Here is a 125,478-nt window from a genome sequence, read left to right as displayed (position 1 = left end):
CACCATCTTGGCTCACTGCAACCTCCACTTCCCAAGTTCAAGCCATTCTCCTGCCTCAGCCTCCCAAGTAGCTGGGAATACAGGCATATGCCACCACGCCTGGCTACTATTATTATTATTATTAGTAGTATTTTTAGTAGAGATAGTTTACCATGTTGGCCAGGCTGGTCTTGAACTCCTGACCTCAAGTGATCTGTCCATCTCGGCCTCCCAAAGTGCTGGGATTACAGGCATGAGCCACCGTACTTGGCCTAAATTCTCATAATAGGAAAACAATAAACTATGGAACACTCCTTGGTAGATTTTTGTATAATCAAGAGCATTTATCCAGGCTACATACCAACAGGGAAAACATGATACACTATTAAGTAAAACAATAGGACATTAATCTGTATATATTGCATAATTAAAACTATGTAAATATTTGTATCTTTGAAAAAGACTGAAAAACAATTATATATGTTCAGAATCTAATCATTTCCCACTTCCTTCAATGCAATGGCCTTTGTCTCTTGGGAGAGGAGGGCACTGGAGTCCTAGTCTAGGGGTGCCCAGCACCCCAGTCTCTCACCTGCAACACTGTAACAGCCCTGCACTGGTCTCTCTGCTTTCACCTTTTCTCTCTCCAACCTCCTCGGCACTGGTCAGCTAGAGAGGTCCTTCAGAATGTGAACCAGCTCATGCCCCTCTTCTACTTAGAACCCTAGGAGGCTTCCCGTATCTCTCCAACTAAAAGCTGCCTGCCATGGCTGTCCAGGCTGCAGAATGTCAGCTCGCCTGCTCTGATCTGCTGCTCGGTTCCCTGCCTAAGCCTGCCTCTCCAGCCATGCTGGCCTCCTGGCTGCTCTTCAGGCACACACTCCAGTCTCAGGGCCTTTGCATGTGCTGTTTTCTCTGCCGGGAATGTGCTCCCTCCCTCCTTCATGGCAGTTCTTCAGAGAGGTCTTACCTGAGCTCCTTATCTAAAATAGATCCACTCCCTCTTTTTGCTCCCAAACTCTATATTTATTTATAGCACTTATCAACACCTCCCACAGTACATTTATTACATCTGCTACTTTCTAGAATGCAACTTCCTTGAGACCAAAGACTTTATGCTTGATTCTCTCCCACATTCCCAGTACCTAGCATAGAGCCTGACACATAGTAGGTGATCAACAAACACCTGCTGAATGACTGTTGTACTGAGTAACTATCCAATGGGGGCTGTAAGCTACATGTGGGCTTTTTTTTCTTGGGTAACCTCCCCTCCTTAATCCTTTTGGCATAGGCAGACTCACAGCAGGTACCCAACAGAAGGTAAGGTGGCTGATCATTTTTCCATAGGAGGCCTCCATGGCACACAGTGTGGAAAGTGCATTCTGTGAATTAGAGGAAGCAGAGCATGGCGGCTAATGGAACTGGCTCTGGGAGGTCAAATTCTGGCTTAACACCACAAGCTGGGCAGCCTTGGGAAAATTATGAGAATTCTCAGGGCATTAATTTTTCCTTGTGTAGAAAGAGAAGGATAATGACAGCTCCTATTTCCCAGGGCTGGGGAATAAATAAGAGAATGCCCATAAAGCACTTAGCAAGCACAGTGCCTGGCATGGAGGTGACAAGCAATGAGAGGCAGTCAAATTAATCAACAGCCACATTTGTGCCTTTGTCTCTTTCAAGTTTACAACGTGCTCTTATATACATGCTTTAGTTGATCTGGGACTTTGAACATTTTATAGGTAAGAAAATTGGGTCAGAGGAAAAAGTGCTAGCTCACAGAACACAACTGAATTTTGCTAGAACTTCTGGTGCTCTTTCTTTCAGAACACAAGTGATTATTACTGCTGATGTGAATCAAGGTGATTTGGAGCCAGGTGTGCAGTCTCAGCTACCAGAGAGGCTGAGGCGGGAGGATCGCTGGAGCCTGGGAGGTCAAGGCTGTAGTGAGCCATGATCATGCCACTGCACTCCAGCCTGGGAGACAGACCAAGGCCCTGTCTTGGGGGAAAGAAACATTGGATGGCCCCACCGGAGTCCCAGACTCTAAAGTGTTTGCCTAGTGTAAGGCTGTGGATGGCAAATGAATTCCAAAATGAAATCAGCCAGCCAGCCACGGGCTTACAACCTAGTGGTGGCAGAGAGTGTACAGTCTCCCTCATCTGCAGCTTTTTCTCTGGATGAGGCTTGAGAGCAAGTCTGGACAGGCAAACCATCTCTCAGTCCACCCAGGACTTAAAATACTTCATTGTTTTCCCAAAAGGGAAAAATAGCAAGGCCCTTTCTGTAGTTTCTCCTGCTTAGAGTTGGGTGGCAGCTCTATGCAGCAAATGCTGACTTTGGTGTTTGAGATCTTTGATACCCTGTGACCTCTGAGCTCTGACCCAGGCTGCCCCTGACAACAAAATGTTTCCTCCCACAGGTAATCAAGGGAGAAGGCCCAGCAAGGAGCTCTTGGCCTGGCTCAGTGGAGGCTCTGCCACCTTTCCAGGATCAAAAGCCAATGGAGGTGACATGGTGGGGAAAAGATCTACAGGGGTCAGACATGGAATTTTAGAACCACAAGGTTCTAAACCATGGGCTCTCAGGAGTCATGGATTATTAAAACTGCAGCATCTGAGAGACCAAAACACTCATGACTTAGAGCACCTTAAGCCTCATGGTGTTGGCAGAGATTACATCGGAAGGGAAGGGTCAAAAGGTGCTTCTCCACTGATAATTCCGATGGCTTCTGGGCGCTGGGCATCTTCTATGTGGTCAGAACCTTGGCAAATGTTCCCTTGTGAGAATATGGCCTGAAGGCTCCAGCTGCAGGAGGAGGCTGGGAGAACAGGCTTTGGATATCAACCTAATGCCAACATTGTACCAACCAGGCCCCACTGGGGCAAGAAATCAGAAGAGATTTGATGGTGCTAAGTTTGCAGTGGCCACCAATCACCAAAAGACTGTGAGAACAATACCATGATAGTCTGACTTGATGGTATGTGCTCCTTGCCAGGAACATGCTATGTGAGTGGCACTTGGTCGCCCACAGAGCGCTGCACAGCACTACGACCAATAACTTCCATTTGCATAGTGTTTACAACACAGGACAGTGTTCATCCCCCAAGCTCCAGAAATGGCCTAGGAAGTGGGGGACAACAATGGATCTGGCCAGGCAGTAGGGATGGCTCTTGAGGGCCACACTGGGGGACACCCTGAAAAGCTGCCAAAAGACTCACACCAGCCCCAGCCTCATCCACATTCAGTTAAGGTCACTTTAGGTACCTACGTTAATAGAATCCACTGATTTTCAAAAACTACAGAGAGTTCTAGGGTAGTCATGACCTTGTATCAAAATTATAGAAATCTCTCTATAAAAAATCTCTCTGAAGAGTTCAGCATCCCAGGCTGCTCAGAGCAGAATGGACCGAAAGATGGAGGCTGGACTGCTTTGCCGGTGTGAGACATTCCCCGAAGAGCAGGAAGTACGTGCAATGGGAGATGCTCCTGCTCCCAGGAACTTGGAAGTCCTATGCCCTGGGATATGGAACGTCTCCCTCCTCCAGGGGTCCCTGGCACTCTTCTCCATCTTTGCCAGGTGAGAAGAGGAGTTTGCAATCCCGGAGCACCTCTGGCTGCCAGGCCTGGCTGGAAGGAACAGCTCAGATTCTGGTCCCTCCAGGATCAGAGGGCCTGGTGCTCAGGCCAGAATCAGAACTCGTCCCGCAGCTGAGGGGGCCTGTCCATGCCGAAGAAAGAAGACGGCCTCCCCTGGAGGTCCCGCTCCCGCTTCACAAAGGCAGTGAAGGAGGAGACACAGTTGCCAATAAAGTGGTCGGCTTGGCCGAGGATGTACAGGTCCACCTGGGCCACCTCAGGCTTCAGGCTCACCACCTTCACCTGCAGGAGGAAGGGCAGAGCATATAAGCTGGAGTGGCTGCAGGCCAAGGCCTGCCATCCATACCCCCAACCTTCTTCCCTGGGCTGCAGTTATAGACACAAAAGGAGGGGCAGAGAGGAGGAAGATGTGGTTCAGTGACTGAGGGAAGCATTGCCCAGCTGTTGCTTAGGCCCACCCCACCGTTCCCCGCTCCAGGAGCCTCAGCTCCAAACAGACCATTCACGCCTTCATGCCTTCACTTGTGCTGTTCCCTCTGCCTGGAATGCTGTTTCTTCACCCGTTAAAATACCGACCAGACTTTTTTATTTTATTTATTTTTTAAGATAGGTTTTTGCTATACTGCCCAGGCAGGTCTTAACCTCCCAGGCTCAAGCAACCTCCCACCTCAGCCTCCCAAGTAGCTGGCACTACAGGTGTGCACCACCACGGATGTGGTTAATTTAAAACAATTTTTAAAGAGGAGAGGGTCTTGCTATGTTGCTCAGAATGGTATTGAACTCCAAGATTCAAGTGACCCTCCTGCCTCAGCCTCCCAAATAGCTGGGATTATAGGCATGAGCCACTGTGCCTGGCCTGACGAGACTTATGGCTAAGCTCAAGTTCTGTTTTTCCTAAAGCCCTGGCCTGATGGTCTTCCCCACCAAACCATAGGGGAACAGAGAGCCCCACACCTTCCAGTCCTGGGCTGGATGCCTCCGTCTCCCATCTACCCCAAATCCAAGCCCAAGGTCTGTCCAATCTACCCCCGAGATATTCCCCAAAGGTGAACCCTTCTCTTGAGGGACCGCCACTCGTTGGGCCCGATCATCACAATCTCTTGCCTGATGGACTGCAACAGCCTCTTCCTGGTCCCCTCACTGCCTCTCCTGGTCTGCTCACCACAGAGCAGCCAGAAGAAACTTTTTGAGATAACCTTGCACCTGTCCTTCCCACCCTCCAAGTAATGATGTCCTACTGCCCTTCAGATATGGGTGACATATTGTGAACGTGGCCTACAAGGCCCTCGTTGGGCCTCTTCTTATCCCACCCCCATCATTCCTTGAGCTCCAGCCCCTACCCAGGCTCCTGCCCTCCTCAGGGCCTTTGCGCATGTTGTGCCGTTCAGGGTGCACCTCCCTTTACCTGGTTAGCTCCTAGCTCTCCTTCGCATCTCGGCTTCAGTGGTACCTCCTTGGGGAAGCGCTCCCTGGCCCTCCAGCCTAGGCCAGAGTCCTCTGCTCTTCACTCTTGCAGAACCCTGCTGCTCTACTTTGGAGCACACATCTCTGCTTATAGTTTCCACTCCTTAGTGATTCTCTGATTAGCATCATCTCCTGCCCCTGACTGGGGCTAGAGCTGTGTCGGTTTGCTCTCCACTGCTGGCCAGGTGCAGCACAGAGCCTGCCCCAGGAAAAATCTGGTGAGTGGACAGGTGAATGAATGGACCTGCCCATCTCTCTAGCAAGCTCCTGAACCTACCTTGTGACACACGTTATTAGCTCCCTGCAGTCTCTTTTCCTGGGTCTAGAATGTGAGCCCTGGAGGGCGGGACCACATTTTATTTATTGGTACCCCTACTCAGCACTGGACCAGCTTAATGGAGGAGCAAGGCTTAGTTCAGGATAAGGGTGGCCTCTGAACCCATGGAGAAGGGAGTTGAGGGGTGGGGAGGGACGAGAAGACTGGCACAGGGACAGGAAATAGAAAATGGCAAGAGATTCAAGGTGCAACAGATACAGACTCCAAAAACTCACAAAAAAACTCCCTGGGACTCTCCAAATGCTTCAGCTTAGTACAGAGGTAGTTGGGGGTTGTAGGTAGGTGAGGGGAATGTGGGCAGAGTTGGGGCTGAAAGTGCTTTGCTGTTCCACAGAGATTTCTGATGTAACAAGAATCATCATCCTGCTATCTGGATTGTAGCAAAGAAATAATACCAGTTTAATCATGGCCAAAATCCCCCAAACAATTCCGCTCACATTCTGAAACTTACCCACTCTGTGTCATGCCCATTATAATTAGCTCTGGGACTGCTTGGGTAAACTCTATCCTTTCTTGGGACATTGGTTTCCTCAGCTATAAAAGAGGGTTTGGGTTAGACGACCCCTGAGGTCTCTCAGCTCTGATTTTCTCTTAATTATATCTTTCTTCTGTAATTATTTATTTAATAGAGATGGGGTCTTGTTATGTTAGGCCGGGCTAGTCTCGAACTCCTGGCCTCAAGCAATTCTCCTGCCTTGGCCTGGGATTACAGGCACGAGCCACTGTGCCCAGCCCCAGCTCTGATTTTCTGTTCAGTGGGTGGGGAGGAGATTAGAATGTGCTGACTTAGCACTTCCTCTCTGCACTGGAGCTTCCTGTGTATTTGGGGTGAGAGAGAAGGGGAGGCCCTTGATATAAAGCTAATGGCACCCAGTGTCTGCCTCTTAAGGCCTGCACAGCATTTACGGTTTTCACTCATCCTACAAAGTCCTATGGAATGCTTAATACTAATTCAGTCATTTTATCAATACGTACTCACTCATTACCTGAGTATTACTCTTCACTGATACAGTAAGCACTGACCAATAACATTCTAGTATTTACTCTTGTACTGAATACTCACTATTCATGGCTTCTTCAAGGGTTTATAAGCACAAAGATCCTTTGCTTCCTTCATCAGCCACCAATTTCTACTATTGATGATAGTTAACTTTATTGAGCACTTACTCTGTAGCAGGAACTGTTTCAATTTCTTTACATCTGACCTTCACAACTGCCCTGTGAGATAGGTATTGTTCAATCCCATTTTATAGATGAGGAAACAGAAGCACAGAGAGGTCAAATAACTTTTTCAAGGCTGCACAGTGGGTAAATTCAAGTTATCTGACTCCAGAGTCTCTTGTTATCAACTCCTCCACTATACTGGATCTCTCCCCAGAGCCCATTCTCTACATCCTCATTCAACAAACTGACTGCCTACTAAGTGTCAGGCACTGTCCTAGACACTGGTGATGGTAAAGCAGGGTTTCAGTCCCAAAGAGGTTGAAGCACCAGGCTAGACACCAACGAACGTAACAGTAAGTCAGCCTTGGATCCTGCCTTCAAGGAGCCCACAGCTCCTGGGAGGAAATAAGACATGGTTCGACACCAGTCTCATACAGTCCAGAAAGTGCCCAAGAGAAGAAATGATACAGGGCCGAGAAGGTTCCAGCGGGGACATGCGAGCTCCAGGAGCGGACGAAAACCTGGAAAGACTGTGGAGGAGGCCTCTGAGCTGGGGTTTGAAGGAAGGTAGGAACTGGAGAGGAATGGTAGATCCAGGCAAAAGGCTTGTAGGGGAGCCCATGAAGCATGCAGTGGGCAGTGGGACCACCCTGACTCCTCCTTTCATTCCCTTCCTGCTGCACTCCCACCTGGCCCGCACATACCTTCCCTTTGAAGAACTGTTGGAGCTCAGGCACATAACTCTCGGAATCAGTAGCAACATAGACCGACTGGGCATCCAGTGACTTCACCCAGAGCTTCACAGACCTCTGGATCTCCTTCAGGTCAGGCAGGCACATAGTCATCGTGAGAGGGGCCGCTGTGCTGCGGCTATAGCCCACACACTGCGGAGAGGCCATGAAGTGCGAGCCTGCAGTCCCGTCCTTCAGCATAGCACAGGCATTTTTCTATGGGGGGCAGGGAACAGGGTTAAATACTGGCAACTGCCCTGGTAAGTGGAAAAAGACAGGCTATACAGGAAGACCCTAATTACTTTTTTTTGCGATGGAGTCTCACTCTGTTGTCCAGGCTGGAGTGCAGTGGTGTGATCTCTGCTCACTGCAACCTCTGCCTCTCGGGTTCAAGCAATTCTCCTGCCTCAGCCTCCCGAGTAGCTGGAACTATAGGCACCTGCCACCATGCCCGGCTAATTTTTGTATTTTTAGTAGAGATGAAGTTTTGCCATGTTGGCCAGGATGGTCTTGAACTCCTGACCTCAGGTGACCCACCCGCCTTGGTCTACCAAAGTGCTGAGATTACAGGCCTGAGCAGCTGTGCCTGGCCTAACTACGCTTTTTTTTTTTTTTTTTTTTGAGACAGTCTCGCTCTGTCACCCAGGCTGGAGTGCAGTGGTGTGATCTCGGCTCACTGCAAGCTCTGCCTCCTGGGTTCATGACATTCTCCTGCTTCAGCCTCCCGAGTATCTGGAACTACAGGCGCCTGTCACCACGCCTGGCTAATTTTTTTGTATTTCTAGTAGAGACAGGGTTTCACCGTGTTAGCCAGGATGGTCTCTATCTCCTGACCTCGTGATCCGCCCACCTCGGCCTCCCAAAGTGCTGGGATTACAGGTGTGAGCCACTGTGCCCTGCCCCTAACTACATTTTTAAAGAAAACATTGAGGACCAGGCGCAGTGCCTCGCACCTGTAATCCCAGCATCTTGGGAGGCCTAGAGCTAGGCTGATGGCTTGAGCTCAGGAGTTGGAGACCAGCCTGGGCAACATGGCAAAACCCCATCTCTACAAAAAATACAAAAATTAGCCAGGTGTGGTGATGTGTGCCTGAGGTCCTAGCTACCCAGGAGGCTGAGGTGGGAGGACCAGGTGAGCCCAGAAGGTGGAAGCTGCAGTGAACTGTGATTTTGCCACTGCACTCCAGCCTTGGTGACAGAGTCTGGAGACCCTGTCTCAAAAAAAGCACTGAGGGAGGAAATGCACCAAGAGTTAACAGTGGTTATTTCTGGGTGGTGGGATATTGGCTTTTTGAAACAAAAATTACTTTGCTTGGTCTTACTGCATTATCTGGGACATTCACTGAATTCTGAACAGTGGCAGTGCTAACAGGCAGCCTTATCTGATTCCCAACTACAGTGGGAACACGTCCAACAGCTCCCCAGGAGGTATGCCATCTGCTGTGGTTTCGAGAGATAGCCTTTATCAAGGTAAGGTGGGTCCATTCTATTTCTGGTTGGTTATGAGTTTTTATCATGAACAGGTGGTGACTTTTATCAAATACTTTCTTGGCCTCTATTGAGATGATCATATGATTTTTCTTCTTTGGGTGTTAATATAGTAAATTTCATTACATTCTTGTGATAGATTTTACATGTTTGTGTTGTGTGCTAATATGTTATTGGGTTTGACCTGTTAATATTTCACTTAGGATCTATGCATTTGTGTTCATAAGCGAGAATAGGCTATAATTTTCTGAGCTGACCTTATCTGAGTTTGGTATTAGTGTTATGCTAGCTTTATAAAAAATAGCATCTTATATCTCTTCATGTTGTAGGAAAGTATAGATGGGAATTACTATTCCTTGAATGTTTGGTTGGAGCCACTCATAAAATATCCTGGGTCTGGCTCCCTTTCTTTGTGGGGGTGGGGGGAAAGGGGAGAATTTAGTGGGTAAATGTAAGATTACCTCATCAATCGGCTATGAGTTAATTTTAATTTTAGTATTTTTCAAGTTTTCTGCAATGAGCATTTCTAACATATCTACGTATCTTCATAAGTCAATTAAGGCAACAGTCTACACTGATTCTGTTATTTTCACACAGAGGTGAAAACCTCATTGGAATACGAGGACTCTGCACATTTAAACAGCCTCCAAATTCTGGAAGGATGACATCTTCATTTCTTGGGAGCCACGCCTCATCTCCATAGTTTGTTTTTCAATACGGAGTCTACTAGCCAGACACTGAGCTAGGACAGGGGACTCCTGGACTGTGGCCTCTTTATGGCTTGCTGCCTGACCTGGGGTCTGGCATGATTTCTCAGTTTACCTATCTGTAAAATGAGGATAAAACAGCAGCTGCTACAGTGAGAGCTGGCCGGCAGGCACTCCGGAGTTACATTTTGATGTGTACTGCAGTGGGATGATGGGACACAATCCCACGAACCAGGCCAAGCAAGAGCTCTCTGCTCTGGCTGGGACGCAGGGCCAATCCCTACAGGCCGGGGCCCGGGCCCTGCTCAGGGACACATCCAAGTTAGCTAGTGAGAGAGGAAGGGGGAAGTTACCCAGTCAGAGCCAATACGTAGATGAATGCCCACATAGGGCCGGACAAGGTGGGCGTGAATCTGGGCTTCTCCCGTCCTCACCATTTCGTCTGACCATACCATGTACTTCTGCAGTGGTCTGTGTTCCTCCAGGACAGGGAACTGGGCCGGGGCTCCCGGCAGGGCAAGCACCGGATGTTCCTTTGGAGAAAATCTAGACAGGAGATGGAATGAGGGAAGTCAGAGGACGCACAGAAAGCCTGGCTGCCACCCCCACGGAAAAAAGGATGGTGTTGCACCATGCCCCAGAGACCCTGCGGAGGGGCCCCTGTAACATGCAAGAAGCACGAGAGGTTGTGAAATACCAACGGGCTGATAAGGAACCTTGGTGGCGGCGGCAACAGGCACAATATGCAATACTGTCCCGCCGCAGGGAATTTACAACCCTCTTTGCTTGTTTAACAATTAAAACTTTACAGTAGAGCATTCCAACCTTTTATATGTCACGCTGGCTTCCAATCTGTGGTGCGGTAATTCACTCCAGGGTGGGGTGTCTGGACCAAGCCTTTGCCCTTTTACCTACACGGCGGGACTGGGACGTGCAGCTGCTTACAGAAGCAACAGCCAGGTCACACTCACAGGGACTATGTACACTGGATTTGAATCGTTCATTCAACATTTAAAAAACATTTATTGATTGCCTACTATGTATTGGGGCCTGGGGGAAAACAAGACAGGAAGGGTCCCTGCGCTATGGAAGGGAGCAGAGGTCTGCAGGTGCCCCTATCACACCCTCCCAAGCCCCTGCTTCCTCCTTCATACACAGTACACCTCATAATTATTTCACATCTGTTTCTGCTGTGGGAAGGCAGTGGTTACAGTGTGCGCAGAATAGTGTCTGGCATACCCAAGAGCTCGGTAAATATTTTTCTTTTATTTTTCTTTTTTGAGACAGGGTCTTGCTGTCACCCACACTGGAGTGTAGTGGCTCACTGCAACCTCCGCTACAGGCTCCAGAAAAGACCCTCCCACCTCAGCCTCCTGAGTAGCTGGGACTACAGGTACGTGCCACCAGGCCCAGCTAATTTTTTATATTTTTTTATAGAGATGGGGTTTCACAATGTTGCCCAGGTTGGTCTCGAACTCCTGGATTCAAGTGATCTGCCTACTTAGGCCTCCCAGTGTTGGGATTACAGGTGTGGGCCACCGCACCTGGTTAATATTTCTTGACTGAACAAATGAGGAGCAAACCTGTGTTCCCTCTTCAGCTAAACCCAGACTACGTCTCAGCAACATGAAACACCTTGTTGTTCCATGTTCACAATGCACTTTCAAGTTCTAGATCTCTGTATACTTCTCTCCAGCTGGAGTGGGGAAGTGCCTTCCGCCAGCCAAAATCCTTTCCTTAAAAGTATGAAATGGGAACAGCCATTCTGGAAAACAGTTTGGCAGTTAGGTATGCAGTTACCTCATGACCCAGCAATTGTACTCTTAGGCATTTATCCAAGAAAAATGAAAACTTACGTTCACACAAGCCTATATACCAATGTCCCTTGCAGCTTTATTCACAAAATAGTCCCCAACTGGAAACAACCCAGATGTCACTCAACAAGTAAATGGCTAAACACACCGCAGTACACCTGTATCATGGAATATGAACCCCACCAAAATAAGGAACACACTATCAATACAGGCAACAATTTGGATGATGTCAAGGGAATTATCCTTGGGTCAGGGAGGGTAGGCAATCTCAAAGGTTATGTATTGCATGGTTCCATTTATATAAACATTTTAAAATGATAACATGGAGAAGAGAACAGAAATGGAGAAGAGATTACTGGTTGGCAAAGGTTAGGAATGGGGTGTATATGTTTAGGGAGGTGGGTGTAGTTATAAACTGGCAACACAAGGATCCTTGTGATAATGGAACCATTCAGTGTCTTAACTATGGTAGTGGATACACAAACCCACACACAATAAAACTGCACAGAACTAAATACATACACATACACACACACACACACACACACAGAGGCATGCGCTCACACACTCAGAAGTAAGTACAAGAAAACTGAGTAAGATGGGTGAATTGTATCAATGTCAATATCCTGGTTGTGATACTGTACTATAGTTTTGCAAAATGTTACCATTGGGGGAAATTGGGTAAAGGCTACATGGGAGGTTGCTGTCTTATTTCTTACAACTGTATATAAATGTACAATGACCTTAATGAAAATTTCAAGTAAGAATTATGAAATATTTCAAACCATTCAGGCAAATACAGAAAATAATTTAATAATTTATATACCCATGACCCAAATCAGCAGATACTAACTTTGCTTTGTTTCAGGCTTAAAAAAACAAAACAAAACAAAACAAAACATACACACACCTAAATACAAGCTCATCCTGCCATCATCCTTCCCAGAGGGTAATGTGTTTTAATGTATGCTTACACTTTTACTATAGGCATCAAAAAGGAGGGGAGGGTTCTTCTGAGTGCTTTCTATGGACTGAAATGATGAGGAATGTAGATTAAGCCAGAATGCTTTGTTCCAACGTTGACTATGCCACTAGCTAACTTGGGCAGGTGACTTCACCACTCTGTGCCTTAGTTCCTCATCCATATAATAGAGATAACAGATAACAGTTCCCACATCATAAAGCTGTTTTTTTTTTTTTTTTTTTTTTTAATTGTGGTTGGGTGTAGTGGCCACTCCTGTAATCCCAGCACTCTGGGAGGCTGAGGTGGGCAGATCACTTGAGCCCAGGAGTTCAAGACCAGCCTGGGCAACATGGCAACACCCCATCTATCCAAAAAAATCAAAAAATTAGCCGAGTGTTGTGGTGTGTGCCCGTGGTCTCAGCTACCTAGGAGACTACGCGGGAAAATAGCTTGAGCCTGGAAGGTTGAGGCTGCAGTGAGCCATGATTATGCCACTGAACTCCAGCCAGGGTGACAGGGTGAGACCTTGTCTCAAAAAAATAAAAAATAGTTGGCTAGGCGTGGTGGCTCATGCCTGTAATCCCAGCACTTTGGGAGGCCAAGATGGGCCGATCACGAGGCTGGGAGATCGAGACCATCCTGGCTAACACAGTGAAACCCCACCTCTACTAAAAATATAAAAAATTAGCCAGGCGTGGTGGTGGGCGCCTGTAATCCCAGCTACTTGGGAGGCTGAGGCAGGAGAATAGCGAACCCAGGAGGCGGAGCTTGCAGTGAGCTGAGATCCGGCCACTGCACTCCAGCCCGGGTGACAGAGCGAGACTCCGTCTCAAAATAAATAAATAAATAAATAAATAAATAAATAAACAAAAAATAAAAAAGTTGTATATATTTAAGATATACAATATATTTTGATATACGTGTATGTAGTTAAATGATTAGTACAGTCAAGCTAATTAATATATTCATTTATAGGGCTGAGAGGATTAATGTATTAAAGCAAAGCACTTAGAACAGTACCTTGGCACACAGAAAGCGCTCAGAGAATGCTAGCTCTCATCATCATTATCATCACATTGCATATAACCTAGTTAAAGGTTACATACAAATCTAATCAACTTTTTAAAAATTCAACTTTATGTTTCAGAGACTTAGCCATGTTGATCATGTGGTTGTATTGGCTTCTCTAAAAGCTTTCCATTTTGTACAAATAAACTGCAATTTACCTACCTATTTTCCTCTTGCTGGACAGTGAGGTCATTCCAATCTTTCCCTCACACAACAGTGCTCTGACAGACATGCCACTCATTCTCCACACCCAACACTGACCGCTTGCTCAGCAAACACCTTCCACACCTCCAAGGTCAGTCAGAATTCCCAAGCCTCACCTCCTTAGGGAGGATTTCCTGTCCCACTTCTCTTGCTGCCTTCTGCACAACAATATGCCCCGCAGCCATCTTCTCTGCCCATGGAACTGTCAGCTGGTGAGGCTGGGGACCTGAGCAGCCTGTTTGCCATTGCTCCCACATAACTATCCAAGGCCTGTGTCACTTACACAGGCTTTGGACCAGTGACAAGAATGTGTTCCTTGATGGTCCAGCTGGGTGACACTTGTCTTGCTAGACTCCAGTTTTCTTTTTTTTTTTTTTGAGATGGAGTCTCGCTCTATCTCCCAGGATGGAGTGCAGTGGTGTGATCTCGGCTCACTACAACCTCCGCCTCCCTGGTTGAAGTGATTCTCTTACCTCAGCCTCCTGAGTAGCTGGGATTACAGGCACGTGTCACCATGGCCGGCTAATTTTTGTATTTTTAGTAGAGATGAGTTTTCACCATGTTGCCCGGGTTGGTCTCGAACTCCTGATCTCAGATGATCCACCCGCCTCAGCCTCCAAAAGTGCTGGGATTACAGGCGTGAGCCACTGCGCCCGGCCTAGACTCCAGTTTTGTTTATATACATAACTGTGAATTGTTTATTGGGCCTCATTATGTGACAGGCAATGCTCCGATTGCTTACGTATATTAAGTAATTTGATTTTCACAAGAGCTCTGGGAGGGAAGTGTACTGTCATTCTCATTTTACAGATAAGGAAACTGAGGAACAGAGGTTATGTAACATGCCCAAGGTTGCACAGCCAGGAATTGGTGGAGCCAGGATTTAAATCCGGGCAGTGTGCTCCAGATCCTACATTCTTTTTTTTTTTTGAGACAGAGTCTTGCTCTGTCACCCAGGCTGGGGTGCAGTGGCCGGATCTCAGCTCACTGCAAGCTCCGCCTCCCGGGTTTAGACCATTCTCCTGCCTCAGCCTCCCGAGTAGCTGGGACTACAGGCGCCCGCCACCTCGCCCGGCTAGTTTTTGTATTTTTTAGTAGAGACGGGGTTTCACCGTGTTAGCCAGGATGGTCTCAATCTCCTGACCTCGTGATCCGCCCGTCTTGGCCTCCCAAAGTGCTGGGATTACAGGCTTGAGCCACCGCGCCCGGCCCAGATCCTACATTCTTAACTACTACCCCTCACTCCCATCTCCTCCACCCCTGACAATGAGCTGAGTCTGTGGCTTAATCTGATTCCCAGCCCCAGCACAGGCCTTATCCCATGGTAGGCATGATAAATTTTTTAGAATAAACGAGAAAGATTTGGGGACCTCACCAGAAAGACCAGATCAGGCTGTCAGAGGTTAGAAAAGGAAGGAACTCATGTTACCTGAGTACCTACTAAGGGCCAGGTCTTCAGCTAATCTTTCAGATGCTACCTCAAAGGATTTTCAAAGGAAAACCAGAGTAGATCTCCCGGAGGGGCTGGAACATTGGGATAAATCCAGGATGTGAGCCCCCCGGCCACCCTCCGACCTCTTGGAAAGCACCTGCAGTCGACCTTTGGTGAATTCCAGACTTGGAATGTGTGTCCCCTCTACCTGGATCTGGACCAGCAAAGAGCTGTCCCAGTGGGACAACATCAGCTCAGACCCAACAAGCAGCGAGAGGCTAAGGCTGATCTGCTCACTCACTCTTGGTGCGGTAGGACAGCGCTGTCTGGAAAGAAAGCCAGGGGAACAGGGACCTTGGCTGGAAAGAAAATCTTGACCAGCTCCACCTGCCCGGTGACTGCTCACCCGTGGTCAGGTTCTTTGCCTACTGCTATCCAGCTGAAGTGGGCTGGCTTTCCTGCTGCTGGGCCCAGTGAACCTCTGGGGTTCTTCACCACCATGCCTGTGCTGCTGAGATTCTCCAACAAACTGGGACTTCTCTGTATACAGCATGTATTTATGTGTCCAGTGTCTATTTGTGGGACCACGAGTGGATGAACCCCATATTGAGTGCAGAAGACCCAGGGACATGAACAAGGCAGGGCCTTGTTCTGGATGTCCCTGCCATGAAGGACTGTCTTTCCCTCCAGGTCTCTGCATGGCTGGCTCCCTCTCACTCTTCCAGGCTCATTCTGGTTCCCACAGGGAGGCGGCAGCAGCCTGGGAGAATGACAAGCCATGCGCTCAAATACCTGGACCATTATACATGAGAATAGTTTGGCATGACGGTCCATTGCCTTCCGACAGTCAATGTGCAGTAAGTGTCAGCTGAATTAGAGCTGTGCCAGGCTATTCACAGGCTCAGAACCATCAGAGCTGGAAGGATCCTCAGAAAGTATGTGGTAAAGAAGAAATACCTCTTACCCTCCTTCCCAAGAACCCAGTTTTCAGCTGCATACATGGCAGCCTAAAATAAAGACACTTCTTATCAGCCAAACATACCCCGGGGGGCGAGGGGGGAAAGAAAGACAGACATTTCTAAGTACTTCTTGCAGGTAGGTATGGCCCATGTGCCCTAATACTAGCCAATGAGATGTAAGCAGAAGGGTTATAATGAACTTCTGGAAAAGCTTCTTAAAAAGGGAGGATATGCCCTTTTGCAACTTTTGTCCCTCCAGTTGGGATGTGATGGCTGGAGCTTCATCTGCCATCTTGGCCCATGAGGTGACACAAAAGCTAATGCTGGATGGCTGAACAAAGAGATGGAAGCCTGATTTTTTTTTTTTTTTTGAGGTGAAGTCTCACTCTGTCGCCCAAGCTAGAGTGCAGTGGCATGAACTCAGCTCATTGCAACCTCCGCCTCCCAAGTTTAAGTGATTCTCCTACCTTGGCTTCCTGAGTAGCTGGGATTACAGGCGTGTGCCACCACGCCTGGCTAATTTTTTTTTGGTACTTTTGGTAGAGACGGGGTTTCACCATGTTGGCCAGGCTAGTTTTAAACTCCTGACCTCAAGTGATCTGCCTGCCTCTGCCTCCCTAAGTGCTGCGATTACAGGTGTGAGCCACTGCACCCAGCTGGATTCTTGATGACACTATGGAGCCCAGGCTGGTCTTGAACTCCTGGGCTCAGGGGATCACCTGCCTGGGCCTCCCTGTAATCCCTTAAGATTACAGGTGTGAGCCATCATGCCTGACAAGCACTTCTTGAAAACTCTGAAGATAGCTTCAAAACCACTCATCTTGCCCATCCCCTTCATTTTATAGATGGGACATTGAGGTCAGAGAAGGGGAGCAGCTGCCTAATCGCACAGTGAGCTTCACTCTCTGATTCCATTTTTCTCTCCTCTCCAAGGACAAATTTGCATAGCAAGGAAGTATCCTGTATCTTAAGAAATGTTTAATGTTAAATGTTCATAGACATTCAAATTCATCCCTACTAATCATTCACGGGCTTCTTAGCAGATTGCCTCACAGGGCCTACAAACCTGAGTGTTTTGACCCCCGCCCACCTTCTGATCTCCTTTCCTGTGTGGCAGATTAAAAGTGGTCATCAAGTCTTTGAACCCCTTCCCATTAGGTGGGCTCTGCCTCCTCCCAATAGCACCCAACACAAGTGACACTGTGCCGGTTTCCAGATTCAGTTGTTAGGGAGCCCGCAGTTTCTATTTTCTGTCTCTTGGGACACTCACTCCCTGAATGTCCCCTCTCAGAACACAGGCGCCATGCTGTAAGAAGCCCAAGCCATATGGAGAGGTCATGTGTATACATGCTTGTTGGTGGCCCCAGCTTGGCTCCCAGATGACAGCAGCATCACCCACCACACATGAGGGGGACTTCCTGGACATGTAGCTCAGTCTAGCCTTTTTTTTTTTTTTTTGAGAGAGTTTTGCTCTGCTGCCCAGGCTGGGATGCAGTGGCACAATCTCGGCTCACTGCAACCTCGACCTCCAAGGTTCAAGCGATTCTCATGCCTCAGCCTCCCGAGTAGCTGGGGTTACAGGTGTGTGCCACCACGCCCAGCTAATTTTTTATATTTTTAGTAGAGACTGGGTTTTGGCATGTTGGCCAGGCTGGTCTTGAACTCCTGGGATCAAGTGATCTACCTGCCTCAGTCTCCCAAAGTGCTGGGATTACAGGTGTAAGCCATTGTGCCCAGCCATGGTCAAGCCTTTAGATAACTTGAGCCCTGGATGGGCATGGTGGCTCATGAAGTAATCCCAGCACTTTGGGAGGCCAAGGCAGGATAATTACTTGAGGCCAAGAGATCAAGACCAACCTGGGCAATAAAGCATGATCCCCATCTCTACCAAAAAAGGAGGATAACTTGAGCCCTAGCTGACAGCTGACTGCAGCCACATAAGACCACAAGCAAGAACTGCCCAGCTAACTCAAGTGTCCATCAGTAGGTGAAGAGATACACAAATGTGGTATATACATACAATGGACTATTAGTCTTAAAAGGACTAAAATTTTGATACAGGCTACAACACTGATGAACCTTGCCACATGAAATAAGTCAGACACAAAAAGATACATATTGCATGATTCCAATTCTATAAGATACCTAAGTACCTATGAGATACCTAGAGAAATTCAAAGACAGAAAGTAGAAAAGCATTTACCAGGGGCCGCGGGGACATGGAAATGGGAGTTATGGTTTAACGGGCAGAGTATCTGTTTGGGAAGATGAAAAAATTCTAGAGATGGATAGTCGTAATGTTTGCACATGTGAATGTACTTAATGTCACTGAAGTGTACACTTAAAAATGGTTAAAAATAATCCCAGCACTTTGGGAGGCCGAGATGGGCGGATCACGAGGTCAGGAGATCGAGACCATCCTGGCTAACACGGTGAAACCCCGTCTCTACTAAAAAAATACAAAAAACTAGCCGGGCGAGGTGGCGGGCACCTGTAGTCCCAGCTACTTGGGAGGCTGAGGCCGGAGAATGGTGTGAACCCAGGAGGTGGAGCTTGCAGTGAGCTGAGATCTGGCCACTGCACTCTAGCCTGGGCTACAGAGCTAGACTCCGTCTCAAAAAAAAAAAAAAAAAAATGGTTAAAAAAAGTTCCACTAGTATACATATATACACACCAGTAACAATTTTTGAAATCTTGTGTTTTTAAATGTTTAGAATCGATCCTGCCAGCAATATTTACCAAACTGGTAAATATTGATACAAATTACATCTCAAAAGGACAAGTTTTTTAATTAAGGAGGGGTGTCTTTTTTTTTTTCTTTCAGATGGAGTCTCGCTCTGTTGTCCAGGCTGGACTGCAGTGGTGTGATCTCGGCTCACTGCAACCTCTGCCTCCCAGGTTCAAGCAATTCTCCTGCCTCAGCCTCCTGAGTAGCTGGGATTACAGGCATGAGCCACCATGCACAGCTAACTTAGAAACGGGGCTTCACCATGTTGGTCAGGTTGGTCTCGAACTCCTGATCTCGTGATCCGCCCACCTCGGCCTCCCAAAGTGCCAGGATTACAGGCGTGAGTCACCGCGCCTGGCCGGGGTGTTTCTTTTCTAAGATAGGGTCTCACTCTGTCAACTAGGCTGGAATGCAGTGGCACAATCATGGCTCAATGTAGCCTTGAACTCCTGGGCTCAAGCAATCCTCTTGCCTCAGCATCCACAGTAGCTGGGACTACAGGTGCATGCCACCATGCCTGGCAAATTTTTAAATTTTTCTTTTGCAGGGACAAGGTCTTGCTATATTGACCAGGCTAGCCTCAAGCGATTCTCCTGCTTTGGCCTCCAAAAATGTTGGGATTACAGGCATGAGCTGCTGAGCCCAACCAAAATGAAAAAGTTAATTATTATTTGATTATATATATATTTATACATATATATACACACACACACACACTGATTTCATTTTAAGCTAATATGTGTAGATATGTATGTGTATATATAATATACATATAAATGTGTGGGGGACACAAGTATACACATCAAAATGTTAATTTTTTTTGGAGAAGTAATGAATTACATGTAAATTTTTCTTCTTCATTAAAAAAGAAACCTCTACGCCAGGCATAGTGGCTCACATCTGTGATCCAGCACTTTGGGAGGTCGAGGCAGGAGGATCACTTTAAGCCAGGAGTTTAAGACCAGCCTGGGCAAGATGACAAAACCCTGTCTATACAAAAAATAAACAAAATTAGATGGGTACGGCGGTGTGTGTCTGTGGTCCCAGCTACTTGGGGAGTTGAGGTGGGAGGAGCTCTTGGGCCTGGGAGGTCAAAGCTGCAGTGAGCTGTGATGGAGCCACTACAATCCAACCTGGGTAACAGAGTTAGACCCTGTCTCGAAGAAAAAAAAAGAAAAAGAAAAAAGAAAGAAATCTCCCACCATATCTGAGGGTACTCATTGCCTCAGAATAAAGGTTATTCATTCCAAGAAATAGATGTTTAACCTGAATTTAAACTTTGTACGCAGGGATTCCATAAAGAAAACGGAAAAATGAAAACCCAAAAGAATTGCCCAGCTAAGCCCAGTTAACCCACAGTCCCATGAGAAATAATAACTATTGTTATGCTACTAAGTTTTGTAGTGATTTATTATGCAGCAACAGATGACAGCAACATCCTACCATTCTCTCACTCACTGTGTACCACATTGCCTTCTTTCTGCCCCCTCACCATACCAAGCTTATTCCTGCCTCAGGGTCTTTGCTCCTGACTTCCTGCTGTGAACTACTTTCCCTCTAACTCTGACATAACTGGCTCCATCTCATCCTTCTGGTCTTAGCCCTGCCAATCACATACCACCTGTTTAACATCCTTCTAAGCACCATGTCACTCTGGAACTATCCTATGTAAAAGTTTATTCACTATCTCCCCTGTTAGACTGTGAGTTCCATCGGGGCAGGGACCTTATCTGCCTTATTCTGGCCTGTATCCCCAGCATCCAAACCAGCCCTTGACGCTCAGGAAGTGCTTCTTAAGTACATGTTGAAGGCAGGCAGGCAGTTGTCCAGAGACTGTCAACTCCGTTAAACTCCCTCCAGGGACCTCATCTTCCCTACTAATTTTCCTTTCCCAAAAACTTGGCTGTAAGGCACAAACTTCCTCAAACCCTCATGTAATTCTTACAACTCAATGAACTAAAACAAAGCTATGGGGCAATAAACAAGTGTTTCAACAACACTCCCCATGCACCATTGTCCTTTCTCTTCCTACTAGGATTGTGTGCTTTTTCTGGCTTTTTGGAATTTGCTTTTGGAGCTGCTTTTAGAGTTGGTGGCACTTTTTTTCCCCCTGGCATACTGTCAACATGGGCAAATCTCCATCTTTTGAGGGCAGGTCTGCCTCTGGCAACAGCTCCAGTTCATTCGGAGGTGAATGGGGGAGAACCATGCAGGCAGACGAATGGGAGTGTGTTATCTGGGATCAACAATGAAGAAGATTTAAATCTGCCATGACTGAGGATCCTCAGTAGCGCATGAACTAGGTGCAAAGGCAAGTCCCAGAAAGGAACTGGCAGCTGTTAAAGGCACAGCTATTTAATCCATGGTGATTAAGAACAGGTGCTTTGGGACTGGGCGCAGCAGCTCATGCTTGTAATCCCAGCACTTTGGGAGGCTGAGGTGGGAGGATCACTTGAGGCCAGGAGTTTAAGACCAGCCTGGGCAACATAGCAAGATCCTATATCTACAAAACAAAACAAAATATTAGTCAGGCGTGGTGGCACATGCCTGCAGTCCCAGTTACTTGGGGGGCTGAGTGGGGAGGATTGCTTGAACCTAGGGATTTGAGGTTACAGTGAGCTATGATCATACTACTGTACTCCAGCCTGGGAAACAAGCAAGACCCTGTTTCAAATATAAATATATAAAATAACTGGTGCTTTGGATTCAGACTTCCTGGGTTCAAAACCAAGCTCTGCAACTTCAAGCTTCATGACCTTGGGCAAGGGACCTTACTCCTTTCTGTTTCAATTTCTCTAAGTGTAAAGCATAGATGACAGTAACAACCCACAGACTCAGGGAAAGAGTAAGTGAGTCAATACCTGTGAAGACTTAGAACAGTGTCTGGCACATAGAATGCACTAAATGAATCTTAGCTGTTGTTATTTATTAAAGATTTACAGGCCGGGTGTGGTGGCTCACGCCCGTAATCCCAGCACTCTGGGAGGCTGAGGCGGGCGGATCACGAGGTCAGGAGATTTGAGATCATCCTGGCTAACATGGCGAAACCCCGTTTCTACTAAAAATACAAAAAAATTAGCCAGGTGTGGTGGTGGGCGCCTGTAGTCCCAGCTACTCGGGAGGCTGAGGCAGGAGAATGGCATGAACCCGGGAGGTGGAGGTTACAGTGAGCCGAGATCGCGCCACTGCACTCCAGCCTGGGCGACAGAGCGAGACTCTGTCTCAATAAATAAATAAATAAATACATACATACATACATACATACATACATACATACATATATACATAAAAATAAAAATAAAATAAAATAAAGATTTACAAACAGACCCGAGCTGTCCACTCAACAGCTCAATGACCTTGGGAAGTTATTTAACTTCACTGGGCTCAGTTTCCTCGCCTATAAAATGGAAATTGATAACAATACCCACTTCATGAACTATCTCAAAGGCTTAAATAAAATAAAGCACGTGAGCAATAACACTGACAGCCAACACTGGCTGGCTGCTTAGTGCGGAATATGCACTTCATGCACTACGAAGCAGATACCATCAGTGCTGGCTCAGGGCTCAGGACTGTTTCACTCCTCGGCCTGTGCTTGTTTTGTTTTGTTGAGACAGGGCCTTGCTCTGTCACCTGGGCTGCAGTGCAGGGGTACCATCATGGCTCACTGCAGCCTTGATCTCTTAGACTCAAGTGATCCACCCACCTTGGCCTCCCAAAGTGCTGGGATTACAGGCGTGAGACTCATTTCTCTATATCTGTTTACCTTTGGCCTATTAAATGCCAAGTGCTTTGACCACATATGAATTAGTATGTTCCTTGCACCTCCTAACCAATATCTGTCTTCTAAGCCCACGATCTTTCCTGCCATGCTATAGCATTAAGGACAAGTACACTATGCTGATTATTGTCATTGTGAGATCATAGCTCCTAGAAAACCAGGGCCGGTCATCCTCATTTTCACACATCACCACTGGCCTCTGAGTATTATGTCTCAGACATGACAGACGCCCTATAAATGTTTCATAGCCTGTGCCCATGCCCTGCTAACCTATTTTTTTTTAAACAGGGGCTAATGGAGTGCAATTAATAAACACATCCAGTAATTATCAAGATGACATCATTTCTCGGTCTGCACCTGAAGATGTTCTCTAGAAGCTGCTCCCAATTTCACCTTGTGAAGAGTAAGGTAACACAGGAGTGATTCTCACGCCTAGAGGAGGAAATTGAGACTCATGTGACTGCAGAATGTTCTTTTTATGACATCCCTTATCAACCGATAAACTCTTTCTCAACCTCATGGCAGGTCAACGTTCCACCGTGTCAGGCGTGGAGATGGGAACAGATCACACAGGATTCCAAGTTCAACAGACAGAGCACCGGCACCTTTGGTCTCATACATCAGGGTGGGGAAGACCGAGAGAGTGCCAGAAGGTGCTGAATACCCACGAGCTCCCTGCCCCTCCCCTAAACCCAGCAACCCTACCCCCTCCAAGTACCTCTGGCTCCATTGTTCTCTGTAGGAAGCACTGAAGGAAATGCCTGTAAAAAGCTCAGACTTGTTGAAACTCACATGAAACTGATCCCAGAATGGGCCAAAGGGGTTTCCTTCCTGCAGAAAGAGAGTGGTGGAAAGCTTACTGAGGGGGATGGAAAGCCATTTGGGGATGGGGCCAGTAGGTGGGAAAACCTGGGTGATTTGACTCAGGCCAAAACACTCTCACAGGATGGCCTAGGAGGAATGTCACTCTGTAATTCCTGGGCCAGGGACTGAGGAGATGCCTCGGCTTTAATTCTGGTTTCCAGCAGGAAAGTCTTTCCTGTTCACATGTCACACCCTGCTGACCCGGCAGCACTGATGACGGTCTGGGGAGAAGCAGACCTGAACCAAGGACTAGAGCTTCAAGAGACATTCAAGATTGGCTAATCCAATGCCTTCATTTTCAAGATGGAAACCAAGGCCCACTGAGGGTCAGACACTTACCCAAGGTTACAAGCAAGTAAGGGCACTACTGGGGCTGTGAGCTAGGTCTCCTTTCTCAAATTTCATGGTTCTTCCAACCACTTTCCTAAGACTTTAGAACATACACCGAAAGACATATTTGGGGGTTGCCTTATTTCCAAAGTGCCAGAAATGCACAAATTTCTTCTAATAAGATATGACAGCCTCTCATTTGCCTGCTGAGATGCAGGAAAGTATTCAAGTTAAGTGGGTAGACAATGGTGCCAAATTACCTAAGGCTGAATCCCAGCTCTACCACTTGTTTGCTGTGTGATCCTGAGTAAGATACTGACCCTCTCTGTGCCGTCCTCAGTGTCCTCTCTATGAAGTGGGGATATTATAAGTATTCTCTTCATGGAACAGTGTGAGTATTAAATGAGTTGATACACGTAAAGCTCTTAGCATGGTATCTGACATATATAGTAAGTGCTACGTGAATATTAGTTATTAGTACTGATGTGACACTTTGCAGTTTATAAGCACTCTTTCACCTGGCCCTCAAGACACTTTATGAGTGAGACAGAGCAGGGACTGGCATCTCTATTTTGTAGGTAGAAATGAAGGCTCAGAGAAGCAAAGTCTTCTGCCCGAGGTGATGCTGCTCTACTAACAAATGCCAGAAACAGGACTTAAATCTCCGTTTTTCTACTCTAAGTCCTTTCCCTGCATTTTGCCATGACATAGTCTTGGGGGCCTAGAGGACATGGAACAGGAAGAAAGGGACCCCGAACCCACAGGACCCACCTTCATGGGGCACGTCTTCTTATCTGGGCTTCGCTGGGCTGCCACCTCAAAGCAGTATGCCACCCGCTTCTCAGGGGGCCAGTGGGTGGGTGCCAGCTTCTCCATGAAATCCTCCAAGCTGATGACCCGATGGTAAGCCTGGAGGGGCTCCAGCTTGAAGTACTTCTGGTAAGACACATGGAGCTGCAGGAAAAGGAGGAGCAGAGGTCCCACCTCAGTGCCCTAGAGGCTACTTTAGACATTTATTAAAACAATACACTCCAGGCCAGGCGTAGTGGCTCACACCTGTAAACCCAGCACTTTAGGAGGACAAGGCGGGCGGATCACTTGAGGTCAGGAGTTCAAGACCAGCCTGGCCAACACGGCAAAATCCTGTCTCTGCTAAAAATACAATAAAATCAGCTGGGCATGGTAGTGAGCACCTGTAGTCCCAGCTACTCGGGAGGCTGAGGCAGGAGAACCACTTGAACCTGGGAGGTAGAGGTTGCTTGCAGTGAGCCAAGATCATGCCACTGCACTCTAGCCTGGATGACAGAGCAAGACTCCGTCTCAAAAAAACAAAAACACTCCAAGATCAAGACAGTTCAGACTACATGACAATGAAAAGTTTTCATCAAAAGACGCCAAAGTTAGGATAGAGACAGGTTAGGGGGAGAGTCTGCAAACTAAAGAACAAACAGTAACATCCCTGTGTTAAAAAACACCTGCTAATCTATAACAAAAAAAGATAAATGATGCCAAGAGAAAAATACAGGCAAAGGTTAGGGGTAAACAACTCACAGCAAAGGAAACCCAAATAGCCAACATACTCAGAAGATGTCTAACCTTACTAGTAATTAGGAAAAAGCAAATTACAATTATAAAAAGGCATCAATTACTTCTCACTCATGAGACTAGCAAAAACTGAAAAGCCTAACTTGTGGGGAAATGGGCACTCTTGTACACGGCTGGTAGCAGAAGTCTACATTTTGGGGCAACCACTTTGGGATCCAATCAGTGAGTATCTAATAGAATTTAAAATGCTCCTTTTGGCCAGGTGTGGTAGCTCATGCCTGTAATCTCAGCACTCTGGGAGGCCGAGGCAGAAGGATCACTTGAGGTCAGGAGTTCAAGACCAGCCTAGACAACATAGTGAGACCCTGACTCTACAAAAAATTTAAAAATTAGCTGGGCGTGGTGGTGCACACCTGTAGTCCCAGCTACTAGGGAGGCTGAGATGGAAGGATTTCTTGCATCTAAGAGGTTGAGGCTTCAGTGATGTGTGACTGTGCCACTGTACTGTAGCCTGGGCCACAGAGTAAGACTCCGTCTCAAAAAAAATTTTTTTTGTTTTTTTAATATACTTTCCTCTTCTAACTATCTGCTCTAGAGAAGTACAGAAGTTCTTGCACTTTGGACCTGGAGATCGGTACCAGGATGCTCAGTGCCACAATGAAAGTATAGGAAGGAACATCAAAGGAGTCACACCAAATATACTATATCCACAACAGTTTTTAGGGAACAGGACTAGCCCCAGGAGTCAAAAAGAGACTTCATCATTTACCAACTTTATCTGTAACGCTTTATTTCTTTTATTAACAAAAAAAGAAGATGAAACAAAGATGAGAAAGTGTTAACAATTATCACTTCCAATGGTGGGTACATGGTTGGTGGTTGTATTCATCTATGTATTTTTCTCTTTTTTTTTTTTTTTTGAGATGGCGTCTCACCTATCACCCACGTTGGAGTGCAATGGCGTGATCTCGGCTCACTGCAACCTCTGCCTCCCAGGTTCAAGCAATTCTCCTGCCTCAGCCTCCGGAATAGTTGGGGCTACAGGCGCACACCACCACGCCCGGCTCATTTTTTGTATCTATAGTAGAGATGGGGTTTCACCATGTTGGCCAGGTTGGTCTCAAACTCCTGACCTGGTGATCCGTCCGCCTCGGCCTCCCAAAGTGCTGGGATTACAGGCGTGAGCCACTGCTCCCGGCCTCATCTTTATATTTTTCTACATTTTTTTTTTTTTTTTGAGATGGAGTCTTGCTCTGTCTCCCAGGTTGGAGTGTAATGGCGCCATCTTGGCTCACTGCAAACTTCGCCTCCGGGGTTAAAGCAATTCTTCTGCCTCATCCTCCTGAGTAGCTGAGTTTACAGGTGGGCACCATGACACCCAGCTAACTTTTGTATTTTTAGCAGAGACAGGGTTTCACCATGTTGGCCAGGCTGGTCTTGAACTTCTGACCTCAAGTGATTCGCCTGCCTCCCACTGCACTCGGCATATTTTTCTAGATTTTAAAACATTTCTGGCTGGGTGCAGTCACTCACGCCTATCATCCCAGTACTTTGGGAGGCTGAGGCGGATGGATCACCTGAGGTCAGGAGATGGAGACCAGCCTGGACAACATGGTGAAACCCCATCTCTACTAAAAATACAAAAATTAGCTAGGCGTGGTGGTGGGTGCTTGTAATCTCAGCTACTCGGGAGATCTGAGGCAGGAGAATCAGTTGAATCCGGGAGGTGGAGGTTGCGGTGAGCCAAGATCGTGCTACTGCACTCCAGCTTGGGTGACAAGAGCAAAACTCCATCTCGAAGAAAGAAAAAAAAATTTCTGGCCAGGTGTGGTAGCTTACTCCTGTAATCCCAGCACTTTGCAAGGCCAAGGCAGGTAGACTACTTGAGGCCAGGAGTTCGAGACCAGCCTGGCCAACATGGTGAAACTTCATCTTTACTAAAAATATAAAAAGTTAGCCGGGTGTAGTGGCGCATGCCTGTAGTCCCAGCTACTCAGGGGTGGAGGCACGAAAATCACTTGAACCCGGGAGGCGGATGAGCCAAGATTGTGCCACTGCACTTCAGCCTGGGTGACAGAGCGAGACTCTTTATCAAAAATGAAAAACAAACAAACAAAACCAAAAAAATTTCTGCAGGGTGTGGTGGCTCACATCTGTAATCCTAGCACTTTGGAAGGCTGAGGCAGGAGGACTGCTTAGACGCAGGAGTTTGAGACCAGCCTGGGAAACATAGCGAGACCTTGTCCCTACTAAAAATCACAGATTTAGTCTGGTGTGGTGGTGGGTGCCTGTAATCCCAGCTACTTGGAGGCTGAGGTAGGAGGATTGCTTGAGGAGAAGGAGGCTGCAGTGAGCGATGATCATGCCACTGCACTTCAGCCTGGGCAACAGTAAGACCTTGTCTCAAAAAACATAAAAAGAAAAAAGAAACACAGGCCTGTAATCGGGGGAGATTCTGAGTCTGGGCCAGAGATAAAGTTGGGAGGCACATGGAGAAGAGTAAAAGCCACAGGAGTCAACAGACATTTATAGCAAAGCAAGTAATGGTAATAATAGCAACTAATATTTACTGCATGCTGACACAGTGCCAGGTACTGCACTCATCACTTTACATAGATTTGCACATTTAATCCTAAGAGGCAGGAATATAACCATCTCCAGTTTACTTATGAAGAAACCCAAGCATACAGAATCTTGATAACATCTGAGGTCACATAGCTGATAAGCAAACAGAAAGAGGAGAAACACTAACATCTAAACAGTGGGTGGAGAAAAAGGAGCCCCTGATACAGCGTAAAGAGGAAAATGCTGAGAGGTTAGATTGTAGCAGGGACAGGTGGTGTCTTGGAACAGGGAAGTTCAGGAAGGAGAGGCTCACAGGGTCAGGTGCCACTGGGAGGTCAGGTGACAGAAAGACTGGAAAATAACCCCTGCCAATTTGGAGGTCACTGGTGACCTCAGTGAGAATGCTAACAGTGGCAAAGAAGAGCCTTGTTGAGGCAGGTAAGTAAGCCACAGAAAGCAAGGAAGTGGGGATTCAGAAAGACAACTGGCTGAGAAGGCAAAGAGACAGAGGCAAGCAAGCCAGAGGGAGATGGATTGGCAATGTCTACACTCTAATAGTACGAGGCCAGGCGCAGTGGCTCACGCCTATAATCCCAGCACTTTGGGAGGCCAAGGCAGGCAGATCATGCGGTCAAGAGATTGAGACCATCCTGGCCAACATGGTGAAACTCTGTCTCTATTAAAAATACAAAAATTAGCTGGGCGTGGTGGTGCACCTGTAGTCCCAGCTACTCGGGAGGCTGAGGCAGGAGAATCGCTTGAACCCGGTAGGCGGAGGTTGAAGTGAGCCGAGATCGCGCCACTGCACTCCAGCCTGGCAACAGAGCGAGACTCCATCTAAAAAAATAAAATAAAAAAAGTGAGTGTGAAACTATCAGAACATCAATGGTTTCTATTAACTAAGGACTCTAGGATCTGTACGTTGATGAGCTCAGTTGCTTCTAAGAGGGAGGTGGCATATGACAACACTGAAGGCGTGTTACTGTCACTGACTCATTCAGTCCTTACCACAAGACGGTAACAAGAATCATTACCAGCTTATTTTTAAAATGAGGAAACTGAGGCACAAAGAGGTAAAGTACCCTGTCCAGGCCATGTAACTAGTAAGAACCCAAGTCAGACTACGATCTCAGGTACTCAGGCTTTTGACTGCTGTTCAAAACCTCCATAAAGGCTAGGTGCGGTGGCTCACGCCTGTAATCCCAGTACTTTGGGAAGCTGAAGCGGGTGGAATACCTGAGGTCAGGAGTTTGAGACCAGCCTGACCAACACAGTGAAACCCCGTCTCTACAAAAAACACAAAATTAGCCGGGCACTGTGGCACATGCCTGTAATCCCAGCTACTCAGGAGGCTGAGGCTGGAGAATTGCTTGAACCTGGGAGGTGGAGGCTGCAGTGAGCCGAGATCGCGCCACTGCACTCCATGCTGGGCAACAAGAGCAACACTCCATCCCAAAAAAAAAGAAAAAAAAAAAGACTCCATCTCACAACCTCTGTAAATACTGGCATGCAAAGGAAAAAGTAAAATCTATGCAGAGAAAAAGTTGTAAGAATGAAATTAAGTGTTTTGTTCACACTAAGTATTATTTCTGATGTCTACTGAAAAATTATTAAGTCAATTCATCAAATATTAATTAAGTTCCTACTGTCAGGCTCCGGGAGATACAATATGAACAAAGACACAGGGTCACTGGAAGACACAAAGAATAAGCAAGGAACTGGGGGCCGGTGAGCATCGCATGACAAGGGAGCCCCTTGATGGGGTGAGAGGCACTGAAGCCAGACTGCCTGGGTTGTGGCCTTGGACATATTATTAAATAACCTGTTCCTGCATGTCTCCTTTAAAATTGATAAGAGCATCTACCACCCTTGGCCAATGGAATGCACAGAGGGTAGGACCAATCAGGGAAGGAAATGGAGGCTTTAGGTTCAAGTCACAGGCTCTGGAGTCAGACAAAGAAGGCTTTGAATTCCAGCTCTCCTACTCACAGGCTGTGTGATCTTGGGCAAGTTACCTAACCTCTGTAAACCCCGGTTTCCTCACAGGCAAGTGATGAGGGTGAAATGAGCTAATTCTCATGCAGCCACACACAACAGGTGCTGGATAAATGTTAGGCATTGTTATTGCAGTGAAGACAGTTCTGGCTGGAGGTAGGGCAATCTCAGAGGAGTGGGAGGTAAAGCCCAGAGGACTTGAGGGTTAAGTGTAAGTAAGCAAGACTGAGGAAGGGCAGAGAAGGGTCAAGGTCAGGGGGAAGTACTCACGTTGGTGAAGGGAGGCTTGTGATGCTGGTACTCAATCCAAGGAGGGACAGCCAAGGTGCGGTTTAGCAGCTTTGCAAATGCCAGAGAGCCCAAGAAGTGATCGGCCTGGTTCCCAAAGCGCCCTGGAAATGGTACATTGTGGGTGAGGTGAGGCCTGGGGCATGGAAGGCATAGAGCATGCAGGGCTCAGAAAGGTTGTGGAGCCAGGGGTAGAAAGTCAGGGATACCAAGGAGAACTAGGGGACCTGGCAGCATAAGAACAAGTCTGGACTCTTGGGTCTGATATCCAAGGCTCTTCAGGTCCTGCAACAACTGCTTCTGCCACTCCAGGCTTCTTGCTGTTTTCCCAACATGCTCTACAATTCCCGTCCCCACCCAATGCCTCTGATCTTGCTGTCCCTCAGCCAGAAGAGCCCTTCTACCTTTATCTCCATTCACCTGCACATGGAAGGGCAACTCGAATGCCTCATTCACTGGGCTCCTTTCACCAATCCCCTGCCATACTCACTCTCCTCCTTTACCTCCCACTTTGGCTCTGAGTTACTTCAGTTCTTCAATTTTCCTCAAATATCTTTATCCACTTCCTGGCCTTTGTACTGGCTGATTCCTCAGCCTGTGAATGCCTCAGAAGCAAGGACCCTGTGTACTTCCTTTTGTTAATCCCAGCGTGCCATCTGTTCGTTCATTTCACAGATATGACTGAGAGGCCACAATGTGCCAGACTCTGTGCTAGGTGCTGGGATACAGGAATGAACAAGAAGGACAAGGCTTCTGCCCCCAAGGCACTCACAGTTCACTGGGGAGACACTAAACATATAACAAATACATGAAAAATGTTGATAATCGCCAGAAAGAGATGGAAAAAGTTTGGTGATAGGGTAATGAGACTACTTGGGTAGAGGTCAGTGAAATCCTTTCTGGTGACATTTAGGTTGAGATCTAAAGGATGGGAAACAGTGGTCAGGCAGAAATGGAGGAGAGGGTTCCAGGCATAGGGACTGCCACCTGCAGCAGTGCAGACTGGAAGACCTGAGCATGTGTGAGGAACGCAAAGGAGATAAGTGTGGCTGCAGCTGGAGGATCAGCAGAGAAGGGAGTTGTGGAGATGGCCAGTGGAGGCTACCTCATGCAGGGCCCTGAAAGCCATGGTCAGGAGTCTGGAAGCCATTGGGGGCCTTAAGATCATCCACTTCCACAATGATGATCCACCACACCCATTTCAACTGTGCACCTGGCATGGCCTTTAGATTCTCCCTACCCTGCTCTCTTTATTTCCCCTTAGTATTCATCACCCTCTATGAAACTATGTACTTATTGTTTTATGTTTATCCCTTACTGGGTTTGTTTGCTTGTTTCGAGACAGGGTCTCACTCTGTCACCCACGCTGGCAGTGTAGTGGCAAGATCAGAGCTCACTGCAGCCTCAAATTCCTCAGTTCAAGAGATCCTCCCACCTCAGCTTCCCAAGTAGCTGGGACTACAGGCACATGATACCATGCTCTTTTTTTGAGATTGGATTTTCACTATGTTGCCTAGGCTGATCTCGAGCTCCTGGCTTCAAGTGATCCTGCCTCGGTCTCTCAAAGTACTGGGATTACAGAAGTGAGCCACCGCGGCTGGCCTACTTATTCTCTATTGGTTGTCTTCCCCAACTAAAATGAAGGCTCTACAAGGACGCGGAGTTTATCTTATTCACTGCGGTATTCCCAGCACAGAGAACAGGGCCTGGCACAGAATAGGTGCCCCATAAATATTTGCTGAATGAATGAAAAATCACCAGGAGCCAGCGTGGGTCAGTGACATCAAGTCCTGCCCCAGTAACTCCATTTACTGGACCCTGGGCTAGCTTAGACCTCTAGCAAGTCACATAACCTCTCCCAGCCTCAGTTTTCTCATCTGTCAAATGGAAGGCTGGACACGTTGGCCCCCCTGTGCCCTTGCAACTAGGGCAGAGAGAAGAGCATGCCCTGTCCCGCTCTGAGGTTCCCTCCTGGACCTGTGAAGGTGTCTCTGGGCGCATCAGAGGAGTTGCTTCTCCTCTCCCGGCCTCGATTTCTCCATTTGAGCAGAGGGCTCGGGAGGCCTTACCCATGCAGGGGCAGTAGAGCAGGTAACCGGCCGGGTCCCAGGAGCCCGCGGGCATCCCCGGGAGCGGCAGAAGCAGCAGCAGGAAAGGCACGCGCAGTGGCGGTGCCCACGCGGCGGCGCCCATGTCGGCCCGGGAACCCGAGACAGCCGCGGCGAACAGTCGGGGACAGAAGGAGGAACGCAAGCGCCCGCCCCGCTCCCGGCGGTCCCTGCGCGCCGCCCGCGCACCGCCCCGGCCGCTCTAGCCCGCGGGCGGGCGGGACCATAGAGATCCCGCGGCACCGCCCCCTCCACGACCCGAGCGCCCGCTCGCGCGGCTCCCACAATGCACCGCACAATGGCCCGACCGCCGCCACTACCGGGGCCTGAGCGGGCCTGGCGGAGCCCGAGCGCGGCCCGGCCCGCAGCGCGGGGCCCCGAGCGCGGTGAGTGCCGGCGAGGGCCCCAGGGGACGGCGGGGAGCGGGGCGGGAGGCCGTCTCGCTGGGTCCGCGCGCCCTGTACCCGGAGCGGCGGCGCTCCTCATCTCGGGCCCCTCAGCGCGGTCGCCCACACCCCCGATCCGGGGCCCGGTCTGCGCCAACCCGGCCTCAGATAGGCCCTGGGGTGACGAAAACTCTCCCTGGACCCCATACCTGTGTCTGGGGGACCCGAGGAGGCCACTGGTCCCCTCCCTTCCGAGACCTGGAGACGCAGTCCTGAGGGACCCCCACTCCCGACCCCCAGGCTCCCTGGAGACCCAGATAACGCGCTGCTGACCTTACCAGGGACCCGGGTCTGGGGGACGCAGATAAGCTGCACCTGCTCCTTCCCTCCGACACGCCTACCCAGACCCACATAACCCCCTTTGCTGCTCCAGATAGCCCGCTCTGTACCCTGTTTCATTTTTCAGACTTATGTAACCCCCTTTGAGGCTTCCCTCAAATATCTGGGTCTGGAGAAGTCGGATAAGCCCCACCTGTAGTTCCCTCCTCAGTGGCCATACTCCCAAGCTTTCGACATCTTCCATCCTGTTACCCATTTTGAGACCCTCTTGAAATTCGGAGGATTCACTTCTGACTATCCCCAACCCCCCAGCCCTCAAACCCTTAGAATCCCCCATCTCATTCTTGTGGGGATCCCTTAGAGACCCAGGAAACTTGCTCACGATTCCTTCCCATCCTGGCTCTTCCTTCCCATCCCGGCTCTTCCTTCCCATCCCGGAGACTCCCTCCAGACTTCTCCCTGAATTTCCCTTGCTTCTCCAGCCCTCATCTACTCCCATCTCTCCCAGGCTCGGGGAAATTGAACCTTTCCCACACCACAGTGGGGTGGTCTAAAAGCTGGCCTGGGACCAGGCTGTGGCCCACCTTGGTGGGGAGAAAGGGCCCTGTTAGGAGGAGGATATGGGGACAGGTGTGTGGGGGAATCGGTGCTTTCACCTGCAAGCATAGCCTGTCTCCTGGCTTGTGTGTTTTTCCACCTGTCAGCCATGGGACTGTGAGTCTGGCCTTGGGTTTCTAACCCTTCTCTCCTAAAGTGAGGCCACCAGATTGGGGGCGGGGGTGTCGAATCAGGTTTTCTCCCCATGAAAATGGGGTTGTGATGAGTTGCAGCCATTTGTTCAAGGCCTCCCCAGGAGTGGGAGGCAGCAGGAATCTGAGGAAATAGTGAATCAAAGGGACTCTAAAGAGGGCCCATCTACACTGACAGAAGAATTAGCAGCCTGCGAGTAAATCCAACCCCTGTTAATCCTGTTTGATGTTTCTTGGAATGATGCAAGTCATTGAGACTCTCCAGCCTCCCTGTAATTTAATTCTCCCACCACTCTGGAGTGGGCGGGGGGAAGGGGGCGACAGCATTCCCATTTCCCCTCTTCTCACTGTTTTCCAGCCAACCAGTGTGTCTTTAGGATTTGTTTCTGGTTCCGAGATCAGGATCTGTTTTTTTTTTTTTTTTTTTTTTTCTTTCCTCTAAGTCTATTTATAATTTCCCAGTTGCTATTTTAGGTTCTGCTTTAGGGAAGATTCTACCCCAAGGAACGTTCCGGGTCTATTTCCTCCGGCAGGTGTTGAATTGAGTTCTTCAGATCCCCAAGTAACTCTTGGGCAGGAGGATAAAAGCTATTTTAGGGTAGTCACTGAAGTGGAGCTGTTAATCCTCTGTGGGTCTCTTTAGTTAAGAACACTCAAAGATTAACCCTTTCCTTGTGCAGGGATGTTATCTCTTAACAGTTTTTTAGGGGGAGTTAGGAGAATTTGAGTGTGGTAGCAGAAGGTGGAAACATGCAACTCAATACAAAGACAAAGATAATAGCTCTCTTTTGTTGGGTACTTCTAGCAGGCCAAGCCCTGTGCTGAACCCTTTGCATACCTCACTAAAATAATCCTTACAGCAAGCCTGTGAGGTAAGTATTTTTAGCTTTACAGATGAGGAAACAGGCTAATAATGGAGAAAGAACGCAGTTTCTATAGAAATGATGTAACACCATAAAAACTATAGTTTCATCAGAGGGCAGCAGGCATCATGGCACATAACAGGGGATGGACAGACTGGAGAGAAATATGTCTCAGTTTCAGCTTCCAAAGAGGACCATACAGAGTTTTTAGCAAGCATTCCTGTTTGGGATATGGAGCCCTAATAATAGAAGAGGGTATAGGAAAGTGGCTGTCTGCTCAAGAGAGAACTCTGGCCCGGGATATGGTGCTTAGAGGGAGGTAAAGTAAAGGGCTCTTTAAAGGGGATGTGCCGAGGGTTAGTTGTGAGGGAAAAGGGGAAGACTGCATTCTGGGGGAGAGGTTGGGAAAGGAAGGAAACTCACTCTGAGGCCTGAGAAGTAACATTAAAGAGGAAAAAAGAAGTACTACTCAGGCCTCATGCGGAAAAAGAGGCAGACACAGCTGAGACCTCAGAGAAGGCACTGCGTGTATTCAGCACACATTTTGTATCAGCCACTTTCAAGAGTATTATTTCACTTAATCCTCTATACGAATCTTACAGGTAAGGAAAATAAATCCCTGTTTTAGAAACTGAGGAAACTGAGGTTCAGAGAAATAAAGTAAACTGCCTATGGTTTCCCGGTTAGTAAGTGGCAGCTCTTCTGATAGCAAGTCCAAGGTTCTTTCCCCTTTCAGATCAGGCACTAGAAAGAATCTTAGGCTGCAAATATACTGAGTTATGCCAGTAACTGGGAAGGATTGTGTTTGTTTTATGGAAACAGGTTCTGTCAGCTTCTCTGTAGTCTATAGTCGTTAAGATTAAAATGTGAGACCAGAAGAGCAGCTTTGAAAGAGAAGTAGAATTCTTTCACAGTTTTGCTGAGGAAGGACAAGTCTGAAGGAACAGACCTTCTGATTATGTGAGACAAACCCAGGAATGTTTCTGGATCAGAGGAGTTTGCAGACAAAGGGCAGAGAGAGAGACAGACTAGATCCCCAAAAGGGTTCATAGGTAACACTAGCAGCTTTGGTTATCCAAGAGGCTGCTGGTGACTGTAGGTAGGGACTTCCTGTGCCTTTTGAAAAGTGTAGGAGAGTAGGATCAGGGTGTTGGCTCTTTGTGAAGACATAACTCCATTAAAAGCAGATCACGGTGAGCGCATGGCTGCTGCTTTCCTCCTTTGGTTCTATCAGTACAAGCTCCTTAGCCACCACCAGCCTCTTTCCTAGAAGCCCATTACTCACTCTTTCGGTAGCAGCCTACTAAACTATTGTGTCTTGTTTGTGCTTGTTCAGAACAGATGAGGTGGACGTGTGGGAGGTGGGGACGTAATGTTCTCTTTCTGAGTTTGTGTGGAGTTTCCAGGGCTAGGCTCCTCTCTCACATCAGCCAAACTGATGTGACGTGTTTCCTTCTGGCTGCCATTCCCAACTTTCCAGAGGCTGAGGTGCATGATTTCAAAATGAAGGGGGAGTAGAATTTGACTTTGAAGGTAGGGGTAATTCCCTCCAATCTAAACATGCACACTCGAGCACACTGTCTGCTCAATTCCAAGGTGCATAGTAATCGCTGGTATTACAGGTAATTCCACCCTTGCAAAGGAGGAGGGGACTTAAACAATGAAAGCCAGACGTCACAGGCCTTTGAGGTTTATAGTGAAGCAGGCACATATGCCATAATGACTCGAAGGCTGAAGTGGGACTGGTTTTTAGTGCTACCTACCCCTCCTCAGCATGTGATTCATGCAAAATGCAGCCACCTTAGTGCAGATCTTTCTAGACAAATCTACACTCATGATGGGGACATGTTTATCATATTACATCGCAGTGTTTCTTCCACAAGAGGAATGGTTCCTGAACAGGACGTAGCTCTTGTTAATGATGAGCAAAGCTCTCTGGGGCATGAACCCGCTGATCCCATCATCTTGTTCACGGCCAGTCTGTTGGATGAATGATCACTGTAAGCAGCAGGTGCTAATGAGCTGAGCAAGCATTCTGTGGCCCACAGCTAGTTTGTGCAGTTGGAGCCCTCCCCAGATTCTCGTGGATAATCCCCAGACACCCCTTTTTCTCTCTTCACATGGAAAAGCCTCATGATCAAATTTTGGCACGATCTCTTCAAAGGGAATCCCCCTGTTGTAGCAGGTTGCATTGTGGTTGGTAATCTGTGGTAAGCTCGAGAGTATGAATGTGGGTCTCGTCCCCTTTTGAGAGTCAGTGTGGTAACTCCCATCCTCTTCCTCTGGATTGGTATCCGGAAAGGAGTTGTGTCATCCTTGCACATCTCCCCTTCTATTCAACAAGAGAAAGAATCAGACTTTAAGATTTTGGCTTCCCACTTGGGAATGGCTGCGAACCCAGTTTAAACCAGAACTACCTGGGCATAGGTTGGTCCCTGAGAATCAGCCTGCATTCAGTGACTAGTTAACCTATCTGAAATAAAGTTGAGGTTCCCTTTTTAGATATTAGGTATATAGAGATGAAAGAGAGATGATGCAAGCCCTCAAATAATCAGGCTGGTGGAGAGGAGTAAATTCCAATGCGAGCTTACTACCTTCTTCTAATGGAGATGTGCATATGTACTCTGAGGGCCTGTAGGAGGGGCCCCTCAGCACCTAGGGGTGTTGGACAGGCTTTGCTAAAGAGGGATGGTCTGGGCCCTGAGACAGAGACCCAAAGAAGTGGTGGTGGTCAGGATGGGACCAGTCCTGGTTTAGGGAAAATGCTAGGAATTTGCTGTTGCCTTCCCAGACAGACCCTCCTGATGTTGATGCACTGCTAAGAAACACATCTGGTACCAGGGCTGACTATCCAGGATGTAAATTTCCTAAGCAGAGACTTCCCCTTCCTCCTCTCTTGCCTTTTGGGCATTTTATTGCTCCTTAGCACCTCCATGAGGAGGAGAATTGTGGAAAGTAGTGGACGAGGAGGTGCCAGGGTAATGAGAAGGAGGAACCGCTATCTCTAGGTTCAGTGGAAAGGATATAAAAGTGAGGTCCAGAAGAAAAAGTTTGAAGTTTTGGGGCTTTTGGTTCTTCAGTTTATGTTGTTTCTTATTAGCCTAAATGGTACTAGTAATAGTAGCTACCACTAAGGACTTAATGGATGCCCAGCCTTCTGCTGAATGCTTTATATTCATGATCTCATGTAATCCTCAAAACATTTTTACAATTTAAGAGATTATTATGCCCATTTTATAAATGAGGAAACAACTCAGGGAAGCAAGTAACTGGCTGAAAGTCGCACAGCTTCTAAGTGGAAGGGCTGGGATTGGAACGGGATCTGTCTGCCTCCAGAGCCCATGTTCTCATGATATTGGGCTCCCTAACACCAGGTGTTCTGATGTTTCAGGTGAAGAGATTGTTTTCTGAAAGCTGCGTTGGAGGCTGTGACAGAGCTGAGAGCCTGTGTGGAGTGGATGGAGAGGCTTTCTCAATAACATGGCCCTTTGCCATTAGCCTTGCCATGACCACATTTTTCACCAGCGTCCCCCCCTGGATTCAAGATGCAAAGCAGGAGGAGGAAGTGGGCTGGAAACTAGTTCCCAGGCCTCGGGGCCGGGAGGCGGAGAGTCAAGTGAAGTGCCAATGTGAAATTTCGGGGACACCTTTCTCAAATGGGGAGAAGCTGAGGCCTCACACCCTTCCGCAACCAGAGCAGAGACCATATAGCTGCCCTCAGCTGCACTGTGGCAAGGCTTTTGCTTCCAAATACAAGCTGTATAGGTAGGTGACACTCTCATATCTCTTCCTGCCCTGTGGTTCCCAGAAGGAAAAAGCAGAGAGACTCTGCCTAGAGTGGGTTTTTAATCTGTGGCAGAAGAGTGGAGGTTAATTTGTCCTACAAGTATACCCTGAATGCCAAACAGTTGAAGTCACTCTCTAAAAATTGATTCAGATTGCTTGATTCAGACACTAGAATCTGATGGGTTGCCTCCCAAACTATTGGGATTACCGGCGTGAGCCACTGCACCCGGCCTTCTTCCACCTTCTTAGTAACGATCTGGGTGCTAATGTCAGGCAGCCTTGAACTTTTTTTTTTAAAGAGATGGGAGTCTTGCTCTGTCATCCAGGCTAGAGTACTGTGGTGCAGTCAGCTCACTGCAGCCTCTCATTCCTGGGCTCAAGTGATCCTCTCACCTCATTCTCCCAGGTAACTAGGATTACAGGCTTGAACCACTGCACTTGATTATGTTTTTAATTTTTTGTAGAGATGGGGGTCTGGCTGTGTTGCCCAGGCTGGTCTCAAACTCCTGGGCTCAAGTGATCTTCCTGCCTTGGCTTCCCAAAGCTGTGAGATTACAAGCATGAGCCACCGTACTTAGCCCTGAACATTTTTTAAAAATATTGCTTTCCTCACCTTTGTCAGGTGATGGTCAGAATTTTAGCTAGAAGTTAGGAATCAGGAATCAGTATTCGAACTTTAGAAGGAGAAGTAGACCTTTTGGCCCAGTCTGTAAATTTTAAAGTAGAGGCTCAGAGTAGGGACATAACTTACCCAAGGTCACACAGCTTCAGAGGTCCTGCAGTGCCTCTTCTACTGAATCAGCCTGCTACTTACTCATTTAACTATGTCTGTGTCCCTGTTGCCCACTGGGGCAGCTGCTTTTCTGAAACTTGTAAGCCCAAGAACCCCTACTTAAAGTGAAATTAAATGTAAAAGTCCTGACATAAGGCAGATAGAGAAGAGCAGCTTTGGTTGCTTTGGTGAAGACAGGCAGGCATGGTCAAAAGCAATTTTGGGCCAGGCATGGTGGCTTGCACTTGTAATCCCAGCACTTTGGGAGGCTGAGGTGGGCGGATCACTTGAGGCCAGGAGTTTGAGGCAAGCCTGGCCAACATGGCAAAACCCCATCTCTACTAAAAATTTTTAAAAATTAGCTGGGTGTGGTGGTGCATGCCTGTAGTCCTAGCTACTTGGGAGGCTGTGGCAGGAGAATCACTTGAACCCAGAAGAAGGAGGTTGCAGTGAACTGAGATTGTGCCACTGTACTCCAGCCTGGGTGACAGAGCGAGACTGTCTCAAAAAAAAAAAAAAAAACAAGGGCAATTTTGATTTTGTCCTTTTCACGTTAGAGGAACCTTGAACTTGCCCTTTAGAAATGAGGTAGATTGGCCTGATGCACAGTCATCCAACTATCCATTCATCTACCCAACGTTATTGAGCTCTTGCTCTGTACCAGGCACAGTGCTCGGTGCAAGCGGTAGAGGAGTGAGCCAGTCAGATGGGGGTGCTGGCCCTCCTTGGGTTTATGGTCTTAATAGTGGGTACAGACAGTAAACAAGTAAATACATGAACAAGATGACCACAAAGCCTCAGTTCCTCATCTGGAAAACAGTTAATAGGAAGGGACTAAAATAGGCAACAGGGTAGTGTGGTAGCCAGGATTGCCCTCTTGATAGTTGTTCTGTGGTCCTCAGGAGTGCTTAGATTCTCTGTGTGCTCCTATATCTTTTTTTACTTTTTTTTTTTTGTCTTTTTTTTTTTTTTTTTTTCCTTTTTGTGGAGAACGGGGTCTCGCTATATTACCCAGGCAGGTCTCGAACTCCTGGGCTCAAGCTATCCTCCCGCCTCTGCCTCCCTGAGAGCTGGGATTACAGGCGTGAGCCACCGCGCCCGGCCTTTTTTTTTTTGTGTGTGTGTGTGTGTGTGTGTGTGTGTGTGCTCCTATATCTTAAGGGAACTCCAGTCAAAGCCATATTCTTAGGCTTTCTTTTTTTTTTTTTTTTTTGGTTTTGAGACAGGGTCTCACTTTTGCCCAAGCTGGAGTGTAGTGGCGTGATCATAACTAACTGCAGCCTCAAACTCCTGGGCTCAAGTGATCCTCCTACCTCAGCCTCCTGAGTAGCTAGGACCACAGGCATGTACCACCACCACACCCGCTAATTTTTGTACATTTTCTAGAGACAGAGTCTCTTCCCTGTGTTGCACAGAGTGGTCTCAAACTCTTGGCCTCAAGCAGTCCCCCCACTTTAGCCTCCCAAAGTATTGAGATTATTGGCATGAGCCACTGCACCCAGCCTTCTTAGACTTTCTTAATGATGGTCTGGTTACCAGTGGGCGGCTGCAGGAAAGGTCCTGGGTCAGGAGGCAGGAGCCCTGACTCATCACGTATAATTTACTGTGTGATCTTAGGTGAGTTACTAAACCTCCTTGGGGCCAGGCGCGGTGGCTCAAGCCTGTAATCCCAGCACTTTGGGAGGCCAAGACGGGCGGATCACGAGGTCAGGAGATCAAGACCATCCGGGCTAACACGGTGAAACCCCGTCTCTACTAAAAAAATACAAAAAATTAGCCGGGCGTGGTGGCGGGCGCCTGTAGTCCCAGCTACTCGGGAGGCTGAGGCAGGAGAATGGCGTAAACCCGGGAGGCGGAGCTTGCAGTGAGCTGAGATCCGGCCACTGTACTCCAGCCTGGGTGACAGAGCGAGACTCCGTCTCAAAAAAAAAAAAAAAAAAAAAAAAAAAAAAAAAAAACCTCCTTGGGCCTCAGTTTCCTCACCTGCAATATGAGGGAAATGAACAGTGGATCACTAAGCACCTCCCTCTCTACATTACCATGTCAGTTCCATTACAGGAGGTTGACAGTAACCCACACAGGCATGAGCATTCTTGAGCATGCACATGTGGGATGTGGGCAGTGGGTGTGTTTGATACCCTCCAGGAGGAAAGGATCACAGAGTGCTGTACGAGAGAGGCAACTGTTGCATACCTGACTGAACACAGGTCTTCCGAAGGCCTGTTTAAATCCAGCCTCTGCTACTTACCAACTGGCGGGTGAGGGGGCCGCCTTATTTTTTAGACTCCTTTCCTTGTCTGGAGATCAAGGTTAATGACACAACTCACGCAGAGCCTGGCAAACAGTGGGTGCTGAGTTGATTCTGAATATGCTCTGGAGCTGTGAATTGCAGTTCCTGGATTCTGAGCCACTTTTCAACCGTATGGGATCAGGTAAACCAAGGGACACTGAAGTGCCATACCATTAAAACATTTCTTTAAGTGTTACTGGTTTACATGACAAGCACTTCAAGTGGTACTAACTGGCATGCCATGAAGAGTGAATGGTCCTCACACTTGAAGTCCCTGTTCCTCTCCCCAAAGGCAGCTGGTGGGTTGGTTTTTGTGTATCTTTCCTAAGACATTCAAACATGTATATTCCCTTTCTTTTTTATTTTCAAAAAAGATTGTATTACATGCACTGTATTGAACTTCCTTTTTTGACTTAGCCCTGCATATCTTGGAAATTTGTTCTAGATAAGGAAGTTAATTTATTTATTTAGAGACGAAGTCTCGCTCTGTCAGCCAGGATGGAGTGCAGTGGTGCGATCATAGCTCACTGCAACTTCGAATTCCTGGGCTCAGGTAATCCTGCCTTAGCCTCTTGAGTAGCTAGGACTACAGGTGCGTGCTGCCATGCCCATCTAATGTTTAAGATTTTGTAGAGACAAGGTCTTGCTATGGTTCAGGCTGGTCTCGAACTCCTGGGCTCAAACGATCCTCCTGCCTCGCCCTCCCATAGTGCTGTGATTACAGGCGTGCACCACTGTGCCCAGACTGGAAGTTTAGATATATTTCATTTTCTCTTTATTGTATCATTTAAAATTATTTAAATGTAATGTTTGAAAAACGCAATACATCCACGTAATTCAAAATTCAAAAGGTATCAAAACTTAATGATGAAAATTCTCCATGACACCCATCCATAACCTGTTTGGTTCTTTTTTGCATAGGCAGCCACTGGTATCAGTTTCTTGTATATCCTTCCAGAAATATTTTAGGCATATACAAGCAAATGTACATATATTTTTCCCCTTTTCACATAGAGTCCTATTCTGTATCCACTATTCTGCCTCCTTTTTTTCTACTTCCTGTCTTTTAGGAGCATGTTCCCTGTAAGTACACATAAAGCCTCATTTTTGAAAAGTTAGTCATTTTATGGACTTATAATTTATGTAACCAGTTCCCTATTGATAGATTGGACGATCAGATTGTTTCTGATTTTTTTTTTGCTACTACAAGGAATGCTGCAAAGAATATCGGTACACATTATTTTGCAGATAAGCAAGGATATCTGTAGAATATAATTGGTTTGGTATTGCATTGCAAGCCTTTACCATAGTTTTTGTATCTAGTTTCCTGTTAATGGACACCTTGGTTGTCCAGTCATCCCTTGTGATCTCCCCTTTTTCTGCTTTCTCCCCTCTCCCCGTCTCTACCCCCAGGCACATGGCCACCCACTCAGCCCAGAAACCCCACCAGTGTATGTACTGTGATAAGATGTTTCACCGCAAGGACCATCTGCGGAACCATCTGCAGACCCATGACCCTAACAAAGAGGCCCTCCACTGCTCTGAGTGCGGTAAGAATTACAATACGAAGCTGGGCTACCGGCGCCACCTGGCCATGCATGCTGCCAGCAGCGGTGACCTCAGCTGCAAGGTGTGCCTGCAGACCTTTGAGAGTACCCAGGCCCTGCTAGAGCACCTGAAGGCCCACTCACGCCGGGTAGCAGGCGGTGCCAAGGAGAAGAAGCACCCCTGTGACCACTGCGACCGGCGGTTCTATACTCGTAAGGATGTACGGCGGCACCTTGTGGTGCACACAGGCCGTAAGGACTTCCTGTGCCAGTACTGTGCCCAGCGGTTTGGCCGTAAGGACCACCTGACGCGTCATGTCAAGAAGAGCCACTCGCAGGAGCTGCTTAAGATCAAGACAGAGCCCGTGGACATGTTAGGCCTACTCAGCTGCAGCTCCACAGTCAGTGTGAAGGAAGAGCTGAGCCCTGTGCTGTGCATGGCCTCTCGGGACGTAATGGGGACCAAGGCCTTCCCTGGCATGTTGCCCATGGGCATGTATGGTGCCCACATCCCTACCATGCCCAGCACGGGCATGCCACACTCCTTGGTGCACAACACGCTGCCCATGGGTATGAGCTACCCTCTGGAATCCTCACCTATCTCTTCCCCAGCTCAGCTCCCTCCAAAATACCAGCTTGGATCTACCTCATACTTGCCCGACAAATTGCCCAAAGTGGAGGTGGATAGTTTTCTGGCGGAGCTTCCTGGAAGCCTGTCTCTCTCATCCGCTGAACCCCAGCCCGCCTCACCTCAGCCGGCGGCAGCTGCGGCCCTCCTAGATGAAGCACTGCTTGCCAAGAGCCCCGCCAACCTCTCTGAGGCCCTCTGCGCTGCTAATGTGGACTTCTCCCACCTACTGGGCTTTCTTCCACTCAACCTGCCCCCGTGTAACCCACCTGGGGCCACAGGAGGCCTGGTCATGGGCTACTCCCAGGCCGAGGCACAGCCCCTGCTCACCACTTTGCAAGCTCAGCCTCAAGATTCCCCAGGAGCTGGGGGACCACTGAACTTTGGGCCTCTGCACTCCTTGCCTCCTGTCTTCACGTCTGGCCTGAGTAGCACCACCCTGCCTCGTTTCCACCAAGCATTCCAGTAGCCCCTACAGAGGCCCTCAGCTCAGTTTTTGGCTCTGTTAGGGAGCCTTAGTACCCACCCCATCCGTGTCCCCCATGAAGGCAGCTGAGCTTTCAGAGCTGGGTTCAAAAAAAATTCCAGTGTCTGTATGGAGCACTTGGTTTGGGGGTTCAGGCTCCAGGATCAATTCCAGAAGGAGCCTTGAGCCCCAACCCTGTGAAAAGATCTCATACCATAGGACTTCAGGTATTTTTTACTTTTATTTTTTTGACCTGAATCGGGAGCCACACTTAGCCCTCTTCCTCTCCAAAGCGCCAGAACCTCCTCCTCTTTGGAGAATGGGGAGGCCTCTTGGAGACACAGAGGGTTTCACCTTGGATGACCTCAAGAGAAATTGCCCAAGAAGCCCGCCTTCTGGTCCCAACCTGCAGACCCCACAGCAGTCAGTTGGTCAGGCCCTGCTGTAGAAGGTCACTTGGCTCCATAGCCTGCTTCCAACCAATGGGCAGGAGAGAAGGCCTTTATTTCCCACCCACCCATGCATCCTGTACCAGCACCTCCATTTTCAGTCAGTGTTGTCCAGCAACGGTACCGTTTACACAGTCGCCTCAGACACACCATTTCACCTCCCTTGCCAAGCTGTTAGCCTTAGAATGATTGCAGTGAACACTGTTTACACACCGTGAATCCATTCCCATCAGTCCGTTCCAGTTGGCACCAGCCTGAACCATTTGGTATCTGGTGTTAACTGGAGTCCTGTTTACAAGGCGGAGTCGGGTCTTGCTGACTTCTCTTCACTTGAGGTCACATTTTTCCCCCGTGGGGAAATAAACTGAGTTTGGACTGCTCCAGTCTCTGCCATCTTCCATGACTGCATCTGTTCCTGCCTGCCTCGGCAGTGTCCACAGAAGACAGGCAAGAAGATTGGAGCAGTTTTCTCACAGGTCTGCAATTCTGTTTTTCTCCAAGTACATTATGACCCCCTCATCCTTCTCTTGAACTGGAGAGGGGAAGAAATGAAAGGCATGCCCATATCCGTCACCTCCCCATCCCTTAGTCCCCACCTTGAACATCATGAGCTGTTGTTACTAGTCTTGGAAGCAGAGTCTGGGTTGGTGTGGATAGCGAAGGAGGAGGTCTGAGCCCTTCATTTGTCTTCCTCCCACCTGTCCCTTTTCCAGGAAGTTGTGGAATTGTTGGAAGAAGAGTTTGCAGAAAGGAATGGGCAGATAGCTAAGTCCTAATCTATGGGTACATTGTTGTGTCCCAAACCAAAATTTTCCTTATCCGCAATGTCCCTTCTGTCTCTTCCACTTTACAGTGGACTCGGCCACTGTGCATAGGCTTCTCTGCTGTCCGTCAAATCACTTCTACTTCCTTGTGCCCCCGCCCCCGCCTCCAGTTTTCCCCCAGTATCCAGCAAGGTTTCTTGCAACAAATGATCAGTTCTTCTCTTCTGACTTGTGGGGCTCCCTACCGCAGAGAGTACAGCCCTTGCCCAGAGCCCAGGAACCCCATCCTTGCTTCATCTCAGTTCTTCATGGGCTTCACTCTTCCCACTCATGGAAGGGAGGCAGCTCAGGGACCTCCATCGTGGGACCCTTGAGACGCCTCCACTCTGATTCAGAAACACACTTCTACCTCTTTACTGTTAACTCTTAACAGATGCAGTCAGCAGTTTCTGGGCACTTCTCTCAGTAGGTGCCTCCTGCTGACTTCTCCACTAGGGTTTCAGGACAAACTACCAAGGAACTGCCTCAGCCTCCCACCAGTTCTCCCTCACCCAACTTCTGTCTAGGTTCACTTGGTTTGTCATCAGGAACTGAGCAGGTCCAGGACTCAGGCTTCTGCTTTAGCCCAAGCCAGTACTCCTTGTTTGAGGTAAAAGCCTTAAAATTTAGCTCCCTAGCCCTTGATTGGAAGCAATTTGGAATAAGTGTGTTTCGATTTAGGCAGGGTAGCTTGGGATACTTTTTAAAAAACAAAACCAGATATTAAAATGTCTGGCAAGGTTAGAATCAGACTAGATGATTTGCTTCTAAAAATTAGTTTCAGTGAGTCCCAGGGACTAATTAAGGTTTATTTTAAAAAGCGTCTACCTTGGTACGCAGCCACCTCCTGCATGCTGTGCATGTTATTGGGACTTGTATTATAGGCGATAGTATGTGAGAATCCAGTTGGGACTCGCTGTTGCCATCCTCCTTGTTGTATCTGGTTTTCATTACTAGACCCAGCAACCCTTCTCACCTTAACGGCCACCTTCCCTAGACCCTCAGTTTACAGAGGCCACTGAGCCTCTGGCTGCAGAATACAAAGTCCTGGGCTGTTAGAGGAGTCCTTTCCTCTCTGCCTGCCCTTTCCTGTCCCTCCCTCGAATTCTTTCTCCCCGTAAGTGATGCTGGGAAAGTCATAGGACTGGCAAAGCAACTGTTTAAACCCTTGTAACTGGGGCCTTGCCCCCACCTCCTGTCTTTTCTCCTTGCCTTCCCCATTCCCGTGTCCTCCCATCTATCCTGTCTTTCCTTTTCTCCTCCCTTAGTGTCCTCAGCACCCACAAGGAATTTTCCTATCACTGTGAACTTTGCTGGTACAGAGGAATGATATCTGCCTTCACCTTTTTTTTTTTGGACCATAGCTAGCCAGTCATTTCTTAAACCTCCCTTCCTAAAATCTGGGGGGTGGAGGGGAAAAGAAAAAGAAAAAAGCCTTAGTGGCCTGGTTGTTCAAAGGATAAGAATAGCTTTATCCTATACTCAGTACCCAAACTCACTTCAGTATGCTTACTGAGGCCATGAGAACCTGAGGGACATCTGCCCAGGACACGAGCCATGGCATATGGCAAAGACCAATGAGGGACCAGGAAAAAAAGGGGTGATGTCCCCTTTCCCTGCCACCTCCAGCCTCTGTCAGCAATGGGCTGTCTCCCTCCCACTCTACACAGTAGCTGGTCAGGGCTGAGTGCAGCCCTGGGGGTAAGGGGATGACATGCCCAGGTGTCAGCTCAAAGGATCTCTGCATCATCTTGAGGTGGGAGGCAGGGAAAGGAGCACCAATGAGGTTGCCCCCTCCCCAACCTTTTACAAATGGCATTTTCTTAATTGAAATCCGGGAAGCAGGTGTGATTACTTTTTTGCTCGTAGATATTGTCCTAAGTTGGAATTCTCCCACTGCCCTAAAGCTTTCCCTAGTAGTCCTTTAAATTCCCCCCTGCCTTTTTGGTAGCTGTTTTCTCCGTCCTCTCTCCACCTCCCCTCTTATCTAGGAGCTGTCTGTAAGCACGATTTTTTAACAGGTTATATTGTACAGGATCAATATTTTACTTTTTAACAAGGATATTTATGTAACAAGAAACTTTGCCTTAGGCAGGTGTTGGCCAGAAAAGTCCAGATTCCTCTGGGACCCCACCCTGGCCTCTCCTGGAGCTCTGAACCTGCTGTGGAAGGAACTGGCCGTGGCCTTCGCCTCTGGAGAGTAGGGCCTGTGGTGAGGGAAGGGCGCTCATTCACCATGATAGTCTTGTGCCTCCCTGGAGGGCTTGGAAACATTCCAGGCCGACTTCTTTGTGTGCCGGCTGACTTCCTCAGCTCACGCTTCCCACGTGCACCTCTCCACCTCTGCATATTTGGCACTAGAACTCCTGAGACACCACTTCTCATGCTTCTCCCTCCCTACCAGCGGTCAAGGCTTTGTAACTCCAGATTATTTAAAGAGAAAAATACAAGACAGAAATCTTCTAGCACTTTGTAAACACAGTGAATAACCTCTTGGAGTATTTTTGGCTTTATATAAAACAAGGTTTTTAATTGTAAAGTATAAGTGCCATTAGAAAATGCACAGGGCATATCTTTGTTAAAGTAGATTTTTCAATGTTTTACAGAATTACATTTTCAAAAAAAGGTTTTTATAATGAAGTTGTTTATTAAAAACTTCTGAATGATGTGTTGGGGAGTTGTGAACCTGTCTGATTGGGAAAGGGTTGGAGACAGCCTGGAATTGGGAAGAATTGGAGTCTCCAGACATCTTTAGCATCCAAGATGATGGTGAGTGTAGGGCAGACAGTAAAAACCCCTCCCATCAGCACCTACAAGCTTTGTACTTTTAAGTTAAATATCTTATTTGCATGTCTTTGAGGTAAGTGGCATAATTCTATCAATCATCTTGGATGCAAGGGTCAGCCAAAATCAAACTGGCTTTAAACAGTGAAATTGCATGTAACTGGAAAATGCCAGATGTAGAGCAGTCTTTAGGTTAGGCTTGATCTTGTGGCTCCAACATGGTTGGCCTCAGCATTCCTATTTCTCTCTGCCTTGTCTTGTGCAGTTGTGACTTCATCCACAGGCCCTACAAAGTAGATTTCCCCTTTGTGTGGGAGTGAGCAGAATGCTGCCTGGATTCCAGACCTGCCATTCTCACACATTGCCGACCAGAAGGAAGCAGCCCTTTCCGGGCTCTCAGGAGAGGACTTGCCACAGAAGCCCCAGTAAGCATCCTGTTTCATTGGCCTTGATGGGATTCTGTGCCATCCCCAAACCAGTTACCATATGCCCCTGACAACAAGGCTGAGACAGGAGGAGTGGTTTCTCAAAGGAAATTTGGGGGCACTCTTAGGATGAGGAATTGATGCTGGTTGACCAAGAAAGGACAGATGTTCACCCTAGTCACTGCCCAAGGTGCACAGCTGGTGACAGCTAGGACCTGACCTTACCTACACTTGTGTCCAACCAGGTTCAGGCAGACTGCTGAGAGGCTTACATGGCTTCACCTGAGCTTGGTGGTCTCTAATGAAGGTCGTTACCACCATCTTGGGCACCAACCCTTGTGCTGAAATCCTCCCATCAGGGGCTCAGACTGAACTGGCTTTTCTGTGGTCTGGAGCCAGTGTCCATGGCCAAGCAGTGCAAGTCACTTGGAGTCCAGCCCAAGAGCCTGTGGGGCCATTAACAAGTGCAGGTGTTTTGTGTACAAAGGAAGTGGGCTGACCCTTCATCGTTGGCCTTCCACTTGACACATGTTTACTGTCCACCCCAATAGGTTAAAACCCTAGCTAGGACCCTAAGGAAATCTACCTTGCTCCCTAGGGAGTGTATACCACAGTAAGGTCTGAGGGCTTAGATGAGGGAACTGTTGTATCCATTGGTCAGGAAAAGGCTGAAAGCTTTCTGGAAGAGGTGGCAAAGACTTCCAGGCAGAGGTGGGGGGATTAGAGGTACTGACCTCCACAGGTCACAGTTTGGGAGCTGAGACCAGAGGAACACAGATTTGCAGGATCAAGGACTGCGAGGGCTGGCCAATCCAGCCCTTAGCCTACCAGGTTCAGTCCCTGCACTTCAGGCTAGAGTCCACCTTTGGAAGGGTAGTCTTTGGGCCTAGGACAAAGTGAAGCAAGGTCCACCAGGCTTCTGCCAGCCAGCCCAGGAGGAACCAACTCCTGTTGGAGAAACCAGGCAGATGCCCACTCGCTCCCTGGTTTGTAGCATTTAAGACCCTCTCTCACCCCAGATTCTTCCACTCTGACCTTGCTTATTTTCCCCACATGAATATTTCAAGCACCTGCTTTCCCTACATGAATGCGTTGATCACCTTTGTGTGTCAGAAGATTATCTGCCGCTCCCAGTTTAAGTTTGGTCAGTCTTTGCAGGGGATACCTCTTAAGCCCTCTGCATGTGCCTGAGTTAATTTATCCAGTGCAAAGCTGAGTGTCCTACAACTGCCCAAAAGCGCCACTGGAGTGTGGAAGCCGGGCGACTCCTGCCTTCCCACCGCAGATGGGGAACATTGAGCAATCGCCTGGCGTGGTGGCTGTGATGGGGAAGTTTTAATTGTCCAGGGCCAGGGACTGGGCCTGTCCCCTGGTGTTTGCTCCGAGCTGACCCTTGCTTGGTACACACTTCTCCCCACCTCCACCGCCAGCGCCAACGAATCTGGGGCCAGTTCCGTCTGGCGCCCGCGGTCGCGTCCCCATCGGGCAGTCCCGTACCCCTCCTCCGGGCCTCCAGGCCGCTCGCCCCGGCTGCGGGGGACCCCGGCGAATCACATCCGAGAGGGGGACGCGTGGGGCGGAGCCTTCCGCCCTCTGTCCTCCAGCCACCTGCCGCACCTCTCGCCTAGGCCGCAGTCGCCCGCGCGCCCCGAGCCCCTCCGGGTCAGAGGCTCCCGCAGGCGATGGCGGACGAGAGGGCGGGGACTCCGGAAGCCGCGGCGCGCCCGCCGCCCGGCCCTGCCCGGGAGGGGGACGCGCACACGGCCCCCGCGGCCCGGGCCCGAGAAGCTGCGGGGCGCAGGTCCCTCCACCCCGCAGCGGGCCCCAGGACCGCCCTTCTTTGCCTCGGGCGCGGGGAAGCTGCCTCCGCGGCGACTACTCCGAGCCTGGAAAACGGCCGGGTCCGGGACGAAGCCCCAGAAACCTGTGGTTCAGAGGGGCTAGGGGCTCGGGCGGGAGCCGGCGAGAAGGCCGAGGACGCGACCATGGAGGAGGGCGCCATCTTCCAGGAGGAGCCAGCGGAGGAGGTGGAGAAGCAGCAGGTGGGGGAGAAGCTGGTGGGGGAGGAGAAGCAGGAGGTGGGAGCGGAGGCCCAGGAGGGCCCGGGGCTCCTGAACCTTGGTGCCCTAATTGTGGACCCACTGGAGGCCGTGAGCGCCCAGGCCGACAGGGCCTACCTCCGGCTTGAGCGCAGGTTTCGGCGGATGCACAGGTCGCACCTTGCCCGTAGGAGCTTCATCATCCAGAATATTCCGGGCTTCTGGGTCACCGCCTTCCTGAACCACCCGCAGCTGGCAGCCATGATCAGCCTTCGAGATGAAGACATGCTCTGCTACCTGATGAATTTGGAGGTGAAGGAGCTCAGGCACTCCAGGACAGGTTGCAAATTCAAGTTCCGCTTTTGGAGCAACCCCTACTTCCAGAACAAGGTGATAATGAAGGAGTATGAATGCAGAGCCTCAGGCCGAGTGGTGTCTATTGCGACTCGCATCCGATGGCACCGGGGCCAGGAACCCCCGGCCCTCGTACACAGGAACCGGGACACTGTCCGAAGCTTCTTCAGCTGGTTTTCACAGCACAGCCTCCCAGAGGCCGACAGGGTTGCCCAGATTATTAAAGATGACCTGTGGCCCAACCCCCTGCAGTACTACCTGCTGGGGGATAGGCCCTGCAGAGCCAGGGGAGGCCTTGCAAGGTGGCCCACAGAGGCCCCTTCTAGGCCCTACGGGTTCCAGTCTGGCTAAGTGCTGCCTTGGGATGTGGAGCTTAGGTAAGGCTCCCTCATGCCTCCTGTGTGTGGTGGATCCGGGCTCAGGCCCGTGGTGGGCGCTCTGCTGTCTGCTGTGTGTTCTGTGCACTCCGGCTCTGCATGTTCGGTGGACTCAGCTCTCAGATTGTGGCCCTCGTGGCCAGTCTCTACTGTTTCCATATGGCCTCATGCTGTTCTGTGTTAACATCACGTGGCTGTCACATGCCGCTACGTCTACACTAAGCACCCAGTGCTGTGGATGTGCACTGCCATAATCTTTATGGCGTGGACCTGTGACCATGGCCATCCCAGCCAATTTTGACGAGGGCACCCACAAGTCACTACTTGGAGGACAGTGCCTCTTTGAGGCCTGTGCTTCAAGACTCCAGCCTGCTGGCCTTCACATGCGTGCTGGTCGTGCTCACAGTAGCTCTACATCCGGGCTGTGGTAAGCTGAGTCTCATTACCCAAGATGAAGTGGGTTCATCTGGTGCCGGGTGCCACCCAGACTTGGACATTCCATGGCCTCAAGACCACAGGCTACCACCAAGTGGACTCTTGAGTATCTGGCAGGATGAGCACACAGCTGTCTGCTGGGCATGGGTGAGGTCAAGGGCATGAAGCAGTGGACAGCACATTCTTTGTGATCATACTGCTCCTCCTGCCCCACGGTGGTCTGAGATCACAGCCTGCTACTAGCTTGTGAGGGTCTGTGCCATGCCCCAGCAATGCCTGGCCATCTCCTTTCCCATGAGTTTTGCCCAGGCAACCATCGCCCTGTTGCTCGCTCCTAGGTCTACAGGAACCCCCATAGCTGCTTGTGGACCCAGGTGGGCCACCTGCCAATGCACAGGACAGCCCCTAATCCCCAGGAACTCTGCCAAACTGGCCTATCTGGGCATGTGAGTGAGGCAGGGGCAAGGACAGGATTGCCTCCTGAGCCCCAGTTACTGGACCCCACAGAATCCAGGTGCTCTGCCAGCCCCCCTGCCTCTACCTGTTAGGCTGCCAGGCTGTGGGTGCTGGGGAGGGGGGTCTTCCTGGTCCTGGGGCCTGTCTATCCATACCCAGATCTCACACCATTTTTTTCTTTAAATGATGGCTTAGAAACAAAAAATAACAACTGAAGAAAAAGATTTTTTCTTAAACTCAACAAGAAGACTTTCGTGTTGAGTTTGCCTCTCTTCATCTCCAGAGAGGGAGGGCTTGCCCTGTAGACCGCCAGCATTCTCTCTTCCCGGATACCTTACCCTCTTTAGCAAGGCCTAGAATCTTCCAAAGGGGACAGCCCAAGGCTGCTGAACAGAGAGACCAGGAAGTCCCCAGGGCAGGGATAGTTAATATTCCATTTTATGCTGTGTTCTTTTAGACTAACCCCAACTCTTTCTTACCCTTCCACCAAGTCCAAACCCCTCTAGGTACAAGAGCTAAGCTGCCCACCCCCCCTCCCCCTGCTTGCAGAGCTGTCTGTCTCCATTTCATTTTAGGGGAAGGGGTGGTGGTGACCATACCCAGGCCCCTTCCCATGGAAGGCCTTATCTTCTGTTCCCTAGGACCTGGGGAGGCCTTATCACAAAATAATGTGGAGGGTGCTTTTGGCAGGGAAGTACAAAAGGAGCCAGAGCCAGTTGAAAAGGCAGGATGACTGAGAAATGGTGGAAGGAGGAGAGCCCTTGATTTTGGTTAATAAATAGAGACAGGGTCTCACTATGTTGCCCAGGCTGGTCTTGAACTCCTGGGCTTAAGCAATGTGTCCACCTTTGCCTCCCAAAGTGCTAAAATTACAGGTGTGAACCACTGTGCCTGTCCGATTTTTTTTTTCTTCAAGACAGGGTCTCACTCTGTTGCCCAGGCTGGAGTGCAGTGATGCAATCATAGCCTCGAACTCCTGGGCTCAAGTAATTCTCCCATCTCAGCCTCCCAAGTAGCTGGGACTACAGGTGTATGCCACTATGCCCAGCTTTAAAAAAAAAAAAAAAAAATTTGTAGAGACGGGGTCTTGCTTTGTTGCCCAGGATGGTCTTAACTCCTGGGCTCAAGGGATCCTCCCACCTTGGCCTCCCAAAGTGCTGGGATTACAAGTGTGAGCCACCGTGCCCAGCCCTTGCTAACATTTTTGATTCACCAATACATTTTGTAAACTAGAAGAATAACAGAACACTGCAACTTGAAAGCTTTTCTCTCTTGGTCTGACCTTGTGTGTGTAAAAAGTTAATGTTGTAAGCTTTTCTTCTGCTGCTTTTAAGTAAGACCCTATGCATCCCCTCCTGTGTTTCAGCCCATTGGGGCATTATGCTGTAAAGGCCTGCTTGTTGCTTTTAGTTGAGAACTTTTGCAAGATTGTCAGTGTACATTTTTTATGCCACTTGGGAACTTATGTGACTATTCACAATTGTTGTCAGGTTGTTGGGGCCTTTACCATAACCTTGTACTTAGAAGCAGAGTTCCGGTTTTCTTGGACTTCAGACTGGAAGCTGTGACCGTGTTCTGTAAGGATAACCTCCAGAAAGAATTCTGTGACCCTGATGGTCTTGATGATTTTGTGCCAGGTTGTAATTGACATCACTGTAACTGACAACGCTTCTTTTAAGCAGAGAAATATTCCTGAGGTGGCTTTGTCCAGTCACAAGGGGATCTGTGACACTTTTGTTTTCTATATGCATGATAAAAAATAAAAAATTGCCTGTCTGGGGGAAAAATAACTTAGATCATGTTACTTCCCCATCCAAAACCCTATACTGGTTAAAAATATGTATCTATAGTCCGGGCGCGGTGGCTCATGCCTGTAATCCAAGCACTTTGGGAGGCTGAGGCGGGTGGATCATGAGGTCACGAGTTCGAGACTAGCCTGGCCAACATAATGAAACCCCGTCCCTACTGAAAATAGAAAGATTTGCTGGGTATGGTATGGTGGCAGGTGCCTGTAATCCCAGCTACTCAGGAGGCTGAGGCAGGAGAATAGCTTGAACCTGGGAGGCAGAGGTTGCAGTAAGCTGAGACCACACCATTTGCCATTGTGCTCCAGCCTGAGTGAAAGAGTGAGACTCCATCTCAAAAAAAAAAAAAAAAAAAAATATATATATATATATGTATGTGTGTGTGTATATATATATTCCTTATTGCAGGCAACAAAGCCCTGCATTTGCTGATCTCTCCCAGCATCTCCCATCCACCTCCACTTTGCTCTCTCTGCCGCCCCCCCACACTGGCCTCTCTGCTGTTCTTTAAACACACTAAGCATGTTCCAGCCTCAGGATTTTAGCACTTGCTTTTTTCTCTCCCCTAGCTGGGATTTTCCTCCTGCAGATATTCTTATCTCATGGCTCCCTCAATTCATTCAGACCTCAAACGCCACTTCAGAGGCCTTCCCTGCCCAGCCTGTCCAAAATAAGCCTCTACCACTCCCTTCATGACTTTTTCCATGTCACTTGTAACTCTCTGAAATGATTTTTTTTTTCTTTTTTGAGACAGGGTCTCATTCTGTCCCCCAGGCTGGAGTGCAGTGGTGCTATCTTGGCTCACTGCAGCCTCCGCCTCCTGGGTTCAAGCGATTCTCCTGCCTTAGCCTCCCTAGTAGCTGGGACTACAGGCGCCCGCCACCACATCTGGCTAATTTTTGTATTTTTAGTAGAAACAGGGTTTCACCACGTTGGCCAGGCTGGTCTCAAACTCCTGACCTCAAGTGATCCACCCGCCTTGGCCTCCCAAAATGCTGGTATTATAGGTGTGAGCCACCGCACCCGGCCTCTCTGAAATGATCTTTTCTTACCTTCTTCCACCTCCTTTCACATGTGGCAGGAGAACAAGCACACACATTTCTGCTGCTTTGCTTCCCCATAGTTTAGTGTCCAGTGTCTCAAAGATCACTGGTATGAGTGACTGACTTTATTCCAGCGTTCAGAATACTGTGCCGGGCTCTGACAAAGGCATGGTTCCTACCCAAAGGATTTCAGTTGGGTGGAGAAAGGTGTGGGTGGTGAAGGGTGACTGGTTAATTTGCCATCCAGCTGGAACATACCTGGGAGTGAAAGGGTCACGACTAATAATTACACCGGGGCAAGAGGTGTAACTGGTACCCAATGGTCATCCAAGGAGACAAAACCCAACTGCATCCAACGTGGCTTATAGTTCACCAGGTATGTGACGATGTGGGATCAGAGGGTGGGGACTTCTCTGAAGTTGGGTCACGAGCTAGGTGTTGAGGAATAGGCAGTAGTTTAGAAAGTGGAGCCAGAGAAGGGAATTCCTGGCAGAGCAAACAATGTGAGCGAAGGCACTGGATGGGCAAATGTGCGGCGTGGTTAATGTAGAACATGTGCCGTGGGTTTGGCTGCTTGGGAGAAGCAAAGCTGATGGGTAGATTGAGGCCACTTTTTTTCTTTTATTTATCTTTTATTATTGTTTTCAAGAGCAATACCTGAAGAGGCCACTTTCTGAAACAGGAACTCTTGAATGCCAAGCCAAGGTATTATCCTGTGGATAGTGGGGTGGGGTATCAGGCGTGGTTCAGAGGTGGAGTGATCTCACAGGGCATGTCTGGAGGAGTGTCTGCAGTTATAGACCCCTAGTATCTTCAGTTTGAACCTTATCTGTCCATTTAGGCTACAGCTCTTCTAGGAAGTCCTCCATGATTGCCCCAGCCCACTACAGTCTTAGGACCAACTATCTTAGCACCAACTATAATAGGCATGAGATGACCATTCTGGCCCCTGCCCTCAGTGAGCTCCAGGGTCCAATGGTGCAGCTGAAGAACATTGATAATAATCACCAATGTTTCTTAAGCACCTACCATGCACCAGGGCTTTATGTGGGTGCAGCAGGCAGAGTGTGGCTCTCTAAGCCTGAGTCAGACCATGCCCTTCTGCTCCAAACCCAATGGCTGCAATATACAGAGGAAAAGCCAACATGCCCTGCCTGGCCTGCAAGACCCTCCTGATCTCACCTCCAGTCACCAATCTAACTTCATCTCCTATGCTTCTCCACCTCCAGACCACTTTCCAGCTCCAGCATCCTCTTTTTCTTTTTTTTGAGACAGAGTCTCACTCTGTTGCCCAAGCTGGAGTACAGTGGCACGATCAAGGCTCACTGCAGCCTCAACCTCCCACGGCTCAGGTGATCCTCCCACCTCAGCCTCCTGAGTAGCTGGAGGCTACCATGTGTGTGCCACCATGCCCAGCTAATTTTTGTGGTTTTTGTAGAGATGGAGTTTCACCATGTTGCCCAGGTTGGTCTTGAACTCCTGGGCTCAGGCGATCTGCCCACCTTGGCCTCCCAAAGTGCTAGGATTTCAGGTGTGAGCCACCATGCCCGGTCTACACCAGCCTCTTGCTAGTCTTCAAACCTGGCTGGAGACCTTGCTTCCTCCTCCCTCTGCCTAGACGTTGCTTCTCCAGGTGTTTGCATGGCCGGCTCCTGCCTTCATTAAGGTTTATCAGTTCAAACATTAGTTACGCCTCTTCAAGGGAAGCCTTCCCTGACCACCCTTTCTAAAACTCACCCTGTCACTCTCTGTCCCCTTTCTGTTGTAGCACTTAACAACCACCTGATATATTATATATTCATTTTATTTATCTGCTTTTTTCTCTACACTCTTCGGGATTTTTTTTTTTTTTTTTTTTGAGATGGAGTCTGGATCTGGTCGCCCAGGTTGGAGTGCAGTGGCGTAATCTCAGCTCACTGCAACCCCTCCTCCTGGGTTCAAGCGATTCTCGTGCCTCGGCCTCGTGTGTAGCTGGGATTACAGACATGCACCACCATACCTGGTAATTTTTGTATTTTTAGTAGAGATGGGGTTTCCCCATGTTGGCCAGGCTGGTCTCGAACTCCTGACCTCAGGTGATCTGCCCATCTCGGCCTCCCAAAGTGCTGGGATTATAGGTGTGAGCTACCTCACCCAGTAGGACTTTGTTTTATTCACTGCTAAATCCCCTTTACCTAGAACAGCACCTGGCACAGGAAGTTCTTTGTGAAATGCATGAATGAATGCGTCACATCGTTGAGGTTCAGAAGGGTCTTCCTGGTGGGTGAGGCGACAGCACCTATGAAGGCATCAGATGCCTGCTGAAGGCCCTTCCAGGGCTTGTATCTCTAGGGATAGGAACTCTCTACTGCTCAAGGCAGTACCGCACTTTTCCAGGCAGTCTCAGAATTGAGGCAATAAATGTCCCAGGGCCCATTCCTGACCCCTACTGCAGAGAGATGGCCATGTGGCCTCCACATGCTCCAAACATGGAGGAACGAGGCCAGGGTACAGAGGGGGCTTCCTGCTCTGGCGTGGAGAGCGAACACAAGCCTTGGATTCCAGGGTTCTGCTCCCCTCTGTCTCAGGTGCCTGCCCTGTTCTGTTGGCTGGGAAGGAACTTTGGACAGGCTCTTTTCAATCGAGAAAAATCTGTCCCGAAACTATGGCAATTACTTGTAATCTGCAACTGCCTTGATTACAGCTTGGGGGACTTTGATATTTTCCTCCAAGGATACCATTTCAGCACAAAAATTCAAGGAAGTCCCCGGTGCTTGCTTGCTCTTGCCCAGCACAACTAAACGTTGACTGGAGTCGGTGAACTTTGAGGCCTCCACCCACAGGCCCCACCATCAAAGCTGACTCAGGATCTTGGGACACAGGGCTGTAGTGCACCAGGCACCCGCTGGAAGGCTGATAGGCCTGTGCGGGGCTGCTCTTGCCACTTCCCCCTGCATGGCCTTGGGCATGTCTTTTCACAGCTATCAGCCCTTTTCTCATCCAAAGGAGAAAGTCAGAACTCCTTAGCAGGAGGTAAGAGTACCTTTAAGGTGCTCTCCTCCACATGCACCTCTAGCCCTCCAGGTGGCCAGCTCAGTGACAATGCTTTTGGTGGCATCTAACTGAACCGCTAATTAAGTCTTTTTTCCTTATATGAATATTCAGAGGGGAGCGAGACATTGGGGCTCTTTGATCCATCAGCTCAGTGATGCGTCCAGGTTCGGGCCTTTTCTGATCTGCCATCCTTCTTGTTAGTTCCATCCTCAGGTTGGTGCCACGATGGTGGCAGCAGCCCCAAGTGTCCACACTGGAGTATGGCAACTCCAGAGAAGGGAGACTGTGTCTTACCGTGACTCCTGTTATGATGGAGGAAGCCTTTCCAAGAAGCCACTGTAGATTTTTCTGGTCCTATACCTTACTGACTAGAACTGGGTCACATGCCCAGTCTTGAATTAGTTATTGGCAAGGGGGAGCAGGGTAGTGGTAGACCAAGCATTGATGGGGAATGGATGTCTGCTCCTAATGTCCAGTGCCTAGAGGCAAGCTAAGACCACTGTCTGTAGGTGCTCACAGTCACACTTTGGCTTTTCACCCCATGATGGCCCTCAGGGTTAGAGGGTGCTGACTTCTAGGCTAGCACAGGTCCAACTGCAAGGGTTCTGGAGCTAGAAAGTTCCTTAAGTTGAGCCAAGTCACTGCCAAACTAAGATTCCTAGGAGGCAGGCCCTTCAGACTCTCCTTTGGTGAGTGAGGAGGGATTGAGCACCTATTGTGTGAGTGTCTCTTTCACTTCAGAGAACTTGTCTGGGTGTGGTGGCTCACACCTGTAATCCCAGCATTTTGGGAGGCCAAGGCGGGCAGATCGCTTGAGTCTAGGAGTTCGAGACCAGCCTGGGCAACATTGTGAAACCCTGTCTCTACAAAAAACATAAAAATTAGCTGAGTGTGGCCGGGTGTGGTGGCTCACGCCTGTAATCCCAGCACTTTGGGAGGCCGAGGTAGGTGGATCATGAGGTCAGGAGATCGAGACCATCTGGCTAACACGGTGAAACCCTGACCAAAAACAAAAAAAGCCGGGTGTGGTGGCAGGCACCTGTAGTCCCAGCTACTCAGGAGGCTGAGGCAGGAGAATGGTGTGAACCCGGGAGGCGGAACTTGCAGTGAGCTGAGATGGCGCCACTGCACTCCAGCCTGGGCGACAGAGCAAGACTCCGTCTCAAAAAAAAAAAAAAAAATTCAGCTGAGTGTGGTCGTGGTAACCTGTAGTCCCAGCTACTCGGAGGCTGAGGTGGGAAGATCACTTGAACCTAGGAGGTGGAGGTTGGAGTGAGCTGAGATTGTGCCACTGCACTCTGACCTGGGCAACAGAGCAAGACCCTGTCTCAAAACAAAACAAAACAAAAAATCCCTCATACAGTTGTTCACAGAGGCCCTGTGATCTTACAGGTAAAAAAGGTGGTGCAGACGGGGCGCAGTGGCTCACGCCTGTAATCCCAGCACTTTAGGAGGCCAAAGTGGGAGGATCACCTGAAGTCAGGAGTTTGAGACCAGCCTGGCCAACTTGGTGAAACCCTGTCTCTACTAAAAATCCAAAAAAATTAGCTGGGCATGGTGGCAGGTGCCTGTAATCCCAGCTACTCATGAGGCTGAGGCAAGAGAATCGCTTGAACCCAGGAGGTGGAGGTTGCAGTGAGCTGAGATGATGCCACTGCACTCCAGCCTGGGCAACAAGAGTGAAACTCTGTGTCAAAAAAAAAAAAAAAAAAAAAAAAAGGCAGTGCAGAGACTTCTATTTCTAGGCAAGGTGGAGTAACAGGGATCAGATACATCTGCCCACCTGAAACCAAAGTAAAACTAGACAAAATACATGAAATAGTGGTTTTCAAGGCTCTGGGCATTGAATGATAAAGGACAGAGATTCCAGACAGATGGGAAACAAAGGTGAGCCCTGTGATTGCCCCCAGCCTTGAGAGAGAGTTTTCAGGCTGCAACACAGGGATGGGGAATTAAAGTGGAGCCAGGGAACACCATGAGTTGAGGAGACGGCACTAAATGTCAGGGCAAGGTAACCAAAGTGTGTAGGACATTAGTGTGTAGCACAGAGTGCCAGAGAGGAGACAGCTGCCTAGAGAGAAACCCCTGGAGAGCTGTGGAGGCACCCCTGAAACCCCACAGGGTACTGATGAGCACATGTGTGTGAAGGACGCAAGGCCAAGGAAAGGCCCATCAGGAAGGATTTAGGGAACAGTGCCCGCTGCTCACTGGGTGGGGACTGTCTGTTCCCACCAGCCATGCCGAGTGTCATGGGGTGTTGAGAGGACTCAGGAAGGCCTTGCCTCACTAATTGCAAATAATTAGTTTTAGAATAAGCACTGGTTGGATTTGCCTAAAAAATTCTTGTGTGAGCAAGACCCAAAAGGATTAAACGGTTTCCAAGTAACTCAAGTGTCCCAGAAGAAAGCCCAAGAGGATTTACAGATTACAAATACATCCAGCACCCAACAAGGTGAAACTCACAATGTCTGGCACCTGATCAAAGATTATCAGTCCTACAAAGTAGAAGGTAATGCAATCCATAATGAGGGAAATAAGCAAGCATAACCCACAACTGAAACCGATGTTAAAATGGGCAGGTAAGTGCAAGTTACCCTAATTTTATTCCATATGTTCAACAAATTAAATAGACCCTCATATATATGGTCAAAAGATTTTTGACAGGAGTGCCAAAACCATTCAATGGAAAAAGGACAGTCTTTTTAACAAATGGTGTTGGGAGAATGAATATCCACATGCAAAAGAATGAATTTGGACCATATACCATATACAAACATGAACTCAAAATGGATCAAAGACCTAAATTTAAGAGCTAAAACTGTAATATTCTTAGAAGAAGACATAGGAGAAAAGTTTCATTAACAGTGGATTTGGTGATGATCTTTTGGATATGACACCAACAGCACAGGCAACAAAAGAAAAAATAGATAAATTGGAATTCATAAAAATTAAACTTTTGGCTAGGCTTGGTGGTCCATGTCTACAGTTGCAGCTACTTGGGAGGCTGAGGTGGGAGGTTCACTTGAGCTCAGAAGTTTGAGGCTGCAGAGTGCAATCACTGCATCTGTGAACGGCCACTGTACTCCATTCTGGACAACACAGCAAGACCCTGTCTCTAAATACATTAACTAAACTTTTGTTCATAACAGGACACTATCAAGAGAGTAAAAAGGCAACCCACAGAATGGGAGAAAATATTTGCAAATCAGATACCTGATAATGGGTTTAATATACACAGTATACAAATAGCTTCTATAGCACAACAAGAAAGCAACTCGATTAAAAGAATGGGCAAAGAACTTGATTAGACATTTATTCAAATATATACAAATAATAAGCAAACGAAAAGATGCTCAACATCACTAATAAGTAGATAAATGCAAATCAAAATCACAGTGAGATACCACTTCATCTACACTAGGATAGGTATTATAAAAAAAACCAAAAAAACAAAACAAAAACCAGAAAATAAGTATTGGCAAGGCTATGGAGAAATTGGAGCCTTTATGCATTGCTGATGGAAGTGTAAAATGGCATAGCCACTGTGGAAAACAATATGGCAGTTCCCCAAAAAATTAAAGAATCACCATATGATTCAACAATTCTACACCTGGGTATATACCCAAAAGAACTGAAATCAGGGGCTGAAATAGATATTTGTATACCAATGCAGCATTATTCACAATAGCAAAAAGGCGAAGGCAACCCGAATGTCCATTGATGGATGAATAAACAAAATATGACAGAAGATAATTTAACCTTACAAAAGGAATGAAGTTTTTTGTTGTTGTTGTTGTTTTTTATTGAGACGGAGTCTCGCTCTGTCCTCTACTGGCCAGGCTGGAGTGGAGTGCAGTGGCTTGATCTCGGCTCACTGAAACCTCTGCCTCCCGGGTTCAAGTGATTCTTGTGCCTCAGCCTCCCGAGTAGCTGGGATTACAGGCGCATGCTACCATGCCTGGCTAATTTTTGTATTTTTGGTTGAGACCGGGTGGTCTCCGCCATGTTGGCCAGGCTGGTCTCGAACTCCTGACCTCAGGTGATCCAGTCGCCTTGGCCTCCCAAAATGCTGGGGTTACAGGTGTGAGCCACTGTGCCTGGCTGGAGTGAGATTCTGACACATGCTACAACATGGATCAACCTGGAAGACGTTATGTTAAGTAAAATAAGGCAGGCAAAAAGGGCAAATATTGTATGATTCCACTTATGTGAGGCACCTACAGCAGTCAAATTCAGAGACAAAAAGTAGAATGGTGGTTACCAGGGGTTGGGGGAGGGGGGAATGGAGAGTTAATGTGTAATGAGTATACAGTTTCCTTTTTTTTTTAGACAGAGTCTTGCTCTGTTGCCCAGGCTGGAGTGCAGTGGTGTGATCTTGGCTCACTTGCAACCTCCGCCTCCCAGGGGTTCAAGTGATTCTCCTGCCTCAGCCTCCGGAGAAGCTGGGATTACAGGCACATGCCACAACACCCAGCTAATTTTTGTATTTTTACAGACATATGTCACCATGCCCAGCTCCTTTTATGGATTTTGCTTTTTGGTGTTAGACATCTTTGCTTAACTCAAGGTCACAGTGAATTTCTCCTGGATTTTCTTTTTTTCTTTTTTGTTGTGGAAGAGTCTTGCTCTGTCGCACAGGCTGCAGCGCAGTGGCATGATCGTAGCTCACTGCAGTTATGATCAAGGATCAAGTGATCAAGTGATCAAGGATCAAGATGGGGTTTCACCATGTTTGCCAGGCTGGTCTCGAACTCCTGATCTCAGTTGATCTGCCTGCCTCGGCCTCCCAAAGTGCTGGGAAAATTCTCTACCGAAAATACAAAAAATTAGCCAGGCATGGTGGCAGGCGCCTGTAATCCCAGCTACTTGGGAGTCTGAGGCAGGCGAATGGCGTGAACCTGGGAGGCGGAGCTTGCAGTGAGCTGAGATCACGCCACTGCACTCCAGCCTGGGCAACAGAGCGAGACTCCGTCTCAAATAAATAAATAAATAGAGACATTCAAGCCAGGTGCAGTTTGGCTCGAGCCTGTAATCCCAGCTACTTGGGAGGCTGAGGCAAAAGGATTGCTTGAGCCTAGGGATTTGAGATCAGCCTGGGCAACAAGGTGAGACACTGTCTCTACAAAAAAAGAAAAAAAAACTTGCCAGGCGTGGTGGTGCATGCCTGTGGTTCCAGGTATTTAGGAGGCTGAGGTGGGAGGATCACTTGATCCTTGATCATAACTGCAGTGAGCTATTATCATGCCACTGCGCTGCAGCCTGTGCAACAGAGCAAGACTCTTCCACAACAAAAAAGAAAAAAAGAAAACCCAGGAGAAATTCACTGTGACCTTGAGTTAAGCAAAGATGTCTAACACCAAAAAGCAAAATCCATAAAAGGAGCTGGGCATGGTGACATGTGTCTGTAATCCCAGCTACCCAGGAGGCTGAGGCCAGAGGATCGCTTGAGCCCAGGAGTTTGAGACCACCAGCCTGGGCAACATAGTGAAACCCCTGTTTCAAAAATCAAACAAACCAAAAATTCAAAAAGAACAAATTAAATTATTTACTTAAACTGTTTAATTGAATTGTTTACAATTTGGACTTCATCAAAATAAAAAACCTGTGCTCTTCAAAAGACACAGATTTCAATGAAAACGCAAGCCATACACAGACTAAGAGAAAAATCTTTGCAAAGCATTTATCCGATAAAAGTCTTGTCTGCAGAATACATAAATAACTCTCAAAACTTGACAATAACCCCAAACCTAATATAAATGAACAAAAATTTGAATATCTACTTCACCAAAGAAGATATATTTGTCACCAACAATAACAAATAAGCACATGAAAAGATGTGCAACATGTCATTAGGGAAATAGAAATTAAATCACGAGATGTTATATACCTGCAAGAATGGCTAAAATTAAAAATATTAACCATACCAAGCGTTATTAGGATATAAAGGAACTGGAACTCTTGTATACTGCTGATGGTAAAACGATACACCCACCTTAGAAAAGAGCATGGCAGTTTAGGTTAAACATACACCTGACTTCCTCTGAAGCCTGGCATTTGGTCGGTGGGGACCCACGCGGGTTCAACATGCATATGGAGAAGTGTTATTTCGGTTCGGGGCCCATCTACCCTGGCCACGGCATGATGTCTGTCTGCAACGATTGCAAGGTGTTCAGATTTTAATTCATTTAAATTTGAAAAACGTAGACATGAACTTATCAAATACCGGCGAGAGCTATGGAATAAAACTATTGATGCAATGAAGACAGTTGAAGAGATCAAACAGAAACGCCAAGCTAAATTTATAATGAACAGACTGAAGAAAAATAAAGAGCTACGGAAGTTCAGGATATCAAAGGAGTCAAGCAAAACATGCATCTTATCCGAGCCCCTCTTGCAGCCAAAGGGAAAGAGTTGGAAGAGAAAATGGTACAGAGGTTACAACAGGATGTGGACATGGAAGATGCTTCTTACAAATCTGTAACCATTTCTTTACATACATTTGAAAATGTCCTTTGGAGACTTGGAACTACTAAACCTTTTTTTTTTTTTTTTTTTACATAAGGTTGCTTAAATGAAAAGTGATTAAAATATATCTTTCCTACATTGCTATCTACTTTAAAACATCAGATATTACAGATGTTAGATTGTATCTCAGTGTTAAATCCTCACTGATAGATGTACATATGTAAATCATGAAAATTCTACTTATAACTATAGAAGTGAATGGTGGACGTAAAATGGTTATGCCGTTTGGCTAATGGCATTAGGCAGCATTTGTGTAAAAACTAATGGCAAAAATTCATGGCTAGCGATGTATAAAATAAAATATTCTTTGAAGTAAGATATTCCCTTTATTAATGTTATAGAAGGGGAGATACAGCAAGGAACTAACCATTTGTATGACAGCATCAAGTATTATTTTAAGTACTTCCTGTTTTGATTTATTTGCATCTTAGAAGAGCATAATGGCATTGTTTGATGACACCTAATTATGCCGGACTGTTTTAACCTAGTTTAACCCTTCTGATAGGGAGTTGTGGATGTTGGGTATGAGAACTGAATAATCTTTGCCTGGAATGACATTACACTCTAGGATTTCCACTTTGGAGAATAGTCAGTTCTAACTTGTGATTCCTGGTAGAACAAACTTTATTTTTCTAGCCTAGCAATGATCTACAAACAGAGGAATCCCAGTGCCTTTAAAAATTGATTATGTGGTTTTCTTTTAAGAAGCTCCTAATTGTTTTTGGAGAGTAGAATTTATGGGTGTAACATCTGTTCATTATTTGCACATAAAATAAAACCATTTTAAAAGTAAAAAAAAAAAATAAAAGTCCAAAACCATACACCTACCATATGATACAGCTATTGACGCTTCACTTGCTCATAGCAACTTTATTTGTAATAGCCCAAATTGAAACAACCCAAATGTCCATCAACAGATGAGTGGATAAACAAATTCCGTACAATGGAATAAAAAAGAAATGGACTATAGTCACACATAAGAACATGGATGAATCACTAAGTATGCTGAATGAAAAAGTCAGACAGGCTGAGCATGGTGGCTCACGCCTGTAATCCCAGCACTTTAGGAGGCCGAGGTGGGCAGATCACCTGAGGTCGGGAGTTTGAGACCAGCCTGGCCAACATGGTGAAACCCCGTCTCTACTAAAAATACAAAATTAGCCAGGCATGGTGGCGGATGCCTGTAGTCCCAGCTACTTGGGAGGCTGAGGTAAGAGAATGGTGTGAACCCGGAGGGCGGAGCTTGCAGTGAGCTGAGATTGCGCCACTGTATTCCAGCGTGGGCGACAGAGTGGGACTCTGTCTCAAAAAATATATATATACACACACATATATATAAATAAAATATATACGTAATAAATATATATAACGTATAAAATATATATACACACATATATACACACACATATATATATAGCGTAATATATCGTGTATGATTCTCCTTATATAAAGCTCTGGGAGATGCAAATTAATCCATAGTGACAGAAAGATCAGCGGCTTATTGGCAATGGTGTCTTAGTCTGTTTTGTGTTGCTATAAAGGAATACCTGAGGCTGGGTAATTTATAAAGAAAAAGAACGTTTACTTGGCTCATGAGTTTTTTTTGTTTTTGTTTTTGAGACAGAGTCTTGCTCTGTAGGCTAGGCTGGAGTGCAGTGGCACAATCTCGGCTCACTGCAACCTCTGTCTCCTAGGTTCAGCCTCCCAAGTAGCTAGGATTACATGCGTGTGCCACGATGCCCGGCTAATTTTTGTATTTTTAGTAGAGACAGGGTTTTACCATGTTGGCCAGGCTGGTCTCTAACTCCTGACTTAAGGTAATCTGCCCGCCTCAGCCTCCCAAAGTGCTGGGATTACAGGCATGAGCCACCACGCCCGGCCAGCTCATGAGTTTTAAAAAATGTTTTAAAATTTGTTTTTAGAGATGAGGTCTTGCTTTGTGGCCTAGGCTGAACTTCTCCAGGCCTCAAGTGATCCTCCTGTTTCAGCCTCCCAGAGTGTTGGGCTTACAGACATGAGCCACTGTGCCCAGTCTGGCTCATGATTCTGATGGCTGGAAAGTTCAAGATTGGGCATTTGCTTCTGGTGAGTTCCTTCTGCTCATGGTGGAAGGTGGAGAGCTGGCTGGCATGTGCAGAGATAACAAGGGGAGAGGAGAAGTAGGGGTTGCAGGGAGGTGCCAGGCTCTTTTTAACAACCAGCTTTCTTAGGAGCTAAGAGAGAACACACTCACCTCCTCTGCTCCCACCTCCCCCAGTGCACTAATCTATTCATGAGGAATCTGCTCCCATGACCCAAACACTTCCCATTAGGCTCCACCTCCAACACTGGGGATGAAATTTCGACATGAGGTTTAGAGGGGACAAGCATGATGGTGAGAGGCTAGAGGGCAGGATTATAAAAAAGGGCATGAGGAAACCTGAGTATGCTCACTATCGAGATTGTGGTGATAATTTCATGGGTGTATGTATGAAAACTTATCAAGCTGTGCAGTTCATTTTACATCAATTACATACAATTTTACACACACGCACAGCCCTTTCCAAAGGCGGCTATAGTAGAGAGGTTGGAAGGACAGATTCAGAAGTCTGGCTGTCCCAGGTGAACGCTACTCCATCCCTCATGGGTGCCTCTGCGACCACCTCTGTAAAACGGGGCTAATAACAGAACCTGCCTCAGAGGCAGGTTGTTATCTTGTAACATATCCAAGATTAAATGGGCTAACTCATGGAAAGTGTTTGGAACATCAGAACACAGGAAGTACTCCATAAAGAGTAACAAGCACCTTCCCATTGCAGATGACGAACTGAGGCTTAGGGTTAGAGAGGGTGGGAGGTAACAGGCCACTGTTTTGGTCTGCTTCACATCCCTTACCATGGGAAATGGTTCTTTCCTCATCAACCATTCCAAGTAATCCTGGTGGGGCTGAAATTCGCTATATCCAACACCGTCAGGAAAAGTGGCCCCAGATCATACTCCATCGCCCTGGATATAGTGATTGGTGCAAGACATGCAAATAATAATCCAAGCTGGGCCAATCAGAAATGTTTCCTGAAACTTCTCTATATTGAATAAACTGAAGTGGGGAGGGACATCTTCCCCTACCCCAACCCCCTGGCATACCCAAGTGGATCATGTAAGCCTGGAGTGATTGACATCCTGCCCTCCCTGCCTCACCCATCAGGAGGAAGACTGTGGATAACAGGACAGAGGGAGGCCGGAGAGGAGCACAGTGGAAAAGGCGAAAGAGCCCTAAGGCTATCCGTTGAGCCCCTGGATCCAGTCAGACCTGAAGCAAAATAAACAAAATCCTTGACGACTTAAGAACCAATCAATTCATTTTTGGACTAAAACCAGTTTGACCGACATTTCTATTGCTTGCAATTGAAGAACTGGGTTTTGTAGAGTGAGATAAGCTGACAGTAAAACACTGAAGCTGGGAATCCAAAACCAGATCTCACTGCTACCAAAACACACTTGATTGCCATTTCCCGCTTGTGGGATCAGAAGAGCAAATGACTGCAATTTAGTATGGAGGGGCTAGGCAATGGACTTGTACCAGGCAGGGAACAGCAGCGGCTTGAGCCCTGGAGGAGTCTGACATGAGAATGAGCTTCGGGGGAAACTATGCAACTAAACCCACTTGGGGAAGGTGTCTCACCTCAGACCTCCAACCCCTGCATAAGACTCAAGACCAAACAGTAGGACAATGGCATATTTATTTACAATTGGACCAAAAAAAGGCATACAGGCATTTTTTTTAATTAAAAATAATAATGATGATGATTTAAAAAGTCAGAAAAATTGATGATCTTTGAACCCTTTATGAGGTGTCCATTTCCCATTCCCCCTAAAAAGAGAATCTCTTAGGGAAAAAGAAAAAAAAATCCAAGATTTGAATGAACAAAAGACTCCAATATCGCTCTCTACTGCTTGGGTTCCCTTTTCTCCAACCTGATGCTTGGTGGATGCCACCTGGTGCCGCAGTCACTGTGAGGCAAGATTGAGAACTTCACTGGTTTGATGGATGAGGCTGGTAGGGCCACCGGGAGAATGTCGGGCAGTGAGGGAGGGCATCTTCCTAGCATCACCAGCATCCTGAGCTTTGTCTTGTGTTGGGAGCCCCACAAGGGCTGCTGCAAGGGTTAGCAGCTGCTACTTGAACCCTAATCCCTGGGTGGATTTGGTCTCTTGTAACTTAAGAGCAAATGTTTGTGATGACATGCACAGGTGGGCAGAGGTTAAGAACAGGGGTCTATGGAGGAGCCAGGCCAGCCACGTGAGCCCCTTCTTTCTAAGTTGGCTTCTTGTCCATTCCTGGGGATTGGGGAAAGGACGACAGAACTTACCTTCCATCTTCCTTCTCACAAGCAGTGTTTTGGGTGTCCCCAAAAGGAGGAGGCAAGAACTCAGGTGTCGGGTGGAGGGGATGGGGCTGGCTAAAGAAGTGAGTATGACCCCGGAGGCCAGAGAGGGCAGGGAGAGAATGCCCGGCCACTTACAAGAGGGGATCTGTGATCTCTGGGCCTCCCTGTCCTGCCTGAAGTTGGCCCACTGCCAGCACACCTTGGAGAGTGGTACCTCCTGGGGAGAGGGCCGGGGAGCGATCCTGAGGGGTAAGGACTCTAGCGGCCTTGGCCATCCCTTCCCAGACACAGACAAGTGGATGCTTGGCTTGGGAAATACTTGGCCCCAGGTCCAGGGTTTCTTGGCACAAAAACAGTTCACTGCAAGTCTCTTCTCTTCCTCCTTGTTGGTCCAGCAAACTCCGGCTGCTCTGAATAGGGGTGATTCCTGCTGTCTGGGGAAACTGGCCCCCAGTACTTCCAGGGGATTTTCTTGTAGCAACTAAGACTTGGGTTTGCTCCTGGTGAAAAGATGACCCCGAGGCCTGGCTGGAAACCCTGCCTTGGGCAGCCCTGGAGGAGGCTGGGGAGAAGAGGGAAAGAGAGGTCTGGCAGAGGTTGGCTGGCACTGAGGGTGCTGTCCAGGCTGGAGCTGTGCTTTGTCGTGGCCTCCGTGGTGAGGACGGGCAGGGGGAGGCTCGGAACCTCACTGAGGCTCTGGCATGTCCTCTTCCAGTTAGTCGCAGGGTGGCCAACAGCCCTGAGGAACTGAGGTGGAGACAGTGACCAAAACCCTTATCTTGGTGGATTTATCCATCCTGGATCCATTTGTTAAAACAAAGAAGAAAAAAAAAATCCAAACCAGAAATACACCTGAATAAACAGGTCAGAGAGTTCCTGTTGGAGGGAACTTTCTTAGCACTGAAGAAAAAGCAACCCACAAAAAACTCATCCCCCACAGAACTGGAATAAGATGAAGAAAAATGCAAGATTATCTACAGGCCCTCCCGCCCCCTATGCAGCCCCAGGATCCAGGAACACTGTGCCAGGAGTTACATTCCAAACGAGCAGGAGTTATTTTATTTTGCGTGCCTGCAGTCCCCCACGCAGGGTGGCTTCCTGTCCGAGGATGGAGCGGGCCTGGCCGTGGTCCACTCCAATCAGTCTATCTTCACGGCAGCATAGATCTTGCGAACAAACATGTAGGCTGCATAGAAGCCGATGGTGCCCGTGAGCAGCCAGAAGGACAAGACCATGAGGGCCGTGTAGCCAAAGTAGAGGAGAGAGGGGATGAACTCCACGATGTCTAGCTGCGGCCGCGAGCAGAAAGAAGACAGGATGCGTGCTTAGTGCCAGGCTGCATGGCAAACTGGGGCCCCACCCTCACTGATATCATGGGGAAACTGAGGCCTGGCCAGGGGAAGGGGTGTGCTCCAGTGGGTGGCAAGGGGCAGGCAGGGCTCCTGGGCACAGCTCTGCTTCATCTGGACCAGGCCTGTGTATTGCCCTAATGCACACAGCCTCAGGGGCCAGGGTCAGAATGCCACAGGAGGAATGGCCATAGCTGTGCCCTTCCTGGTCCCCCACAGTCCCTGGATCAGTATGGCAACACTCCTGGATGGCTGGAGCAGCAGTCAGAGTGGGTGGGGCAGTGGAAGGGAGGGGTGTCCAGGATGCCCAGCTGATGGGTGACCAGGAGCCCCATCAGCCCGCCTCAGCCTTCATTCATTCCTCTCTTCCCCAGAATGCTTGTCACTTCTGTTAGCATCTCACAGAGATTTTGATCTTGGAGCATTTTGGACTCCTTTTTAACTGGGATAGAGTTTAGAGGCTGGGTGGAGATGCTGGGGATCTGTGTTGTGTTATTTACAAATGGAACTAATGTGGAACCTTGGTATCAAGATATACCCAGGGCCTGAGTAGGGCCTGTCCCAGGACTCACAGGCAGACACATGGTCACGGAATGCCAGCAGCCCAGAAGAAAACAGTAAAGAAACAAAGAAAACAATATAGGTCACCATTTGAAGCCCTCTCCTAAGCCTATGGGGTGAAGGCCATGTTTTCAGGCTCAGCCCTGCAACTCTCCCTCTACCCCTTTGCTTTAAAGGGACAGGATCTCCCTCTGTTACCCAGACTAGAGTACAGTGGCATGATCACAGCTCACTACAGCCTCACCCTCCTGGGCTCAAGGGATCCTCGTGCATCAGCCTCCCAAGTAGCTCAGACTATAGGTGTGTGCCACCACACCCAGTTAATTTTTATTTTTTCTAGAGATAGTGTCTTGCTCTATTGCCCAGGCTGGTCTCAGACACTTGGCCTTAAGTAATCCTTCCACCTTGGCCTCTGAAAGCGCTGGGATTATAGGTGTGAACCACGCACACCCAGCCTCCATCTCTTCTTATATGCATTCTTGTGGCTGGCGGTGGGGAGAGGAGTGGGGGAGGGACAAGGAGCAGAACAGTGGTAAAAGGAGGTAAGGGATGAGGCAAAGAGGCAGAGACGGAAAGTTCCTCATTTTATACATAAGGCACCAGGGCTGGAGGAAGAGATGTTTTGAGTAGAGCAAGAAGACTGGAGCAGAAGGGAGGAAGAACAAGAGGCTGTGATGTGATCTCTAGTTTTTGTCTAACCGTGTTCCTTGTCTTCCATCTTCCAGATGTTTTGAGGAACACACTCAAAATACCTGGTCCCGTTGGGGCCATCAATCCCAGCACAAAATAAGCCGGCTGCGGTGGCTCACGCCTGTAATCCCAGCACTTTGGGAGGCTGAGGCAGACGGATCACATGAGGTCAAGAGTTTGAGACCAGCCTTGCCAACATAGAGAAACCCTGTCTCTGCTAAAAATACAAAATTAGCCAGGTGTGGTGGTGTGCACCTGTAACCCCAGCTACTCAGGAGGCTGAGGCAGGAGAATTGCTTGAACTTGGGAGGCGGAGGCTGCAGTGAGCCAAGATCGCACCACTGCACTCTAGCCTTGGCAACACAGCGAGTCTCCATCTCAAAAAAAAAATCCTAGCACAAGACCTAAGCCAGTCTGCCTGAATGTGTTATGCTATTGGACCTGGAAAACAGTGAGCACTGGGCATGTCACCCGAGCAGAGCAGCGAGAGTATTCACTGGCTGACGTATGATGGTAGAGGAAAGATAGTCTTTTAGCTCTAGGGCTGCAAAGCTGGAAAGAGTAGACTCTAGGGCTGCCACTGGCCATCTTTCTACTTTGTGAAAAGATCTTGCCTGTAGACTGAGGTCAAAAAAAGATACACAGGGCTAAGGTGTGGGCACAGAGCCCTGGTATGTATGTGTGTGTATTTTTATTTCTATTTTATTTTATTTTATTTTGAGATGGAGTCTTGCTCTGTCATCCAGGCTAGAGTGCAGTGGCACGATCTTGGCTCTATAACCTTCGCCTCCAGGGTTCAAGTGATTCCCCTGCCTCAGCCTCCTGAGTAGCTGGGACTACAGGCATGAACCACCACACCTGCCTAATTTTTTGTATTTCAGTAGAGATGAAGTTTCACCATGTTGGCCAGGATGGTCTCGATCTCCTGACCTCGTGATCCACCTGCCTCGACCTCCCAAAGTGCTGGGATTGAGCCCTGATACTTTTGAGACCCTGGATCTAAGTATGGTTGAGGCTAGAACTCCAATTTCTTAGTCTTTCCAGTTATATCAGCAAATACATTCTTTTTGCCTAAGCTACTTTGTATAGTTTTAGTCACTTGCCACTTACGAGAGTTCTGATTAATATGGGCTATAGAAGAGGGAGATTAGATTTGTTCTAGATGATCCCAGAATTAAGACTAAGGTCTAAAGATGGAAGTCACAGCAAGGGAGACTGCAGTGTGAATCAAGACCTTGATAATGATAGGAGCTGTCCAGAAAGAATGGGAGTGTTAGGAGGGAGTGTCTTCTCTGTTGCTGGATGTAGGCGAGCAGGGGTCTGCAATCTTTTACTTAAAGGGCCAGATTGTGAGTATTTTAGTTTCTGCAGGCCATATGGTCCCTGTTGCAACTACTCAACTCTGCCACTGTAGTGTGAAAGCAGCCATGGACAGTATGTTAATGAATGACCATGGCTGTGTTCCAATAAAAATTTACAGAAACATGGGGGCTGCAGTTTGCTGACCCCTGAGCTGGAGAATCAACTGTTGAGACTGTTAGAGAAGAGGGGCACAGTCACCAGACTGGAGGCAGGGGTGCAGCACCACACTAAATGATCCCTCTAGTCTTTTCCAACTTGATTGTTTTTGGGAAATGGCATTCCCAGCTTCGATCAACTGACCTGCAAATACGCCTGGCTGCCGCAGAGGACTGCTTGCTTCTGGGCTCTGGAGACCCAAAGTACAGCAGGTGAGAGGAAGTCCTGAGTGTTAGTTCTGGAGGTGAGGGGCCCAACAGGGCTCCTCCAAATTCCTCTCAATGGCTCATCTGGTTTGTGTATCATGTATGAATCTAGTAAAAATGTCATGGGGACATCTGTATTCTTGCCCATGCCTCTCTCTGGGGACAATGGGCTCTGTGAGTTGCCGTAGTCAGGTAAGCCTGGCTCCCTCTTATTATTGGGCCACACATTACCTCTGTTGGGTCACAGAGCAAGGAGGGCTCCAAGATGCCTGCGAAAAACTTTCCCATCCTCTCCTTACTCTGCAGGATTGAACAGTACTTGTGTGAAGAAGAGGACACCTGCAGAGACAGGACGCCTGCAGCCCTAAATTTGGGTTCTACTATTTAGGCTATTTCAGCATTTTGTGCTTTTATCTTTATTAACTCCTTTCTACTTTTCTTCTTTCATATTACTCTCATATTTTCCTTTCTCTCAAAGTGTTATTAGTCCCTCTTATTTCCTGTGAAGAGCCCTGCAGGTGACATACTGCTTTCAAGTCCTGCTTTGGCCATGGCTATACTTCATAAGTTTCACAAGTATTATTCACATTGTCATGTATCCTGATGGCCTTTGTCTCCCAAACATACAGAATACAGATTCTTTCTTTCCTACTAAGATCCATCTTCTAGAGCAGGAACAGTTCTAGGTGGCTTTGGTCCTCCCCATTGTGGATGGAAAAGGAAGATTCAGGCACTTGGGTTTTTCTCCCAGAATCCTCCTCCTGACCTTCCTACCCTACGAGGACTAAGAGGACCTCCTCAAGGAGGGCAGTACCTTGTTAACGAAATAAAAGATGGCATAAACCAGGACGTAGAATGCAGAGCCCCCGGAGACTAGGAAATTTCTCCACCACCAGCGGTAATCCTGAGGAGGAAACAGAGGAAGGTCAGTGTTGTCCTGGGGCAGAACCCCTTCCTACCAATTTCTTTTTTTTTTTTTTTTTTTTTGAGACGGAGTCTTGCTCTGTCACCCAGGCTGGAGTGCAGTGGCCGGATCTCAGCTCACTGCAAGCTCCGCCTCCCGGGTTTACGCCATTCTCCTGCCTCAGCCTCCCAAGTAGCTGGGACTACAGGCGCCCGCCACCGCGCCCGGCTAGTTTTTTGTATTTTTAGTAGAGACGGGGTTTCACCGTGTTAGCCAGGATGGTCTCGATCTCCTGACCTCGTGATCCGCCCACCTCGGCCTCCCAAAGTGCTGGGATTACAGGCTTGAGCCACCGCGCCCGGCCCCTTCCTACCAATTTCACAGTTGCTTGAGGGGCTGAAGACTCTGGTAAGAGCAGTAACATATAGGGTGATGGAAATGTTTCACAGTTTGACTGTGATGGTGGTTCCACAACTGTATGCATTTCTAAAAACCACAGAATTGTGGACAAAGAAGGGTGAACTTTACTGTTTATACCTCATTAAAAAAAAAAAATCAACAAAAAAGTAATTAACATTTCTCAAGCAAATGCTTAGCATGTGGCAGGCCCAATTTTTTTTTTTTTTTTTTTTTTTTTTTTTTAAGACGGAGTCTCACTCTGTTGCCCAGGATGGAGTGCAGTCGTGCGGTCTTGGCTCACTGCAACCTCCACCTCCTGGGTTCAGGCGATTCTCCTGCCTCAGCCTCCCAAGTAGCTGGGACTACAGGAACATGCCACCACACCCAGATAATTTTTTGTATTTTTAGTAGAGATGGGGTTTCACCGTGTTAGCGAGGATGGTCTCGATCTTCTGACCTTGTGATCCACCCACCTCGGCCTCTCAAAGTGCTGGGATTACCGGCGTGAGCTACAGCATCTGGCTGGCCAGCACCATTTTAAGTGCTATAGATGAATCCACTCACTTAATCCTGAGAGCAGCCTCCAAGGTAGGTCCTCTCACTCACCCCATCATATGGAGGAGGAATGGATGGCACAAAGTTAAGCAACCTGCCCAAGACCCAGAGCTACTCATGGAGGAGACAGGGTCCCAGCCCAGACTGTTCATCTCAAACCCTGGCTTCACCTACTCTGCCAATGGCTAGTCCCCAGAGGGAGGACAGGCCACCCAGTGTGCATCAGCCTGTTGGAGAAACTACTACTGGAGTGGACCTGGCATTGGCAAATCTACTGTCCTTTCATCTAGCTGTGGTGAGTACCCCACACAACTAAGCTGGAAGGTATCTCATTAGCACCAGGGTACAGTTAAATACATGGAGGCTGGGAGAGGCACAGCAATGTACTGGCCCAAGAGCTCAGAACCAGAAGCAAGGGCCACATGAAGAGCCCGGACCCAGCCTCTCCACAGAGCCTCACCAACCCGTTCAATGCTGGATCCAGTTCTCCCTCCCCCGCCTCCTGGCCCTGCTCTCCTCACCTCTGCACACAGCTGGAAGTACACCATGACGATGCTGATTTGTGAACAGGATACCACCAGGATGATGAAAACAAGGAACAGGAAGCCAAAGAGGTAATAGAACTGATTCTCCCAGATAGCCTGCGGACACACAGTGGGGCTTCAGCTGGCTTGCCTACCCTGCACCCCTTCCCCTGGCACACCAACCTGTCACAAGGGCAGGAGTGGACACATCATCCTGACACTATCAGGGCCTGTGGGCCTGGCATGTGGCTCTGGCCCCTCCTCCTCAGAGCAGGGGGTGAGCCATGCTGTCCTTAGGGAGGGGCCGGGGCTTGACTGACCCTGCTCTGGGTGGACCCCAGCGTGAACTCAGCAGCTTGTAGAAAATAATGATTCCTATCCAAAGCAAAATTATAGAGCAGCCACCACCACTCGAGCAGCTTACCAAGCGCTAGGCCTTGTGCCACACGCCTCATATGCAGTTACTACATGTGTGTGTCTACGAAAGCTTGGCCTGGTAGAGCTAAGAAAGTCAAGGATCAGAGAAGCTGGTGACTGGCCCAGAGCCCCACAGATGAAACAGAGGGGGCCTCCCTGGGGAGCACGCATGGGCTTTGGCACCACGGGCAGCCAACACCTCCTCTGACCCTTCTCCCAGGCAAACCTGTGTGGGTGAGGTAGTCTCAGCAGGGAGGGGATGGGCCACTACTCTGGAATAGCAGATACATGTCCGGTACTGACTTGGTACAAGGTACCATCTGGGCTGGGCCCGGAGCATGTAAGGGTCAGCCACACTTACATGGCTCTGAAAGGCCTTCCTACCAACTTTCACCTTGGCACTCTTTGGGAGGAGTCATCATCACCACTACAACAGCATTTCCTGAAGTCAAGCACTTTTACAATGACTTATTCCAACTTCACAATGACCCTGACAAGCAGGAATCCTTCTGTCCACCCTCCTAGGAACTATGAGTAACACAGAGAGGTAAAGACGTGCAAGGACCCAGAAACGAAAGCAGGTGCAATGATGCTATCGGTCATGGTGGTGAACGACTAAAGTACTACTGAGGCAGCTTCTATTTACCAAGCCCTGCTTTCCACACACCAGGCACCCCCCCCACACCGCATGTCTCATTTAACATTTTTTTTTTTTAGATGGCGTCTCACTCTGTCGCCCAGGCTGGAGTGCAGTGGTGCGATCTTGGCTCACTGCAACCTCCGCCTCCTGGGTTCAAGCGATTCTCCTGCTTCAGCCTCCCGAGTAGCTGGGACTACAGGCACGTGCCACCACGTCCAGCTAATTTTTGTATTTTTTAGTAGAGACCGGGTTTCATCATCTTGGACAGGCTGGTCTCGAACTCCTGACCTTGTGATCCACCTGCCTCGGCCTTCCAAAGTGCTGAAATTATAGGCGTGAGCCACTGTGCCCAGCCTCATTTAACTTTCAACGCTGCCCTGACAGGGAAGGCTGTTATCCAATTTCAGGGTGAAGAATGGGGCTCCGAGAGGTGAAGTGGCCCATGTGAAATTTCTCAGGCAGCAGGCAGCAGAGTACCCAAGTGGAGTGGGAGAGACCTGGCTAGCAGTGGTGGAGGGGTTGGGGAGGCACCCGTACTCACACTGAAGATGAAGAAGAGCTCGATGAACATAGCGCCAAAGGGCAAGATTCCAGCCATGAGGATGCTGCCGCAGAACAAGAGGTTAACACTGTTAAGAGACCAGGCCATCAGGAAGCCCCAAGCTCCCTCCCAAGCTGGCATGAAGTGAGAGCGCCTACACAAGTGTGGTGGTTCTAATTCTTCTGGCATATTTCTGTACTATTATAATCTCTTGAGAGGTAGGCAGGGTGGGCATTATTCTCATTTTATAGATGGGAAACTGGGGTGCAGAAAGGTGGAATGACTTGCCCGAGGTCCAAGTGATGGTCTTAACCTGTCTCACCATACCCTTCCATCCTTCCCCTTCCTTGTCCTGGTTCCTAGGACGACACCAGGTCTGCCTACAACCTGGTCACCTTGATCTCAGAGTGAAGCTAAGCTTTTATAAACTCTATTAGAGCCGGCTGAAGCAGCAGGAACTCTGGTTGCTGCACCCTTCTGGTGGGGGGTGGGTACCCTCTTCCATGCCCCCCTGCTCTTGCCTCTGCTGGAGGACTCACCCCACAAATCGGTTCATGTACCACCGCTGCTCGGGGATCTGCCGGGGAATCTGGTTGGTGCGCACAGGGTTGTCATATGGCTGCTTTCGGAAGCCGAAGTAGTAGCCCAAGTAGACGAGGGGCAGGGAGATCCCGAACCACATGCACAGCAGAGCCACCATGGTGGGAAAGGGCACCTGTGGACATGGCGCCATGAGGCCCCCACGAAGCCCTGATGCCCGGGATGGGGGCTGCGCAAGGGGGAGGGGACCTTCTGGGCTCCATGGAAGGAGAGGCGACTTGTGCAGCAGAAGCACACTCCCTGCCCCCATCACAGGGCTCCTGGCCAGCATCTCTTGGGGCTGGCCCCAGCCCTGATCTGGACTCCCAGTGAAGAAGGCACCTCAGCATCCCAGAGGAGCTCGCCATCCAGGGAGGAAGGAGGGGAGGAACAGGAAGGAAGGGACTGAGAACGTGAAGAGGAGATGAAGAGGTCAAAATGAAGAGATTACATGTGGCACATTATGTGAAGAAAAAAAGGGAAAAAACAAAATTGTACAAAGTGCTCCCAATCTTGTCAGAATAAAACTCCATGATATACTATTAAGTGTAAAGAGGAAGATATAAAACTATGTGTATAGAAGGATTCCATTTTAATAAAAACACAACATAGTCGGTCCTCTGTATCCACAGGTTCTGCATCTGTGGATTTAACTGCAAACAGAAAATGTTCAGGAAGGCCGGGCGCGGTGGCTCATGCCTGTAATCCCAGCAGTTTGGGAGGCTAAGGCGGGCAGATCACTTGAGGTCAGGAGTTCAAGACCAGCCTGGCCAACATGGTGAAACCAAGTCTCTACTAAAATTACCAAAAAAAAAAAAAATTGCCAGGCACTGTGGGGAGCACCTGTAATCCCAGTTACTTGGGAGGCTGGAGCAGGAGAATCGCCTGAACCCAGGAGGTGGAGGTTGCAGTGAGCTGAGACCTCGCTACTGCACTCCAGCCTGGGTGACAGAGTGAGAGAGTGAGACTTCGTCTCAAAAAAAAAAAAAAAGAAAAAAAGAAAAAAAGAAAATGTCCAGGAAAAAAAAACCAAAAACAAAAAACAGTAAAATAAGCTGGGGGCAGTGGCTCATGCCTGTAATCCCAGCACTTTGGGAGGCCTAGGTGGGCAGATCATTGGAGCCCAGGAGTTTGAGACCAGCCTAGGCAACACAGTGAGAATGCATCTCTATGATTTTTTTTTTTTTTTTTTTTGAGACGGAGTCTCGCTTTGTCGCCCAGGCTGGAGTGCAGTGGCCGGATCTCAGCTCACTGCAAGCTCCGCCTCCCGGGTTTACACCATTCTCCTGCCTCAGCCTCCCGAGTAGCTGGGACTACAGGCGCCCACCACCTCGCCCGGCTAGTTTTTTGTATTTTTAGTAGAGACGGGGTTTCACCATATTAGCCAGGATGGTCTCGATCTCCTGACCTCGTGATCCGCCCGTCTCGGCCTCCCAAAGTGATGGGATTACAGGCTTGAGCCACCGCGCCCGGCCAGATTTTTTTTTTTTTTTAAATAGCTGAGTGTGGTGGTGGCACCTGTAGTCCCAGCTACTCAGTGGGGCTGAGGTGGGAGGACCGCTTGAGCCCGGGAGGCAGAGGCTGCAGTGAGCTGAGATCACACCACTGCACTCCAGCCTGAGCGACAGAGTGAGACTCTGTCACAAAACAAACAAACAAAAAATACAACAATATACAAATTAAAAAACAATACAGTATAACAACTATTTATATAGCATTTACAGTGTATTAGGTATTTTAAGTAATCTAGAGAAGAGTTAGAATATACAGGATGTGTGTAGGTAAACACTATGCCACTTTATATATGGGACTCGAGCATCCTTGAATTTTGGCATCTTCATGGGTCCTGGAACCACTCCCCTATGGATACCAAGGGACAATTCTATTTATTTATACTTGTGCCTGGAAAGGCCTATACCAAAGAGCTAACAATACTTTCTTAAATGGAATATGGGGGATTAGAATTGATTTTTCATTTTCTTCTTTATCCTCTTCTCTACACTTAAGTTTTTACAAGAATCACATAAAAAGAAATAAATATATAAAGTGTTTAGAACAGTATTACTGCAAAGCAAGAACCATATGTTTGCTGTTATTTTATAAATTTTAAATTACAGAATTCTTTTGTAAGTATATCTATAAAAAGGAAAAAAGACAGAAAGAACATATATTAAAGACCTACACTGTATTTATCTCTGGTGAGTAGATTTGGGGTTATTTTAAATTTCTTCTATAACTTCTCTGTACTTTCCAAAATTTCTACAACGAATGTTTATAATGAGCAGTTGGTAACTGGGAGGAAAATGCTCAAAGGGAGAAGGAACGCAGGTATAAAAAAGGGGAAGTGAGAGGAAGGGCATGACTGTGTCTTGAGGGTGGCTTCCTAATTGCTGGGAAAGAAACCCCTCCTCCGAGTGCCTGGACATGAAGCCTCATGCGAGGACCTTTACCGCCACCCCCAGGTGGAGGGCAGGCGGCTCTACCTGCTAAGGCTAGGATAGCAAAATGCCTGCCCCATCTCAACTGCAGTCCTGCTAATTGACCAAGACCCCATCCCCCCTCCCCACAACTGAGTTCAAAATCCTACTCAGTAAGTCTTGGACAGCTGCTAGTAACACACTGGGCTAGGGCTGGCAGGATCCCAATTCTAAGGGTAATACAACCTGATCCTTCCTTTCCTCTCCTCTCCACTTGCAGGGGCTGGTGCTGAGGGGCAGGGACACTGAGGAGGACAGGCTTGCTTTGGGATACTGACCTAATAAACTCACACTGGGAAGCCCACTCTTGGTTAAGACAAAGGGAAATTTCCCAGTTGGCCCCTGGACTGTGGAAACCTCCCTTTAGAGAAGTGGGCTTGGGCCAGTTGTCTGAAAGATCTCACAGGAAGGCCAGGGCCAGGGCATGGCACACCAAGGGCAGGGCTGGGGAAACCCCACATGGCCCTCTGCCCTCATGGCTGGGAACATAACTTTGGGGACTCAGAAAAGGGAAGGGAATGGCAGGAAGTGGCTTTTGGGAGTGGGGCTGAGTGCAGCTGGTCCTCGCTTGCTGGGGAGGGGCTGGGAGGGTAGGGGAGACACTTACCGCTCCTGATGAGTGCTTTCCCCAAATGAAGCAATTCAACACGAAGCAGATGCCAAAAACCACACCAGGGTACAGAGTTGCCGTCTGAAGCAAGAGGGGCCAGGCTGAGGAGCAGCATCCAGGGAGCTCCCCAACCTGTCCCAGTGGGGCCCCCAGACCAGAAGCTCTTAAGCCCTCCTTGTCTTTCAGACTCAGCTCAAGCATCATTCCTTCCAGAAAGTATTCCCTGACCCTCAGACTGAGCAAGGCTCTGTCCTATGCCCTCTCAGGTCCCTAAAACTGCCCCTTCTTGCTCTCCTCCCAGTTTGTAATTACATATTTTGGCTACCTGATCAATATCCACCTATCCCCAAAAGACTGTGAGCTCCTTGGGAGGAGTGTATCTACCTTGTTCTCTGATGTACTCTCATCACTGAGAACAAGGTAACTACTCTGGCCGGGTGCGGTGGCTCAAGCCTGCAGTCCCACACTTTGGGAGGCCGAGGTGGGTGGATCACCTGAGGTCAGGAGTTTGAGACCAGCCTGGCCAACATGGCGAAACTCCAACTCTACTAAAAATACAAAAATTAGCTGGGTGTGGTGGCACACGGCTGTAGTCTCAGCTACTCAGGAGGCTGAGGCTAGAGAATTGCTTGAACCCGGGAGGCAAAGGTTGCAGTGAGGAGAGATCGTACCACTGCACTCCAGCCTGGGCGATAAAGCGAGACTCCATCTCAAAAAAAGAAAAAAAGAAAGAACACATTAACTACACCATATATATATATATGTAAATCTTTTTTTTTTTTTTTTTTTTTTTTTGGGGAAAAAAAATTACTTCCAGAATCGCTTGAGCTCAGGTGTTTGAGACCAGCCTGGGCAACATGGTGAAACCCTGTCTTTACAAAAAAGTAGCCAGGCGTGGTAGTACGCACCTGTAGTCCCAGCTACTTGAGAGGCTGAAACAGACGGATCGCTTGAGCCCGGGAGGCAGAGGTTGCAGTGAGCCGAGTCACGCCACTGCACTCCAGCCTGGGTAATAGAGCGAGACTCTGTCTCACACACACAAAAAAAACCCAAAAACCAACTTTAACAAACCACATATGTCTGGGCCCCAACCCAAACCGCCTAGAAGGATGGTGAAGCGCTGAGTCTTAGGGGTGGCAGATGCTGGGTTCCTATGTACCTTGTCTCACCTAATCCTCACTGCAAGTCTGGAAGGAAAGTCTACCATTATTCCTTTTAATGAGGACACTGAGGCCTGGCAATGTTAAAGACTCCCCCCACCTCCACGTCACCCAGTCTCCTGAAGGTGCAGCAGAGTTGTATAAACCCAGGCAGTCTGAACCCAGAGCCCATGCTCCTGACCTACTGCAGTGTATTCTAGCCAGTCAGAATCTCTTGGGTGGGGTCTAGGCACAGGGATTCTAGTCTAGTCAATGCCCAGAGTTAAAGTTGAGCCTTTTGCTTCTATTTTCTTCAGAGACAGGGTCTCACTGTGTCACTCAGGCTGGAGTGCAGCGGTGTGTGTAATCAGCTCACTGCAGCCTCAAACACCTGGGCTCAAGTGATCCTCCCACCTTACCTGCCTGATTAGCTAGGACTACAGGCACATGCCACCACAACCAAGTAATTTATTTTTTGTAGGGACAGGGTCTCACTGTGTTGCCCAGGCTGATCTCAAACTCCTGGGCTCAAGTGATCTTCCTGTCTTGGCCTCCCAAGGGACGGGGATTACAGGCGCAAGCCACCACAACCGGCATGAACCTTCTTGCTACACTGATCACCAGGCCAGGGACTGCTGTGGCATCCTGAGCTTCCAGGTGGGTCACTAACCACAATGACGAAGGCCCTCTGGAACCTGACGCTCAACCTCCATTGCCAGTTTCATCTTTGGCTCACAGCCCTGCACCCAACAACTGGTCACTGTTCCTGCACATTCCTGTCTCTGGGCCTTTCTGCATAGGTCATCAACACCTCAGAGGATCCATTTCCTGAGGGCTAACGCTGTACCAAGGTCCTTATGTGCAGTTAACCCTAGCGATCTTCATTGGAGAGATGGGGAAACTGAAGCTCAGAGGGCTGTTGAAAGTTACCAACCAATGAAAGAACAGAGCCAGATGGGGATCTAGGCCATTCTAGAACCTTAGGTCCCACTGCTGGCTGCATCCCTTCATCTGAAATCCTCCTCTCCAAGGCCCGGCTCAAAGGTCACTTCCTCCCTTCCTGTGTGTTCCTGCATGACTCTGTTGTGTAGCACAGAATTCCTCATCTGCCTTCCTGGCTGAAATTTACTGACTGGTCACCGTGCTAGGTAGGAAAAAATGCTCCAGGGAGAAAGGCAGACCCCTATGTAGAGAACGACACACCGCCCCTACTTAGCTCTGCCAAGTGCTACTTAGGTCTCATGAGGGCTGTAGGAGGTGGGGGAGGCAACAGCCTCTAGAGTACTGATGCAGGAGCTAAGACTAAGGATGAGGTGACACCAGCCAGGTGAGAAATAAGGGTGGTGTGGCCCAGGCAGAGGGGATGGCACAGACTAGGCCATAGGAGAGTACACCCACACTGCTGCGGGCTGTCGGAGATGACCCCCTGTGGAAAGGCACCAGGTAAGGCTCAGAATCTTGCAGGGAGACCGTGAGAGCCAAGTGAGAGGCAAAGATGTCTGAATCCTTGAAGATGCAGAGATGGGGGCGGGGGCGTGGAATTCATGGAACATTCACAGAACATTTGGTAGGAAGACCCTTAGTACTTGATGTCTGAGAAGGAATGAGGCACGAGGGAGAAGGAGGACAGGCAACTCCAGGTTTCTGGCTTGGGGGGCCTGGATGAAAGATGGGCTCACTAGATGCAAGGGGTGGTTTGGGGGAAAAAGACTGGGTTTGGTGTGGAAATCCTGGAGGGTATCTGGTGACCTCGTCAAGGAAGAACCTTGCCAGGAGGCAGTGGTGGGTTTTACTCCTCTCTAGATCCCTGGCTCTTGGCATATGGTAGCCAGAGAAAAATGCTCAAAGCATCAAGAATTCAGGAAATTGGCTGGGCACGGTGGTTCACGCCTGTAATCCCAGCACTTTGGGAGGCCGAGGTGGGTGGATCACCTAAGGTTGGGCATTCGCAACCAGCCTGACCAACATGGAGAAACCCCGTCTCTACGAAAAATACAAAATTAGCCGGGCATAGTGGCGCATGCCTGTAATCCCAGCTACTCGGGAGGCTGAGGCAGGAGAATAACTTGAACCCGGGAGGTGGAGGTTGCAGTGAGCTGAGATCGCACCATTGCACTCCAGCCTGAGCAATAAGAGCGAAACTCTTAAAAACAAACAAACAAACACACACACCAAAAAACAATTCAGGAAGCTTTCTTTGATCCTTCCAAAATAGTCACGGTCCTAACTTTTCTTTACTGAGGCTTACTTTGTGCCAGAGGTGTGGCAGCCAGAGCTCTCCTTGACCTTTTGACAGCGGTGAGAATGGTTTCAGAATCCCGGGCCCAGAGACTTCTCTGAGAGTGGGCACCCAAGAGTCTGCCTAGTCCTCTAAGGGACTCACTCGCTCTGGGAGAAGGGGCTTGGGGCTCCCTAGGTGAGGTCAATCTCCAGACCCCCTCTGGTTTCTATGGTCTTTTCTGCTGCCAAGAACTCGCCTTACCTCCAGGAGGCCAGAGAAGGGCAGGAGCCCTCACCAAAGAGAAATGCAGGCACTAGTCTGGAAAAACGGGCTGACAGGAACTCAGGTCTGGCCTCTTCGGGCTTAGGCAGGCAATTCCCTCTTTATTCAGGGTGTTCTCTCAGCTGCCCTCCTATTCTAAATCTTGTTATTCTGAATCCCCTATTTCTTCTCTTGCTTGAGCCATCAGACAATGTTGGCTAAAAATGACCTAAGTTCAAATCCCTCATTTTACAGATGGGGCGGCGGAGGCCCTAGCAGGTTCTGCTGTGAGTCTGTGGGTAACAGCCTGGGATTCCTCCCCTGGACCTGTGCTCCTCCTCCTACGTCTTGCTGCTGCTCAGCTTCTGGCCCAAAATCCCCACCAGGGCCTGCCTACCTCCTCCTGAGGAGCCCAGGAAGAAGCTTCTCAGCTTCCCACCAAACATCAGAGAAGGTTTAGGACACTCACACAGAAGGCTCCTTTCTTCCACCGATGGCCTTTTAGAGTGCGGTACAGACGGCCAGCAGAAAATCCTCCAAACACCCTGTGGGAAAATGGCAGGGATCCACACCAAGGGGACCCATTAGCTGGCGTGGAAGAGGCCTGTGCCGCCCCCGGGCGCCCGCTCAGACACACCTACCCCATGAACATGAAGAGAAAGCAGGCTGTGGTCATGAGAGCTCCCCGGCTGGAGGGTGACAGCATCCCAAGCATGGCCACAACTGTGGAGGGAGGGAGGGAGGGAGGGTGGGCAGAGAAAGGCAGGGTGGCTGATCACCACGCCCCCAGCCCCAGCCCCAGCCCCAGGCCCATCTTGGACAGGCTGACAGGAGTCGTCTGGGCAGATGAGGCTCCCCCTTCCTTGTCTTCTCGACAGCATAGTCCCCTGCCCTCTACAGGGGAAGACTGGGTCTTAGCTGGAGTTCAGAGGGGTGCAGCAGCTGCTGGGCCTTGACTGGCCAAATCTCAACTGCAGCTTCCAGTCCACAGAGCACTTGCAGTTAGTCAGGTGCTGGGCTGAGGGCACCACAAATGCCAGGTCTCTGAACCCACCTTACCAACTCTGCAGGGTGATTACTTTCCCCATTTCTCAGGTAAGGAAACTGAGGCTCACAGAGGTCAAGTGGCCTGTCCGAGGTCACAAAGCTTGGAGGCATGAGACTGAGATGTAAATCTAGACAGACTCCACAGCTGTCTAAAATTACTATATATTAGTGGAGTTTTTGTTAAATAAAAAAAATACTTGATTTCAATCCTAATCCTGGTACTGACTTTGGGCAGGTCACAGCCTCTGACTACAAAAGGAGGCCAAGCTCATAGCAGTGATGTGTGGCCTCATTGACGAAGGGGACACGGTGGGCTCTGTAAACGGCTGTGAGGTGAATCACCAGTCCTGGGCTGGGGCTGGGGCTGCTGCTGAGATAGACGGCCCGTCTGGCCCAGAGATAATGACACGCCCACTTGGCGCCAGGAGCTTGGTTCCCTTTCTGCAGGGAGGGAAGCCCACCCTTCTCTCCTTGAGACACCTGGAAGAGGGAGCCATGCCCCATGCCGGGCCCCGCTGGGCACACTCACAGATGACAATGAGGATCATACAGAAGAGCTGAATGCCTGAGCCCAGCAGGGAGCTGAGGATCATGGGGTACTGGGGGGGCCTGAAGACATCGCCGTGCACCAGCTTCCACCCAGACTCCTCCATGGTGTCTTCCTGCAGAGAAGAGCTAGAGTGAGGCTGGTTGTTGAGGATGGAGGCAGCTCCTGCAGGGACCACCCCCAAGGTGACACCCTCAGGTGTCAACCAGTGCTGCTCTGACACACGAGTGTAAGTGATAGGAGAAAGTGCTTATCTGAAACTGTCACAAGAAAAGGAGGCCACAAACCTGATGCCTGGAGCTGCGTAAAAGGAAAATCTCTTTAAATTCCACAAACCTCATTTGTGGGAAAATAATGTAAATACCTCAACTCACTAAAATGTTAACTGTAATAGTTCTTGAGTGGTGAGATTTGGAATCAATTTATTTATTTTTTCTGATTATAAAATACATACGTATTCTTACTTGTGTAATAAAAAAAGTAAAAATAATTTGGTATGTAGCATGAACTTCAAATGAACAAAAACTAACATGCTTATTATAGAAAAATTTAAACAGAAAGATAAAAAAATAAAATGACTGATACTCCCACTTAATAACACTGTTTTGATATAATTCCCTTAATCTTTTATATATAATGTATATATGTATGTTTTAAACAATAACATTGGGATCACACTATGTACTTTGTTATTTTCAGTTGGTATGTGTGAACATTTCCTTAGGTCAATAAAAGCTCTTTGACATTGTATTTCAAAGCTGTAATATTTCTACACTAAGTCTTGGTGTTTTGAATCTCGCCTTAGAAAAATTATAGAAGAACTGCCGTGCAAAGCAAGTTGCCTGTTTTAGTTCTTTTTTGTTTTTGTTGAGGCGCGTTCTCCCTATGCTGCCCTGGCTGGTCTTGAACTCCTGGGCTCAAGTGATCCTCCTGCCTTGGCCTCCCAAAGTGCTGGGATTACAGGCATGAGCCACTATGCTCAGCCTGTTTTATAGTTCTTGATATCCACTGCCAATCACTTTTCAGAAAGCTACCAACTTACACTTCCATGGGTGGTATGGAAAGGTGCTTGGCTCACGTTAACCTTGCCAATAATTAGTACTGTTAAAAAAAGAAAAAAAATCTTGTGCTAATATGATGGTCCAAAACAGTCTTCTCAAGATTGTTTGAATCTGCATTGTGTGGGGTTATTCCTGAGGTAAAAACAGTTTTTTCTTGCTTACTGGGCATATTGTAGTGTCTTGCCTGTAAATTTCCTGTTCATCATTACATTCGAAATTTTAGATTTTTTGGTTTTATTTATTTATTTATGAGACAGAGTCTTGCTCTGTTGCCTAGGCTGTAGTACAGTGGTGTGATCTCGGCTCACTGCAACCACCAACTCCCAGGTTCAAGCGATCTCTGGCCTCGGTATCCTGAGTAGCTGGAAGTACAGGTGCCCACCACCATGCTCAGCTAATTTTTGTATTTTAGTAGAGACGAGTTTTCACCATGTTGGTCAGGCTGGTCTTGAACTCCTAACCTCAAGTTATCTACTGTCCCCGACCTAGTTTTGTTTTGTAGACAGAGTCTTACTTTGTTGCCCAGGCTGGAGTGCAGTGGCATGTTCTTGGCTCACTGCAACCTCCGCCTCCCGGGTTCAAGTGATTCTCCTGCCTCTGCCTCCTGAGTAGCTGGGATTGCAGGTGCACGCCACCACACCCAGCTAATTTTTGTATTTTTATTAGAGATGAGGTTTTCCCATGTTGGCCAGGCTGGTCTTGAACTCCTGACCTCAGGTGATCCACCTGCCTTGGCCTCCCAAAGTGCTGGGATTACAGGTGTGAGCCACCATCCCGGCCCTGACCTAGTTTTTTTGAAACAAAGAGATTTTATATGAATTCTTTAAACTGTGCCACTTTTTTCAAGTTTGTTGCAGATATTGTTTTGCCATTGTGGCCTTCTGTTTTGTTTATGTATTTGGCATGCAGAATAGTTTTACAATTTTCAATGTCAAATGAATCAACTATTCTGATTTCTTCCACTGTTTTTATGCTTTAAAATTAGGCTGTCCCTATCACTTTGGGTGAATACAACTTTTTTCCTTACATTTTTAGTATTAAAAGTATACTAGGAGGCCGGGCGCGGTGGCTCAAGCCTGTAATCCCAGCACTTTGGGAGGCCGAGACAGGTGGATCACGAGGTTAGGAGATCGAGACCATCCTGGCTAACACGGTGAAACCCCGTCTCTACTAAAAAAATACAAAAAAACTAGCCAGTGAGCCGAGATCCGGCCACTGCACTCCAGCCTGGGCGACAGAGCGAGACTCCGTCTCAAAAAAAAAAACAAAAAAGTATACTAGGCCAGGCACGGTGGCTCACGCCTGTAATCCCAGTACTTTGGGAGGCTGAGGCAGGTGGATCATGAGGTCAGGAGACTGAGACCATCCTGGTCAACTGGACAAAACCCCGTCTTTACTAAAAAATACAAAAAAATAGCAGGGCGTGGTGGTGCGCGCCTGTAGTCTCAGCTATTCGGGAGGTTGAGGTGGGGGAATCACTTGAATCCAGGAGGTAGAAACTGCAATGAGCTGAGATCACGCCACTGCTCTCCAGCCTGGTGACAGAGACTCCGTCTCAAAAGAAAAAGTATACTAAACTATTTTAGTATGTTGAGGTTTCCGTGAATGATAATACACACACACACACACACAGGCACACACACAGTCCTCCTCCCCTCCCCGTCCAACTTCATCCCTCCCCAGCCAAGACCTCGTACAATGTCATCCTCCTTGTTGTAGTTGGCAATGTCCTTCCGGAGGGTCCGAATGATAATCATGCTCAGGATACCTGAAACAGATGGGGTTGAGGATGAGGAGAAGTTGGCGCTGCCAGCAAGCCTATGCTCCCTGCCCTCCTGGACATGATGTTTTACTGTGCAACAGCTGGCACGCACGGCTTGCTCCATTATGAACTGGCTGTGCAGTCACCTCAAGGCCTCTTCTTGGGGGAGCTCCACTCCAGCTACCAGGGGAGGAGATCACAGAGCGTGGAGGTGGGGATGAAAGGGCTGCTGGGATGGGTAGGGATATCCTGGGGAGAGGAGCATCCCAGCTGTTCCATGGCTTGGTCCTACCGACTTCTCAGCTCATGTGTCGAAGGGCTGCCTGTGGCTCCACCTCTGGCTATCTGCTGCTTCAGTTATGGCTCCTGGCCTCACTGTGTCCTCACTAGCATGCCTTTCTTCAAGCTATCCTTTTTGCCCAGAATGCCCCGCCCTGCCCTGACTTCTACTCATGCTTCACGGCTCACCCTGGGCATCTTCACCTCCCAGCACCCTGAACAGTACAGAGCTACTCCTGGCCCCATTTGTACTTTCCTGTTTCCCTCTCTAGGCAACACTGTAGTGTTAAGAGCATGGGCCATATGCCCTTGAGTTCACTTAACATTTTCGGGCTTAGTTCACAGGGCTTCAGGGATTGAAATGTTTGGAAAGTGCTTAGTTCAGCAGCTGGCCCTATGGTAAATGTTTAATAAACAGTACTTAGCATTATCTGTGCTTCTCATATGATAGTGAAACCATCAGTGTCATTCTACTCCTGCCTACCACCCTCTCACCACCTGGTTTCTTGCCAAGCTTATCTCATTGCAGGACCATGATCCTCACTGGCACAGACTTTTCCCAGGTCTCTGGATGATGGCTCCTTCTCGTAAAGAAAGGTCTTCCCCAAAGAGCCTTCACACTTTCCTCAGCTATTGTGTATTTGGCCACTCTGTTGATCTGCTTCACAGAATGTATCACTATTTGGAACTCCACTACTTATTTGCTTTTTTGTTTCTCTCCCACCACTAGAATATATAGGCTCTGTGAGAGCAGAGCCTGGGTTGGGCTCGTTCACACCATATTCCTAGCATCTGGCAAAGTGCCTGGCACAGAATGAGCAACAACAACATCTTGTTGAATGAATCAAGAATGTGTGCAGGCTCAGGTGTGTCTGTCCTCCATGAATGGCCTCTCCAGAGTTCCAGAGCTCTCTAGAGATGAGTCTTGTTCACCTATGTACACCTGATGCTTAGCAGAGCCCTGATGTCTGTTTTTGACCTACACCTGGCCCTGAGAACACCCTGGAAGTCCCCCATACATGATGTGATGTCTCAGTCCCTCAACCCCAACTCCCATCCCTTTCCTTCAACCCACAGATCTCTCACCTGACAGGAAGAAGACAACAACAACAGAGTTAATGATAGAAAACCAGTGGATCTGGACGTCACTCATGGTTAGGTAAGTGTCCCAGCGAGAGGCCCATTTGATGTCACTTTCCTGGCAGGTGGGAGGAAGCACTTAGAGTCAGGCCTCCTGCTGGAGAACCTGACACAGACCAGAGCCCTCCTCCCCTGCCATGAGCTCCAGCCCCTTCTCACCTCCCAGTGGACAGAGTAGGTGAAGTACAGCTGATTCTCCTTGGTGGGGTCAATTTCTTGGGGCGAGGAGTTGGTACCCTCGGGCAGAGTGCACGAACTCTTCTCATCTGCTTTGAGGTCTGAGAGAGACAGAGACTCAGTCTGTTCCTGTGGTGGCCAGTGCCACTGCCCAGGGGCTATTCTAGGGGCTGCCCTCAAGGCTGTCTGTTGCAGGGACCCAGCCTCTAGGGTCTGACTGGAGATTGGGAGCACGATGGGCAACAACAGGTTTTATTTTTTATTTTTAAACCTTATTTTTTTAGAGACAGAGTCTTGCTCTGTCACGCAGGCAATGGTACAATCATAGTTCACTGCAGCCTCAATCTCCCAGGCTCAAGGGATCCTTCTGCTTCAGCCTCCGGAGTAGCTGGGACTACAGGCGGGTGTCACCACACCCGGCTAATTTTTAGAAATTTTTTGTAGGGACAGGGTCCTGTTATGTTTCCCAGGCTGGTCTTGAACTCCTGGCCTGATGCAATCCTTCTGTCTTGGCCTCCCAAAGCACTGGGATCACAAGTGTGAGCCACCGTGCCTGGCCAACAATGGTTTTTGAAAATTATTCCCCAGAGCCCTGACTTTCCAAAGGTACTTAGGGGCTGCAGAGAGGCCTGTGCATGGGGGAAGGGAGGGGCCTGAGTTGGAGTTCCTCCCTGAGTCAGTGTTCCTTCACTCAATTCAAACATTCACCTACCATCCAGCCAGTCCCATTCAACATAAAACCTTGATCCATTCCATCATGCTTACTCATTTATTTAGTCTATTTCTAAAGTTCTGGCATTTTCGTAATAAATCATTCAGATGTTTTCTCCATTCATTTGCTCATCTGTTCATCCTGTTATGCATCTACTCATTCAACCAACAACGTATAATAAGCACCAACTATGGGCCAGGTTCTGTGTTGGGTGCTTAAGATAAAATGGTGAGCCGGGCGTGGTGCCTCACGCCTGTAATCCAAGCACTTTGGGAGGCTGAGGCGGGCGTATCATGAGGTCAGGAGTTTGAGACCAGCCTGGTCAACATGGTGAAACCCCGTCTCTACTAAAAATACAAAAATCATCCAGGTGCGGTGGTGGGCGCCTGTAATCCTAGCTACTGGGGAGGCTGAGGCAGGAGAATCGCTTGAACCCTGGAGGCAGAGGTTGCAGTGAGCCGAGATCGCGCCACTGCACTCCAGTCTGGGTGACAGAGCAAGACTCCGTCTTGGGGAAAAAATGAAAAAGATAAAATGGTGAGAAAAGGAGACAGGGCCGGGCACGGTGGCTCACGCCTGTAATCCCAGCACTTTGGGAGGCCGAGGCGGGTGGATCACGAAGTCAGGAGATCCAGACCATCCCGGTTAACACGGCGAAACCCCGTCTCCACTAAAAATGCAAAAAATTAGCCAGGCGTGGCGGCAGGCGCCTGTAGTCCCAGCTACTTGGAAGGCTAAGGCAGGAGAATGGCGTGAACCCAAGAGGCGGAGCTTGCAGTGAGCCGAGATCGCACCACTGCACTCCAGCCTGGGCGACTGAGCGAGACTCCGTCTCAAAAAAAAAAGAAGAAGAAAAAAAGAAAAGAAAAGGAGACAGCTAAAAGAAAAATCTAAAAGAAAAGAAAAGGAGACAGCTAAAAGAAAAAGCTACAAGAAAAGAAAAGGAGACTCCAAGCTCGAAGACCCAGTGGGGCAGCAGGTGGCCTGAAAACCATCACATACACAAACGTAGAACCGCACTCAGGAAGCTCCCAGCAGTAGATGCGCTACGGAGCTCTTGAAGGGCAGGATCTATGTTTGGGACTTCTGGGTCTAATTTTGTTTGAACACTAAGTTCCACAGTGAAAAAAAAAAAAAAAAAAAGTCCAAATACCACCAACGATGTCAAAAGGCTGGGCATGCTGCTTAATTGAAAAGCACACTGTGGTGATCAAGGGCCAAGAGGTGAGGCGAAGCCAGACCGGCTCCTATGAGGCCCATCAGGACTGTGCTGGGCTCTGAAACTCCCGCACACCTGTTGACCCTGGGCAGATTTTAGTTTATGCCAATCACTCACACAGAGGGAGAGGAACGAAGAAACCTGCTGCCTATGGGCTTTGTCGGTACCCTGGCCCCTTGTTCTCAACCCACGGTGAGCTGGCTGGTTCTTGTGAAGAGGCCCAACAAAGCCCCAACTTGCTGTTTGGTCTTGGCCAAGTCAGCAGCCCCTTTTGAGGCTCTAGTTCCTCATCTGTAATCACCACGTACCTCCTGGGATTGCTGGGAAGGGGTAAACTAGTAAGGTGTCCAACCCGTGACACTGCCGCTGTCAGCTGCCCCCCCACCCACCTTCTCTAATGAGAATACTGTGATCCTACCTTGGCTGGGCCCACATGCCTCACCCGAGCCCATCGGCCAGCTCAGGAGGGAGAAGAGTGCGAAGACCCTGGGTGGAGAAGCCCAGGCCCATCCAGCCCTGCCCCTCCGGCCACACCTCCCCACTCACCCTCCAGCCTGATGCTCTGGGGAATCACCTCGAAGCGGACGACACGGTACGTGTGCTCCTGGTCCTCTTCCATGTCCTCCCGGTGGTAGTAAAGGATGAATGAGAGGTGGTTGTGCAAGTAGATCTGAAATGCAGCAACAGAGAAAGCACAGCAGAACATCACTTAGGGATACTCTCCAGGTATTAGGGTTCTCACCTCGCCCAGCATGCCTGGTTGTACCAACCTTCCTAAAACACTATTCTCATCACCCCCCTACTCAGAAGCTCTTCAAGGGCTCCCTGGGGCTTATCAGACAAAAGCCCAATTCTCTCAGCCAGGCATTCAAGGCCTTCTATCCTCTGACCCTGACAGAACTGAGTGTAATCATCTAAGTCACATGAGTTCACCCAGCCTCCCCTGCGCCCACTGTCTCATGAACCAGTCCCTACCCTGCATTCACTCCAACTAGAATGCCACTCCCAACTCCACACAGCAAAAGCTGACCATCTTCTCATGGCCCACCTCCTCTGTGACAACCTGAGTGTAAAAAGAGCTCCCTCTGACCTCCCCTGCCATTAACAGCCAGTGAAAGGCAGCTGGGACTTGAGACCTAGAGCCTCCCACTGTCGGTTCTCTTCCCAGTTAGGACAGATGCCCTTTGGCGACAGGGGCTGCCCCTCAAAAGAAATGTTTTTGTCATTTATTCCCTAACTAATATCTTTCAGTTTAGAAAGAAAGATAAGAGAATCAGGGCTATAACCACCACATTATTAGCTGAGTCTCCAGGGCTGTGCTGGGAAGTGCTCACACGGATGCGCTAATTTACCCCACCACTGCTGCTGCATGTATTTTACAGCTAAGGAACCACAGGCTCAGGGTCACTCAGACAACTAGTAAGTGGGAGAGGCAGGATTCAAACCCAGGGAGCCTGCACGCTCTTGACCACTACTTAGCCCTCTCTCCTACATACTGATGAAGTTCCACGTTTTTTTTGATGTTGTTTTAATCTTAGGAAAATGGAACCTGACTTCCTAAGAACTGTGCCTTCACCTCCCTGTAGCATCTCCCAGGGCCTTGCCCGGAGCACTCGGACCTCTGACAGACCATCACGCCCAGGGCACCTGGAGAAACTTGCTGTGGCCGAGCCCCACCTTTTCTGTGGCCCGGGACTCGTGAGGTGTGGCTCCTGGCCCTGTGAGCACGCCAAAGACACTCTACCTTGTTGACATCTGTGAAGCCGAGCCGGTAGCCGTGTTCAAACTGCACATCTTTTTCCTTCTTCTTGTCATCGCTGTCTCGGTTGGAGTAAAGCTCCAGCCGGGTGGCCACAGGCAGGTTGTCAGCAATGCTGGAAAGTGAAGGCCCCGCTCAGTCCCTCTCAACCGCCTCTCCCGTCAGTGCCCTCCCCTGTGTGAGCCTGAGGCAGCAGGGAGTAGAGGGCGACTTACAGGTGGACATAGTAGTCTTCTGTGATCCGCTCGGCCACAAGTCGGCTCTGCTCCACTGTCAGGGTCACTGGCTTGTTGGACTGGCTGCACAGAACTTCACACTTCTTCTCACTGTTCATGAGAACCTGGAAAGGGGTGTTGACAATCCGGTCCCCTCTCAGCACCTCTCCTGCCGTAAGAGAGACAGATCGAGCTCAGAGCTTCAGCCCTGAGGTTGCTGAGGTCAGCAGAGTCACAGAGACACAGGACTGCAGGGCAAAAATGGGCTTCCAAGGACTTCAGCAGTGCCTCAGCCTGACAGCCAATGCCCTTCCCCATCAGTTCACACCCAACTGGCCCAGCTAACCCCCACCTGCCACCCTCCTCCTTTGGGCTCTAGTGCTACCAGACCCCTTAGCACTCATCTACCACCACATCCTTCTATGCCTCTGGGCCTCAGTTGTTTCCTTCTCCGGGAGTGCTGTTCCCTGCCCCATGCTCCTGGCCTCCCCAGGAAGCCCAGTTTTCATTTCACTCTCTCTGGGAAGCCCCTCCTAACCCCTCAGGACAAGCCCATCACTCCCTCCCCTGACTGCCCTCTGTGTGAGGGCGGCATTATGCAGTGGAGAGATGGCTCTGAGTCCCGGCTGCCTGCCTTAGCAGTCTTGGTAAGTCACTCCACCTCACTGAGCCTCAATGTCCTCATCCATAAAATGGGATAATAACAGTACCCACCTCACAGGGTTACAGTGAGAAATAAAGGAAGTCAATCCAATAAAGTAGCAGGCACAGAGTAGGCAGGCACCAAACGCTATTTTATCATCAGCACTCATTTCTATGTTAAGGATCTACTTTGTACAATGTGCTAATACAGTCGTGTTTCTGACTCCCCTAACTGACTATGAGCTCGTTACTGTTAGACTGTTTCCTATTTATCTCTGTGTCTTCAGTTCCTGGTTCCAGCAAGGAAGGGAGTGGGGTGAAACCCAGCACCTGAGATTTTTAGCCAAAACATCTTTTGACACAATGAAGTGGCACCCCTTGTGTGCCTTTTGCCTCAGAGTAACCTGCTGCCAGATGTCACCCTAACAGGCACTGAGCAGTTAGGGACTATCAAGCAAACCCCATGGTGCTTTCATTCTGAGCTGTTCAACAATTGATGGACAAGATGAAGACACCTCCACATGCACTTGGTCTCGCACTTTTCCTCCAGGGTGGATCTGCTCAATAGGGCACTCTCCCTAGTCATCTAGTCATTCATTCATCCATGAACATGTACTGGGTACTGGCTACATGCCAGGCCCTAAAGATAAAAGTTGAATAGACGTACTCATAGAGTGCATGGCCTTGCTGAATAATCAGCAAAATGAGAATATATAACTTGCTGTAGACACAAGAGAGTGGGTCTAGGACAGCTTCCCTGAGGAAGTGGTACTTGAAAGGAAGAGAGAAGTTAACTAGGCAAAGAAATGGGGGAAGAATATTCCAGACAGCACAGCATGTGCAAAGGCCCCTTTGGGGCGGGGAGAGGCACTGAACCTGAGAGGCCTGTGTGGCTACAGTGCAGAAAGCTCAGATGAGCTGCAGAGATGGGCCAGTGCTAGACCACAGGGGCCTGTGGGACACACACAGTTTGATCTTGACCAGTTTGACCTAGAAAGCAACAAAATCCAATAAAGGGTAGAGAAAGACGTTATCTGAGTCTGGTTCCAGAAAGATCACTCTGGCTGTTTTGTGAAGAAAACAGAGGATGCAAGGAACTGGCAGTGAGTGGTGGGGTGGGGGGGGTGGCGGCAGTGATGGCAGTCAGTCATGCATGAGTGACGCTGGTGGCTGGAACAGGTGCTGGTGAGGGTGGAGAAGAGTACATAGGAGCTCCGAGGAGGTGAAATCCAGGGGAAGCATTGCTGACTGTAAACAAGGCATGAGTGAGGGGTGGTGCATATTAGGAAGACTCTGAGGTTTCTACAACTAGGTTCTAGGTGGGAAAACAGGAAGAACAGCAAATTTACATTGAAGGCATTTTCAGTTTGGATATATCAAGTGGGCACTTAGATATCAAGATCTGAGGCGCAGAGGAGAGGTCAGGGCACAGAAGCAGCCCTGGCAAGCGATGCTTTGAGTGTGGAGGAGGCACACAGGAGAGGGAGAGGGTGAGGAAGGGCCTGGATGAAGGCCTCACCTCTCCACCCTGTTTTGGAAGGCTGGCAATGCAGGTGAGCCTGCAAAACCCAGGGATGGACTGGCCAGTGAAGAGCGAGGACACAGTAAGACATATGCAGAGTCCACTGCTGAAACGGCATTTTAAAGACAACAAGCTGAGGATCAGAGACCTGCTTGTGGTGATACAAGGCGGTGGTGGTAATGCTAAACCCCTGGCCTCTTTCCTCTATAACATTTCCTACTGCCCATTTTATCTCCTGTCAACGAGGATCTTGCTTGAGGAGAGAAAGAGCTACAGAAAGAGCTTGGCAGACCAAGCATGGTGGAATAGCTTCTTGGTATTTAAAAATTAAGTTTAAACCAAGAAGGGGGACATAATGGTCAGGAAATGGCTCATTTCTATTTCTTTTTTTGTTTTGTTTTTGAGACAGAGTCTTGCTCTGTTGCTCAGGCTGGAGTGTAATGGTGCAATCTCGGCTCAATGCAACCTCTGCCTCCTGGGTTCAAGCGATTCTCCTGCCTTAGCCTCCCAAGTAGCTGGGATTACAGGCGTGCACCACCATGCCCAGCTAATTTTTGTATTTTTAGTAGAGATTTATGAATTTTTTTCAATTTTGTATTTTAGTACGTTGGCCAGGCTGGTCTTGAACTCTTGACCTCAGGTGATCCACCTGCTTTGGCCTCCCAAAGTGCTGGGATTATAGACATGAGGGAAATGGCTCATTTTATACACGGAAGTACTCCTTTTAACAATGAGCAGTAAGCCACGAATGTGGAGCCTCCCAGAGTCCGAGGTTCTATCCAGAACACCTGCCAAGGATCTCCATCAATGTGACACCATTAGCACAGCCCTCAGACAGCCCTATGGGCCTTTCTGGAGAAGGCAGCCTGGGACAACAGAAATAACTCTGGCTTTAGGGTAAAAAAACCCTGAGTTTAAAAAATCTCAATTTCTCCACCTATTGGCCATGTGACCCTGAATAAGTCTTTCAAACCCTTGAAGACGCTGTTCCCTCTACTATGAAATACTAAGCTTACAGAGTTACTATGAGAATCACAGAAGCTGCTGTACAGTGTGGTACTTATGGGCATGGATTCTGGAGCCAGAGTTCCTGGAGTTCTGCCACTTACTAGGTGAGTGACTTTACCTCCTTGTGCCTCACCTCCCTTATTTATAATAAGGAGAGAGTAAGAGAATCTACCTCTTATTGTGAGAATTAATAAGTTAGAGTTGTTGTGAGAATTGAATAAGTTAAGGCACAGGAATGCTTACAACAGTGCCTAGCTCATAAGATGAGCCCTCTCGGTACTAATGATGACGATGAGGATGATGATGTAAATGGCTTACAATCCAATGGTCATGCAATTAAGGATGGTCTTGCTCCACTCAGGTAAGACACTAACACTTATCAAATGCCTACTATGTGTCAGGCACTGGGCTAGAAGCTGAGAAGAGAGGGGAACGTGAGACACAATCCCTCCAGTCAAAGAGCCCTTAGGCCATGAAGGCAGGCACTACAAAGACAGAATGAGATACAATATGGCAGGATAACACTTGTATACAGAAATCTCCATTTCTATGAAGCAGGAACTTTCTCCAGCTTTAGGAAGATTTGGCAGAGGTTGAGAGAAGTTAAAGTCACCCAGGATCACACTAAGAGTGCGTAACTATAGAGCCTTGGGCTGCCAAAGGGTCCACAGCAGCTCCCAGGAGAAGGGAGGTACAGTTGTGAGGGGCCTGACATCAGGACCCTGGAGCACCAAGTGGGTCAGGCTTCCCTGGGAGAGGTAAGGTGGCTGGAGGATGGCATGGTGTGGAGAGGAAAAGAGGGCAACGGCAGGCAGGCACTGATCCACAGATGGCAAGTGGCAGGGCCACGAGCTGCACCACTGCAGTCGGTGGAGGCCAGCCCAGGCTCTGAGGCCAATCTCTGTTCAACGCTACAAGGCAAGACTTCGGCACAGCTGGTATTAGGGGAGATGGTGCTACCCAATTTTGGTTATACTGCCTCCAAGGCGTGCCTCCAACTGGTCCAGGACCCCCAATACCTGGCAGTAGATAAATTTGTCAGCTAGGGGTTCCAGAAATATCTGAGCCATGGGTAGCCCTGATGGAGAAGGCAGCCCTTTCAGGGGCCCGCTCAAGAACCAGTTCTCTCCTTTCTCCTTCCTAAGGTGTAAGAAAAGAAAGTCTCTTAAGTTCCTTGAGGTCAGGGAGAGCATCTTTCCATGCTTTTATCTCTAGGACCTAACACAGTCATAGAGGAAGCACTAATAACTGTGTCATGAATAGATGCCTCTACACCTGAAATCCTGCCAAATGGAGAATTATTTAAATGAGAATAAAATGGCTACTAGTTATGGAATATTTATGTCAGACACTGCACTGGGCGCCTCACATTATTTGACATGAGTGTTGCAGAGTTCAGCAAGAACTGTGGTGGCATCTCTGCTTGCATTCAGGGCAGAGGCACTCACTCTCCCTTTCCATTTAAAGCAGAGGAGGTGATGAAGCCACCAGAGAGGAGATATCTAGAAATCAAGAAGAAGAGGTGTAAGTAGAAGCCAAATGCTCCAAGTCTGAAGACTGACTGTGGATCCAAAACAAAGATCACTTTGGCTGTTTTGTGAAGAAAACAGAGGATGCCTTTGTCCACAGTATAAACAAAGACAAGTCACTTAACCTGCAAAATGGGAATAAACACAGCAACTGTCTCCCTGGGACTGTTACGAGGTTTAAATAAGCTAACAGGTATGTAAACAATATAGACCAGTGTCTAGAATATAGCAAAGTTAACTGTTGTTATCATTATAAAAATCATGCTGGGTTCCCCCTGGGGACAAGTTGACAGCAGTGTGGGAGAAGAACTTACCCAGATTCTCTGCCTTGTAGGTTATCTTGCTGGGCTGGCAGAAGGGCAGTGAATAGTATTCATAAGGTAGCTGGGTTCGAGAGCTGGTAAGCTTCACAGCCTGATGGGAATCCAGCAGAAACCAAGATGACCAATAATCCTTCCTGGTACCCACACATCTTTAGTACACTTGGTAATATTATCTAATAGGCAAATGAATTAGCAGAAATGACAGCAGTATACTATATAATGTACTGCCCTCAATTCTGAATTATTTCACATTTCATTCCATTTAGACTACATTACAGATTTAGTTGAAAATCACAATCAAATTCAATACATTGTGAGATTCTTGAACATGCTACTATCCCTTGACACAGTAATTTCACTTTTGGGCATCTTTCCTAAGGAAATAACTCCAAATAAGGGGAAAAAGCATTTTAGGAGCAACGAAGTTCACTCCTTATTCATAACCACAGTGATCTTCTTCCTTCAGCTCCTCGAGTCAGTCATGCTCTCTCCTGCCTCAGGCTTTGACCCACTGCTCCTTTCTGACCTACTGTGTGCTCGCCTGGCTTCTCCTCATATTCAGGTCTCAGCTCTCCCCTTGCCTGTGAGGCCTTCCTTCACCAGGGTATCTAAAGGAACTCCCCAATATCCACTGGACTGTCAGTCTTCAACTGTTTACTTTATAGCATGTCTGATAAAATGTTAATTAGTTTCCCTGTTTTTTTGAAAATCAGTTTCTCCCATTAGCATTTAAGATTTAAGCTCTATAAGGACAAGGACCATGTGTGCCTTGGCCACCTCTGTAACTCCAGTGCTTTAGAGCTAGGTACAAAGTAGGTACTCACTCACTAGCTTTAGAGCTAGGTACAAAGTAGGTACTCACTCACTAGCTTTAGAGCTAGGTACAAAGTAGGTACTTACTCACTAGCTTTAGAGCTAGGTACAAAGTAGGTACAAAGTAGGTACAAAGGGCTGAATGAAAGAAGAGAGGAAAAATGAAAAACAACTTCAACTCAAAGCCCCTGCAATGGGAAATTGATCAATAAACCATGATATATTCTTTCAATTAAATATGGTAAAGCCATAAAAAAATAAAGTTTAAGACAATGAAGGAGAATATTTAGGAAATGCTATAAGCACACAGAATATAGCTCTGGAAACCACAGACAAAACAGAACCCATCAAAATGTTACAAAAAATAAAATTTTAATCCAAACGTGAGTGAAGCTACCTTTACTATTTAGGAACTACTGACCATTCCTCATACACCACCTGAAAGTATAAAAGATTTTTGGAATACAGGTCTACAATCTTTTTTGGGATTAGAAATTTTCCGGATTCCCTGTAATCCCAGCATTTTGGGAGGGTGAGGCAGGCAGATCACCTGAGGTCAGGAGTTTGAGACCAGCCTGGCCAACATGGTGAAACCCCATCTCTACTAAAAACGCAAAAATCAGTTAGGCGTGGTGGTACACACCTACATTCCCAGCTACTCAGTAGGCTAAGGCAGGATAATTGCTTGAACCCAGGAGGCAGAGGTTGCAGTGAGACGAGATCATGCCACTGCACTCCAGCCTGGGCGACAGAGCAAGACTCCATCTCAAAAAAAGAAAATTTCCAGATTTTGGAAGGCAATGTGGTATACAAACCATAGCCAAGCTGGGTCTGGACAGTACCTCATATTCAATAACTATTTGTGCAGAGAAATGCAAAAATATTCATATAAAGTGGGATAAAAAAAGTCAATAAATAGCTTCATGTTCAGTTCTGGTCAGTTCTTGCCTCAAATATGCTTGGAAAAACTGAGTTCCAGAGCTTTCTGGATGTGAAACTGAAGGGATTAAGGACCTCTATTAAACATTCCATGAATTGCTTGAGGAAAAATGGCCAAAAGGTCTGTTTTAACAATTTTGTGTTTCTTAGCATTCTCACTCAGGACAATGGGAAAACAATGCACGTAACAGAGAGATGTGTCCCACCTTTATGGTGCCTCCCACTCCCTCTCTTTCCACCCAAGGCGTCCACCCTCACATACTCAGCTATATGGGACCAGAAGCCAGAGCAGCCCTGGTATCTCCAGGCCACTGCTCTGCTCTGGAGGGAGCTTTTGACAGAGGTAGTGGGAAGAAGCTACTGCAGTAGTTAAGAGATGGGGTCTTGGGCTGGGTGTGGTGGCTAATGCCTGATAATCCCAGCACTTTGGGAGGCTGAAACATGAGAACTGTTTGAGCCCAGGAGTTCAAGACCAGCCTGTGCAACATAGTGACACCTCATCTCTACTTAAAAGAAAAAAAAATTAGCCAGGCATGGTGGTGCACACCTGCAGTCCCAGTTACTTGGGAGGATGAGGCAGAAGGATCGCTTTAGCCTGGGAGGTCAAGGTTGCAGTGAGCTATGCTCATGCCACTGCACTCCAGCCTAGGCAACAGAGAAAGACCACATCTCCTCTAAATAGAGATGGGGTTTGAACTAACCCTATGTCTTCCTCACTATGTGACCTTGAACATGTTAATTTTCCTTCCCAGGCCTCAGTTTCCCCATCTGTAAAATGAATAGGAAATCTGTGTAACATATAGAATTAGCCCCTCGGGGGACATCCTGAGCTAAGCCATGCATATGCCTGGCATGTAAATAAAAGTTATTTTAATGACTGTTCCTGCAAGTTAGCAGTCTAACTGCCAAGGAAAAGAGATGCTCACAATATATGAACAATATAAGCAGACACTAGGAGTTATGCAGACAAAGCTGGTAACAGAGAAGAAAATGGAGCAGGTGCGAAAGGGAGGCAGAGATGCTAAAGAGGCAGGTGGAGCAAGACAAAGGCACAAAAACAGATGGACACATACACGACAGAGACAGAATACTTGAGAGCAAAAGTGAGAGTGAGAAAGAGACCGAGATGCACATATAAAAAGCATACACAGGGAGAGAGACACAGAAAGAACCGGAAATGGAGAGGGGACGAAGAACCAGAGGCACAGGGAGAGGGAGAGGCAGAGTTCCAGGGTAACTGGCACTATTCCCTCTCCTCTGCAACCACAGGATGGACACGAGCAGCTCACCATGGTGCTCCAGCCACGCTGCCTAGCACAGAGGCTCCAAAAATCCAGGAACACACTTACCTTGATTTCTACAGGATCGTTCTGGTGGAAGTTGATTGGCGCGACCCCAGGCACATAGAAGGCGCTTGTTTCACACATCAGGGAGAAAAGCAGTAAAGACCATGGCAACCAATCCTGCTCAGAAGAGAGGCCAGGGTTGGATTGGGGAGAAGTGAAGAAGATCCTCTGAGGAAGATGAAGTCATACCACCTTAATGTTGCTTTAACTGACCCAGTGTCAACACCCTCTGACCCATGAAGCCCAAAGACCTCGTAAACATTGTCTCCCAAATGCCCCCAAGAGTGCCACAAGACAACAATTCTGCACTTTCAGGAGTAAGCCACAAAGTAATTAACACCTGGGCAAAAGGGAAGGCTGTCACACAGGAGCCATGTCTCCCCGCTTCTGGATCAATGTTCTTTTAACCATTTATAGTGTGTAACTCCCAGGATAGCTAGCAGGGAATAAAGCTCCAGGACATTTAATTAATTCCATTTCTCTGTACAGCAACTGGTTCACACTGTCAAAAGCTCCTATGTTACCAAGAGATGTTCCTACAAGTTTCTCCAAAACCATGCTGGCCTCCGTCACCTCCCACTCTCCTCGCTCAGCTCAGCCACACGGGCCCCCTTGTTGTCCTGACAACAAACCCTTCTGCACCCCTCAGGGCCTTCGTCTTTACTGTGCCTTCTGCTGGAATGCCCTTCCCACAGGCACCTGCATGGCACATCTCTTTTCTTTTTTTTGAGATGGAGTTTCGCTTGTTACCCAGGTTGGAGCGCAATGGCACGATCTCAGGTTACTGCAACCTCTGCCTCCCAGGTTCAAGTGCTTCTCCTGCCTCAGCCTACCGAGTAGCTGGGACTTCAGGTGCCCACGACCACACCACGCTAATTTTCCTATTTTTAGATGAGACGGTGTTTCACCACATTGCCCAGGCTGGTCTTCAACTCCTGACCTCAGGTGATCTGCCCACCTCGGCCTCCCAAAGTGCTGGGATTACAAGTGTGAGCTACCACGCCCAATGGCACATCTCCTTCTTATTTCATTCAGGTCTCTCAAATATCACTTCCTCAGAGAAGCCTGCACTGACCATTCTATCTAAAAAACAACCTCAGGGCTCCCATTACCCATTTCTCTAGTCCCTTATCTATTTCTCCTCATGGACTTATCTAATTGACATGTACTATATGTATGTGTTTATTTGGGTACTGCATGTCCCTCTACCCTTGAATGCGATCTCTGTGGGAGCAGCACGATGAACAGTGCCTGGCACAGCATGGGGACTCAGGAAACGTCTGCATGCAGCATAGGCACCTGGGAATCAAAGGCAAGAAAGGCCCATTGCATCTCTTTCCCTTAATAATAGCGCTTCACCCCTGCAAGGAACTAGAAGAGCTGCCAGATTCTCTTCCTTCTGCGCAGTCTGAACAATGAACTTTTGTCTTCCACATGCCTAAATCACCAACTCAAGTCAGTTTCTGTATCTGACTGCTCTCCCTAACCTTTCACTGCTGTTGCATTTCAGATGGTTATTTCCTCCCACCTGGACATTGGCCACAGTCTCCTGATCACCTGTCTCCACAGCCCTCCCATCCATCAAGTTACACCCCGTCCAACTAACCAAGCAACCAACTAACCAACACACACACACACACACACACTCAGATGACTCTCAGTGAAACTCAGTTTTATAGGAAATCAGGATCACTTAGTGAGGGAGCTCGCCAAAAATGCAGAATGATCTATACAGGCTTCTGAATTTGTAAAAGGTTCGGAATTCAGTACACTTTTTGCAGACACATAGCTTGGTCAAAGTATTTTAAGCAATATCTTCATGGAGTTTTTCCTCCGATTTGTTGCGAATGTTTACAAGTATCTGCCAGCTGATGTTCATTAGGAAAGCCTGCCCCCCATAAACACAGTGCCATGGCTAAGACAGGTGTACTGTATTTGGCAATCAGGAGGCCAGATGAATTAGGAGAGCAGGAAAATCTTTAAAAGAAATGACAAGACTAGTAGATAAATTGCCTCACGGGGCAATTTGGATAGGAAGGATAGGAAGACAGTATTTTTTCCCTCTGTCTTTTTTTTTTTAAAAAAGAACTTTTTACTTTTAAGTAAATTTAGATTTGCAGAACAGTTACAGAGAGACTACAGAGGGTTCCCATCCATTCTTCACCCAGTTTCCCCTAATGCTAACATCTTGCGTAACCATAGGCGAGTAAGACTTTTTAAAAGCAACTAGCATGAACATTTTTTGAAAAAGCAAATTGCAGTAAATAATCCAAACAGCACAATTGGGTATGCCATGAAAAATAAATGTTCCTCCCACTTCAGGTCCCCATGGACAACTGCTATCACCAGTTCCTCGAAAATCTCTCTAGAGACATTCCATGCTGGTACAAAGGGGAGGGTTTCATAGTATGGGATGGCTTGAATACAAAAACAAATCGATTTTTCTTCTTTCTCTCTGAGTAGTGATGGAAAGCCTCCCAACTGCAGGCTGGGTACAGCATCTGATTTCCTCTGCATCAGGGGACTTCCTTCACCTGACTAGGCATCTGAAGATTCTGGCCCTTCCTCATTGGAACCTTTTGCCAACCCTCGTATGTCATTGGTTAGAATGCAAGTGCGTCATGTGAGAGAAATAAACCCTGCCCTCTTTTTCCCTCTAATTCCCCTCTGTTCCTGAATTCCAGTTAACCAAAATATAAAGAAGGCAAATCCTGTATTGCTGGCAAAAACAGCCACCCAAAAGTTGTTAAAAAACAAAACAAAACAAAACTCAACCTTGAATTTTTGAAAAACAATCCTCACACAAAGATACTATCAACAAACCACACATCAGTTTATCTTAGAAGGATCAAGAGATGAAAAACAGCAAAGGATATTTTCGTAATATGCTAGAATCTTTGAATATAATACTTAAGTTGGCAACCAAAAGCAATTCAGAAGTTCAACTTAGAACTAATGGCTGTATCCGATGACACTGTCTATTTTAGATATTAAAATGTCACCGTCTTGGTATTTTCACATGGCTATAGGGATTATAAACTGGAACACTACTGTGGGTTTATCTGGCACTCTGTATCCAAAAGTCCCCCAAAAGTACATACTCTTTGACTCTGTAATTTTGCTTCTAGGTATGTTAAGAAAAATATGTCAGGTATGCCAAAATGTATACATGAAAGGGTGTTTGCCAACAGCATTATTTAAAATAGTTCACTACTGGCCGGGCGCGGTAGCTCATGCCCGTAATCCTAGCACTTTGGGAGGCCAAGTGGGGGGCAAATCACCTGAGGTCAGGAGTTCAAGACCAGCCTGGACTACATGGTGAAACCCCATCTCCACTAAAAGAATAAAAATTAGCCAGGTGTGGTGGCACATGCCTGTAATCCCAGCTACTTGGGAGGCTGAGGCAGGAGAATTGCTTGAACCGGGGAGGCGGAAGTTGCAGGGAGCTGTACTCCATCCTGGGTGACAAAGGGAGACTCCATCTCAAAAAAAAAAAAAAAAAAAAATTCACTACTTACAATAGTAAAATGTCAAATGTTAGTGGAATGGGTTAAATTATTATATGACCATTTAAATAGTCATTGAAAGATGACATGTTTCTTTTTTCTTTTTTTGAGACAGGGTCTCACTCTGTTGTCTGGAGTGGAGTGCAGTGGTGCAATCATGGTTCATTGCAGCCTTGACCTCTTGGGCTCAAGTGTTCCTTCCACCTCAACTTCCCAAGTAGCTGGGACCACAGGCACATGACACCATGCTCTGCAATTTTTTTTATTTTTTGTAAATACAGCATCTCCCTATATTACCCAGGCTGGTCTCAAACTTCTGGGCTCAAGCAATCCTCCCACCTCAGCCTCCCACAGTGCTGAGATATAAGTGTGAGTCACTGCACCTGGCCGATACATTTCTTGAGTAGTAATGTTCAAGTTTTAGATTTACACAGTAAAAGCAGGAGCTAGAACATTGTGTGGCAGGATTCCTTTTTGTTAAGTTATCTTTGGAAAAATATTTAGGAGGCAAAATGTCTTAGTGATGAGCTTTTTTCCTTTTTTGTGCATCTATATTTTCTAATTTTCTTAGAGGATTATATAGTATTTATGCCACTTAAATAATAAATGAGGCAAAAGAAAACATCACCGTTCTGAACACTGAGGTGAGAGTAATCCTAGCTTGGCACAGAGGAACATCCACCCACCGGCCCCAGTGTCTCTCCAGCAGCACCTCCCACCTTTTCTTTCTAAGCCTGCAGGGAGATCTAGGACTTGGGACACTGTATAAATGTGTACACACACACACACACACACACACACACACACACACACACACAATGGAATACTCTTCAGTCATAAAAAAGAATAAAATCATGTCTTTTGCAGCAACATGGATGAAACTGGAGACCATTATCTTATGTGAAACAACTCAGAAACAATGTCAAATACTGCATGTCCTTGCTTGCAAGTGGGAGCTAAATAATGTGTACACAGGGACATACAGTGTGGAATAATAGACACTGGAGGCTCTGAAGGGTAGAGGTGGTGAGGGATGAGAAATTACTTACTGGATACAATGTACATTATTCAGGGGATGGTTACACTAAAAGCCCAGACTTCCCCACTACCCAATCTACCCACGTAACAAAGCTGCATGCACTTGGTACGCCCTAAACTTTATTTTAAAAGAGAAAAGAAATGCAGAATCTCGGGCCCTACCCTAGAACTAGTGAATCAGAACCTGCATTTCAGCAAGTTCCCTGAGTTAAAGTTTAAGCAGCACTGTTCTAGGTAAGCCTAAAGTGCAGTCAGGGTCAAAAACCACTGCTTAGGTAGAAGGGTCTATCCCAGATAATACAAACCTCTCAGAAGGGATGTAGTGGTCTGTATTTCTCTTTGACTAGATTTAAAACTGCATCTTGATAACCAATACTGTGATGGCTGTCACTTGCTAGGGAAAGCACTGAACCTGGGGTCTCAAAATAAGGCCAGGGAGTTATACCCTCCCCTCAGTTGTGCAGCACTGGGCAATCAACTTCAACTTTGCTGGGCTGTGTCCTCATTTACTAGGATGGATTCATGTGGTAGAAGTGGAGCTCAAAAAAGAACATGGATTTGAAAACATTTAATAACCAGTAAGCCACAACCCTTACATGTAAGTATGATTATCATTATTTCTTGCTCATCAATAACCTGTGCTCTGAATGTCTCCTCCTAAGAAGCTGGACACCAGACCTTTTTGTCTCATCTGATATGTGATTTGAAACCAGTGCAGGGGATCACAGTCTCCTCTGGTTATCAAGCCAATTAAGTCTAAGGAGTTACCGCAGTTCTACCTTCTTTTGAAACAGAATCCTCCAGATTTAGTTGAGCGACACCACCCTAGGGAACTCAAGGGCTCTCTGAGAAGCTCAGGTTGCAGAGCAATGAAAAGCAAATCCTGAAAGACTTTAATACACTTTTGTTCCAGTCTCAAACCAATGGAGCAAGTACACACATAAAAAACAAAAACAAAAAGACACAGCAAGAATGCCCTAACAGGAAAACACCACCAAAAAACAACCAGAAGGCAGAGTCACTGAGCACCTTCTAAGTATAAGGCACGGTGATAGACCTGCTTCCTTCTTTCCACTTACCGCTTACCAAATCCCTGCGCCCTGCTAGGCACTGACAAACATTGATTTGTGGTATCCTCACAACTACAGGTACCTGGAGATTTTGGTCACCATTTTGCAGACGGTGTTAATCTGAGACCCAGAGACCCAGAGGTTAAGTAACTTGCCCAAGGTCACCCAGCCAGAATGTGGAAGAACAAGGATGCTCTTTTCAGGCAGGTGAATTGCATTACAAATGAGGAGACTGGAAGATGATGTTCATAACAACGGCAGCTAACATTTATTGGATGCTGATTATCTGCTAAGCACAGTTCTAGGTTCTTTCCATGGAATAATTCAATGAAAACAATCCTATGAGGTGGGGACTCTTGTTCCCATTTCACAGATGAGGAAACAGAGTCAGACGGGCTCTCAGGATTAGCATTGAACAGCATTAGGATTAAACAGGATTTAGTCTGGTTGAGCCCAAAGCCCATGTTCAAACCACTACAGAAATTAGTTCACAGGCCAGGTGTGGTGGCTCACGCCTACAATCCAAGCACTTTGGGAGGCCAAGGCGGACAGATCACCTGAGGTCAGGAGTTCGAGACCAGCCTGGCTAACATGGTGAAACCCCGTCTCTACTAAAAACACAAACATTAGCTGAGTGTGGTAGCAGGCGCCTGTAATTCCAGCCACTCAGGAGGCTGAGGCAGGAGAATCGCTTGAACCCGGGAGGCGGAGGTTGCAGTGAGCCGAGATCGCACCATTACGCTCTAGCCTGGGGGACAAGAGCGAGACTTTGTCTTAAAAAAAATAAGAAAAAATAAATTAGTTTAACTACTTATTGAGCACCTACTGTGTCAGGCACTGTGCCAGCCTCACAGCATACATGCCCACAAGGAGCTTTCAGGCAGGTCAGGGGACACAGATGAGCCATCAGCCAATCACAACACTAGGTCCCAGATGCTCTCAGTAGGTTAAGAGGCTAAGAGCAATATGTTGGGAATACATGGGAGCAGCAATATACCCAGACTTGGGGCAGGGAAGGAGTGCAAACCTAAGAACTCAAGTCTACCCTGAAACCTGAAGGGAGGGGAGAGGAAAGAGAGAAGGGTTCCAGAAAGAGCACAACACAGACGCAAGGGCCTGGCGGCAACTCTGACTTTTTGGCAGGTAATCTATAGGCTGGTGCTTCTTAAAGTTTAACGTGCATTTAAATAACTTTGTGACCTTGTTAAAATGCAGATTCTGATTCAGAAGGGCTGGTTAGGGCCTGAGACTCTGCATTTCTCACAAGCTACTAGGTGATGACGACGCTTTCGGTTCACAGACTATCCTATGAGCAGCAATGTTGGGCTTTGTTCTCAGCACAGTGAGGAGACTCAGGAATTTTAAGCAGAAAAGGAATAAATCATATCTGCAGTTTGAAAGGTTACTCCGGCTAGTGTGTGTGTGTGTGTGTGTGTGTGTGTGTGTGAGAAAGGGGGGCTGTGTGCAGCACATTCTGCTCTGGAGACGTAGTAATATCCAGTCCTGGATTTGACATTTAATAAGGATAAATGAAATAATCTAGCCCAGTGCGGTGGCTCATGCCTATAATCCCAGCACTCTGGGAGGCAGAGGTGGGTGGATTGCTTGAGCCCAGGAGTTTGAGACCAGCTTTGGCAACATGCTGAAACCCCATCTCTACCCAAAATACAAAAAGTTAGCTGGACGTGGTGGCATGTGCCTGTAGCCCCAGCTACTGGGGAGGCTGAGGTGGAAAGGATCACCTGAGTCAGTAAGCCATGATCACACCCCTGCACTCCAGCCTGGGTGACAGAGCAAGACTGTGTCTCAAAAAAAAAAAAAAAAAAAGGGAAAAGAAAAGAAAAAAGAGAAATCACTTATAAATTCTTGGTCAAATGTGAAGAGAAGCAGCAGCCAGGTACAGAAGTGGAATGACATGGCATGCAGTGGTAAAACTTGAGCATGTACGGAAATTACCAGGAGGGCTTACTAAAACACCTGGGTGTGGGGCAGGGCCTGAGAATGTGCACTTCTAGCAAGTTCCCAGAAGATGCTGCTGCTCTTGAAATCACACTTTGAAAACCACTGGTGTACTGGAAAAAGCACAGGCTTTGAGGACCATACAGACATGAATTCAAATCCCCAACCTACCACTTTCTAGCTGTGTGACTTTGGGTAAATTTTTATCACTCTTTTGAGTCTTGGGTTCTTATCTGTAAACGAGAAAAATACTACTAACGTCATGGTAGGGTGATGGTGGTAAAGATTAAATAAAGTTCATAGAGCACTTGGCACATAGTAGGTGCTTCATAAGGCAGGGTGGCCTTGTTTTGGGTTGTACAAGAAAGCAGAACCAAGGAGGACACTGCAAGGGAGATGCAGCGGGCCCACTCTAAGGGCTCTTCTAACAGGAGAGCTATGCAACCATCACTGTGAGCTGAGTGACCGTGGGAGGAGATGGCAGAGGAGGTCTCTGCCCTGATGAACAGGGTGAATCAGAGGTCTCACGACCTCCCTTGAAGCGCAAGAAGTTAACAATTCCCTTGAGAATATTCGACACTGTATCAACCAAAGTAACCTAAAAGTAAAACAAAACAAGGCAAAGTTCCATTCCAAGTTGGGTTTGATGGGGTTAAAAAGACAGTTTTTAGGGCTGGGTGTTGTGGCTCACACCTGTAATCCCAGCACTTTGAGAGGCCAAGGAGGGTGGATCACCTGAGGTCAGGAGTTTGAGATCAGCCTGACCAAGATGGTGAAATCCTGTCTCTACTAAATATACAAAAATTAGCCAGGCATGGTGGCACACGCCTGTAATCCTAACTACTTGGGAGATTGAGGCAGGAGAATTGCTTGAACCTGGGAGGTGGAGGTTGCAGTGAGCTGAGATCGTGCCACTGCACTCCAGTCTGGGCAATGGAGTGAGACTTCATCTCAAAAAAAAAAAAAAAAAAAAAAAAGAGTTTTTAAAAAAACTTCAGAGGTCATATAATCCAGGAGGTCAGAGAGGGAAAGTAACACACCCATGGTCACACAGCAAATTATCTGCAAAGTGACATAAGTCCAGCTCCCCCCAAACTAGCACAGCCAAGTGAAGAGAGGTCTGTCATCAGGCTGGGAGCCATGCTTAGGGATAGTTTGAGGTCACGATTAGAGGTGTTCAAGAAGAACTGTATTGCCACAGATGAACTGCTTATTCTTCTCCTTTGAGCATCCCTCTCCAATTCTTTTCCTCTGATTGTTCGTCTCCCTTGTCTCTCCCCCAATTCAGTGCCTTTCTTTTAACAAACCATTGCGATAAATTTGGTATTTGTCCTTTACTTTGGAGTGATTTTGAAAAGAGGAATAGTTTTTTTGAAAAGGCAGACTAGTTTTACTAAACATTAAAATGTAGAGCTACCCAGGCCAGTCATGGTGGCTCACACCAGCAATCCTTGATTTGGCAGGAGAATCACTTGAGGACAGACGGGAGTTTGCGAACAGCCTGGACGAAGTAGTGAGACCCTGTCTCCACAAAATTATTTAAAAATTAGTTGGGTATGGTGAAGTGGGCTTGCAGACCTAGCTACTTGGGAGGCTGAGGCAGGAGGATCGCTTGAGTTCAGGAGTTTGAGGATGCAGTGAGCTATGATGGTGTCACTGCACTCTAGCGTAGATGACAGAGGGAGACCCTATCTCTTTAAAAAAAAAAATTGTATATATGAGAGAATGTGTGAGCTAAAGAGCTATCCAAAGTGTTTGATACTGGTGGAAAGAACATAAAGACTTACAAGTATAATTAAATAGAAGTACTAGAAGAAAATATGGATATGCTTTTAAATAATCTTTGTGGAAAGTTTCCAAAGAATAAAGCAAAATCCAGAAGGTATAAAGAAAAAGGATACATAAATGCATAAAGGAAGAAAATGAAAAAAATACACCAAAGAGAAAGAAAAAGACAGTTTAGGTAAAAACATTTAACATACTTGACCAAGAATTACTTTCTTCAATATACAAGGACACTCAGAAACCGATAAAGGACAAATAATCCAAAAGAAATATGAATGGGCAGTTAAAAAAAAAGCTCAAATGGCCAAACACAAAAAGATGCTCAGCATCATTCATAATTCAAAAGCTGTAGGTCAAAATAATGACATCTCATTTTTTTGCTTAACAGAGTTATAAAGCTTTAAAAAGTATGATTAGCCTAGATGTAGGTAAACTGGTACAGTCTTTAGGGAGGGTAATTTAGCGATACATACTTAAATAGAAGGTAGAACTGTTACTGAAGGACTGGCAACATAAGCTATTATGCAGGGGAAAAAAAAAAAAAAGAGGCACAGCAGGTTTATGTAGTTTATGTATAGCCTTTTTTCACTTGTCTAAATAAATTTTTAAAAAACCATGTACCAAAGCCAGGCGAAGACATCACAAGAAAAGGAAAAGGAAACTACAGACAACTATCCTGTGTGTTCATGATGATGATGAACAGATGAAAAAATTCTTTTTTTTTTTTTTTTTTGAGACGGCGTGTCGCTCTGTCGCCCAGGCTGGAGTGCAATGGCCGGATCTCAGCTCACTGCAGGGTTTACGCCATTCTCCTGCCTCAGCCTCCCTAGTAGCTGGGACTACAGGCGCCCACCACCTCGCCCGGCTAGTTTTTTGTATTTTTTAGTAGAAACAGGGTTTCATCGTGTTAGCCAGGATGGTCTCGATCTCCTGACCTCGTGATCCTCCCGTCTCGGCCTCCCAAAGTTCTGGGATTACAAGCGTGAGCCACTGCGCCTGGCCTTTTTTTTTTTTTTGAGACAGAGTCTCTCTCTGTCACCCAGGCTGGAGTGCAGTGGCACAATCTCGGCTCACTGCAAGCTCCGCCTCCCGGGTTCATGCCATTCTCCTGCCTCAGCCTCCCAAGTAGTTCGGACTACAGGCGCCCGCCACCACGCCCGGCTAATTTTTTTTGTATTTTTGGTAGAGACGGGGTTTCACCGTGTTAGCCAGGATGGTTTCGATCTCCTGACCTCGTGATCCACCCACCTTGGCCTCCCAAAGTGCTGGGATTACAGGTGTGAGCCGCTGCACGGGGCCTGAAAAAATTCTTAACAAAACATTAGAAAATTGAATCTACGTTAATACATCACGACCAAATGGTGTTTATCCTATGTTGGCTTAATATTTGAAAATCAATTAATATAACACACCAGATAAACAGAATAAAGGACAAAAACCATATGATCATCATAATGGATGCAGAAAAAGCCGTTGACAAAATCCAACATATTCATCATTAAAACTCTTAACAAATTAGGACTAGAAGGGAACTTCCTCAATCAGATAAAGGGTAGCTATGAAAAATCCACAGCCAGTAGTGAAAAACTGAATTATTTCCCCTAAGATCAGGAACAAGGCAAGGATGCTGACTCTTGTCATTTCCATTCAACACTATACTATAAGCCACTGCACTAAAGCAAATACATTAATAATTAAGGGCATCCCTGAAGAAGCATACGGGAAAAAATTAAAAGAAATAAGCAAAAAGTGCTTTTAGTTACGGATCACATGATTGTGTATCTAGAAAATCCTAAGGAATACACAAAGCAACTACTAGAACTAATAAACAAGTTGAGCAAGATCAGACTACAAAAAATAAAAGCTCCACTTAGTATAAAAAGAATAAAATATTTAGGAATATATATTTTTAAAAGGACTTGTATATTGAAAATTCTGAAATTGCTGAGAAATGAACAAAGATAACTGGGGAGATATTCCATGTTCACGGACTAGAAGACTCAATATTGTCAGCATGTCAGTTCTCCCCAAATTTATCTACAGATTCACTGCAATCCTTATCAAAATTCCAGCAGGTTTTTCTGTAGAAACTGATAAGCTGATTCTAACATTTATATGGAAATACAAAGGATCCAGAACATCTAAAACAACTTTAAAAACATAATTGGAGGACTTATACTACATAATTTCTAAACATATTATAAAGCTACAATATCAAGACAGTGTGGCAAGAATATGCATAAAGATCAGTGGAACATAAAAGCCTAGAAATAAATCTTTACATTTATAGTAAATTGATTTTCAACAAAGTTGACAAGGCAAATTCAATAGAGAAACAATAAGTCTTTTCAAAACATAGTGCTTGGACCACTGGGTAGCCATATGCACATGGAACCTTAAAACATACACACAAAAATTAAGTTAAAACGGATCACAGAACTAAACAAAAAAGCTAAAACTAAAAAACCTCTAGATGGAAAAATAAGAAATCATTGTGATCTTGGGTTAGGCAAAGATGTCTTAGATACAACACCAAAACCAGAATCCATTAAAAAAAATTAAATTAAATTTCATAAAAAACTAAAAACTTTTACACTTTCAAAGATACCACTAAGAAAATGAAAAGATGGGCCAGAGACTAGAGGAAAATTCTCTGCAAATCACGTATCTGATAAGGAACTTATATCCAGAATATACAAACAAGACTTAAAACTTAATAAGAAAATGACAATCCAATTTAAAAATGGACAAGAGATTTGTACAGAAATTCACCAAAGAAGATATATGAATGACTAATAACCATAAAAGATATGTAATATCATTTGTCAATAGGGAAATGCAAACCAAAATCACAGGGAGGTACCACCACACACCCTCGAGAATCTGCCTGCCTCGGCCTCCCAAAGTGCTGGGATTACAGGCATGAGCCACCACGCCCAGCCCTAATTTTTGTATTTTTAATAGAGACTGGGTATCACCATCTTGCCCAGGATGGTCTTGAACTCCTAGGCTCAAGCGATCCACCTGCCTCAGCTTGCAAAAGTGCTGAGATTACAAGCATGAGCCACCACATCTGGCCAAATAAACCTCTTTTCTTTATAAATTACTCAGCCTCGGGTATTCCTTTATGAGCAACACAGTCTCCCAAAGTGCTGGGATTACAGGTGTGAGCCACTGCGCCTGATCTATTTTATAGCTTTTTAAAGATTGACAAATAAAAATTGAGTATATTTATGGTAGGCACACAACATAATGTTTTGATACTTTTATAGCTTTTTAATACATTTTTCCACGTACATGGATCACTCTTACTCAAAATAAATACATTTACGGGCACAGTAGCTCACGACTGTAATCTCAGCACTTTGTGAGGCCGAGGCAGGTGGATCGCTTCAGCCCAGGAGTTTGAGACCAGCCTGAGCAAAACCTCGTCTCTACAAAGAATACAAAAAATTAATGAGGAATGGTGGTGCTTGCCTGTAGTCACAGCTACTCCGGAGGCAGAGGTGGGAGGATCATTTGAGCCTGGGAGGTGGACGTTGCAGTGAGCAGAAATCACACCACTGCCTTCCAGCTTGAGCAAGAGTGTGACCTTGTCTCAAAAAAAATAAATAAATAAAATGAAATAAATACATTTAGGCTGAGCATAGTAGCTAACGTCTGTAATTATGTGGGAGGATTACCTGAGCCTAGGAGTCCGACGGCTGCAGTTAGAGTGAGCTATGATTCCACCACTGCATTCCAACTTGGGTGACAGGGTGAGACCCTGTCTCTAAAAAACTTAAAAAATTAAAAATAAAGACAAATATTCATTTATATTTTAAGAAGCGAAGGCAATGGGTTGCCTCTGAAAATACCTGGATGAGTTCCACAGAAGATGTGCAGAAAGTGGGCTGCAGGGGGGGGTTCTGGCACCAGGTTTGTGGGTAAGCAGACAGCTTAGCAATTTTTAATCTTGGGGAGGGTGTCACAAATCCCTCTGAGAAACTTACCAAAGCTACAGATACTGCTCTCGGAAAAAATATTCCAATACACAGAGAATCAAGGACTAGAAGTTCATCGGTCTCTGGTAAAAACCCCTGGATACTGTTCCAACTTTTTGTGATTCTATGACTTCATCACCTTCTATACTCCTGATAGCCTGATAAGAGGATGTTTGGCCTGCTGTTCTTTTCTGCAAGGAAGTAGCAAAGTACCTGCTTCTTAGGAAATTCCTTTAAATCTTCTTTTAATTTTTTTTTTTTTTTTTTTTTGAGACGGAGTGTCACTCTGTTGCCCAGGCTGGAGTGCAGTGGCCGGATCTCAGCTCACTGCAAGCTCTGCCTCCCAGGTTTACGCCATTCTCCTGCCTCAGTCTCCCGAGTAGCTGGGACTACAGGTGCCTGCCACCTCGCCCGGCTAGTTTTTTGTATTTTTTAGTAGAGACGGGGTTTCACCGTGTTAGCCACGATGGTCTCGATCTCCTGACCTCGTGATCCGCCGGTCTTGGCCTCCCAAAGTGCCGGGATTACAGGCTTGAGCCAACGCACCCGGCCTTAATTTTTAATTGATCGCCTCATTAACTCCCATGTGAGGTTCAGTCTGAAAAGTCAATTAAATATTTAGTAAATCATCTTCTGCGTGTTCAGAGCCATGCGAGGAGTCCTAAGAGATGTGAACCAGCCCATTCAACATCATTTTGCTTTTGCTACTTGGTTTGCAAGTCATGAGACCGCAAAGGCTGCATATCAAGCAATAAGGTGATGGCAATCTAGAAGCCTTTTGTGCTGTAATCTAACACGCCATCACTGGCAAAGATACAGGTGACCTGGAATGTTATAAAGCTCAAGAGAACCAAGAATCAAGGTCTTTCCCTCCCCATCTGTTTTATTCTTGGGGGTGGGGTGGGTTGGGCACTCAGAAATATCTCCCCCAAATAGCTGTCTAATGAAGGGCTGCTAGGACTCAAAAGTACCCCAAACTACTCCAAATTCACCCCACCCAGTTTGAAAGGTGTGAACAACTAACATTTTCCAAAGAAAACAGGAAGTTTTTCTGAGAACTAAAAATTATTTCATTCACTCGCATTTCTCTGTAACCAGAAGTTAACCTTTTCTGGAGTCCTCTGCCTTGCAATCTCCTTTCCCATAAATAGCATCAACTAGCAGCAATACATCTGGTCAATCTGAACAGCCTTTTTGGTTCCTGTTCCACGCCTTTCCTACCGTAAAAGCAGCATTTTCCTTAAAAATAGACTAGATTCTTTTACTTTCTAAAAGACAGTCACTTTTTTTCTTTTTTGAGACAGAGTCTAACTCTGTTGCCCAGGCTGGAGTGCAGTGGTACGATCTTGGCTCACTGCAACTTCCACCTCCTGGGTTCAAGTGATTCTCCTACCTCAGCATCCTGAGTAGCTGGGATGACAGGTGCCTGCCACCAGACCCAGCAAATTTTTTGTATTTTTGTAGAGACGGGGTTTCGCCATGTTGGCCAGGCTGGTCTTGAGCTCCTGACCTCAAGTGACCCACCCCGCCCTCGGCATTTCCCAAAGTGCTGGGATTACAGGTGTGAGCCACTGTTCCTGGCGACAATCACCATTTTGAGACCATGTCAGTAACTGCTCCCTCAGATTAAGCAATTAAAAAAAAAAAAAAAAAAAGACAGAAAAAGGAAAAAGAGAGAAAAAAAAAAAAAAAGAAAAAGGCTTTAGGCACAGTTTGCCAACAGTTAACTGAAGTCAATTACCCAGTCAGTTAAAGCGTACCAAAAATCCAACCACATGTGAATGAAGGCTAATGACAGCTAGAGACTACTTACTAAGCAGGCCCAGGGAACTAAAGAACTCACAAAGCAAGAAAAAAAACAAACCAACAAAAAACAAATTAGCCACAGGAAACTGAAAATGTAGCCTTTATTTCAGAGTCCACAGAAACAGAGTAGCTGTTGAACAGAGACACATGAAAGACTCAAAGCTGTAATTTGGGGGTAGGAAAAATGTACAGCAGGCTGCAGAAGTCCAGGTGAAACTAACAACCACCCTCACAAAGCAACAGGCAACCAGACTTCAACCTTGACGCCAGAAAGTGCAGAAATGTACTGCTCTCCTGTCTCCACCTTGGGTATTTATAAAAGAACTCTCAGCTAGCCCAAGCAGTAGGCTTAGATAGCTCACCTCAGGAAGACTTCAAACCTTGGAGTAAAATTACAGAGCGTCCTCTTTGCGCTAGCACTTTCATCTCATAGTTCATTTAATCATCACAACAACCCCTTGAGAATATCATCCTTGTTTCAAAAATGAGAAGATTAAAAAGTTCTGGAGACGGATGGTGCTAACAGCTGTATACGTGTGAATGTACTTAATGCCACTGAACTGCACACTTAAAAACGCTTAAAGTGGGCCAGTCATGGTGTCTCATGCCTGTAATCCCAGCACTTTGGAAGGCTGAGGCAGGTGGATCACCCAAGGTCAAGAGTTCGAGACCAGCCTGGCCAACATGGTGAAACCCTCTCTCTACAAAAAATACAAAAATTAGCCAGGCGTGGTGGTGCATGCTTGTGATCCCAGCTACTTGGGAGGCTGAGGCAAGAGAATTGCTCAAACCCAGGAGACGGAGGTTGCAGTGAGCTGAGATCGCACCATTGCACTCCAGCCTGGGCAACAGAGTGAGCCTCTGTCTCAAAAAAAATAAAAATAAAAAAAGCTTAAAGTGGTAGATTTTGTTATTACCACAATAAAAAATTTTTAATATAAGGTAATTGAGGCTTAAAAGGGCAAACAGTTTTCCCAAAATCATATAACCAACCAGTCCAAAGTCACAAAAGTAATCACAGTGTCACAGCTGGGAGGCTAGCCCATATTCTCGGACCAAGCGTAAGACCAGGATTTCAAACCCTGGAAGGTCTGTCGGTTTAATGCATCAGGCATAGGTGAGAAACCATGTTAGGAAGGGAGAGAAGGAAGCAATGAAAAGGAATGAGATGGAACTGAGAAGTCCTGGGTGTCCCCATCCATACCCCATTTGGGAAACTCTAGTGTCAGCAAACGGTTCAGGGATCAAAGCAGGCTTGGAGGTGGTAGATGGCTCCTATTATTCATCTGTGGCCAGATGGCTCTCCTCATCCTGGGTTCTTCCCACCTTCTTGCCAGTGCCCAGAGATCAAAACTCAACCTTCAACATTCTGTGACCTGCTTCTTTAATGCCAAGATCAAAGAGAGACGTTTGTCCAAGTTGTAAAACAGAACCCAAGAGGCAACTTAATGTGATCCCAACCTCCTCTGTACTTCCTGAGGGGGGTTAAGGGCATTCCTTTAAAGGGACCCCTCGGAGAAACACATTTAACCAAGGCCCGATGTCAGCACCTTGGTTCCAAGGACACAGCAGCTCCTGCAGAACATGAGCCAGGTGGGGAAACCTGGCTGATAAGACAGACAGCACAACCAACACAACAGCTTGGAAAGATCACAGGGACCATCATCATGGAAAAAACAAGGTAAGTCTGATTTTATAGGCATATTAGCAAAACTCACCTTAAATGCAAGTATTCCAAACTACAAAATTTTCAACTTGGAATTTGGAAATCATCAAGTCCAAACCTTAATTCCACACATGTCATATGTGGAAAACAGACTAACAAAGCCAAAGTCATTTGCCCCAGGCCACACAATGCATCAATGGCAGCGCTGGGACCAAGCCCAGGCTGCTGGCTCCTGCTCCAGTGTTCCTTCTTCAGTCAGCTCATGTCCTCCTGTACACGGGGTCCACAGGAGACAGCCACTTCCTTTACACAAGACTGATGGCACAGCTCAGGCTCCCGGCCTTCTGTTCCAGGACTCTATGATCCAACCTGATTAGCACCACATTCCACCATTAATTAAAAACAGCTTTAGCCTGGCACAGTGACTCACGCCTGAAATCCCAGCACTTTGGGAGGTCAAGACGGGAGGACTGCTTGAGGCCAGGAGAGTGCAAGGCTAGCCTGGGCAACATAGCAAGACCCCGTCTCTAGGAAAAATAAAATTAAAAAATTAGCTGGATGTGGTGCGTGCCTGTAGTCCCAGCTACTCAGGAGGCTAAGGCAGGATGATCGCCTGAGCCCAGGAGGCGGAGACTGCAGTGAACTATGATCGTGCCACTGCACTCCAGCCTGGATGACAGAGTGAGATCCTGTCTCAAATAATAATAAAAAACAAACAAAACCAGTTTCTGGGCCTTTGACTGGGGCTGGAGGGACTACTGGCATTGGCTCCATTAGCACAAAGGAATCTTGATGTCATTTATTCCATTCCTCTGTTTCTGGACTGGATCAAACCCAAGTAACCGCAAAACAGTGTGAACTGATGCAGCAATTACACCCCTATACGCCCAAGGAAACTGAACGTTATGTTCACACAAGAACTTACACCTGAGTGTTCACAGCAGCATTATACCTAACAGCCAAAGAGTGAAAACAATCCCAATGTTCATCAACTGATGAATGATAAACAAGCTGTGGTACATCCATACAAGGGAAGATTCAGCCATAAAAAGGGATGCGGCACTACTGATACATGATACAACATGAACAAACTTTGAAAACATTATGCTAAGAAGCCAGACACAAAAGATCACATATTATATAATTATCTTTGTATGAAATGTCCATAATAGGCAAATCCATAGGGTCAGAAGGTAAATTAGTAGTTGCCTAGGGCTGTGGGGAGGGAAGAGTAGGGAGTGACTCTCTTTTGGGGGTGATGAAATGTTCTGAATTACACAATGGTGATAACCATCACATTTAGTGTATGCACAACCTATGAAAACACTAAAACCCACTAAATTATATACTTTAAAGGGGTGAATTTTATGGCATATGAATTATATCCATAAAAAAGATTATAATAAAAACCAAAACAGTATGAACAATGATGTGAGAGAAGTACAGAGTTTTATTCTCCAAACTGAAGTTTCTAGACTCCTGAGACATCTAGAAATGTACTCAATGGACATTTGCCAAGTTTCAGTGAAATAATATTCCCAAGAACCGTTTTCCATAAAGAGTGAGACATGAGCCCACCTCTCAGTTCAGACCTAGCTAGATTAACACTGTATCCTGTAACTTCACAGAGTAGTCGAAATCTAAGGATGGAAGAAGACAGGAAAATCAAAGAGAACTTCAGTTTATACCAGCTATCTTTCATGGAGGGAGAAGTCTTGCCCTGCAGGTTCAGGAAACACCCTCTATACTAACGTCGTTCTGGGAGACGGCAGCCCAACGCTTGGGGAAGAAGAGCCATTCACCAAGGAGAGAAATGGAAAGGCTCACATGCCACTGCACTTGCACCCACAACCCTAACTTTCAAAACAAAGGACAAACCAAAAACCCGGCTGTTCCCACGGCCACTGAATCCACTAGTTCAGTTCCTCTTTGTCTGTATGACTCATGTCAGTGACCCATACACTCCAAAGTAGATCTACCGCACCCCTCACCCCCCACCAATGGTTATGAAATGAGGGTGTGTATGAGGGAGTGGGGACTATTCTGACTTCCGTGTAATGAAGTGCTGACACAGATCAAACTCAACCCTGTGACTCCACTTTGCCCCTTACTCACATACCCCCATAATAAATTTGCTTCCACACCTTTTCACTATTGCACCAGATACGAAGTTTCTCCATATGCACCCTTTAAACTGGCCTCTGCGTGTCACTGCATACATTACATATTCAGTTTCTTTAAATCAGTTACTTTTTCAGTACAATACTCCCAGATGGCACAACAAATGCTAAATCACCGTACTTTCAGGGTTTTGTTGGTGGTGGTTTTTGTTTTGTTTTGTTTTTGCGAGACAGGGTCTCACTCTTGTCGCCCAGGCTGGAGTGCAGTGACACGATCTTGGCTCACTGTAGCCTCCACCTCCTGAGTTCAAGCGATTCTCGTGCCTCAGCCTCCCGAGTAGCTGGGATTACAGGTGCGTGCCACCACACCCGGCTAATTTTTGTATTTTTAGTAGACAGGGTTTCACCATGTCGGCCAGGCTGGTGTCGAACTCCTGGCCTCAAGTGATTCGCCTGCTTCAGCCTCCCAAAGTGCTGAGATCACAGGCGTGAGCCACTGCTCCCGGCCTGTTGTCGTTTCTTAAGACAGGGTCTCGCTCTGTTGCCAAAGCTGGAGTGCAGTGCTGTGATCAGGGCTCACTGTATCCTTGGTACTGACCTCCCAGGTTCAAGTGATCCTCCCACCTCAGCCCCCGAAGTAGCTAGTACTACAGGTGCACACCACCAAGCCCAGCTAATTTTTTCCTTTTGTATTTTTTTTTTGTAGAGATAGGGTTTTGCCATGTTGTCCAAGCCGGTCTCAAACTCCTGAGCTCAAGCGATCTCCCTGTTTTGGTCTCCCAGAATGCTGGGATTACAGGTTGAGTCACTGTGCTGGGCAAAATCTCCGTCCTTTCCACTGTGCTTAGACTAAAATCCAAACTCCTTTCCACAGCCTCTGTGCCAACTGAGAACAAGCTGGCTCCCTTCAAGTACTGTCCTCAAGGGGATGGGAAGGGGAAGCAGCCTAATACAACACTCTATTTCAAAATGCAATTGACCGTCAACAAAATGTAGACTGCAGTCCATCCCAATTCCAGGCATGCTTTTCAAAACAGTTGCTCTTGCTTCCCTCCAGTTTCATCTTGTATCATTCTCTCCTACCCCAACCCTCACCATGCTTGGCTCCTCCAGCCTTCTGTGTGTTCCTCAAAACCACCAAGCTCCCTCCCACCTCGGCCCCTTACACTTGCCATTTCCTTTGCTTGGAATATTCTTTGAATGGCTGGTTCCTTCTTGTTAATTATGTTTCAACTCAAGTCACCTCCTCTGAGACTTCTTTCTGGCCACTCAATCCAAAGTAGTTGTGTCATCTAGTCACCCCAATCACTATCACTTCATTTTGCTGTCCTCACAGCATTTACTGGTGACATTATTTTGTTTATGTATTTACTTGTTCACTGCCTGTCTCCTCAAACTAGAAAGGCTCCACAAGTGTAGGGACCTTGACCCTCTAATTCACAGCTACACCCCTAGTTCATGGAACAGAATCGGTACTCAAATACTTGTTGACTAAATAGATGTGTACCACATATATGTATGGCTAACTTATAACCTCTTAAAAATCTCTGACCAAGGCAGGGATTTCCCAGTGCAGTGCTGTAAATACCACTTTATTCACTTTATTCAATGTTTTCCTTATAGCAAGAGAGGGTGTGATTTCCTGTTAAGTTCTTACACCATCTTTGTTCTGAATGTGCACCAGAATATATATACATACATATATATATATACAAGTTTCAATATACTACTTTGAGGATTTGCTCCATTCATGGTTCAGCCTGAAGTCTGAAACCACAGAAACCAGGTAAGGTCATGAAATCTTTTTACGTGACCTCTGAAGTTCTAAATAAGGAATCCCTCATTAAACAAAAGATAAGTTCTCAGTCAGCTAAGAGAAGGAGGGAAAACTGCTACTAGTCAATAATATATACCTGTTTGGAGAAAACCAACACCAAATTATTTAAGCCAGAATCTTCCTTTGCTAAAATCAAATGTCATTTCCTTTTCTCTGAGCCTTCCTTGTCATTCACTCCCAGGATGAAATTATCTGCTGACGAAGCAGTAAGCAGGAAGATCCAGCAAATCATTCTGAACTAAGTGACTTCAATTTTAGTTTTGGTCTCTTGACGATCAGAATTTGAACTAAACTTTTGGAAGAAGGGCCAGTCCTTCAAAGATTTACTTCCAGGGTTCTGCATCAGGAGCCCGCAAGCTCTGACCCAACTTCCAAGCATGGCTCTTTTACCTCCACCCTCATCCACACAGACTTCATCCCAACATATAGCTTCATCATAATGAGCCTTCATCCCTAACGAGCTGTGTGGCCATGTTAGGGAAGGGGAAGGACAGCAGTGAGGTGGTGCTATTAGTGTTTTTCAAAACGTAGTTCGCAGACCACCTCCACCATAATCACTGGAGTGCTTATAAAAGGGCAGATTTCTGGGCATCACCTGGCCCTATGGAATTAGAATCTTTGGGAGTGGGGCTGCTCAGGAAACTGCATTTTTAGCACGCCTCCTCCTGCACAGCCCGAGATTCTTTCGCACAGTAAAGTTTGAGAACCAACAGGGTAAAAGGCCCCTAGAAGAGGGGCAGGGAGTTGACTGAGAGAAGACAGGAGGCGCAGGGAAGCGTCTAGGGATGAAAGATGGGGGTGGGGTAAGTGAGGGCAAGCTCTGGGGTAGCGGCAGTCAAGAGGAGTGCGGGATGGGGACAGCTATGAGTGTAAGTGAGGACAGGGCTCTGCAAAGGATCTGAGGCAGCGCTTGGGCTGGGAGGGTGGTCAGAGGGGAGGTCACATCCGCGGACTGGTTAGGATGGTGGGGAGGCGGGGAGAGCAGGGTCTGGACGTGACGGGGAGGAGCAAGGATGAGAATAACGGGGGCGAGGGTCTTCAGAGGGGTCAGGACTGGGAGGTGAAAACTGGAAAATGGGGCTCACAGTGGGCGGAGACCAAAAGGAGAATGGGAACCGGCGAAGGTAGGAGCCAAGGTCTCTCTCCAAAACGGCGCCTCCCCCAAAACTTGAGGCCTTGACAAGCCTGAGTGCAGGGGCAGGACCGGGGAGGTGGATCTCGGGGGAGACCAGCCCAGTCAGAGGCAGCCCTCAGGCCTGAGTCAGGGGTCCCGGAGGTGGCTCAGGGTCAGGCATGGGGTGCTGGAAGATCCTGGGATACCCCGGAGGGCCCCGCTCCAGCTCCCGCTCCCGGAGTCTCCTTCACTCACCATCGCCGTCGCCATCTTGGATCCACGTGTCGCCGTAATGACGTCAGCGGAAGTGGTGCTCCCAGGTTACGGAGTTTAACTCCGCAAGGTGGTCGCCTAGCTTCAACCGCTCCTGTAGCAGCGGTCAGCAGAGGGTAAAAGGAGTCTTAGCTCCTGCTCCACAGTCTGGTCTGGGAAAGTAAGGTCACTGATTAGTTGAAGAGAGAGAACGGTGTAACTATGGAAGCCATATTAGCTCCTGGCAGAAACTGAGCCTCCCCTATCCCCGCTGCATTGTGGGTAATGGGGGTGTGTGAAAATGCGCTCGTGGTCTCAGCGCCATCTTTACTACTGGCAGGAAGACCCATTGCCAGGGCTACCTGAGACCTTGATTTGAGGGAGAGGGTGGGCACTCGGGCTCCAAGGGCAGTCCGACTCCAAGAACAATTTGTAATTATATATTTAATTATTTGTTTGACTGTCCTATATCCTCTTTAGTAGACTGTAATCCCTATGAGGACAGACCCTGTTTTTTGTTTGTTTTTTATTTTAACCTTGCTCTGCCTCATTCCCATCTGTAAAATGGGAAGGGGGTTCATCATAGGCTTGTGATGAGGATTCAGTGACACAATATTAAATAGGATGTATTCAATAAATAATTGTCAGTATATGTTTATTATACTCCTTTGGGCTTGTGGTAGGTGCCCAATACATTATTTTTTAAGTGAAGGAGTGAAAACCAGCATATTCAGTGGAGGGAGATATCTCTGAACGTGGACGTCATGCACCAGCTTAGTATGTAACTCCAGATAAGTCACGCAATCTTCCTAAGACTCAGTTTCCAAATCTGTAAAAAAGAGACTCAAAGAATCATGGTATTAAGGTTAGGAAAGAAC

At 47.6% G+C, this 125,478-nt stretch overlaps 4 protein-coding genes and 1 pseudogene across 13 annotated transcripts; 3 read left to right on the top strand and 2 right to left on the bottom strand.

Annotated features, from left to right (window-relative positions):
- Positions 1-302: 302 nt before the first annotated feature.
- On the bottom strand, positions 303-32,259 carry POFUT1 (protein O-fucosyltransferase 1). Of its 4 annotated transcripts, XR_013399774.1 has the most exons (8): positions 32,074-32,259; positions 29,987-30,108; positions 24,383-24,565; positions 23,136-23,248; positions 9,821-10,013; positions 7,246-7,488; positions 4,982-5,239; positions 303-3,858 (listed from the first exon to the last, which is right to left on the bottom strand). XR_013399774.1 is itself a non-coding variant. In XM_028828299.2 (7 exons), the coding sequence occupies exons 1-7, from the start codon at positions 32,195-32,197 to the stop codon at positions 3,670-3,672; spliced, it is 1,167 nt and encodes a 388-aa protein (XP_028684132.2). In that variant the 5' UTR covers positions 32,198-32,259; the 3' UTR covers positions 303-3,669. The 4 variants fall into 4 exon arrangements, 3 of the variants coding, with proteins under 3 accessions (XP_028684132.2, XP_077807543.1, XP_015004751.1); XM_028828299.2 differs by lacking the exon at positions 4,982-5,239; XM_077951417.1 differs by lacking the exon at positions 4,982-5,239 and having other exon boundaries at positions 9,920-10,013.
- A 136-nt stretch (positions 32,260-32,395) lies between these two features.
- PLAGL2 (PLAG1 like zinc finger 2) lies at positions 32,396-47,858 on the top strand. The gene is made up of 3 exons (XM_015149266.3): positions 32,396-32,498; positions 37,841-38,214; positions 42,711-47,858. The coding sequence occupies exons 2-3, from the start codon at positions 37,955-37,957 to the stop codon at positions 43,939-43,941; spliced, it is 1,491 nt and encodes a 496-aa protein (XP_015004752.1). The 5' UTR covers positions 32,396-32,498; positions 37,841-37,954; the 3' UTR covers positions 43,942-47,858.
- Positions 47,858-53,847, top strand: LOC712128 (putative testis-specific Y-encoded-like protein 3). The gene has a single exon (XM_015149267.3). It carries the CDS (start codon positions 50,082-50,084, stop codon positions 51,141-51,143), a length of 1,062 nt encoding a protein of 353 aa, XP_015004753.3. The 5' UTR covers positions 47,858-50,081; the 3' UTR covers positions 51,144-53,847.
- A 10,178-nt stretch (positions 53,848-64,025) lies between these two features.
- Positions 64,026-65,001, top strand: LOC144331508 (putative ribosome biogenesis protein RLP24 pseudogene; annotated as a pseudogene).
- Positions 65,002-68,167: 3,166 nt separating this feature from the next.
- On the bottom strand, positions 68,168-124,645 carry TM9SF4 (transmembrane 9 superfamily member 4). 7 transcript variants are annotated; one of them, XR_013398703.1, is made up of 18 exons: positions 124,604-124,645; positions 102,468-102,632; positions 99,358-99,457; positions 94,343-94,511; positions 94,113-94,242; positions 92,915-93,038; positions 90,420-90,538; positions 90,207-90,318; positions 88,777-88,847; positions 86,001-86,133; positions 85,066-85,147; positions 84,894-84,969; positions 80,801-80,884; positions 77,677-77,852; positions 77,138-77,201; positions 75,537-75,656; positions 72,417-74,061; positions 68,168-71,568 (listed from the first exon to the last, which is right to left on the bottom strand). XR_013398703.1 is itself a non-coding variant. In XM_077948653.1 (18 exons), exons 1-18 carry the CDS (start codon positions 124,616-124,618, stop codon positions 69,973-69,975), a joined length of 1,980 nt encoding a protein of 659 aa, XP_077804779.1. In that variant the 5' UTR covers positions 124,619-124,645; the 3' UTR covers positions 68,168-69,972.
- Between the last annotated feature and the right edge of the window lie 833 nt (positions 124,646-125,478).

The sequence above is a fragment of the Macaca mulatta genome, chromosome 10 (genome assembly GCF_049350105.2).
Source record: "Macaca mulatta isolate MMU2019108-1 chromosome 10, T2T-MMU8v2.0, whole genome shotgun sequence".
NCBI classification, from domain to species: Eukaryota; Metazoa; Chordata; class Mammalia; order Primates; family Cercopithecidae; genus Macaca; species Macaca mulatta.
This window is presented reverse-complemented; position numbering and strand designations above follow the sequence as displayed.

Bases quoted from the DNA above. Each gene is read 5' to 3' on its own strand.
- POFUT1 (XM_028828299.2), bottom strand. From the start codon at position 32,197: ATGGGCGCCGCCGCGTGGGCACCGCCACTGCGCGTGCCTTTCCTGCTG. The intron at 24,566-29,986 runs GTGAGTACTTCC...CTTTTCCTGCAG, and splicing joins ACAAGCCTCCCTTCACCAAC to CTCCATGTGTCTTACCAGAA. The intron at 23,249-24,382 runs GTGGGTCCTGTG...CTCTTTCTGCAG, and splicing joins AGAAGACGTGCCCCATGAAG to GAAGGAAACCCCTTTGGCCC.
- PLAGL2 (XM_015149266.3), top strand. From the start codon at position 37,955: ATGACCACATTTTTCACCAGCGTCCCCCCCTGGATTCAAGATGCAAAG. The intron at 38,215-42,710 runs GTAGGTGACACT...CTCTACCCCCAG, and splicing joins TCCAAATACAAGCTGTATAG to GCACATGGCCACCCACTCAG.
- LOC712128 (XM_015149267.3), top strand. From the start codon at position 50,082: ATGGCGGACGAGAGGGCGGGGACTCCGGAAGCCGCGGCGCGCCCGCCG.
- TM9SF4 (XM_077948653.1), bottom strand. The intron at 84,970-85,065 runs GTAGGTGTGTCT...ATTTTCCCACAG, and splicing joins TTTCTCTTCATGTTCATGGG to GGTGTTTGGAGGATTTTCTG. The intron at 77,853-80,800 runs GTAAGTGTCTCC...CCATGTCCACAG, and splicing joins GAAAGCACTCATCAGGAGCG to GTGCCCTTTCCCACCATGGT.